We start from the raw sequence: 143,088 nt of genomic DNA, 5'->3' as shown, positions 1-143,088 counted from the left end.
TTTTTTTAAATCCTCACAATGGTTTCACTTCTAAAGCCAGTGTTTTGGGGGAGGGGGATTAGATGAGGCTCAGCACTTGAGCACTGCAGTCTGGAGATTTGCTACAATGGATCTAATGGAGCACTGTAGCTTTCTCCAAGCTAATTTATTTCCATTTTATTTTTATTTGCATGAAGCTGCAGCTGAGTTGGCTGGAGAATAGGTTTTTCCATCTCCAACTTTGGCCTCCCAGTGGAACCCCATGGATGTAAATACATACTTAGGACTGAATGAAGTCGGAGAGAGCTGAGCACATGCTTATATGCAGTTTTGAATAGGGACAGAAGTAAGCAGAGATTTAAGTGTTTTCCCGAATCGGGATCCTCTTGTCCTCTTTGTGTGCAGTTCCTCACCCTTTGCAGAGCCACAGCTGTGGGCACAGCTCGTGATGCCAGCCAGGAGCTCTCCAGCTCCAGCATCCCCATCAGTCTGGTCCCCCACTCATCAGGGGTTGGGGGAGTATTTTGAATATGCAGCTTTGCTTCTGTCCATGAAACATTTTTTTCATGCACTCTTCTTGTTAAGCTTTTTAAGATTTGCTAAACTGCTTGCTTTGTATTTAAAAAAGAGAAAAAAGGAAGAATCCTCTTTGAAACACATTTTATTTTGAATAGAATTGGTGAATTCCAGGGTCTAATCTTTTGGAGGCAGCATGACACAGAGTAGACAGTAGTGTATTTTCTGTGTTTCTTTATTTTACATACATCAAATAAACCCCACCCTGAACCTCTTTTCTACCAATATGATCTATTTATGTTAAAAAATGATGAAACCAGCAGACTTTTGGAAAGCTTCTTTACTCGAAGGCTTTCCATTTAAAGGACAATTGTTTGGATTGTAATAAAAAATAATCAAATTTCAATCCCCTATTCATAAACTTACAAGCCTCCTTGTGTTCAGAAGTCTGTGTGCTGACTTTCTGCTTGATAGAAAGCTAGAACTGTGCTTGCAAATTCTTGGTTTGTTTTTCTTCTCTTGCAAACCCACCCCTCCACCCCGGCCCGGCCCGGCCCCGGGTAACACTGCATAATAGGGGAAACTCCACAGAAAGAAAGGGGAAGAGACCTCCTACTGAGGGGTGCTACTTAAGATACAGATCATTGGCATTTACCAGCCATATAAGAAACAATATTTTCCCAAACCCTCTGAGTCCTGCTCCACAGTTTATACAGCATAAGGCTGCAAAAGCCAAAAGTTTGGTGCAGCACATCCAAACAGCCCTTTTTTTCCAAATGCATTTGACCTGTTTTAATAAACCTCTGGTTTCATCTTTAATCTGAGGTCAGGTGATGTGATCTGTACTTTAATGAAACTCTGCAGAGCTATTGTGAAACCTTGACTTAAGTTCTAGCATGATAGAAAAAGGCATCTCATTTGGCTAATATATTTAATACTTTTAACTATCTGCTTTATGGTGCATTCATCATGCTCCAGGTTGGTCATAATTATAAAGACCATACCTAAAGTTGAAACAAACTGTCTGCATTTTTTTTTCCTTTAAAAAAATAAATCATGATACAGCAAAGGATGAAACAGGTACTAATCAAATTTTAAGAACTTAGATATATATTTTGGTTTTTTTAAAATCAAAGATCAAGACTAATTGCTTTTTAAAATCGTGTTAATCACGAGTATGTTTTCTGAAATTAATTAGAATACAAACTGGAAGCATTATAAATGCTAAATAAGTCTTATGTGTATTTAGAGGATGCACTTCTTGATGTATTAATAAAAGCAGTCATTACTTTAATACTTTTAGTAGCAGAGCAGTTGTTAAGCTGTTGTGTTATTAGCTAGTTTCTTAAACATGTATGAGAAAAAAATTTCAATGTTTAGGAGGTAGTTTCCCCACAGAAAGAAAAGGGAATTACAGAATTCCCAAGATCAAAATAAAACTAATTCAAATAAGTTGCTTTATGGGAGTCCTGAGTCAAAGGAAACATCTGGTCCCGCACCTTCTTAGCAGGACATGTGGTACATACTGCAGAGATGTCATCCATGAGAGGCTGAGAGTATGGCTGGAAAAAGCAGAATTGGCTCTGCTACCTAAAAAGGGCATCTCATTTATACAGGAGTTACAAAAATGTGTATTGGTTTGAGAGGTTCTCACTTTTTTACCTTAAAACAGATGAGGTTGGGAGGGTTATTGAACAAGGCAAATCTGCTCCAGCTGCTTTCATTTTTCTCATATTGGAAAAATTTTAAAGCAGATGATACTGTTTTCAGCATAACGATCCAAAAAGCCTTTTATGTGCTTTGTCCAAGCATTATCTTTTCTTTTTGCAGCATGAATTTACGTCATTAAGGAAAGCACTATGAGTTTCCATTCCCAAGTCCTGTAGATAGTGCTTCCTATACTGCCAGTCACCAAATAAATCCTTGTGATCTTTAGGAGAAATACAGAAAACACGGTTAAAAAAATCCACTTCTTCCAAGAGCTTTTTTACACAGTGCTTTAGGAATTGCTGTGCCTGTATGGGGAGAGCACACAGGGTGGGTCGGTTTTTTGGGTTGTTGTTTTTTTTTTTTTTTTTACCCTTTACACAGGAGAATATTCAAAAGCACTTTTGTTGTTTTGTGAATAACCGTATTAAAAGGAGAGGAAGAGATGTTATCTGTCAGACCCTTTTAGTGTCATAGTACCTAACTTTGTATAGCCCATACAGAAGACTGCCAGGGATGCTTTTTTTGGGTTCTCTTGGAGTGCGGCTTTTCTTTTCAAGCCTCTGCGTAATGGACTCTTAATCCCCGGTATGCTTCCTGCCCTGGCAGAGATGTCTTTAGCCCAGCATTCATTTTGTTTACCCTTTTATTTAACTGCAAATTTCACAAGGCAAAAACCCAGAATCCACGAAAGACCTATGAGATATTTGTGAAATGGGCCATGACTGCTTATAATTTGTAGGAATAATTACAGCATGTAAGGAAGTCTGCATTTATTAGCAGCAGTGATGAAGCATGTTGTTAAGCACACAGTGTGTCACCAAAGCAGCAGGCTGCCAGAAGCCCAGAATGGCTTTCATTGTTAATTTGGAGCAGAAACACTGAAGCATATCCTGAGAAGGATGCTAATGAAGGGACTGCCAGTAGTAAAATCCTAGTGACCTTTGTGCTTTGTGCTAATTTCTATTCCCCCTCCCTTCCCCCTTCTCCTTTTCCCCCTAAGCTGCTATCTGGCCAGTTAGCCCATGAATTTTGAGGTACAGTAGGAGTGTTGTCCATGCTGGGGTGAGCTCCATGTGCCTCCCCCACTTCCACTCAAATCACAGCAGATTAAAGAGGCTTTTGTTGAAATATAACAGACAGACACGTAGAGGCAGGGTTCAAATTAACTGATTATAAATCACTAGTTAGTTTGAGAAGCCAAATCTAGAGCTGGCTAATGATTTGAAATTACTAGCCAATTGTTAAATTAATCTCCTGGTTTAAAGCAACTGGGAAATGTTTGACAGCTGCAAAGAAATAAATATTTAAGCATTTGCTGTAGGACCTGAACTCTGCAGGGCTTGTTCAGGCTGTGTGAGTCGAGGGGCAGAGGAGAGGTGGTAGAGCTGAGTCAGATACAAGAGCTGTGGTGTGGAAGGAAATGAGCCTGGATTTTAAGATGAACTCGTACTTACGGCTTCTGGCTCTTGGCTTGAGAGTTGAGCTTTAAGTTTTCAGCCACCTAGGGAAAAGGAATCAGGAGAAGATGGTTCCGTATTGTAATTTTTGTATTCTTACTCTGCTGTCTGCCTGACGTTGGAGTATTTCCAAATTCGTGGGTTAAGCAGTACAAGAAAAAAGTTTAAGGGCTTGTTTCAGAGTTGTCATTAGACCTGGGGTCTCTGCATTCAGGGCTGAGATCTGAAGCTGTTAGACAAGAGCTTTTCAGCCCTTTTTCAGATCAAGACCCACTGATTTACCCAGTGGGAGCAGTGGGCTTGGTGAATTTTTACAGGGCAGCGTTGCCTAATTCTTAGGGTACAAACATTGCCCATTTTCTCCAGGATAGTGAAGCGGAAGGAGGGAAAGTAAGGCACATCGCACAGCACCCACAAACGTGGTCATGCTGTTGTTCTAATGCACTGATATCTTTCCTTTGCAGGGACTGTGAAGGTGAAGAGTTCTAATATACAAGTAGGCGACCTCATCATTGTTGAAAAGGTTAGCCTTTATCTTTTCTGTGGAAAGTACCTTTTTTTTCCTTTTTTTTTTCTTTTTTCCTGCAAGACCATGGAAAATGAGATATTTTGAAGTTGTATATGTTTTACAGTAGTCTTAGAATGTCAAATGTTGAACACTAGTTACAATATTTAATTAAGTCTTAGGGTTCCCCTGCCCCTGCTGCATCAAAGTCGTACCACCATCTTGACAAATGAGAGCAAATCTACAGACAGGCACCTCCAACCTCTTTTTTTCCACTTATGCTATAAAAAGTTAAAAAACCTCCCTGCTCATATCTCTGAGTTCTGGACACAGGTTAAATACCTAACACTAATGCCACATGCAAATATTGGGTGTAAACAGCACACCTATTGTTAGACACACTGATCCATTTGTAGGCACTGGTATGTCCAGGTATATTTCCCCCTTTATACAAGTTTTTTTGTGGGGGGGTTTATCCACTGATTTTTATTTTTATTACATACTCTCTGTGCATGCAGCTAGGACCTCTCAAGCTATTAGTATGACAATATTCAGCACAACAAAGAGAAGAATGCTAGCTGTAGATTCCAGATACATGCTTTCTTCTAGTGTGGGACTTCTTGAAAGAAAACCAGCATTTGTTTAAAATGTCTTCATACTTGTAAAATTACTCACTAGCCCTTTTGTAAACCTAGCCATTGGTGAGTCTGGTCAGTGGGAGCTAGCACCAGTTATTATTCTGCACTTGGAATTCTTCAGGGAAGTGAGTTTAGGATTCAAAGCAAAGTGAGTACCAAGCTTCAGTCTGACAAAGAAATCCTCTTTCTCCTCCATATCCCTTTGCTTGTCACGGTGGGGCAGTGGAAGGCGGCTGCACGCGCGTGCAGGGCTGTATGCACAATAATGGCCTTTCTTCTCCTAACAGAACCAGCGGGTCCCTGCTGACATGATCTTCCTGAGGACATCGGAGAAGAATGGTAAACATCTGGAACCAATTGTCAAAATAGCCATTAGCCTTTCACTGGTTGTTTTAGAGAAAATTATCTTTTGCCAATGTGAAAGAAATAGATAATAATAAAATTTTAGAGGACTGAAATGCTTTTACGGAGTGTCGCTTCTCAGGACGTTCCACTCTTTTAGCTTGCTATTGTAGGTTGTTGAATCAAGGGTAAATTAATCTGGTTGCTTCACAGTTTGCATTTTAGATGTAAATTATTTTACTTGCTGTTCAAGTTTGTCTTAAGTGTGGCATAAGGAAATGTTTGATCAGAAGGATTAGAAAACATAAAGACTAATGAGAACATTCCACTTGTCTTAAAGATATAGTGCAGCATCTCAGGGTATTCTGGACTAGTGGAAGGAAATGAGTGTGTGATGCAAGAGTATCATTCTTGTGTTATTAACAGAAGTGACTCGAAATATGATAGCTTCCAAAGAACAAAGAGCATCCTAGATATGAAACCATTTCATGAGTTAATGAAAGGTACCTAAAAGAGATCTGGAAAGAGCACTGACTGATGTTGAAAATCCACAGGGTCTTGCTTCCTTCGCACTGACCAGCTGGATGGTGAAACAGACTGGAAATTGCGGCTGCCTGTTACCTGTACTCAGAGGCTGCCAACTGCTTCTGTAAGCTGCCCTTCCTACAAAAGACTGTACTTGGTAACCACATGTATCTGTTACACCTGAAAAATATTCAGGTGATCCAGTGAATGGGAGACTTTGAGAAACAAGTTAATGCAGCGTTGTTCTCTGCAGGGCTCAGTGCGTGCTACAGATTAGCTTTGGCAACAAAGGGTATCAGGGTAAACCTCCAGAGCTCCAGGCAAGATTTCAGCTAAGGTGAAGCTACATGTCTCTGTGCTGTATGGCTGTTGCACAAAGCTGTAGAGATAGGCACAGCTAGAGAATGACTTTGCAGCAACAGGAGGTGGCTGGTGATATGATGCTCCTATTTTCTTTTTTCATCTCCAGAGACCATTACAGGATAGGTCTTGTTGCAGGATAGGTACACTTGGTGGTGGTACTTCTCAAATATTCCCTTTCATTCCATGCACTGCAATATGTTCAGAAGCACAATTCCTGCATTTTCTTGAATTTTTTTCAGAGGCCATTAAGTTTTCATTGCTTGCCTTTGTGAAAGTAGGATTATCACCATACTCATGTTTTGTTTTAAAGAAAACAAGAAAAAAGGAGGGGGAATTGGAATATTCGCTTTATTGACGTTCTAACTGTAAAAAAGTCCAAGTTTATTTTATACTAAGGCTTTGAATCAAAGCAAGCCATTCCCTCCATAGAGAGATGTACACTTGTTGGGAGCCAGCAGTGAAAACACTGCAGAATTGTTGTATCTTCTTATCACCACAGAACTGTTCCTATTTACACTGGCATCTTCAACTAAATAGTGAGTGTTCCTTGGTTGCCTTGGAAGACTAGACCCAAGCCTTCTTTGCTACTAAGTAGTAAGTGTCTTGGGCTGTCTTGATTGTTCAGGCTGAAAGGTCTTTTATGGGGATTTGACATGTAAGTCAGTCCCAGGAGTGTCTCAGGTATCAGTTCAAGAAACACTCCTCAGTGAAGCTGTAACACCAGCTGTATTTTCTCTTAGACAGTTGGGCTCCAGTAAATAACATGATTTAGTAATTGTTTTAACTTGATAACTCCTTCTCAAAGTATTTTGGTAGAAACATTTGTACATTATTAAAATTTGCTTGTCTAATTGCCAAAACATGTCTGTTTTGTAGGACCTACTGCAAATCCGGTCCTATGTATATGCAGAAGAACCCAATATTGATATACATAACTTTGTGGGGACCTTCACAAGGGTGAGTATTGCTGACATAAGCTTGAAATGGACGTAAGAAACAAGCATTACAATGAGAGGGGTAAAATATTGTAACAGGTTGCCTAGGGATCACTGCAGGGGGGTTGGACAAGATAACTTTTGAGGGTCCTTTCCAACTCAATGCAATCTGTGAATCTGTGAAATATGTAGTGTTTGCCATGCAAACCTGCTGAATGCTACCAGTATCAGAGTTTTTCAGGGGAAAGAGTGAAGTCTGTCTGCTATTCCTTGTCTGTTTTGGTTTGGTGATTTTTGTGTTTTGGGGTTTTTTTGTTGTTGTTTGTTTCCTTCATAAAATCTGTTAAATGTGAAACAAAAATATAATTATTGAAGCTGTGACTTGGATGTTACAGGCTATGTGAGATTAAGGACCTTATTCTAAAGGTATTAGATCTGAATACTCAGATGGAGATTTGTAGTTATATATTCATGGTATCTGTTCAGAAGAACATCTGGACCACCATGGACTCTGTGGGATTAAAATCTTCCAGTTGTGAAAAGGCAGGGGATCTTCTCTAGTTCAGGCAATAGCAGTCTTAGTTCTGAATCCATTGGATTTGTCCTTCAGTTGCATGTAACACATGTGAACTCAATTCTATCTCCTCCCTGTTTCAGAGGGCAGTGTCTCAGCCACTGTGAAATATCACCATTAAAAAATAGGTGTTTTTAATGTGCTGGGAAGATGCATTGCCTGCTTTGGGCAAAAGGTTGGGTTGTTTTCCTCTCAGTGTGATTATGAAAAGTTTGAAAGGTTCATCTAATGCCTTTGGGGAGTTTTCAGAGGATAAATGGGTTTGTAACAAGTAGGAGACAGGTACTGCTTTTCAGCAGTTGTCTGCTGGTATTTTAGTTCAAAAAGGTAGGTTTTGCTCTCTTATCTTTGTGGCATGTTTTAACCTACTTAATAGTGCTGGCATGGCAGAGGTGTTTGAGTGGCTTAGGGAGGCAGTTCCTGTATAAAACCTGCACAGACATCAATTTTCTTCCTTATGAAAAGATACAGTTGTCTAGAAATAATCTTTAGGTGCCCGAGAGGAATCGTGCTTTCTTGTAATTGTCCTCTGGTGCATATGAGATGACTTCCCAGACATCACTGAGCAATCCAAACAGGTACTCAGTGAGCTCTTACAGTAGCTAATCTGTTACTAATCTGCATGGGCCAAGTGAAGGAACATTTTCCTGTAGTCTCTTGGGAGCTGCTGACAAACCTCTTCCTCAGGAGCCGTAAATGAGAGACTTCGGCAGGCAGAAGTGCCTTAATAGATTTTTTGGGTTTTTTTCCCCAACCCTTCTGCTCCACTGAAACAAAGTGCTCACGTTCTTAATCCAACCAGAGATTTACCTGGGTTTGTGAAAATCCTCCATCTTAGCCAGAAGCCCTCTACCAACACTCCCAGTGCCCCACAAGTTTGTTTGTTTTTACCCTGTTGTAGGAGGACAGTGACCCTCCAGTGAATGAAAGTTTAAGCATCGAAAACACCCTGTGGGCCAGCACAGTGATTGCATCAGGTAAGATGGAGGCATGTGCAAGTTTTTTTTTTTAAGGGAATATGTTAACAATTTTTAAAGGTCTTCTTGTAATGGAATAATAATCTCTGTCAGTTGGAGAAATTAGCAGTTGGAATGAAATTTCCCACTTGTCCTGACACCTCTGGGGAGCTGAGCTGACGTCTAATTGCCTCTTGGATATTTCTAGATGAGAAAGAATTGGAGTGGCCTTTGGGCACTTCTTTAGCATCTAGGACCAGAATAGCACTTAATTGCTCTCTGCATTGACATCCTAATCTGTAACAGAAATGGTGTCAAATGGATTCTGGTAACAGAAGCTAAGATGAAAGATTTCCAGGTAAGTGCTTCCATTGAGTTCATCTTACATACTTTCAAAAAGTCAAAAAGTAAATTCTTTGACAGATTTCAGTTTATATATACAATAAGCTGCCAAGGCCTGAGATTAATCAGTGCCCTCTTGTAAAGGCTTGTCACAGTAAAGGCCTTGTTACTCCCATCCAGCATGCTTGCAAGGTTTGCAGGGTGGTATCTGGGAAGAGGGAAGTTCTATTCTGGAATTAAAATTGTTGAGTGGAGAGGCTTAACAGTGCATTACCCAGGTGTACATGGAATAATAATGGGAAGGAACATGAACTTTGAAAGATTTTTTGTTTGTTTGTTTGTTTTTTCTGAAGCATTGAAAAGCTTTTGATTTGCTCTTTTAAAGCAAAAGCAGTGGATAAATTTTATTGCTTTATGTTTCTATCTAATCTTGCTCTGACTCTTCTTTGAAATGCATTACAGTGTTGTCACGGGGATAGTAAAAAAACTAGTTCAAATGCAATTTAATCAAATACATTATGTTTATAGACTAGTAACTGCCATGCAGTAGGTACCTTCCTCCTGCTTCAGAAGGTACAGCAGAAGGCTAGAAAGATGATTAGGGGACTAGAACATCTCACTTCCTCAGCCTTTCTTCATGTCTTGTGGTGTTTTAGCCTGGAGAAGACTGACAGTGAGTCTTACCAATGCTTTTATAAATACTTAAAGAGTGGGTCTCAGGAAGATGGAACCAGACTTTCTTCAGTGGTGCCCAGTGACAGGACAAGGGGCAGCAGGCACAAACTAGAACATGGGAAGTTTCACCTGAACATAAGGAAAACCTTCTTTACCTTGAGGGTAACAATAACAGAGCACTGGAACAGGCTGCCCAGAGAAGTGGCGGAGTCTGTATCTGGATGATTTCCAGAGGTCCCTTCTGCGATTCTGTAAAGAGTGCTGCTGCAGTCAGAGGGAATTACTGTCCTGCCCTCAGCGTGTTCACAGCCAGTGCCTGCTGAGGATAAAGGTTTTCCCTGCTGTACTCTCAGCTGTGTGTTGTATTCATGTGGTACAGACGTTTTCCCCAAAGGAGGGCACAACACACACTCTGCTCCACCTGGTCACTACTTCAGTTATGTTTAGAAGTCCTGGGTGTTCCTGGTATCTGTATCAAGGCATGCAACAATCTTCTGTCTGCCCAAATGAACTCACTGTTTGAATCCAATCCCCTTCTGAATAAGTTATTTGTAGATAATCATCTTTTTGAGTTCAGTTAGTAGGAATAACATTTGCAAATATTTTCACCATTTCAAACAGTTTATGCAATGAAGCCTGTTTTGAAGGGCCATAAAACAAGAAGAAACACTCTTTTTGTACATACCAGTGTGTCTTCAAGCTGTTTTCTAGCTCTGGCAGGTTTTCCCTCTCATTTTGACTGAGTTGATCAATATAATACCCTTTTTATTTCTCCTATGGCAGTAATAGATAGCATGTTGTAGGTTATTTCTGTTAGGAAAAAAAAGGGGATATTATTTTCCTTCCACTGTAAGTGAAAGCTGCCAGGTTATGGTGATGCCACCTCACTGGGGTAGCCTTTGCTCATAAGATGAAGCAGAGCTATGTGGCTTTCTCCATCTGCTGTAGTAGGAATGAGTCTGACTCTGACTGCTTGTGGTTCATTTGGAGTAGCTGTGCCATCTGCTGATCTGAATTGTGATGATCTTACACCACCTGCCATCTGGCTCCAGTGATTTGCTGTTAGTTTTTGTTGGTTGGGGTTTTCTTGGTGGTATTGTTAGGGTTTTCCCCCCCGCCCCGTTTTTTTGGTTGGTTGGTTGGTTTTTTGTTTGTTTTTTTTTTTTTAGAAATGTTTCCCAGCGTATTTTTAGAAACCACCTCTTTTGAATCAGGCTTATTTTAAAATAATTCACTTGCAGCTTGTTAAAACTTTGATTGTTAATGGGAGCAGGGGAATAGCAGAGTATAAAATGGCAATATGTTTGCGGCAGTGCTTTTTTTTTTTTTTTCCCAGTGTTGTTTTTCTCCATTTTTACAGACCTTTAACGTTTTCTAGTAAAAAATTAGACTTTGGCAATAGCAGCTTTTAAACCCTTGGCAGTAGGTAGCTTTTTTTTTTTTTTAATGGCTTTTTGTAATGTGTTTAGGAGAAACTTGTAGAAAACCAGTAATATATGGTGCTAAAAATTAGGGTTATGTTTCTGCAAGAAGGAAAGGGAGAACTTTGTTGCTCTCAGCTCTTTTAGCAACTGTGGGACATGACATTAAAATACACTGATCAGCTCCCAGCAGCTCCATCTGTTACAGTAAGGTAGGAGTTGGTATAATGTGCCTTTTAGTGGGCACAGCAATTAAATACTTTAAATTGTAGATTTTAAAGGTAATTCTGGCTTTGAAAGCCACTAGAGTTCATTGGTTTTACTCTCATTGTGACAACCTTCACCAATAAAAAACTGTAGCCCAGAGCACTGCTTTTGGCACACAATGAAAGACCACTATCTGCTGTGAGGCAAACTCACCCACACCTAATTGGGACTCAAGAGTGGTGGGAGGAAACCTAGGAAATCCTCCATCCTTTGCAACTTTTATTTGTAGTGAGGAGAGACAACTGATATTAAAAAGGGGGTCATGGAAAGTGAAGAGAACCAAGGAGTTGACTTCTCTTTCTATGGACTTTAGTTGATGCGGTCTGTGATGCTGCATCAAGTCACAAAATAACAGAATTACGGAGTGTTAGTGGTTCGAAGGGACCTCAAAAGGTCATCCAGTCCCCTGCCAGGGCAGGATCACCTAGGGCACGTCACACAGGAACAGATCCAGGCACGGTTTGAAAGTCTCCGAAGAAGGAGACTCCACAACCTCTCTGGGCAGCCTGTTTTAGTGCTCTGTCACCCTCATAGTGAAAATGTTTTTCCTTATGTTCATGTGGAATCTCCTCTGTTCCAGCTTGCACCCATTGCCCCTTGTCCTCTCGCTAGACATCATGGAGCAGAGCCTAGCTCTGTCCTTCTGTCACTCACCTTTCACATCTTTATAAACATGAATGAGGTCATCCCTTAGTCTCCTCTTTTCTCAGCTAGAGACCCAGCTCCCTCAGCTCTTCATTATAAGGAAGATGTTCCATTCCCTCTCCAAGCATATGGGTACTACACTTGTAAACTTACCAACATTTTGTAGGATATCTTCTGTTCAAAGTCTGTTTTCATAGGTTTTAAATTTCAGGTACTGACTGTTTTCGTTTCTGATTGCCCTTACTTTTGAAATTCACATGCTAAAAATCCTTCCCAAGTGCTAGTCCTTTGGATCCAACAAGTATTTTTATAGAGAAAACAAATGGAGGTTGTTTTTCTCCAGCTGACCCATTCTCTGTGTTATTTAGGTACTGTTGTGGGAGTTGTTCTTTACACTGGAAGGGAACTGCGCAGTGTGATGAATACTTCAAACCCAAGAAGTAAGGTATGGTGAGGAAGCAGCCTTATAAAAAGGCCTAGAAATTAATCATTTTTTTAAAAGAAAATCCTTCCAAATGCTTTACGTGCAGACCATAGGAACAGCTTCATAGGAATAATGATTCATATCATCCAGCCTACGATTTAAGGTAGTTACCCTAGCAGAACCTATTTCTCCTTACTTTTTGATTGTATTATACATGTGTCTTCTCACTTTTAAGACTGGTAAAACCACTGTTTTATATGGTTATAATGAGATAGTTCCAGTTAGAACAGGAAAGCTTGCTGTGCTGCATTCTTCTACTATAGCAAAGCTAAGACCAGCGACAGGAATGTTTATGTAGTCTGCAGTTTTTGGCAGCATGAGTCCTCTCGCACCTCTTAGGCATTACTTAGCTTCCAGATAATTAAAGTTTTATGTAATAAGCTGGCAACAGTATTGTTTATAAGTTTAAATATGTTTGTGGTGTTTTTAAGGAGGAGAAGTTGGCTAGTGGGGAATGGCTGTTTGGATGTGTCAGTTTGTGAATATTCACTTTGTGAATATTACATTGAGCTAACATCTCCATTTGTGTGCTTGAAATGTCTCTCCTTTCTTTAGATTGGTCTTTTTGATTTGGAAGTGAACTGTCTTACCAAGATCCTCTTTGGGGCTCTCGTGGTGGTCTCACTTGTCATGGTGGCCCTTCAGCACTTTGCTGGTCGCTGGTATCTTCAGATCATAAGATTCCTCCTTCTGTTCTCAAACATCATTCCTATTAGGTAAGGTGACTGCTAATTCCTCCCAGCAAAATACTGCTTGGTGTCCTCCTCCATGTTTCTAGTATGAACAAGCACCTAAACTCTTACCTGTTCCTCGTTTGACAGCTAAGCAAATACAGCGTATCAAAATCAAATTATTGTTTAGACAGAAGAATTGCTTTACTGTTTCTGATGAATTTATTCAACATATTCACCTATTCATAAACTCTAACTCAGGATGTGGATTAGTTAAGGCCCCTCTCTTAGTGTTTGGCCCTTGGTTACTTTGATAAGAGTGGAGGAAAAAGTGGAAAAGAAGGGTTATTTATACGGCATGTAAGACCCCATTATACAGCATATACAGGACCCAATTACCTTTTAGAGGGGACTGAAACTTTTAATACTTAACTATACTTTATTAGTAAGAAGATTGTTACTTTTGGTGCAGGTCTGGGGTTCATTTCAGTTCCATTTTTAGCCTGTTGCCCCCTATCAGTCCTGCTGTCCTTGCTTGTCTTTGTTCATCTTCCCCTCAACTTATATCTGTTCTTCCCAACATAATTTGATCATTTCTCTGTGAATTGCAGTGCAGCACTGTACAGTTCTCCCTACTTGCCACCTGACCACTAACTTTGAATATACTTATCCTGAATCACCCTCTGTGGCAGCTTAAATTTAGTTGCCAAAGATGTGTCCTTTTGTTGCACTCTGGCAGTTCACGATGGTTTGGGTTTTTTTCTTTTTTTCCAAAGTTTAACTGGTGATACAATATCTTTCTCTTTTTCCCCTTCCTCCCACATAGTTTACGTGTGAACCTGGACATGGGGAAAATTGTCTACAGCTGGGTGATCCGCAGAGATTCCAAAATCCCCGGGACTGTGGTTCGGTCCAGCACTATTCCTGAGCAGCTGGGGAGAATATCTTATGTGCTTACAGACAAAACAGGTATCTAGGTAGAAAAACTATAACTTTTTTTATAATATGTTGTTGCTTGGATTTTGTTACTCTCTGGCTGCCCAAAAATGTTTAATGTAAGATTTCTTTGGACTGGAAGAAATATGCATTTCCTGTCATTTGAACAATATGATTTAATCAGTTGTTGTTAAAAAAAAAAAATCTGCAGTGTTTTTGTTCTGAATGTACTATAAGTAAGATAGAACAGGAATGTTATGCTACTTCAAAGAGCACGTACAGTGTGTTTTTAAACCAAAAGCTGAGGGCAAAACCAAAATAAACCCCAACTTTTTATGGTTAGGTTTCAAAGCTAGATGAAGATGGCTTACACGTGTAGGGAGAAGTGTAGCATAGGTCTGTCTGCTGATGTCCTTACACTTTTCAGTGTAAGCTTGATTTCAGGAGACCTAAGCTGTAATGAACAGCTTGATCTGACATAAAATTCTGGTCCCATTGTCGTTGTTTCCAGTTTTGTTTAGTTTCAAAAGAAATGGAGTTATGCTTGCAGCTCTTGCTGGCATTGACTGAGGGATAAATCTCATTCTTATTTAGTTGCACAGTGATGTGCACCACTACTTTCCAGGAGAATCAGCCCTCAGATTTGCTTAATACTGTCTTTTTGCTGACCTCAGCCTGTGCAGTGACAGCTTTTGGCAGTTTCTCCTGAACTGGGGTGCAAGAAGGACAAAAACGTGCTGTGAGGAATAGATGTGTTGGTTCCCACTCCACTTCTGGTACTGCTTCTGTTACAGGAACTCTTACACAGAATGAGATGGTCTTCAAGCGACTTCACCTGGGAACAGTTGCCTATGGCCTGGACTCCATGGATGAAGTGCAGAGCCACATATTCAGTATATACACGCAGGTATAATTAAAAGGCATTACTTATCTTTTTGTTCATAAAACAGTTTTCTAGGTCACTGGGCTAATGGTGAATTACTACATCAGGGACCTGCTTATTTACTGATGCTTTTCAGAAAAATCTGAAGGTCTTTGGATGCTTAATACATAAATATTATCATGATTGCACTCATAGATTGTTTCATATCCCCCAGTCCTTAACTGCCAGAGCTCACAAACAGATCTGCAAATGTGGGTGGGTGGTGCCTGTATCTGGTTACTGAGAGTTGGCTGTAAAATAGCATACTTTTATTTAGATATTTAACACTTAGAGCAACCACAGCATTCGCTTTGTTGAAAAATTAGTATTGGGTAATGTTTAGTGGATTAAGTGGCTGTTTGAACTGTTGTGTACTAGGGCAATAATAAAGGAAGAGGAACCATCTGTATTAGATAAGCAGTAACAGAGAACTCTACCAGTATGACTGCTTTTAAGCCTGGTGGTTTAAAAGGAAAAATGGTAAAAGTGGGATTCTTTCACTAATGCACCAGTGTGATGTCTGCTTTGAGAGCTATCTACACCTAAAGGAGGCAGCAAAGTCAACATGTCAAGTATAGAACAGGAAAATCCTGTTCCGGGAAGTCTCTACTTTGCATTGCTCTTTCAATATCACAGGATGAGCCAGGATCCAAAAACTTAGATCTTAGGCTAACTAGACTTCTTAGACTTCTATTTGACTTTTTTTAAGATAACCAGGTAATGCCATGGGACTTGTCTGGGTGAGCAAATTGTGTTCCTTAGCATGTTACATGGGACAAGATGCTGATGAATTGAAACTTCATATAGATACATTCGCTTCATTTGTAAAACAAGGCATGAGGTTTTACTGAAAAATATTGCTGCCTTTAGGGGGGAAAAAATAATCAGCTATCAGTGGCTGATTGTTCCAGCTACCTCTCTGAATGGTACTTAAAAAATTGTAAGAATCACCACTAATTATGTGATCTCAGAAGCATTATTTTTCATTTTCTCTTAATGACCATTCCCTCAACTGCAGCTAGAAATAACCTTTTTTGTTACTTACCGACAATTAGATTCTTTTTATTTTGTAAAATGTGATTCCAGAGATGCAGTCTGCAAATGTTAGTGATGGGCTACTGCTCCCATGTCACATATCAAGCATTTTCATTTCTCAGTAGCTGTTGAATTGCTTCATTCCTACAGAATTAATTTTCAAAGCACTCCTGTTTTCCCTTGAGCATGCACACCCAATGCAGTGAACTGGGGTTTTTTACATCACATTGCTTTTGCTTTGCTCTAGAAATTTAAAACTGAAGTGCACTTTATATATCCCCCCACAAAGTGAAACACGAAGCCAGCGTTCTTGCCTGGAAAAAGGCACCATGTGCTGTCAATGGGATTTTTATTTTTGGCTTTTGTTCATGGCAGTAAAGATGCACAGCTTGACCTCAGTGATCTGTTTGGTGGCATAGCCCTTACCTTGGCAGGCTCTCAGGCTACACTGCATTTTTAACTAAACGTGATAGTTAAATACCTGGTACTTTGAGTAGTTATCTTTTTTACTGGCATGTGTCTCAAGTAACTTGCAACTCATCTGGCCATCTCTCTTTCCCTCCTTTGCTTTTGCAGCCTTCCTAGCATCTGGTTCTACTCTTGATGTTGAGACTCTTAAATGAGTGAACTGTACTTAAAAAAAAAAAAAAAAAAAAGAAACAAAAAAACCCCAAACCAAAACAAAAACCAAAGAAAACACACCTCACACACGCAACACAATTCCCCCACCCCCTTAAAACAACCACCAGATTTCAGATTTATTTGCCCTCATTTTGTACTCAGTCTCCAGAGAAAACTTGACTAGTGGTTAATTATTTGCCAAAGTATTCAATATCTGTCAAGAACATCTGGGTGACTGACAAGTCCAGTGTGTGGCTAGTTAAAACTCATTACAACAGAGCTGATGAGCAGCAATATTAAATTTTGCAGATCTTATGTTTCCTAATCATTAGTGTGGAAAATAGCACATGGGATTATGGTGGTAAAGGTTGTCTCATAAAATGTTTATAATTACCAAGTGAGATTCCTTATAATGAGAAGCATTTGCTGGCAGTGATTAATTTTGAACTGTAGTTCTTATTCTTTGCTTTTATTTTTACCATGTTGTGGCCTTTGACCTGGAAGTGAAACTTTTGTCCTCTTGACACTAAAGGTTAACAGAGCAGGAAACTAGATCACTGTGTGTCCCTTCTTCAACCACAATAATTTAGTAATTGTGCAATTATCTGAAGACGCCCATTCTGATACTAAAAATAGTATTAAAAATTAAATGAATGTAATTAAGATTTTCTAGGTCCATATGAGTCATCTGTTTTCTCTCTTCAGCAATTATATTCTTTTGCACATGAAACCAAACTGACTCTAAATTTTTGGACTCGATGGTGACTTCTATGAAGGAAAAAGTGGTTTCACTCAGTCCTCTGACTTTGGTCTTTCCCCAGTTGGTGTTTGGTGGATCTGCAACAAAGAGTCTTTCTCTCAGTGTACTGTTCCAAAAAGTTAGGTTAATCTTTTGGTGCATTGTAGTCCACCTGTAACAATGATCAAGACGTTGAATTACACTGGTGTATGTTCCCAGTGGTGGTCTGAGTTAAGGTGTATCTCATCCCGGGGGATGTAAGAGGCTGCACAGCTCACAGCTGCCACATACAGGGTCTTCACTGAAGTAAAAACTGAAGTTTGTTGTTTGTTTTTTTTTTTCCTGCAATAAGACTTTATTCTGCTGTCCTTTTTTCTAAGCAATCTCAGGACCCACCTGCTGTGAAGGGCCTTACTTTAGCCACCAAGGTGCGTAAAACCATGAGCAGCCGCGTCCACGAGGCGGTGAAGGCAATCGCGCTCTGCCACAATGTGACACCAGTGTATGAGTCCAACGGGGTGACAGACCAGGCTGAAGCTGAGAGACACTATGAGGACTCCTGCAGGGTGTACCAGGCCTCCAGTCCTGATGAGGTCAGTATCTGTTTCTGTGTTTAAAAAAAAAAAACAAAACAAAACAAAAAACCAACAAACCCAAAACAAACCCAAACAACCAAAAAACCCCACCACCACCAAAAAAACCCCAAACAAACCAACCAACAACAACAAACAAAAGGCAAACCCAAGAAAACCAAAAACACAACAAACCACCCAAAACCAAACAAAAACTCCCTTGCTTCTTGCTGCGAAAAATTGTTTGCTGAAAGTATTCCAGTCTAGTGAAGGGGATAATATTGTAATGCTTTTATTGCACCAATAACTCATGAATAGACCATAAGTGCCCTCTCAGCTGATACACTTCAGCCAGCTCTGCCTCCCTGCCTGAGGCTACAGAGCTCCATGGTGATGGACCACGCAGTAGTGACAGACATCTGCTCCATGTGGGTGAGACAGACCTGGAGCCCAAGTTAATTTTGCTAAGTGAGAGAAGTGCATGAGACTTTGTCTCTGAGCAGAGCTGTGCCCTGACAGTTCTCTGCTGGCACCCAGTCCAGCCAGGGCTACACAAGGTGATCCAGTAGAGGGAAACTTTACAGCTTTCCAGGGACTCACTGGAGACTTTTGCTGAACACTCCAGAGATCAGATTCAGTACAGGGCTTACGATTAAAGTGCTCTTTGCCCCACACTGCAAAATTTGGAAGATCTGTAATTAGAGTCTTGTTCCCTTCTGTTACGAAGACAGGAGGAATAAAATACGGTTCCATGTATTGGCTGTTCATCTTGGATACATCTTTAGTGCAACCAAGCTAAACCAATTTGTTTTATATTAATTTGTACAATTACACTTGTTCTGGGACATTGACAGACTGAAGTTTCTAAGTTCCCATAAGGATCCTACTGACAGTATGGAATCCTATCACCCATTCGCATCTGATAATAACTTTTTCAGATTTGACATCAGAAGAGAAGCTGGATTTCCTCATGGTTAGAGGTGAGAAATTGCTTGCATAGCAATAAAGGTATTCATTAAAAGCCCAGCTATGGGAGGATTTTGAGAGTGGTGCGTGTGTGACTGACACACTGACACACAGAGTCAGTTTCCTTATTTCTTGTATGTTCAAAATATTCCCTGTCATGTTTTTTTTGCCAAAGTAGGCAATTCATTAATTTCATATCCTCTATTCTTGTCTGTGCTTTACAAACGCTTCACGTTTGCCTCCACTGATGTACCTACAGTGACAACACTTATTCCTCCCTGGCTTTGGAGCTGGTGAGCAGTGTGCATATGTGTCCTCTCCTACCACATAATCTAGGTCAATGTTTTACTCATCTGCTTTTCTCCTCTAATGTGTTGCTCTCACCTGTAAAGACAGCTTACAGAAAGCAACTGCCTTTGGATTGGAATGAGTTCTGAACAATTTCCAGATGTTTTTCTTTTTCCTAAAGCATTTCTGGGCTATTTTTGCACAGATCCTCTGTTTATTTACATATTTTCTGTGGTGTATTGTGAAGGCACTGATTTTCCTTTTTCTCCCTATACTGTTTTGTCTTTGTAATATTTATGCAGCAATTTGTCTCAAATACCCAGGGGATTATTGTTTGTTTTACTATAGCATGATAACTAATCCTTCTAAGATTATTGTTTAAATTATTTTTTCCTTTCTTGTGGTGTCTCAAGTAGAGAATTACAGCAGGTTCAGAAATCAGGTATGCTTTGCTGCACTGAGGAAATCTTGTCTGTAGATCTTAGATGTACAAATATTGTTTAGACATGCTCTGTGCATGTCATACTAGATGGTACAAAATGCAGGATCAGCACAAATTGAGTCCTTGAGAAGGGAGAGATGCTGTTAAATAACATTCCCTGTAGGGGAATGGCTTTGGACTCCTGTTAAAGCCAGCCTTTGAAATCCTATATCAATAAAATATTGCCATGGCAGGGAAGGTCAGTTTATGAAATGAGTACAAAAACTTGTATTCTCTTTACTTTAACAGCAAGGGTAATTTCTACCAGTTGGCATAGGATTCATTTCCTGTAACAGAAAGCAGGATTTCCTAAATTTGTTTCCTGTGCACACTGCCATTTAGAAGTCTTGAAGTATCTTTATTCAGATATCAGTTACAGCCTTGGGGCTCTGCAAGCCAGTTGTCAGTTGTAGCCATACAGTAACTAACAGGGGAAATGAAATAGATATAATCTGATCAGAGATAAGAGTGCCTGGGATTCCTGGGCAAATAGTCTTTAACCCTGACAACCCTCTGCAGCTGCCAGGACATGAAAGGGTGGACGGATCAATTGGCTTCTGCCTCTTGTCTGTCTGCCTAGGCAACTCTAAATGGGACATTTGTAGAGCAACTCATGGCACAGAAGGATCAATTTGTCTCTTTAGAATGAAATTTATTAGTCGATACCCACTTCAGTGGTGGCTTGGATAATTCGATTGTTGGAAAGAGCAAAGTTTGGGGGGGATACTGCCCTGAGCTGCTGTAGCTGCTCTGCTTTGTAGTGCTCAGATCTGTAACTGACTTGGTCTGGATGAAGCCGCAAACTCCTGGAGTGTGGTCAGGGACTTTATTGATTTCCCCTCATCACTGAGTGTGGGCAGTCTTGAAGGTGTTGGAGGGATTTCAAGCTAGCTTTTAGATCTCCTCAGTTTAAGCTGTAAGCATATCTTTGTATATTGAATGTTTCTCATCTTTTCACTGTGACTGGGTGCACCTCTAGTTATCTGTTTGCACAGCACAGATTAAACCTCTCCTGCCTCACACTGAACTGAAAACATGCTCCCAGTCCTGGGGTGCCCAGACCCTGCCAGAAGAGCCACCAAGGCTTTCATTGCTATTAGTGCTGTCCACTAGTGCCACCGCACTTCCCAGAGGCCAGGGCCATTGTGTTGCTTGCTAAATGGGGATGGTCATTTCAGTGCTTTTAGTACATCAGATAGGAACCCTTCAAAATTATACAACTTTCCCCCCTCAGTAATCATTCATTCAGTACTAAGAGGCTGGGAAGTGGCATGTTCAAAGGGGTCAGCACCACTTCCCTCTGATGCTGAATGCGGTTCACCTGGAGAGCCATTAAGGGCTGACAGGACCCATGCCTTCTTGGAACAGCATGGCAGAAGGGAATTTCTTTCATTATTCTTCCCCTTGCATTGAGGTACCTTTCTCTGGTCTTTGGGCCATCCAGAATGACTGGTGTGGTGCAGTGCAATGCAGTTAGTTTGAAGCGTGTCATGTTCCTGACGCAGCACCTCTGACGTGATGCTCATCCATTTGTTCCTCTGCCCAAGGCTTTTCTTCTGGGAAGTTGAAATGCTTCCTGACATTGGATTTAAATGAGACGCTGACGGGGAAGGAGGGAGGAGGTGTCTGTGAAAGTAAGTAGTGAAGGAGACGCTTTAATGGGCTGAGCTGAGAGCAGAGATTTGTATCTTCAGACATTTGCAGCTTTCCAACATAGGCAAATCAACAGCCAGCGCTGTGCACACTGACCATCACTTAACATCACACTGTGAAAAAGTCTCAAGAATTATTTATTAACCAAAATATTAGAAACCCAAACTCTATCTCAGCTCTGGCAGACTGTTAAGAGGATTATCTAACCACACACTTTAATGCACCAAGGAAACTTTTGAAAAAGATAAGCTTGAAAGAGCCTCTGATCTGCTCTAATCTTTGTGACTATGCCTGCAAGAACTTGCTAATATCAAACCAAATATTGATACAATTGATATAAAGGTCTCTCAAGGTAAAGCCAACTCAACAATTTTTTTTTTTTTTTAACCTGGGACTTAAGACTACTTTATGAAAGGAAAAATTTATTTTAGGCTGTCTTTTAAGCCTAAATTGTGGATGAAAGGGAGCCAGGTTCACAAAAGATCTTCCAGTTATACCCAATTGTATCATCTAGTAAAATCTTGACTCAATATAAGTGTTTATAGATTTAATTTTTTTATCTGTATCTTGTGTATGTGATTTCCCAAAATATATTCTGTTTTTGCTGAAGGTATTTATGGTCACTTAAGGCAGTAAGGGCAAACCTGGAAGGCACAAGAAATAAATAACCTTCAAGTCAGCAGCAACCAATGTGCACAGCACTCTCATGCCTTTGAAAATGTCACTGTAAAATACTTCCAGTATTTCATGTCTGTTTGGAGAAAGTATCCCTTGATCCTTTCTGGAGGCCAGTGATATATGGGCTCATGTCAGCTGCTGCTCCCATCCATTACTGCCAAGACAGTTTCTAGAATTAAACTCCCATATCTCAGCAGGCTTATTCTTAGATGGATGTGTCAGCTGAGGTGGGATTTGTGGAGGGATCATCAGGGAAGCAAAATGAAGATTTTTGGTCTTCTGTCATGGCTCTGGTTGTGATCTAGAGAAAGCTTGTAAATAATTTAGTGTTGTAGGTCCTTAAATACTAGAAGCTGCAATCTAAATGATACCTGTGTGAGGTCAGTTAAATGAGTTCTGATGTGTACTTTGAGTTTGTTGGGCATTTTTGGTTTGTTTGTTTAATGTTTGGTGATAACAGGTTCTCTGGTAAGAGGTGTCTGTGAGCCAGCCTTCAGCTGTCTTGCTGATCAGTACAGAGGTTGAAAGTTGGTGATGAACTGTTAGTACAACACAGAGCTCCTTTTGTTTTCTTGTTTTTCAATATGAATTTTTAATGTGCTCTGCATCAATCAGTGTTCCTGGCTCTGATAGTGTAAATCCAGCCTGAACACATCGTTTTCAGTTCTTGTTTTTATAAACAGGAAGCTGGGGAATAGCACATTCAAAAAGTAAAGGGTTTTACCTGATGTGCCCAAGGAAGGTTTGGGCACTCCAGGCCTGGGCAGAGTGCACTTGTGCCTGCCTGCTGAAGAAGAGTGTGCCAGTGGAAGGCAGGGAGCCAGCCTCCTACTGCTGAGAGTCCAGGACAGCCTGGCAGCTGAAGCAGGCAGCAGCAGGTCTGTCCAAACCCTGTAAATACTGTTAGTGAGCTTCTGGCTTCAGGAAATGCCCCCTAGAAAGAACCATACAGGAGCACCTGTGTGTATGAACAGATCCGTTCTATAGCACCATTAACGACTAAACACTTCTTTGCAGCCCCCACCTGCTTCTCCTTCCTCTCTGCTGTGCCTCAGGGGAGATGTGGCGTGGGCTGGCTGCCCTCATCGTGGCCTTCTCCTCTCAGGTGGCCCTGGTGCAGTGGACCGAGAGCGTGGGCTTGACGCTGGTGGGCAGAGACCAGTCCTCCGTGCAGCTGAGGACACCGGGTGGCCACATCCTGAACTTCACCATCCTGCAGATCTTCCCCTTCACTTACGAGAGCAAGCGCATGGGGATCATCGTTCGGGTAAGCAGCTTCGGGTGAGCTCTTCTGTCTTGGGGAATCTCCTGCTAATGCATCATGAATCACAAAGAACACTTGCTCAGCTCTGCTGCCCTTCCCAGCTCAGTTCTGCAGTCTCTGTAAGCTCAGGCTATGTGCTGGTTCTGTTTTGAGCTAACAGCGTCTCACTGCCAGGTTGGTTTGCTGATACTTCCTTTTTCTTGGCCATATTTGGCTGGAAGTGCTCTGAAACATTGTTAGTTTATTGATGTTGGTTCCTTGCTCAAAATGATGGAGCCTAAGCCTTAGGCAGTCAGGATGGTGTGTCCTCTGCAGCTTTGGTTTCTTCCAGCTGTTCCTTCCCGTTCCTGTTTTCAATTCACCTGGTACTCTGGGCTGTGTTTCTGCCATACAGCTCCCTGCATAGGTTGTGCACACATCACTGAGGACAGTGTCAGATTGGGGATGAGTGTCCAGCCAGGCCATCAGCCGATGCTGCCACCAGCTGTGGAAGTAACTCCTCAATAATATACCAGGGTCTCCAGAGTGGTGCTGGGAAGGACAACTCAAGCATTTCTGTCTGTGAAACCAATAGTTCTGGGGAATCTGCAGAACAGTGGGAGAGGATTTTTGCTGTGAGTGTGCTGGGTGGAACAAGACATAGCAGTGACTGGTAAGACATTTGAGAGTTAAAATCTGAGTGCTTTGGATGTGTGTGTGGAAACAAAGCTCAGCAGCTTTGATAATCAGCAGAGATGCCATGTTATCTCTCAGGAAGTCTTGAAGCCAGCACTGCCAGCAAAAGAAACAGCCGAGTTACTTGTGGACTCAACTTTTGTGTCCCTTTCCCCAGTGACTGACAGTGAGGAGAAAGCGGAGCTTGGTAGGGCCAAGACTCCTCTCTCCAGGGCAGCAGACACCAGCAGTGTCCTGGAGAAGCCAAGCTGGTGTTGTGTTTTCATCTGACAAAGGTCCTGTCCTTCCTGTCAGGTCCATGTCATGATCATGCTGGCAGATTTGGAGGGGCTGTGTCATTGACTGAGGCTATGACTTGACTTAGCTCACAGGTGCTTTCTCTACCTTGGGGTCCGTCAGGAGCAGGAACCTGAGCAGATTCCCAGATCCAGCTTACACTGCATCTCCAAAGCAGTCTTGGTGGTATAACAGGGGCTGATGGAGACGGCAGCAAGTGGAGAGGAGGAAGGGGATCCTGGACTGATTGCAACAACAAATAACTTTAGGATATTGTTAGTGGTTTTGTGGAAGTGCTTCCCAGCTGTCTGCCAGGCTTTGAAAGTCTTCTCAGACCCCATGGAAATGCAGCACTACAGGAGACAGCACTTGTAGCTACCTGGAACTGTGGAGGTTGGGGTTTAGGTTGGTTGGTTGTTTTGTTGTTGATTTGTTTGGTGTTTTTTAAGCTTTTTGACAGAGCCCACAGCCATGCTGAGAACAGTGTCATGAGCAGGGTTTTAAAAATAGCTGAGTTAAGGTAAAAGGCTGCATTTGTACAAGTACCTTCAGCAGCAGCAGCAGGCATTGCATACACTAAGTACATGCCCAGATGAAATTGCACCCATGATGTTGTGGTTTTATCTAGGAATACAATATAAGATTGGACTCTTAGGGGAAAAAAAACCACACCAAAAAAAAAAAGTAAAAAAAGAAAAGTTAAAAGTGTGGTTGTTAAAAACAGTTGAGAGCAGTTGTTGCCATTAGTTTTCACGATAGTGCTAAAAAAAATCAATGTTAGTATGATAAACAAATCCAGCTATAGGAAGTTGCTTCCATTTGCCTGTGAAACAAGCAAAGTGAAGCAGTCTGAATATTTCATTTGGAGATAATTAAAACATCCTTGTTATTTTTTACTGAGACAGATAATTGGTACCAGGAATCTAAAATATGAATATTTTGTAATGTAATCCAGTGCAGGATATGATTTGTTTTGTCATTCCATGGGATCTGCAGCCTTGTAATTCAGGGTGGGGAGAACAGGGAAACTTGGTGGGGGTTTCTCTTATTTTTTACTTTTTCCTTCTTTTTCACCTTCTGTTTGTGGTAAAACTGGGTTGCTGCATGCTTATTTTGGGGTCTCTGGAAATAGGGTATAAAATTATCTTCAGCCTTACGTATTTTTAAGTTGCAACAGTAGGAGGAGCAGCCTTTGTTTTGAGTTAGAAGCAGTTGGGATCAGTATTGCACATGTGGGCATCATTGACAACAGATTAATTTGGTCTGCTTTAATGGCTCATGTTTGGTGACTTCACGAATCTGAACTTCTCTGGACCACTGGAAGAGCACAGCCCCTGTTAGAAACAGCACCTTGAAAGGATAATATAAAATGGAGCAATGAAATGGCTATATTGAACAACAAAAAAAATTCTGAAGGACTTCAGTATTCCTGTTAATGAGATTTGGTGATAAAGATGGATTTGTAGTATGTGCACATAATTTTTACAAACCCAAGAAGAAAAAGCTGTGTTTAATGCACATTGAAAATTGTCAAAGCTCATGCAAATGGCTGTACTTGTTATATCTTACCTGAGTATTTTGGACCTGGATCTCCTGTTGCTCAAGGAACTATTTTTAAGTTCTGGATCATATACCACAGTAAAGTGTAGGGGGAGACAAATTTGTATTTCAAGATGTCCTAGGCTTTAGGATATTAAAAACATTCCTGCGGGCAGAAATGTTAGTTGAATTAGGCTGATAGGCTGAGCTTGTACAAAGTCATCAGTGTCAATTCTGTGAATGTAGAGATCTGACCAAATGCCATTGAAGCACACAGTTGTGCAGTCCCACAAATGTCTCAGAGTGCATGGGATAGCTGCAACAAGTACAGTGCATGTTTGTGTAAATTCTTCAGAGTAGGTATATTTACAGTGAAAATTATGTGGAGACTTCAGGCAACCTTTTCAAAACCTAGAATAAAAGTATTACCAATAAAAGAGGGAGGACTAAATGACTTCCCTCCCCATCGCTTACTGTAAGCGCAGACTTTTGATGATGCTGTTTTATTAGGTATAAGAAGGGGGCGAAGCATTGAAGCCAGGGCATGCTTCATTAAATTGTGTTCATATGCTCAACAGAGAAGTGGATGCCCTGAAATGTTCTCCTCTAACTGGAAAAGAGTTCTCTTTTTTTTTTTTTTCCCCTCTCTCATTCCTTTTGAATTATCTATTATCTATATCATCCCATATCAAGGAAGAAGATTATTTCTGTTTTGGACTTCTGTATGTAGAATATTACTGCTGCCAAAATCAGCAAAACTCCCACTTGTGGTCAGTGGGAGCAACATCAGGACCAGATTCTGACTAAATGCTGTTAATAGAAGCATTGGCCCCCTCTCTATTGTGCTTGTTAATTCAGTGTCTTTATCTTGCAGCCACTGAGGTGCTGCTCAGCCACTGAAATCAGCTCCTTCTGTATCCTGTGCAGAAGTAGGGTTTGAGTAGCAGATGCTGGCTACCTGGATATTAATAGGCCATGTCCCTGTGTACTCCAAAATAATATCTTCAAGCAGGACTTTTGTTTAAAAAAAAAAAAAAAAGTTTATAAATAGGCAGTTGTCAAGTAAGATTTTATTTTATTTCACATATATGTATGCATGTGTGGGCACACCATTTGGGTTCAATCCACGACTTGGAAGGTGTTTACCTCTTCAGTATATCTTCTAAAACCGTGCTGCTTTAAAAAAAAAAAAAGGAGAAATAAAGAGTGGGAAGGTAGCCTGAAGTATTCAGAAGATAACAGATAACAGTTAGTATTTAGGGAGGGGTGGGAAGGAGAGAAACTGCAGAATGAAGCTGCACTCAGGATTACAGTGAGTAGAATTCAAATAGTAATATTTTCTGATCAACTGTACAGATGTTGCCTATTCTTATAAACTGTAATTTTTTCAGCTAGCAGGAGCCATGGTGATCATCTTGCTATGCATCCTGTACAATCTGGGTATTGAGTTTCAGTAAGTGATTCATGTGTCCAGCCCAGTAACGCTGTTACGGAGGTCCTTGGCAGAGGCACCCATCTCCCCTGGTGGTTCTGGCTCCTGTAAAAAGAGCTCCTTCAACACATAACTTTTAGTAAATAAAGTAGTAGTTAATATTGAAAACAAGTAGCAGATGTTGCCTCGTTTGGGATATTTTTTTGCAATATCTACTTGTTTACTGGTGACCAATTGTAATTTCTGTAGCTGATTATTTCAGTTCTAAGTCTTCTACCAAAGCAGCCAACTCTTCAGCATACTGTCTACTGTCTTGTCTTCTCCTTGAAAGAAGACCTGTTTGCTTGACCACAATATTTTCCATTCTTCTTTTTCTTTGCCTTTTTTCTTTTTTTTGTTTTCTTTTTTTCCCCTTACCCATGAGGAATGATCTTTGTTGTAAAGCAAAGATAGTGCTATTGTCATATCTGGAATTGAAAGAAGTCTTTGAACTGTGGCCAGAGTCTCAGAGCACGGTGGAAAAAGATGCCTCTCCAAAACAATGTAACTGGCAAATCTCTGTGTAGATTTATAGTGTGATCTTACCATAATATGAGAACGCACTAACCTCCTACTGAACTCGGTGAGAGGAAATGACTAATGCAAGGAGATAGCTGATACAGTATTTATATTGGACAAAAAGTCTAAACTATCTTAAGCCAGTTCTGTAGCACGGGAAGTGGAGTCTTTATTCAGTTTCCTACAGAGATGTTGTTAGACACTTTTAAATCAAATAATTTAATAGATAAACCTTTACCTTTTGGCTACTATCAAAAATGTTGTGTTTTATTTAAGCAGATTCTAGTTGTTTTGGTAGAGTGACAAGCTTTTTGCTTTGGGGATATGGGATGTATGGATATCAGTGTATGAAGGCTGGATATTTCAGGACATTGAAACCATTCTTAAGCTTCATTATGAGAATCTTCCTTGTGAATAACTCCAAAAGCTTAGCAAAAATGCTCAGTAAAGGAGATTTGTTATCCTTGGCTACTTCTTCATTTTTCTATCAAATTCTCTTACTTCTTTGCATTTTTAGTATCCACATAAAGTGCTGGGTATCCTTGGCTACTTCTTCATTTTTCTATCAAATTCTCTTACTTCTTTGCATTTTTAGTATCCACATAAAGTGCTGGGTTTGGTTTCTTTTTTTTTTTTCTTTTTACTGTGGATGTAAACTCTTTTGCCAGTGCCACCTGGTAGCAGGCTTTTATTTACCAATTCAAACTCCGTGTGAGAACCTTCACCACTAGTTCCTGCCATGACAAAATAGACTGACATATATTAAATAGTGTGAGAATGAAAAAGTGTCCACTGTATTTTTAATTTTTTTTTTCCTTAGGTTCTTTTCCCTCTTCATTCACAACTGTCTATTTCCAGACCTTCCTGGGCTTTTTGGGTTTGCGTGTTAAGTTTATTTTCTTCCTAACCCTGGTGGCTATCTTGGTTTACGGAGCAGTTTGTTCCTTACTCATTGTTTTGTCTCCTTTGAGGAAATTGCCAGGGTTTCCATTAGCTTGTGATACTAATAGCTGTGACCTCCTTTGGTATCTGCCTGGTTAGGAGGGATTTTTTAATTTGTGGTAATGTAAATATGCTTTGCTTGCAGCCTACAAATTACTTGGATCAGATAAGGCAAGCAGCAATCTAACCTTTCTGCAGCAAGTCTAATCTTTAATTATTCTTATGGCATATAATGTAACAGAGAGGCTAAAGTAGAGTGATTTTTACTCTCAAGATTTGTGCATCGGGTAAGCATTCGGGTAAGCACGAAATAAATTTTCAGGGTGAGGGCTAAAAGTTATTCCAAAGGCACATGCAGTCAGGATTGAGAGGTGTCTGTGTGCAACTCACATGCTGCTGATTTAAAAGCTGATCATCCTTTTCTAAAGCATTAACTCATGCTAGGAGTTACCAAATTGCAACTGAGTAAGCATCTCCTTTTGGCCCCAAGATGCTAAGCCAGATGAACCTTCAGCCTGACCTAGTACAGACATTTTTGTGACTGATGTGCAGAAAATTCATCACTTAACTTGCTGAGGCCACCCCAACTATGAAGATACTGGCTCAGCTTAGACTCTTCTGTTTCTTATCTGCAGGATGAATCAACAGGAGAGATCACTTTCTACATGAAGGGGGCTGATGTGGTGATGGCTGCGATTGTGCAGTACAATGACTGGCTGGAAGAGGAGGTATGGGGCCATCTCTCCTACATACAGAGGGTTCCTCATGCAAGTGCTTTTCTTCTTCTAGGGCAACACATGACAAATCTTGTCCATGTGTCACGGAGGACATAACTGCTAAAACATGAGAGCCAGAAGGTCACTGATCTTAGCGATTCACTGGATTAGTCTTCAGCCAAATATATATGCAGAAACAGGGAAGTCAGAGGAAGAATTCAACATACTTCCTGCACAATAAGTCCTCTGAATAAAATGGGTTTTGCTCAAAACTGATTGCCACACAAGATCACCAAATTTCTTCTGGGCTTGATCCCGTGTCTGGATTTATTTTAGACTGAAAGGTCTCATTTCAAAACTACATTTGGCATCTTTGTGCTAGGATGTGTTTGTCAAGTTAGTAGTAATGCTAACAGAGAGTTCATAGCAGTAGCTTCAGTTAACTGATTCTCCCCACCCCAAACCTCTGGTGTTCAAAGGAACAACAATACCTTGATCGTATTTTAAAGAGTTGATGGCCAAAGATGTGATGTATACAAATCAAAGGCTTGTGTCCTTTCAGAGGCAGACAAAATAAGATTAATGAGGTTGTTTTTGCCACACTGGTATAACAGAGAGGACATTTTTGGTTTTGATCACTGGGATAGATTACAAACCATTGCAGATCTTTTTTTTTTTTCTCTTTTTTCCCTCCTGGGTTTATCATGCACTTTATCAGATGTTAGAGAAATGGGACGGTTATTTTCTTAACCTGCTATCTTACCTTGCCATCTCTGAATGCTGTGCATAAATCATCTTACTTGAGATGCAGTTTATGGTTTACAATGTGATACTTCTTTCCAGTGTGGTAACATGGCTCGCGAAGGCCTGAGGGTTCTTGTTGTAGCCAAGAAGTCTCTGACAGAAGAGCAGTATCAAGACTTTGAAGTAAGTTCTTATTTGTTTATTTTTTTCTTTGTTTTTAAACAGTTGCTGACGTGGTTCTCACAGAACTCTCATGATAATGCTACCTCTCATCTCTGCTCTGTCTGCTAGAATTGTCATTCTTCAATGTCTTGCTGGTCTTTTAATCAGAGTTGCTTTTTAAGTGGTATGTCTGAAACTGGATCCCAGCCAGGACACTCCAAAACCAGTTCCTGAATCCTGCCTCACAATCTTTTGTGGTTTTAAATTCTGCAAATATTCATCATTTGTTAGATAAGTTGTGTTTGTGTGGGGAAGTGTGTTGGCCTTTAATTTTTATTGTGGCATTCCAACACCCAGAGAAACTACAAACAACCAGAATATAACCCAGCCAGGCTCCATGGAAACACAGGCTTCATGCCTGGGATTTGTTAGACAGGTCTCTACACACAGCACTCATTTGCTTACCCCAGGCAGGCAAACTGTGAAGGAGAACTCTTGAGTTAAATGCAGAGATGAGACAGTGGAAACACTTAGGATTCTCTGTTGCCATTGTTTGTAGATGTGTTAGTTGCGGAAACCTTGGCTTAGAGCTGCGGTGCGAGGGAGTCTCTGCAGGTGTCACTTCAGCAGCTGCTGTGCAGTTGTGTGCACAAGGACCTGCTGTGCACCATGCTGCCTGGTTGGACCAGGACAGGGACAAAACAGCAACAACTTCTGAGGTGTTTACCACCTTATTCTGTGTTTGCCTCTTGTTTGCCAGCTGTTACTGGGGGCATCCCTGAAAGGTAGTCAAGAGAAGGAGGTTAGCTGGATAACTGTTATGCTGGTCAGCCCTGCATGCCACGAAAACGTAGGCTGGCTGCCAGAGTGATTGTGGCTGTGTCTGCTCTGTCCCCAGGCACGCTATGTCCAGGCAAAGCTGAGTGTGCACGACCGCTCCCTCAAGGTAGCCACAGTCATCGAGAGCCTGGAGATGGAGATGGAGCTGCTGTGTCTCACTGGCGTGGAGGATCAGCTGCAGACAGACGTCAGACCCACTCTGGAGACACTGAGAAATGCTGGCATTAAGGTCTGCCTAAGCTCTTGTTACTCCTAGCAGGAACACTTAGACCCTCTGGACTATGTGATAATGTCCTACAGACAATAAATGAAGACAGTCTGGGGACCCGGTCAAGGGAAACGTTTCACCAGGTGCCCTTTGTGAGTTGCAACAGTGGGACTGGCTGGTGATTTTTAAACATCTCTTTGGGAACAGAACATCCTGGAAGTAGTAAATGTTAACACATGAAATCATGTCATCTTTTGGCCTTTTCTTCCCCTGATATGCTCTGGCTCCTTCTGGAGGGAAACCGAGTGCATAGGCAGGAGGGTAGCTACGGGAGGTTTCTGGGCAATTGTTTCTTTCAGATAGTTGCATGAAACAAGACTGGCTTGGATGTGTTAGGTCTCTGGTGAATTGAACTCCGGCGCTGGGGCTGAAGTTGTGCACATCCATGTATCCGTGTGGCCACTAGAGGGTGCCTGAGCCAAGAGAATCACGGACTGGACTTTCCCCCCCCCCCCCGCCCTCCCAGCTTTTTGGACTCTGACGTCTAAGACTCAGATACCTACAGCCTGAGCTGTGCTCAGCGGTGAGGGAACCACTGTAATGCCTGCTTAGTTTCCCTATCTGAAAACTTGTCAGTCAGGTCCTGGACTTGGAAGAGGAGGAAGAGAAAATATTAATATTCAGATTTGGGCAAGAAAAGTATGCAAAAGGTTCTGATTGCTGTTTCCCTGCTTTGAGTAGCCAAGTGAATAAAAATTCTTGCGCTGTGCTGTGAATCTAAAGCAGGGATATGTTTCTGGGATTTGGGTAGGAAGTAGAATTCAAGGCTTGGGACAAGCTTCCAAAAATGCTCTCTGCTTAGAGCCATCCCTGTTTGGAGCAGAGAAGTGAGGCCAGCAGAATCAGACAGAGCTTCTTAGCAGCATTGTGGCTTTCTCCCCATACAGCGTAGTCCTTGCCAGTTATTCCAGAGTGGTTAAATTTTTTCTCTTCACCTTGGCTGGAGTCAGTGTCAGGGTGTGGAGCATGTCCTTACACAGTGAGTGCAGCACTGCTGAGCACTCCCTGCAATGGTATGTTCCTTAGGGTGCTGCATGCGAGGCATAAATCAAGAGTGAATGCAGTCTTGTAATTCATTGCAGGGACCATCTTGTTAAGATCAAATCTCTTTCCAGTCTCAGATTATTAAACAAATAAGTGAGTCTTTGTGTGGTTTGGGGGTTTGGTTTAGGTTTTGGTTGGTTCCGGGGTGGGTTTTGAGTTTTTGGGGAGGGGTAGGTTGCTTGGTTTATTGTTGGGTTTTGGGGTTTTTGTTATTGTTGTTTAAGAATATTTAACTATACTATCTTGAAAGAATGAAAACACCAGTGGAAAAAAACCCCAACAAACTCCAATATATTTACAATATTGAGGGAATTCCGTGCCAGATTATAGCAGGGTATTGCTGCTGACATTGCTTTCTAACTCCCCCTCTCACCAGCACAAAATAAAAGGAGCAGTGTATTTTTTTTTTTTAATCTAAAAAAAAAAAATCTTAACCAAGTTAGTCTGTTCCAGACGCACACATCAGCAGTGAGCTAACCCCAGTTGCATCATCCACATTTCAGGCAGGGCCATGAGGGATCTTTCTGTGGCAGGGCCTGCTTATTTCAGTGTACAAAAAATAGCTGGGGTGGGACACATTAACACATGCATGTGCGTTCTTTAGCTTGCTTTTTGTAGGTTTAGCAGCAGAATCTTGAAATAATGCAGGTGGGGAAAAAATATTATACATAGTTTGTAACTTTTCAGCCTCTTTAAAAGCTTCGCTTTCTTTCATCTGTGAGAATTTTCCTGTACATTTTAAAACAGGGCTTTAAAAAAAAACTAATTTGTGTATATATATTCTAACAGTCCTTTTATATGCCTGAACTGGCAGGTGGTACTTCTGGATGTCATGCAGACATGGTTGTTAAGTTTTGTATTTAATACATTACATATTTGGATTTTAGGTGTGGATGCTGACAGGGGATAAGTTAGAGACAGCCACGTGTACAGCCAAGAATGCACATTTGGTGACACGGACACAGGACATCCACATATTCAGACTAGTGAGTGACACCCTCAATACCCCTCTCTCAAAACTTGCTTGGGACCCCAAATTCTGGGAAAGGAGAGCTGCTGAGATCACAACTGTTTCCCAGCAGCAGACCCAGAATATTTTTATTCTTTTGACCCAGCTTTCTCTCCCATGATTTTGTGTTTTTCTGTGTTCTCTACATAATAATTCAGTGTGTTGCCTGTCTGTATAACTTCTGCTCCCTCTGAGGCTCATTTGATTTTTTTTTTTTTTTTTTTTTCACCCCAAAGAAGCAAACCCTTCCTCAGTTGCTATCTTTCCCCCCAGGTGACTAACCGTGGAGAAGCTCATCTAGAGCTGAACGCCTTCCGCCGGAAGCACGACTGTGCTCTTGTTATTTCTGGCGACTCGCTGGAGGTAGGCTCCAAACGCCTTGGGCTGTTCAGGAACGCTGTGGCCAGATTTGGATTCTTGTAAAAGAAACTTTCATGGCACAAACATTGGTGACGCTTCTGATCTCTGTGAAATTAGGTGTGTCTCAAATACTATGAGTATGAGTTCATGGAGCTGGCTTGCCAGTGCCCTGCTGTCGTGTGCTGCAGATGCGCTCCGACCCAGAAGGCTCAGATCGTGCGATTGCTCCAGGAGAGGACTGGCAAACTTACCTGTGCAGTAGGTAAGGGACTAGTTAGTGACCATATAGGGTGGTGTCTTGACTGCTGGTTCTTTTAAGTGAACAGTCCCATGTCATCTCATAACAGCTGGAATACTGAGTTTATAGAACAGTGATTTTTCTGGGATGATAGAAAAGATGACATTTTGGATGTGGAAGCTATTTGGGGTGGTATCTTCATCAGGTGAGGTGCCCTTGTTAATCTGTGAACTTTATTTCAGCATTGTAGGTATAGCAGTATACCTACAAGTCAGATAAAGTGGTCAGTAACATGTGGGTCTACTAAAAACTGCTTTGCAGGGGGTTGGACTTGGTGATCTCTGGATCTCCTTTCCTACCCCTAGTATTCTGTGATTCTATGAAAAACAAAAGAAAACTTCTTAAGAAGTTAAATTGATGGTTTCTATTTAAAACCCTGCTTTTCTTGATAGTGTTAGATGTTTCCTCTAGCATTAGTCTGGTGTAGATGTCTTTTGTGGGTTTGTCTTGGTTGCTGAACTACCCATGTCATTTTATCTGTGCTCTGACCTGCAGGTGATGGAGGGAATGATGTTAGCATGATTCAGGAGGCTGACTGTGGTGTTGGGGTTGAAGGAAAGGTGAGATTACTTCATGTTTCATGAGACTTCCTATGGTAATTCAAAAGCGAGTTTGCAAGTAACTCTTAAATGAATCCTCAGAAGAAGGATTCTCTCAAGAAAGAGGGAAGCTTTTACAAGAATAATCATCAGACCAGTACCCTTGTCATGAAAAGGAATTTGGCTATGAAGGGACTATCGCATAGCAGAGTGCAGGTTCATTATTTGGTTCTGGACTGAGAATTTGGACCATCGTGGTTAGTTTGGGGGTTCTTAATCATGCGTAGGTGCTCCAAATGCTGGAGTTTAATTACTCTACAATATGTTCCTGCATATTCAATGAAATACTGTTTATGTTAGTTTAGAAAGCAAGCTCTGGGTTGGAACTCTGGTTCCTGCATATGGAGCTGCTTGGAGCATCAAGAGTGGATTTGGCGGCAGTGGGAAGGCTGCGATTGCAGTGAGCCAAAACATTAAAACTGAGTGAACTTTTGAGACTGAAAACTTGTGTTCAAAACTAACTTGATAGGAGTGTCACGTTAACATGTGTGTTGTGAATCATAATCTAGAGGATTGCTTAGTACTGGAGGCCAGGGTTCAAATGGGAATTCTCCTCGTGTTTGTGCTCTTTGCTTAAAAGCCACAGTGGAAGGCAGAAGTGCTGAGGCAATCCTTTCCCCCACCTAAGACATTGTAAATTTTCTTGGAAATTCTGTCAGTGATATCTCAATAATAATCATAGTAATAGGACATTTCTTTGTTTCCAATAGTGAGGTATCTCACTGTGCTTCTGCTTGCTGTTTACACAGGAAGGAAAACAGGCATCGCTTGCAGCCGATTTCTCTATCACTCAATTTAAGCACCTGGGTCGTTTGCTAATGGTGCATGGAAGGAACAGTTACAAAAGGTCTGCAGCCCTCAGTCAGTTCGTGATCCACCGGAGCCTGTGCATCAGTACAATGCAGGTAAAAGGATGGTCAAGAGGGGTTTATCCAGTGGAGAGGTGAAAAAGCCAAATCAAAAAGTAAAGGTTTTATGTTCCGTTAGATGTGGCTATTTCTTCTCCTGAAAATTTTCCTGAGCTGGAATCTGGGGGATGATACTTCGATGAAAACACATAAGGAAGTTCCTGCTACTGAGCAAATATCAGCAGTTTCTTCCAAAATGGACAAACAGTATTCTACCTTAGAAAATACTGCTGTTGTGCAGCATGTCATAGCTGTCATTTAGCAATGTTAGGAAATACTGGAAATCTGAAGCAGAGAAAATTGCTCAAGGCTTCAGCTGAATAAGTGCCCTAATTTTCTGATGAGTTTTAACTTTGGTCTTGCTATTTGAAGGCCTTACTTAATCAGCTGAAGAGGACCTGGCTCAGACCCTGGTGGGGTTATCAAAAGCTCAGTTTGGCATGCTGTGTTCACAGAGGTTGTGCTGTATTGACTCAGCAACTTGCTGCAGCAATGTTGAGGTGGTTTGTTCCTCTCCATTTCGAAGGGGACCTTAGAAACAGGTTTGGTATTCACAGAATTTACGTTGCTCACATGCAGAGCCTCAGTGTAACAAAAATGCAATTGCCACTTGGCAGGGAGAGTTGAAAGTGATTTTTAAAGAGTTCGGAAGCTTAATTTCCTTCTTAGCAGAGGTGATTTGAGTGAAATTTACAGTCAAGGACAGAGGTTGCTCTTTGGGAGCTGCATTTCTGCGCCATACATTCCCCAAAAAATACTAAGTATTTTTTGAATAAGATACTTCATGTTTTTCAGAAGGCTGAGTCTGCCCTCTTCAATTGGAGAGGTATATGTAGAGACAAAAGGTTCAAGCTCAGGGGCCAGTCTATCTTACTCTGCAGCTAAAAACAAGAACAGAAAGCAAACCTGTAACTTGGAACCAAAAAATCCCCACCCAAATTAATCTTGAACTCTTTGGAGTTTGCATTGATGAGTCTTAACTCTTTTTACATTGTGAGGGCATCATCCAGGCATAAATAAATATGCCCCTGTCCTTCACAACATCTGGATGGCTTTGATTAAACCAGTGGGCTCTGGAGGAAACCATTTATGTTCTTTTCTGTGGAACTGCATTACAAGAAATTTTCCAAGTCCAGCTCTCCGCTGTTTGCCATTAAATATAACTTTCATCCAAGGTTTGCATGGGAATAAAAAGGATTGATATTACATTCTTCTGTCTTCATTTCAGGAATTTGGTGAACCCACCACGAGTACATTCCAGTTTGAACAGAGTATATTTTTAAGGTGTTGCTTTTGCTGCAGTATCTTAATGCCTGAAATCTTATTTTTTCCCTTTTCTAGGCTGTTTTCTCATCAGTATTTTACTTTGCTTCAGTTCCTCTCTACCAAGGCTTCCTCATAATTGGGTAAGAGTTCATTTTTTCGTAATAGTGTATAAAGCACGTGCATAATGAATAGATTTAAGCTAATTAACACGCAAGGCATGGTCATCTCAACTCTGTGTGTTTCACAACACTGCTTCAGAAGATGGATGTGATCCTTGTCCCCTTTCTGCTCCTCTGCACTGAGCAAAGCCACTGAGGCAGTGTAGACACTTTTAGAAACCTTTCCAAAGGGCAGTTTGTCACTTTCAGAGCATGGGAAGCAAGCCATCCTTCAGGAACTGCTTCTGTGTCCCCATTAAAAAGCAGAGGGGCTGTTGTTATGCTCTGGTGCCTGTGCAGCAGTGAGAGCCACTGCCCAGTTTCTGACAAGGGAGGGAGGACAAGCCAAACCTCTTCCATAGGAGGAATCACAGAATCATAGGATGGTTTGGGTTGGAAGGGACCTTAAAGATTATCTAGTTCCAAACCCCAGCTGGAACTGGAACCCCCAGACAGTTCCTGTCTGAAACACTGGAATTACACCTGCAATCCTGTGACTTTATAGACTTTCTAATATACAATTAAAAAGGGAACAGCAAATTCATCTCTATTGCCTTCTGAAGCAAACAGGATCAAACCTGAACTGTAGAGCCAACTTTGGAGTGGAGACAGGTCTGTCCTTGTCTACATTAATAACCTTGTAACACCAGCTGCAATACTTGAACACCTCTTTATGAGTATTTCTAATCAAAAGGCATTCAGAAAGCAGGTTCTGCTGGGTTTTTTTACATGCAAAACTGTTATGTTCCATTTGTGTTCTATATGGGATGTCATGTGTACTTCAAGAATATTGCACTTCCCTTCCTGAAGACTAGTGTTCTCATCTACACCTTAGGTAATTTATTGGTCTTCTACCTTCTTCCAGGTACTCCACAATTTACACAATGTTTCCAGTGTTTTCTCTAGTCCTGGACAAGGATGTGAAATCTGAAGTTGCAATGTTATACCCAGAGCTCTACAAAGACCTTCTTAAGGTGTGGGAGACTCTTCTTTGTCTGTTTTTAAAGCAAGATCTTTGTCTTGATTTGAAACTCTAAATGCGTGAAGTCAAATATATTATCAGTAGATACAGAATTTTTATCAAGCAAAATTGTGGTAAAGGCAGGTTTGAAGTAACAGATATAAGCAGATTTCTTGGCAGTTTGGTTTTGAATGCTACATGAGATGCAATTTATTAAAAACGGCTGGGGAAAAAGAAGTTCCATTCTGTGGGTAATTCTAAGGATTTAATATTACTGATCTCTTCCAAAATAAAGGGGAGAGAGAAGTTGTTGGGGATTTGGCGCTACCCTGAAGCCAGGAAAAGGGGATGTGAAGGAGGAATATGCTCCTCTGATGGCAAGAGGAGGTTATCACAGAGTTTCTTGAATAGAAATTTGCGTTGAGGATGATCTAAAGGAACCTAAGGATTTGGTTGCTGTGCCATTTTTGTAGCTTTACCATGAAGGTCAGATCCTTGTCTTTATAAAAAAAACCTTTATTTGATACATACTGTAGAAACATGAAGATAAATCTTGTCTCTGCTTTTTCTGTTGTTTGGGGTTTGTTTGTTTTTTTTTTTTTTTTTTTTTTTTGGTTTTTTTTTTTGGTTTTTTTTTTTTTTTTTTTTCTTCCCTGGGTAATTTTTTGAATAACTGGGGTATGCAGACTGGGAACATCTTTCTTAATTGAAGGGAAGGGTGGACTGACTATTCAACAGATCCTTTCCCTCAAGGATTTCTGTTAAACAGATACTCTCAGAAGCAAAGCCTGTTTTTCCAGCAGCCTGAATAAGTCTCCATCTGGTTTCACTTGTATGTTGTCTCTTATGTCATAAACCACTAATTCTCTAACCATCCTTAGGCCTAAACATAGTGGGGGGGTTGTACTGGTATAGCTGTGTTGGCTGGAGATGCTTTTTTTTTTTTAAACCTATTTGCCTTCAATATGATGGTGATTTGTACATGTGTGTCTAGAAATATAATCTTAATATATTCACGTGTGTGTGTATACACACCTCTTATTTCACAGTTCAATGACTAAACTCAGGAGACATCTTCGTGCTGAATTAATTGTGTGCAATAAGAACAAGGCTATATGGTGCTGTGCAAGCAGGGAGCTTCCACAGTCTCAAGCTTCCTTCATAGATCATGAAAAATGAGAATAAAGAGACAGTGCCTCAGGGTTACTTGATTTGTTTTGTTTTCTTTCCCAATCACTCTCAGATTCTCTTTTATTAATTGATGGGTTGATCTGTAAGTGAATGTTCATGAAAGAATATCCCAGTGGAATTTTATCTTTTTATTTTCCTTTCCCCTCCTAGGGACGACCATTGTCATACAAAACGTTTTTAATATGGGTCTTAATAAGCATCTATCAAGGTAAGAAATCAACTTTTGCTTGTGCTTTTAGATGTTTGAATGAAGGAAGAATAGCTAAATTCTTGTATTGCAGGAAGTTAAGGATGGCATGAAGTGACTTTAGCAATGCATCCTTGGGAAAATAGAGAACTGTTTTTTTTTTTTCCACAGAAAATATTGGGAATGTTACCAGAGGAACAAATTATCTAGACTAAAATATTGGCAGCAAAAGGTCAAACCTGTCATGGGCAGCAATGTAGAATTTCAGAGCATCATGCCTCTTCCTATTGGTTCCATCCTTTGTAACTCTGTGCAAGTTCATTTGATGCTTTTAATTGCTCCATCTGTAGAGTAGAGCTAGCTTTCTTTTGATAAAGGTTCTCAGACCTATATACAGGTTGAGTCATGCAAAATACAGAATCTATAGCTTCATGTGTTTTATCTAAACCCTATTAGATGTGGCAATAATTCTGGTTATTTCATAGCCATCTGTAATGAAGGACTAGAGAAGGGCTCAGGTTCTTGATCATATCCCATACACTCTAATTAGGCTGCTAAAACAGTTAAGCCAGTGCCTTAATTGCAATGCATCTGTTTCCCAAGAGAGGATGTAATAATTGGGGTGTATGTCTAAGAAGGTCTTTTGTTTCATTTTGTCTTTTTTTTACCAAGTAACCTCAAACTCAAATACCTTCTGTAAATGTTAATCAAGGAATCATGGAAACTTGCAAATGACATAGAAGCTATAAAGCGAAAGTGGCAAAATGAGTCTGTGACAGAATTTGTTGTTTTCCAAAACCACTTTATCAACAAGAGACAGGATAAATGTGCCAAAAGAAGCAGATAATCCTTAATGATTTAACTGATGTTACCATCCTCATTAGGAAATCCATACAAGAATTTTAAAGCTCTGTTAGCGTTATCTTCTGAAATCTAACATGGTAAAACCTTGTGACAGAAATGATGGTCTGCTGCTGCTGTATAACTATGATGGCAAAGCCAAGGCATTTACAGAAAACTCACAAGTGGTGGAAAGCTAAAGCCAGAAAGTGATGCATTGAGGGAAAGATTTCTTGAGCTAAGACCCTTATCTGGTTACAGTATTTGGTTAAAGTGACTTCACTCCTTATGTGCTAAATAACTAGAAAACAGCAGGCCAAACAACGGGGCTAGTTGCTAGCAGAGATGAGCCTGATTGAAAACTTGAGCAGTCCTAAATTTTGGAAAGTTCACAGCTGGATTTGAACCTTGTGGCTCAAGCTCTAGTCACTTGCAGGTTTTCCCTTCTGAAGCTAGCCTAGTGTGATGGATGTTGGTGCAGATTAGTCATGCTGCTAACATGAGTTATTTGTGCAGGTGGCTGTGCAGGGTGTTGTGAGCATTCTCTGGCCAGCCCCAATAGCAGCATAAAACAATGCATCAGTAACAGAGCTTTCATGGGTACTCCTTTTAGAGGGAAAATGTAGAGTGGCCAAAATAATACAAAGAGAGGTTAACTTGTATCAACTTTTCAGCACCTTGCTTCCATCTGGGCACTGAGGCAATGCAGTAGGTTTTAGGAGTATTTGATATCTTCTAGCTTCTGAGTAGTAACCAACTGCTTTTCTGGGAGGATAGATTTTTGTGATGTTAGAAATCTCCAGCTGCCAAAACAGTGTGTGTTAATTTCCTATCTCCATGTGTCTGTGAACATGATAGACTGTTAGAAAAGCCTGGGCACCTCTGCTGTAACTTTTCCCTGTCTTCCCATCAGTTATGTTTCCTAAATAGTAACTGATTCATTGTCATTACATTCATCAGGTTCTGTGAAAAACAGTCTCAGCCTTTCCCAGTCCTAACAGTGGGTTTTAGATCTTAGACTGGTGTTTGAATAAAATACCCAAGTATTGCATTCCCTTGCAGGTAGTATCATCATGTATGGAGCTCTCCTCCTCTTTGAATCTGAATTTGTCCACATTGTTGCGATTTCCTTCACATCCTTGATTCTCACTGAGTTACTGATGGTGGCATTGACGATCCAGACGTGGCACTGGCTCATGATAGTGGCCGAGCTGCTCAGTCTCTCCTGCTACATAGCTTCTCTGGTCTTCTTACATGAGTTTATTGGTAAGGTTAAATACCTTTTCTCCAATTGGTTAGTTTATGACCTGAATAGCAACAGAACTCTAAAAAGCTGAATTGAGCTGAAGTGCTGTTGACCAAGCCAGCAGCAATTACAGTGATCAAATTAAGCTGCATTAGATTTGAAGGCACTTGAATAATATTTGTGGTTCTTTCCAATAACAAAATGGTAGAAGAGGTAAAGGTAGTGAGCAGACTGTGTGCTGCCCATTGAATCTCATCCATACTTTCAGAGCTCCCCATATCAGCCATGGTCTGTAACATGGTCTTTATGTCCATGTGGAAACTGAACTGGAGTCTACATATTTCAGCCTCTTTTTGGTTTGAAAGATTTCAACTTTTAACTGGATGAAGAAGTTGCCTCCTAAAACTTAGGTCATTTTATCTGCTTCATTGGAGTCCTCATCTTGTGGGTTTGATTTTGGTTTTTTTTCAGTTGTCTGAAAAAGAACTAATCCTTTTCACTGAATAAAGGAAAAAGGGTGAGGAATCCCAGATTTTTCCTCAGTAGCTGTCTAGTTGTAAATATCAGATCCATAGGGTTTGTTCAGGAACCACAAGGTGTCACTACTTCTTCCATAAAGCTCTTTGCTAACTCTGAAGACAAGGAGGATGGCTTTCCAATGGGCTACGTCTGTGTCTCTCACATATGGGCATATCAGCTCCATTTTGAACCATGCTGCAACTATTTTTGCAAAGATTCTGAGGTAGTGTATCTCAGTCAAGAGATGTGTTTGCTGGACTACCAGCAAAGTAGCAGGGGCAGTTCCCAGATTCAGAGGACATGGAGTCCATTTAAAGGATGCTTAGTACTGCCTTGTTTCTGATGGGATATGTATGGGCACTTTCCTCTGGGGTGTTGCATGCCTTACTGAGATGTGCTGTGCAGAAAGCTGCATCTTTTGTGGAAGGGCAGAAGAGTGAGGAAGCAAGTATTGTATGAGCTTTGAACCTGAATGTGGAGGTGGTGCAGCAGTTTAAGAAGCATTGGTAGATCGATTTGCTTTTCTGCACCTTTTCCTGGAAGGTAATTCCCATCCTCATTGAGTTTGTTCTCTTTCCTTTATAACAGATGTTTACTTCATTGCAACTTTGTCATTCTTGTGGAAAGTCACTGTCATCACCTTGGTGAGCTGCCTTCCCCTCTACGTCCTGAAGTACCTGAGACGAAGGTTTTCTCCCCCAAGCTACTCGAAGCTGACATCATAGGGCTGCTCTCCTTGCACACCAGAGACAAACATTGCACATGGCTGAGAGGCAGAATCATGTAGTTGTTACTATAATGAATCCGTCCAATATTTGCATAAGGATCATGTGGTAATCTCTGTTACATGCTGCTTTATTGAACAAGGCTTCACAACTGCCCTGAACGGAAACCTCACGATAAAAGGGAGGGTTTTGGTGGGTGGAGGCACTTGTTACTTCATCCAGTTCCTGTCACTTTTTATCCAACTTAACTGGGGTCAAATGCACATAACTGTGATGATGGTGGTTTCTCATGCATGGTTAAAGGTATCTGAAAGCTGCTAACTGACCTTGGAATTTACATGTGACAGATTTACTTTTTCAAGTTATCTGTGCTGTTCTTTGCATTGTTATGTTGGTTTATGTTATTTATCTTTTTGGTTCAAGTAATTACATTATTTTTACATCTTGGAAATCCCTTAATGTAGGTGATGCACTATACTGCTGACAGCTGATTCCTGATTTATAGCATGCTATTTCCATAATGGGGCTCCAGCTTGTCGGATCTACACACACTGGAGAATCTAAGTGTGTTTGAGATTTTCCTCCAGATGCAGTGTGCTCACCCTAGTGAATTTGGAGGTATCCAGTCGTTGATAAATAGAGAGAAATTACCCAAAATTAAGAGATTCAGTTTTGTTTAGCTTTTGTGCTTCCTGTTAAAAGGAACTGGCTTTACTCTGTATTTACTTGTATAGGAGAAAATTATTGAAAGTAAAGCAAATCCTCTTTGGAAAAGAAATTTGCGGTTGATCAGACTTGAAATGTTGACAACGTGAGAAGAGACTCGTACTGTTCTGTACACAATGTGGCAGACGTGTCTTGAGTCCTTGGAGACTGAAAGGAGAGGTCACAGAGCTGCTACTCCTCACAGCTACACAAAATCTGTTTCCTGTTAGGGTGAAACTGTGAGGATGAGCTGCAAATAAGCTGAGGCACTCCTAGGTGGGTGTTGTTCATGACACACTCCCTGCAGAGGGGCAGGTTTTGAGAATCTTGCACTTGGGTTTGCTCTAAAAACCAAACTTGAATCACAGGAGTGGGGTTCATACGAAGGCATCAGACTTGTGTGCAGAACCAAATGTATGCATTTATTTTTAATTTTCAAAAGCTAAATTCAATTAGTTGTTTTTTTTTTTTTTTTTCTAATAAGCATTGGCCCACATTATGATACTGTCAGGAGAGTAACATGTACTTAAGCTGCTCAGAAGGACAGAGAGTTACAGGAACCTTTTATGGTTTGGTCCCTGCATCAGACATGAATGAGCTTTTAGTGGCAGCCATCCTCATCTAATGACTGTTTAGTCTTTGCTAAATCAGTTGCTTGCTGTCTCATTCCCACATCATAAAAACCACAGTCAGAGCTGGCACTGCTTGGTGCTGTTATTGGTCAGCTGCTCAGAGGGACCAGGAGTGGCAGAGCCCAGACCTTGAGCTCCCTTCTGTCTCAAGGCAGGGTATCCACACTGATGTGAGGAGCAGAAGCTCCCTGGTTGTTTCTGTGCCATGCTGAACCACTTTAATGGACTGTCAGCTCCAGTTGCCATTGCTACAGGCATTCCACTGTCGCAAGCAGCACAGTGCTGCATTGAAAGATCTGGTGTGAAAATCAAGAGAAAATGGGAGTGCTGTTTTCAAAGAACTGGGAGTCTGTGTTGACACATAGTGGTACATCTTGAATTTTCAGATCTAGGGTAGCAATGGCTTGTGTGGTTGATGTGTGGTAATTGCTCTGGGGAATGTTTTGCACAATCTGACCTGCCTTCCTTCCTTGCTCTGAGTTCCTGAGAGTAAATATCAAAGAGGAGGGGAAGCAAGTTCCAGGAGATGCAGAGAAAAATTGATGTGCTTCATAATGTGTGTGGCTCAGAGTGAGAGGAAGATACAAGCCCCTGTGACCTTGTTGTTATTTCATGTGGGGGAAAACCCTCTTAATTTAGAAAATCATGTTTCAAAATCCTTCAGGAATAAGAACAGCAAACGCTCTTTAATCTAGCTCACTGCTTTTTCTCTTGTGCCAGTCTTCTGATCAGGCTCTTGTCTGAAGTCTTGATACATAGTAACCACCTTCAGAAACAACCAACTGGCTAAGCAAACCTAGTTCTTAGTGTTGAACTTTTCGTATAACTTCAAACATTTGCCTTTATCCTTTTATTTTTTTTTCCTGAAAGGAACAATAATGGACATTTCTACTTATTTGACATGCATTTTCCTGTTGGGAAAGGCCTTAGAAGTCCAGCCTTCTCAGTGATTTGTCATGCAGAAAAAAAAACAGTGTCTGAACTGCCTGTGCGTGGGGGAGTTGGGCTAACAGCTTTGTATGAATGATGCCTCTTTGCCAAAAAGATACTTAATGTTATCTTTATCGTGACTTGCTACAGTTCCTGGATAGTGTCTGCCATGCAGGTGTTCTGGAGTCCCCAGCTAGCATTTGGTTTAAGTAGATGTAACTAGAAGAATCAAGAATTTCTATGGGCCACTTCATGTGACTGAGAAGTCAGGTCCCTCCCGTCCGTTGGCAAACGCATCGCAGAACCTACCTTTGTAAAGCCCTGTCCCTATCTAGTGTGTATCAGTAGTTAAATGTCCTGCAAGAATAACGGTGCCATGCTACTGGATGTAAATATTTGAGACATATATAGGGTAGAATTCACTGTTTCCTCAAGTCAATACAGTTTACACTGAGTGGACCATATTTGCAAAATATTAGCTTACACCAAGAAAGGGAATGACTCGTGATTTGGGTTATATTTATTGAGTCATAACTTTATTAAAGAACCCATATTGAGTGGCATTGGTAGTAATCTATTAGCTGTGTTTTGGGGTGTGAATTATGTTCCTTTGCAGCTAGTGTTTTTGCACAAGGTTTGTAAATCCAGGAAGCAGTTTCTGTCTGGGTATACCCTGCGTTTTTTTAAAGCAATCAGAAAATGAAAACTGCCATCTAACCAACAGCAGGAAAGAGGAGTGATTGTTGTATTTTGCAAGTTTAGCACTTTACGTCTGCAATCTATTTCTCTTAAGTTATTTTTAAAATGGTTTTTAAAAGCAAAGTTTAATACCCATTCTCATACTTACTGTACATTTGAATAAAGGGAAATTTAATTTAATCCTTTTCCTGTAGTATGTTTATAGTTTGTGCTTATTGGGAGTGAAGCGTTCTTTTCTTGTATGTAGCATATTGCTTGTAGCCTTAGTGGTCTTCCTCTTCCTTTTTTTTTTTTTTTTTGTTGTTGTTGTTCTGGTTTATGTACTGTAGCAGTTCATCTAACTTGTGTGCTTTGGGACTGTGCTGCAAGCCATAGGGTAGCAGCGTACGTCCCACAGTGTGCTCCTGCTTCCCGTGGCTGCTTCAGGGAAGCCAACACTCTGTGCTGTGCTGCTGTGGTGGTTAGCTAACGTGGAAATTTTGTGACCTGCACTGTTCTCTTCCTGCGTCTCTGCAGTAATTCCAGGTGTGTCTTCTGCTTGGTCTTTTGTTTTCATTTTCTTTACCTCTGGCTTTATCATCTCCATAGAGGTTGTTCTGTTTATCCTTGCAAACATTTGCTTTGCTCGGCTCACAGCACAATTGAAATGCAACATTCTTTATTCAACAGCAGCAGCTTAAATCTGTGCAGGCCTGAGGAGTGATGAGTGACATCCTTGGTGTCCCCTTGGTGTTGACAGCTATGTGCTGAGAGCTACAACTGCACCTGGACCAAATAGAGCACCAAAGGTGTTTGCCTGTGGTCTGAGCTGTTACAGTTAAACACTGTGATGACCCCTCTTCATCCTCTGCAGCTGCTGAGGAAAGTTTTGCTGTAGTCAAGCTAAGTTTGTCAGGGAGCCCCAGAGTCAGATGTTTGAATCCCTAAAGCTCATCTTTTGGCTTTGTCTTTTGAAGGAAGCTGCTGCACTATATGATGCATCATAAATCCTTGATTTGCACAAGCAGTATTCTAAACCAGGTATGTGAACAACTACTGCATGCAGCTCACTGTTGCAAGATCTTTAAACACAACTGTTCAGATGAGGTTTGACTCATCTCCAGCCCAGTGCCCACTAAAATCTTCAGTGTGAGCTGGATGGACTCTTATTTTTATTTATTATTAGTTACTTCATAAATAATGAACTCTTTAATTTGCATGAAATCCTGGGTTCTACAGCTTTGCCAATATGGTCCATTACTACTGCCTACTACAACTTGTGTACTTCTATGCCTTTGAGAACATTTTTAATTGTTTAAATTGTTAAAAAAATGTTAATTTAATTTTTATTTGGGGGAAGTGGATTCTGGTGTCAAAGTGATATTTACTGTGATGCCGATGTTTTGTACTTGTCATCTAGTTTAAAAATGTGTAAATACTCTTGGTTCAAGAGAAATATGAATGCAAATTATTTATTGTTCTGTGAAGTTACATGTTGCAGATGTGTAAAACCTTAAAAGGGAATGTTGTAAAACAAGGTGGAAAAATAAATTTTATGCAACTTCTTTACTTCATCCACATACACCTTGTATGATGCACCTGAGTTAGTCCTGGCATGATCAGTCCAAGGTGTGTTTAGACAGAGTTGTAAGTTACACTGTGGCCCTGTAACTTGTCTGCATCTGAGAAATGGTCAGTGCTTTCTGCTGATCCATGGAGATCTGCTTCATTAATTTCTTTGTTATAAGCAGTTTCCTAACAGTTTTAACAGGAAGGGGTTTAAGGGTGGTGGGATTGTTAATATATTTTTTAAAATATTATTTTTAAGTATTGGTGGGAGCTTTTGCAGCCCTTCGCTTCATTACTGACTTCCTGCAAGATTGCCTTCTGCAGGTCATCATTGTAGCCTGGTGGTGTGGCTTCTGTCTTTGTGGAACACAGAGAGAAGCTTCTGCTGTCTATGGTCAGGCTGCTGGTTCCCACTGCTGTCCTGCCACCACATCAGTGAGAGGACCTGGCTGCTATGACTGACCACCAGGTGGAACTTCAGCCCCAGGCTTCCACTTGCCTGCTGCTGTCTTTACAACCAGGTAGTCCCAGAGTACCCAACTGTCCCGAGGATTTGAAACAAGCCCTGCAATTTGTAAATTCATTTTCAAGAGATTTGGCTCATTTGGGAAGATTCTGGCCAAACCATCATTGCAAATTGTAGTGCAACACCAGCTAAGGAGAAGATGGTTGTTCCTCCTGGTACTCACTGCTGTCAATTAGGAGAAAGCTTTTTGTTTAAAATATATGTATGCTGCTCCTGGAAGAGCAATGATGCAACAGCTTTAGGAATAGCTATTTTTGGAATGTGCTCATCACTTGCACATTAGATTAAGTAACTGGCTCTGCACATCAGCAGTCCCAGGGCTAGGGCTGGCTGCCTCACTTCTAGGTCAGAAATGGGAGAGGCAGGAGGTTAACGCTGAATGTTCTCCACAGGGGAAACTTCAATCAGGGTGATTAAGAACAGAGTATGACAGATTTCTACCAAAAAAGTGTAATAGAGCCATAAACACTGGGGGGGAAAAAACCAACCACACCACCCCCCAAAATAATATAATCGGATAAAGTAGATCCGTATCTTAGGAGACAAAATTTAACTACAGCAGTGATGAACTAGCCCTCAGATTATTACATATTTATTAAAGGCTTGCTTTTAGATTCAATAGGACCCATATGCCAGCATCTTAACTTTTTATACTACTCTTTTTTGTGTAAAATAGTGAATGCAAATATTAAATAAACAATTTTTGTGGTGTTTGCACACATCAAATGAATGCTGTAGACTCCAGAAATTACAGCACCAGATTTCACTCCCAAGTGTTACCAATTTCCCACTCCAAATGGGTTACATAAGCCTTAGTTAGTGGTTCTTTTAATTTATGGATGGTTTCTTTTTAATGGTGAAATGTGTAATTAAAAAAAGCTAGAAATAGTTTTTCTGAACTCACACTGAAAAGGGAAGGAGAATTTCTGTATTTTTTTTTTTCACCCAAACATTGCATAATAGTAGAAATGTCAAAGATTTCCATGGGGTTTAATTTCATTCTTCATGTGGCTGTGGTCACACAAGTTTGAACACTGCAGGGGTTGGCACATTTTTGGAAGATCGTGCATCCTGGGATAAGTTTTCAGCCTTAGCTTTACCAAAGAATGCCAGCAGCCTTATTTTTTCAAATTGTGGTTGTATTATATACTAGTGTCTCCTTTCTTCTGAAAAAAAAAGAATAAATAAATAAATAGATGCTGGTGATGGGGTATCTTAGTGTGGCCCTGAGCTTTAGGTGTTGTATGAAGATGTACAGAATCTTCTCTTTACCTTAAACCATTCGGAGAGGAGAAAGCCTTGCCAGCATCCCCTCTGTCTTTACCTTCTGATGGCTCAAGTCATGGCACCTGCTCAGCCTACTCTCCATGGCATTAAATATTGTCATGATAAATCCTCATTAGAGGAAGGTGACTGCTCCTGCCCCTGTTTCACAGCTAGGAGATGGAGGCAGAGAGAACTTGCGCTCTTGAGGCTGCAAGTCCGTGGCAGAACATGGAATGCAGAACAATGTTCTTGGTTTGACTTTTGAACTTTCTTGCACCATAATCCTATAGAAACTTATTCCACAGAGTATTCAGATTTATTATTGTTCTGATATCAGGAATGTGATTTCAGGCTTCATAGAAACTGTCCTTATTATATGGACTATTGGTTAAACCAAATCAAACCATTTTGCAAAGTTCTTCCATCTTAAACCTATAACTGCAGCTGCAAGTTACATCTGTGATAAACGTTTTGCAATTGCATATGAAAAAAGGTGAGTTTCAGAGAGTGTGAGTAGCGACTGGCTGCCGGAATAGCTTTGCTGCAACTGCAAAAAGGTAATGCAAGGAAGAACTGTTGAGTGTGATAGTAATTACCAGCAGCAATTAATCCTGCCCAGCACCCATCAGTATCTAAACTGATGCTCTGGTTTTCTTGGGCCACAAACTGGCATTTCCTGGCCCTAAAACTTTCTGGGTGGTGTGGGGCTCTCTAGATTACTTGGTGTTTGATCACTGAGTGGTGATGGTCAGTAACTTGCAGGATCTGGCCTTCAGAAGACTGCCCTTCCCTCTGCTGCTCTTCCTTCCTTTTGTGGCTTAAGACCTAGCTAGTATTGAGTGAGTAGGTTACAAAAAGGGCTTTAAAATCATTGCATTCCCACTTTAAAGCCTTCCTCTTTTGGCTTGCTGCAGTTGTGCACGTAAGGAGGAATATTGTGTGCTGTTCAGATTCTCTCACAGAAAGAAGCAGTAACAAGAACAATCTGTGCAAAAGAATTTAGCGTATTAAAGATGGGGGTAATAGTCTTTCTCATTTGTCCTTTTATGTGAAACAGATTTTATTCTAAATGTACACTCTGAGTAGCTTAACCATATCCAGAAACTTCTTTACCAGGGTTAAAGTAGAATTACCCACAATATAAATGAAGATCATGAGTAAAGGTGAATTGATTGTGCTTTAGGATTCTGCTTAGTCAGCTCAGGAGGACTCCTGGAGCACCTACCTTGGGGGGGACACTTGGGAAGTGAGTATCTCCTGTGCTTGAGATTTCATCAGGCAGTGGATTTACCCAGCTGTTGCACATCTGCTCTGAAAAAGCTGTCTCATAGCTCTGCTGTAGGCATATTTCTCTGCCATTAGACAAGGATCTGCCTTGTGCTGGCTCCTCTTTTTTAAGACATGTCACTTTGGGTTTGTTTCCTACAGTGGCAGATTTCAGCAACGTGTGGCTTGTCAGAAAGTGATGGGAATTGCTGTTGATCAGGATTCCTACTCAAAATGAGAATAAACCATTTCTCAGTGAAACCATTGTAAAAAATGCTGTGTAATGGTCCTGAGGGAGAGTGTTACCTGCTCCAGCAGCAATGGCGTAACTGCCATGGAAAGAAAAGCTGCTTGGTGCTGAGCCAAGAAAGAGAAGGGGATGCTGCCCACAGAGGCAGAATTCTGCAACGCCTCTGTACCCTGCGTCAGTCTCAGATTAAGGTTTTGAATAAAAGGTTTGAATAAAAGATTTGTAAGGATTGGTATTCCCTCTGTCAGACAACATCTCTGGTCTGACCCAGTGTTTCCAGTGAATTGCTGTTTCCTGCATCTGCTGTTGCTGTGATTGCTTCCTGGACCACCACAGGCACTGCCATTGCTGTCACTCTGGTCTGGAAGGTCCCATGTGTGAATTGTCTCTCCTGGGCCAGCCAAGGTGCTGATTTAGAACTGGGAGCTCGAATGACTCACACTTACCACGTTTTATTACTTTTGTCTTTGACCTTGTTCCAAGGATTAAAGAATAGGACCTCTGAGGAGAGCCCTCTGGACTGCAGCAGATGGTAGGCAGCTCATTATCTTGCTGCAAGGGCAGGGGTACTGCCAGCAGTCCTCTCAGCTCCTACGAGGTAGAATCTTACTTTGCCCTGGAGATGTTGCTGGAAATGTTTATTGCTCTCCAGCTGCAACTCTATTAGGCTCCATCTTGTTCTCCTTATGTTTGACAACCAGCACACCATGAGCTGTAAAATTTCAGAGCCCTGATGAACAGCAGCCAGCATTTTAACCACTCTGTTGCCAAGGCTTCCCTGGCATGAGCCTGCAATGCAAGCAAGGAGAACTCTTGCTGTTGGAGCTGTGCTGGTGATTAGCAAGCTCAGGGAAACCCAAGCACCACCCTGCCCAGCCAAAGCTCACCTCCAAATTCCCTCTGGGCTGCATCCTGGTGTCAGCCCTCACAGTGCTTGTGCCTGATTTCCATTTGCCTTTGCATGGAGGTTTAGTAACAAATCATTTGACTTGCACATAAGATCCTTTTCTTTGTTTAACTTTCAAACTTAACTGCAGCAGTTACATCTCAATGTTTGGTAATGTAGCTCAATTATTCAGTATGCCACCTTTGCTTCATTCTAGCCTGGAAAAATTATGTTAAGCCCAATGAAAATAGAAAAAAAAATTAACATTGAAAGACAAAACAAGAGCTAGGAGGGGTTTGTGCCTAAAGCATGGACTGGAAACTAACACTGATTGGTTCTCCTCCTTACCTCTATGTCCAAGGTAAGTAAAATACCTGGAGAAGGGGTCAACCAGTTTTAAACAGGATCTACACTATCATTGCCTGCTGTGAGCTGCTCCAAAGGAGCATTTATCAACTGTTACTTGCAGTGTGGCACAGGGACTTGGACCTTCTCCAGCTTGACAGCTGGGCTGTTATAAAAGACGTGGTTAGATGTTACCAACCCCTCATCTTTCTTGCTTTCTCCAGATATGCCACTTTCCAATCTTTGATATCCTTTTATTTATTTGTCAAGATGTATTTCTGCCTTTTAGCTGGATCCAGATACATGAGGCAAAATGACAGTTTACATTTCAGGCTGCAACTAGTGCCAGAATTTCTCAGGCAACTGTCTGTAGACTGAAGTTTGATTCAAAGCTGCCCAGTTTTTTTTTTCTAGAACGTCTCAAGCCTCCTGCTGGTCAGATTTTGACATCTGATCTTTCCTGTATACAATGAGAAATGACCCAGAAAACAAATGTTGTAAGCAAAATTTCTATTTGCAGCAGTAACCCATAAGCTGAAAACCTTTCCAAGATCAGTTGGAATGAAGGGCATTGTGTTGGTGTCTCGTTGGAAGACTCGTGGCTGGTGTGAACAAATAGGTCATGCTCATCCACACCCTCACACAGTCTTTGGGTTTTGCTCAAGTCCAAGTTGAATTATTGTGAGTCCTTATTACTGAAGTGTGGAGCTAATTTTTACAGGTGCAGTGTTCATTATAATAGCCTTCAACTGAAAGAAACATCTTGTATTTCACAAGTGAATAACAGCTATTTCCTCCAGGAGCCTGGTGTCTTTTGTGATATCTCACCAACAGGATACTGTGCAGGGCAGTGATTTATATGGGTTCCCACTCTTCTTTCTTTCAGCTCTTGCTGCCATTCCAGCTCCAAAGAATATAGTGCCACAAAGCCTTCAGTAAAACCAGAGCCTGGAGGAAATATCAGGTGTTAACATCCAATAAAAAGCTAACACGCTTGAATGAACTGGGATTGCAAGGTACCTCTTGCATGGCCCATGCAAGGACTGACCTAATGCAGTGGTTTTATGATGGTAGCAGGTAAGGACTAATTACAGATCCTGGACTCCATCATGAACTGACTTGTCAAGATAACTTACCGCCTGAAGTACCTACAACTACATTGCAGGGGCTTTCTACTTCTTTGTATAACTGAATGCAGTTGCTCCTGAAGAAACATGGTGAGTAAATCTGAGGTGCTGAAAGAAATACTGCACTAGAAAATATGCTGTGGGGAACATTTTATATGCTTTGGGGTAAATTAATGACTGGGTTTGGGGGTTAAGAGTGAAAAAAAAAAAACACAACAAACTGTGCACAAATACATACTTTAAAATACATTTTCTTTCAAACACCAGCTATTTTAACAACAGTGTAAATCAGATTTTACAAACCACATATTTCAAGTATGAAGTTCATTAAATGTGTGAAATTCTAGATTAGCTGCTGGGTGTGGCCAGGGCCCCAGTAATGAATCATAAATTGTGTTCAGGATGTAATATCAAATTCCTTTGCCCTGGTGATTAAAGGGGTAAAACCACGTTTTCAAAACAGTCATAACCTTTCTTTATTATCACTATTTAGTTTAGTCATCATATGGTGTAGTGAATGACTGCATCAGCATTTTCACACTGAATCTAATGTACAGGTGTCTAATTGGATTAGTTCATTGTTGTTACTAATAAACCAGCTTATGTCCTAATGTAACTGAAAATAATGCCAGCTGTTCATAGATGCATTTTGACAGAGGCCTGATAAAGGATGGTAGTCTGTCTTTAGATGTAAAAAATATCACTCTAAACTACCCTTCACTCTGACCCTACATTGAAGAATCACTTTATATTGTTAGAAAGCATTATGATTTCATTTGGTGTGTTTTGGAGCCACACACCAGCATGGCTGTATTCTCATTATCTTCAATTGATAGCGGTGGGTAGTGGAGTCCAGGTAGTCTGTGACTGTGGTGGGTTTCAGAGTCATCTTGGTCTAGGTTTTCTAATCCTTCCTGAACTAGCTTTCACCTATGAATGCTTTCCATTTCCAAAAGCTTGGCAAACACCCACCCATCCCTGCTAGAGAGGTACTTGCTGCTGTGTGGGACTTGGAGGAAGGTCCATGCTGAGAACTCTGAAGTCACTGGTGTGTGGACATGTGTACCTAGGAGATGTTGGACTCTCTTCCTTTATAGAAACAGCTGGAGGAAAAGGCTCATAATCACCCATGATCAGAAGGATGTCTTCAACTTCCTACCTTGGTTCTCCCCTTCCTTGAAAGGGGAAGATGAATTTAATAGGTGGGAATAATGATTAATGCATGTGACTTTCCCTTTCCACAAGCCCTTCTGTGAGCTGGGGGTGATTTGCAAGGGTGACCAGCTACTTCTTTGTACTGTTGTAGCAGCTATAATTTAGGGGGCAGACTTGGGCAGGACAAGCAGCATCTTGCTCTCCATTTTCCCCTGCACTATGCAAAGGGAAGGAGGGTCACAAACCAGTCCTAATCCTGGTATGACCAATAAAGGGAATTTCCCAGGTAGCAACTTTTGATGGGACTAAATATTCAGTTATGAAGTAGAATTGATGTTTGTTGTGCATGGCTGTTTGCTGGAAATCTCTTCCCAAAGTGTGGCCTGGTGACTGCAGTAAATGGTGACATGTTTCCTTGCCTTGCCCGCATAGAGAAGCACCTCTCCAACTCCCAGTGTGAATACTGTTCTTCCTCATTATTCCAGGGAGTAATTGCCCTCTTTGGCTGTCTCTTATTTTCTGAACCTTGGCTTAAAATCTCAGAAAACTAAACAAAAAGCCCACCTATGCTTTTACAATCTTAAAGATAAAGTGTCTTTGGAAGAAATAAACATCTTTACAGCCTCACCCAGAGTTCTTATTTGTTTAATTAGGCTTGCTAAAAAAAAAAAAAAAAAAAAAAAAAAAGAAAAAAAAAGAAAAGAGAGTTCCATTTTATCCTACATGCTCATTTGCACAATGCATTTACTCAGAGCTGCTAATTCAGTCATTGTAGTATTTTGTAAGGCAGTGCCAATGTCGAGAGTTTAAGTGTTCCCTGAAAACAATGTTTGATGTTTTTTGGGGTGTAAACATCCCTCTTTACATAGGTTTGTTAAATTGGTGTGCACGGAGTGAGTGTCAGGTCTGGGACAGATCTAGCACTACTTACAACCAAGTAAACCCTTTGATTTCGAGCTGCCGCGTCTCAATCCTGCTGGCCAAGGTCACCCTCCACCTGCACCTTCCCTGTCCCCTGCTGTTCCCCGCATCCCGCCGGGACCAGCCCCTCCCGCGGCCGCTCCCCCGGCGCTGAGCAGCCCTGCGCTCCTGCGGACTGCGGGCGGAACGCAGCCTCAGCCGTCCCGTTCCCCATGGGGATATGGGGGCGACCTGTGAACTCTCAGATTATCAACGGAATGATCGCGTTTGTCTTCTGCCCGGGCGCGACACAAGCCTCCCGGGAAGATTGATTCCCTCCAGTCGTGTCTAACGGGCCGTCCTGCCTCGTTTTCTCTCTCTCTTGCAGATGAATTTCGTGCCTCCAAAATGCCCTACCCGGGAATCAGTTCGAGCTCTTGGCAAACTTGTGGGACCACTGTGTAGTGATCTGAGTTCCAGAAACGAGGTGGGAGTTACGGTGGGACGTGGGCCCATTGAGGGAATGTCTTGGGATGTCGTCGGGGCTGGAGGATGCTGCGAGGACGGGCAGAACCCAAGCAGCCACCGCGGAGCCGTTTCCCTTTTCCCTGGGTAAAGAAAACGAAGTCGGGTTTTTCTAGAGGCTGGGGTTCTGAACGTTTTTGGTTTTGGTTTCGGTTTTCTTTTTTTCTACAGCTATAGATCTGGTAATTCTTTCAAATGCAACCTATCCTGAGGGTATGGAACATCTCCATATCAAGTGGCCATGATCTTGCATGACTGCTTTGCAATTGTGCCGCACTGTCTGCAATCCTACAGATTTCTAGAAGACAGATACGGGAACAGGCACCAAGACAACTGAATTAATTACATACTCCTGGTCCCATAAGAAGATACTAACCCAAGAGCTGCCTCACCAAAGACAGTGAGAGCAGGCCACTATTGTTCTACAGGTGAGTTGAAAGACGTTGTTCTAGTTTTTTTTTTTTCCTTTCACATGACATTTTCTAGGGGAGAGAAATACCCTTTCTTTTATCTGAGGTTTTGTTTTCTGAGATTTAGTGGGGGGTAGGGACGAGCGGGAGGGTGGAGGGGGTGGTGGTGATGTTTGTTTGGGTTTTGGTTTTGTGAGGAAAAAGTAAAATAAATTTTTTTAAAAATCACTCTTAAAAAAATGTAATGTTCACAAATAGAATCCCTTTACTAAAGGCTACTTCTTAGGAAAAAGCCCCAACAAACAGTGGAAAAAAAAAAAGAAAGCTGTAACTAGAAAACTAGAAAAAAATAGCCTTTCAGTTTATTGAGCGTTGTTGAAAAAACAGAAAATTTAAACCAATTTTCATTTTCGGCAAAAAGCTATTTCTCCTTTGGAAAAAAATGTTTTGATGGGAAAAATTCAAGCAGTCCTAGTTCCAGTTTTGGAGAGTTACATGTGGGTGGACTCCCTGAGCCACGTGGAGCTCATTACAAGACCGGACACTTTGTAACACCACAAATCGAGTGAAGATGTTAGTTAGGCAAAGTGCATTGTCAGAAGCAAGCCTGAGTTGGTACTGTGCAGTCATGGTGCTCTAGGACAAGCATCAAAATGGAGTGGGTTGCATCACTCGAGCAGGCCGAGCTGCAGATGAGGAATTGTCTGGTCTTTGTTGGTCTATGTTTGGGACTGCTGGTTAGGGGAAGTGAGGACACACTGGGGTGGGTAAATCCGGCTCTGCTTAGCGTCTTCGATGTCGAGGTTGCGCTGGGGAGTGCATTGTATGCCATGGCAGATTCAAGGAGAACAGTATTTACTTTGGAAGGGTGAGGAGCTTTTGTCAAAAATACTTATTGTTGCTGTGAGCCTGAAATACCGTTTGCAAGTGGAAAATAGAGATGTCTCCATGTAGTCTATGATGATAAAATCCCGGCAGCTGCCCCAACGGCCTGGGAGCACATCCTCAGGAAGCCTTGATGTCTTATCTGCTGGAGAGCATGAGAATTTTTTAAAAAAACAACAAAGTATTTTGGGTTAATTGCCAATGAATAGCGGGGAGCTGGCTGGGGAGCGTTCATTCTCTGGTGGGAGGGACAGAGGCCTTTGCCCGGTGGTGGGTCGGTGCTGCGGACGGCTCTCGGGGGAAGCGAGGGACCCTCCGGGGTTAGGCATGACTCGCCGGAGCCCCTCAGGCAGGCTGCCTGCTCTCTTTTGCCACCCGCAGCTCTCCTTTCCCGAGTAGGGAGCTCCTTGATCAGCCTCCTGGGCTGGGAGCCCAGCTCTGAGGCCGGGCTGGCCTGGGTTCGGCTGCTCACGGGGAGAACAGCGGCTGCCAAGCCTACCCCCTGAGCCAGGGAGCTGGCTGGGGCCAGGGCCAAACCCAGGAGATGCACCCATCTCTCTGCCCCCAAAAGCAGAGCATCCTCTTGGCAAATCCCGAAGGGTGCCATGAGCATGGAGGGGAGATGTGTCTGTTGTTGGGGGGCATAGGGATGCGGTCCAGAATGTGCCCCTGAAAGCAAGAGGAAGTGTTCTCCTAAAGAGGGAATAAATAACTAAAAATATTAGCTATTAATAGTGCCTTACCTCCAAAAATAAAATCCCTTAGTGATACCAAAATAAGAAAGCAAAGGAAAGTCGGAGGTATTTGGCCTTCCTTTGAAAAAGGAAGCTAAAAATAACGATATATATATAAAAATCTCTCGTTTCTAGGGAAAGTCTCTGCCCCCGCATCCAGCTTGCACCGTTATATAAGACTTGAACTACATCCCCCTTCTCCGCGGCTGCTCACAACGCGCTGGGAGCCGTAGCCAGATGGAGAAAGGTTCCGTCAGGAAAGTTTAACTCAGCGGGGAAGCTGCAGCCAGTGGAGGACACGATTTTCTCGCTGAACTCTCCAAAAGCCTTGGAAATCTTACAGTTGTGTCATATGCTGGTTTGGGGAATGCTAGCAGTCCGGAGGCAGCCGCCAGCCCTCTTTCACTTCTTGTGCACTGAGTTTAATTTGGGTAGCAGGATTCAGCATTTTTAAGTTGGAAAAAACTTGGTGGAAGAAGATATTTTAGGAAAACCCTGTCATGTGAACTAGCGGGAGCCGATCAAACCGAGCTATTAAAAGAAAGACATTGTATTTTTAAACGGCCCAGACTAGGGAAGCCAACCTGTGTGCCATAACCACCGAGCTGGAACTGCTCCCCCCATTATAGCTCAGCGTGGGAGGAGGCGAAGCTTTCCGTCGGGGTCGCCCATTCTCCGCTTGCTTTGGGATACCCTTTGGCAGGGACCGGTGCCCTCGGCCCCCCCAGGTTGTGTGTGACACACCCCCCCCCATCTCTGGACTGAGCTGTTCCCTCTGCTCGCCCTCAGCCCCTCGCGTCTCACCCTTTTCCAGCTCTGCTTTAGTGCGTGTCTCCCTGTCTAAAGCCCCTTCCCCAGCTCTCTCCTCTGCATTTCCCAGTGCAATTATAACAGGTCATGCTGGGGTGACCAGTTAGTGCCACACGGAGGAGTCTGGGTGGTGAAATTAACTGTTAATTAATTAATAAATTCCGTTTCCCTTTAATGTTTCTAAATAGAAATCTGGTGGTTCCGACTGTACTTCAGATGATGCTAATCAAGGGTGCAGTCCTCACCGGGCGGCGGTTGGTGCTGCAGGAAAGGGGATCGCTCGGTCCGGGGGCAGCATATCTCGCTCGTAAACCTCGTGGCTTCAAAGCGGCTGCGAGAGCTGTGAGAGGGCAAACCCAGGCCGAGCCCAGGTGCCAGCAGCAACTTTTTGGGCACTTCTCCGCCAGCCGCTGCCGTGAGTGTCCGGGACTCGGGCGGGACAGTCCCTGCGGAGAGCAGCCCGAGGGTGCTGCTAGCAACCGGCATCACTGGGAGCGCTGAAGGGGTCCCGGCAATCAGCCTCTGCAGGGCTGCGAAGAAAGGGGCTTCCCTGGCAGCCGGCAGGAGTGTGAAGGGGGTGCTGACTGCAGGAGCTCCGGGGCAGCCCAGGGCGGGGGTGCAGGGTTACCGGGACGGGGCTCCTCTGCACTTCGGGGGTCAGCGGAAGTCGGTTGCATAACGGGCCCGCGGAGCTGGGGAAGGTATTTCCGCCTCAGCATGTCCAAAAATGACAAAAGGCTAGGAAAGAGAGGTGCACTGAGTTTCCCTGGCCTGCCTGCAGTTGCTAGCCTGCAGGACAACAAACTCGAGAAGCAGAAAGTTTGATTGTGATACCTCCTTCGAGTCGATTTTGGGACTCGGGGAATGAAAAATGGAAATGTGGTGCGAGTGCCAGCCAGCCCTCCGTGCAGCTCCGGGCCAAGTCCCTCTGCGGTGACTCACTCCCCGCTGCTGCCCGGGGCTCCAGCTGACCCCGGCAGCCACCCCGGCCCAAAACGTGCACCGCGGCGACCGGTGGGTTAGGCACAGCCACCGAGGGACCACGGAGCTGTCACGGTCCCTGGGGAAACGCTTTATGTGTGCGAACCCTTCATCTCTTCTGAAAAAAAATCCATTCAAGTCCAGTTGGACTGAGGTACATAGCCCAGCAGGGTGTCAAGAGGCAAATGGTCGTTAACATACTAATGAAAACTATACCTTGTAAGACAGCATTGAGTTCATGACATCTTTGTCTTTATTTTCCTGTTTTCTTTTGCTTTATTTTCCTGTTTATATATAGTACATGTAAACACACAGGGGTTGTCTTGGTTTCAGAGGCTTCCCTGGCTATTTCATTCTTGCTAAGCTCCACGTGTATCAGTGGAAATCCGTGGGGTAGCTCCTCTCCTACATGGATCTAAAAATAGAGAGAGGTCTGTGGAATGCCACTAAACAAATTAATCCATTTCTTTTTCTTTTTGTCTTCTGTATGAAGAATCTACCCAGTGGTAATTAGAAACCTAAACTCATGCCAGTAACAAGATGGGTATTAATAGGGTGCTGGCGAATTTAAAAGACATAAATATAAACTGGGGACCTCAGTTTTCTGAATGATTTATTCAAAGGTAAAAGCAGCAACATTCCAAGCTTGTCTCTGCTGGGAAGAAGGAAAACTTCTGCACAGAAGCCCTGTTGCTTTGAAAGGCTTTGCAGTTCCTGTAAGTTTTGTTTAAAAAGCACACACTGGGATTTTAAACATCATCCATATTTCTTTCTTTCTCGCTCTCTAACTTTCTGCTCAACAATTAAGTGCTTGTGCTGCAGACTGAGAAAGCCGCAGAGCTGCCTTGGCCCGGAGCTGGGAGACGTCATGGATTCCTGAGTGTGAAGTTTGCAGGAAAGCCCTCGGTTTGGGAGATGGAGGCGATCCAGGGGTTTCCATGGCACTGGGATAAACAGGAGGAAACAGTGAGGGAATCCCGTTATTTTACAGCATTCAAAGACTATAAACACTCGGAGCAGGGAAGGAAGTGGCCTTTCCCTCTCTAGTAACCCTCATCTCAGAGCAGAGAACTGACTTCACTTCAGGAACAAGCTCAGCCCAGTTCGGATCCCTCTTTGCACCTCCAAACACTTACGGAGGAGAAGAGCAAAAGGGGTTCCCTCTGTGCGGGCGGCACTGGTTGAACATGGTTTAAAGAAGATTTTCTTTTCTTCTTTTTTTAAAACTATTTTTTTTGCTATTGATTTTTTTTTTCTCCTAAATTCCCGATGCAGAGAGAAACTGCCTGCAGGCTGGTACATTACCACCACATCATGAGGTCTATGGATCAAGGTAGGGTTCCACTCCTGCCCTGTGTGTGTGCTTTGTGTGTGCCCTCCTGTGCGCTTCCCTTACCCAGAGTCTCTGCAGGTCTCCCCCCGCGCGGGCCGGGCGATTGATCCTGTCGGCTTTAGCTGGCCGCAGGCAACTCGGCTGGGATGGCAGGAGAGTTTCACAGCGAGAATGTTTCTCGGGAGTGGGACGGGGCTGGCTTTGGTTTTGGTTTAAGCGCTTCGCGAAGCCGATACAAATCTGTCTGGAGAAACCTCCTTTAAACTTCAGCCAGAGGGACTCTTCTCTTCCAAGCCATCACCCCAGGAGTCTCGCTGACTAACCTCCCGGCCGATTAACTCTTCCGCCGCCTGCCCAGGTCGGGGGCTCGGGGCGTCGCAGCCGGCTTTCCCCGGCGGTGCTGGGCTGGGCTCGGCGACTCCGCGGCCGCACTGCCCTCGGAGATGCCCGCGGCTCCCGTCGGGGCCGGTACCCCATGGGGCGAGCAGTGCGGCAGGGCTGGGGCCTTCTCGGAGGGGGTGTGTTCAGCGTCCCTTCCCTCCTGCCGCCGTGTGCCGGTGCTGGTGGAGGCAAGAGTTAAGCGCAGCGAGAGGAGGAGTCTGCCCCGCTGTCAGCGCTTAATGCGCGGCCGCTCCGCGCCGGCCGGCCGGCAGCTCCGACCCGAACCATAATCCCCTCCTCAATCGAGAGCTTCCCGCTACCGCCCCGGCACTACCGAGCCGCGGGGGCGGCTGTCTAGGAGGGGCCGCGGTCATCCTCTGTCGTCCCCCGGCGCGGCGAGCGAGGCAGCCCCAGGGAAAGGCGCGGCGCCGGGAGCAGTCCCGCGTGGGGAAGCGGCAGGGACTGCAGGCACGGCAGGGGCTGTGAAGCGCCGGTACGGGGCCCGAGGAGGAACATCACTCTGAGTGATGTTAGCAGACAGAGAGGCCGTCTGCAGACACGGCCGTGCCTGGGGCTCTCGGGGCCGGCGTGGCCAGCAGCGGCGGGTCCAGGCGGAGGATTCTCCTCACAGGGAACCTCCCCGAGGTCCGCAACCCTCGGAACAGCGGGCCCGGCTGCTCCCCCCGCGCCCTGCAGCCCCTTGCCCGGGCGGCCTGCTTGTCCCCACGCGGGGTGCTCAGTGCGGGGAAGTGCAGGTGAGCCGCAGTTTTTACAGGGCAACGTGTAGAGGAGGCAGGCAGTGGAGAAGAGAAGCGCTTTTCCAGTGGCTCACTCCGTTTCAGATCCCCCCCGCCCTCCGGCTGGCCAGCGCCGAGCCCGCCCGCCGCGCTCCCTGCCACCGCCCGCGCTGGCACCGCCGCCCGGCCGCTGAGTCACGGCTGCCTCCGGCGCTCCCGGGGCCGGCGGAGGGGTTGTGCGGGCTGTGGCGTGGATGCAGAGGGTATCTTAGGGCTTCTTTTGCAGGGCCCTTAGTAGCGGCTGTTTGTTTTCTCCTGCCGTAGCAAGCTCCCCAGGCACCTGCCAAAACACACTAATCAAGGCGTACACCCAACGGCGATCATCCGAGAGCTTCAATTCACGGACAGGCCAATAGAAAGACTCTAGGTGGCTTTATACCGCCTTAGGATCAGGCCATTGCCTTGTCTTCGGTATCCTCGGCTTTCTCCAGACAAAACTCCCTCTCTCCTAAGTGCTTCAGCTGCTCTTAGTCACTCTCAGAACTCCTCGGAGAAATTATTTTGCTTCAGAGAAAACAGAAAGGGAAAGATAGAAGACTTCTTGCTCTTAGAGCTGGCAAGGTCCCATTCTCACTTGGACAGCAGGGGATCAAAGCACAAGGCAGCACTCCAATGGCAGCTAGCACAGCTCCTTCCATTGCTGTGCAACTCTGCTTTCCCCAGAGTAGCTATTCCCCAGAGCGTTGCTAAATGCTCTGGGGACTAAAATAAAAGGCACTGATTCCTTCTTTCCCAGATCAAATATTTGAGATGACAGCAGTCAGATGATCTGTGCAGTCAATAGCACAACAAAGCCTCAGATGCTTCAGAAACAATATGCTCCTGGGCATGTGTTTCTCCCTTATGTAAAACTCTTGCTCCTGCCAGTAGCATAGGGGCGATGGTTGCAGACCCTAGCACCGACTTGTCTTCTTGTCACAAGTTTGCTTCCAACCTTTTCACAAAGACCGAGCTGCATGAAACTGCTAGAGGATAATAGCACATGGGATCGGTGTCTGGTTTGGGGAGGATTTCTGCACCCACAACAAAGTACAAGCAACTCATTAATGCAGGGTGTGCAAATGATGATGTGTTAATATCTTTAGGCCCTAGCCGCCTTTTATGCTTAGAGCAGGGGTATATGAAGATTTTGCACAGCCTAACAACACCCTGACAGAAGAAAGATGCTTCAGTAGCTCTGCTCCCTGATTTGTGCTTCTGCAAGTGTCAGCAAGACACTAGCCATAGCAGAGCTTTTCATCAGGTGGCCATGAGTCCCTGTGTCATCTTGCTGTCCCACATCTGTTAGTGTTCTGTCACTCAAGATAGTACCTTTCTATCTATAAGCTTGCCCCATGGGACACAGTTGCACCAGCTAACAGCCAGCAAATTATTGCAGTTGTTCAGACAGGACAACAATCACATTCGTGGATGGGACACTGACATAATTGGAGCACTCTTTTATAACATTCCAACAGATATTCTAACTGAAATGTTTCATCATTCTTTCTTTTTCTTTTTCTTTTTTCTTTTTTTTTAATAGCCAAGGATAATAATATCCTAGAACTTCTTTTCCACTATCAACAGGCTATTTTTTAAACTAGGATATATGCATTCTTTTGGTTTGCACAACAGACTTCAGAACTTCATGGGAACATGGAGATATGACTGTTGTTCCTTCTTGCCAAACCACTTTAAGCCTGAAATTGGGGGATAATATCTCTGACTCAACTTGACCCCAAAATTGAATAGTAGCATCTGTACATGTGCCCCTCAGAGGAATTACCAGGATATTTCTCCCCTCTCTCCTCTGTCCTTTTTTTTCCCCTCTAATAGCACTCCCCACACTCCAGACCGAGCAACTAGTCACTCACAGTCTGAGCTCATTTTAAAGGGCTTGGATTAATTCCATGTGCAAGTTTTAGTTGACTGTTAAATTTCTAATGCCTGCCACATACACCACTAGAACACTTAGATTTTTAAGACAACATTGACTCATATTTTCTTTGGGTTTTAGATGCTAAATAGATGTTCAGCATTTAAAATCCACTTTTCTCAACCTCTTTTTCTTCTAAAAAAGATGAGGGTATTACAGGGTTACAGATCCAGTGTAAATTAAATGTCCTGTGGGTCACAATAATCAACACAGTCACCATATTTCTGAGATGATTGTTTAAAACTTTCTTCAGCTTCGAGCATCACCTGATCACTTGCATTAGTGAAGTTGTTGGTACAGGGAATACAACAGGATGGTGGAATTAGAAACTGAAAATTGTAAATTATATCTGCAGTAAATTTAAACACTGAGAAATAGGTTAAGCACTTTTTAAAATCACAGTTTGTATTATACTAGAAACAACTCTTTCTTCGATTTGTTTTTGGATTCCTCGTCCCCTAGTACCTCGGTAGTCCAGTATTCACATATTTTTAAAGTTTATTAAAGCAAAGCCCTGCCAAAGGCAAGCACTGATCCAACTATGTGGAAAAGGACTCCTTCCATTCTCCAGTTCCCTGAAATGGCAGCACAATGTATTTCCAGTTCTGCTCTGTGTAGAGCCTGCTGCAAGTATACGTGGCTGCAATTTTTGTTAATGCTGCCAAGGACAGACTTTGCCTAAATTCTTGAAACACCTTTATGGGTTATGGAAAAAAAAAAAAAAGAAGAAGAATTAAAAAAGAGTTAATGCTGACTCCCAGATTTCTACTGTGAGGGCTGTGAGCCCAAGTGGAGTTCTAACCAGTGTCTTAGGGTTGTGGTCATGTTGGCCTTTTGACAGCAGTAAGAAGGGAAATAATTGGAGGATCTTTGTAGAAAGGAAGTGTTACTGATATGAAAAAGACTGAGATTTAGAGAAACCAACCAGTATTTCCAGTCTTTGGACACTCTGTTCCACACCTTCACTCCAGCCCTAATGGAAAACAAGCATTGGGAGGTGTTTGTTGTGTTGTCTGGGTTTTTCCTTTGATTTGGAGTGGTTGGATGCTTTTTCTGAGCGTATGTATTGAGCTGAAGAGTCCATAGTCTAGTTAAGTCTTGTAGTTTCCTTGCTTTTTCTTCATCACTAATTATTAATGACAGACTGTGGGCAGTATTTGTCAGTTGTGCAGTCACAATAGCTAAAAATTAAACAATTTATAATGTTTTATTCTCATTGTTGGCTTGAAAGCATGCTTTGAGTCTGAACTAAACTACACTCAGCCGTTGGAGGGCTCTAAAAAACAGAGCTGTCACTTGAGCTGAATTCTGCAGCTGCTTGCACCTAGTGATGGTTTTGTGCATCTCTAATATTTAGGACAGACCTGCATTTTGTGGATTTGCACCAATTCTGCTCGAAATAACACACTAGTATCTTCGAACACAGCCCAGAATATAGCGTTATAACTCACACCTGTGTGCACTCAAAGCCTGTGGAAACTATTATTCCTATACATTATGCCAGGTCATATGGGACCAATGTCCTCAGGTGCCCTGTGAGCCACAGAAGGAAGGGGGAGGGAGTGGGGGGAGAAGAAATCCAGCTGATTGTGTGCCTAGTGGCTACTATTCCTTGACATCTGTCAAGTTGTCTACTGGGCAAAAGAGTTGAATCCTATAAGCTGAGCTAATTCCTACATTTCTCTAACACTTTTCTCATTGCTGTCTTGTCACCCTAATTCCTCTCCAGTGTCAGAATTTATGATTACATGTATTAGTGATGGAACTATTTTGGATGACATGGTCATCTTGGAAAGCAAAAGGTACATTTTCTATTTGTGGAGTCTTACTAATTCTAGAAGTAGCTGAGGATAAGTTGGAGACTTCACATGCTTAATGGGTTGCAGGCAAGCTAAGAAATAATGGATAAAGGGTCAGATAGAGATTTAGTAGAAATTGGGGTCATTTCCCCATGCTCTCCTGCCAATCACCTATATCTTACTTAAAAAGGCCAATGTTATTGTTCATGTCTTTTCTTTTTGTAGCTAATACAAATGATGCTATCCAATCATGCTCCATGTGTTGTGAGCTGCAAGGATGACAGCTCTGTTTAGTGCTAAGCCAAGATCAGCAAGTATATTTGGTTTTCCTAATGAATTTTAAATAGAAGGGCCAATGATAAAAGGCTAGTGCTCCAGCAAACAGTAAGCACCGTTTTAGAACAGATATATAAAGAGGCCAATTTAATGTGCGTTTTCCTCACGTTTAAACAATTTGGAATGAATCAAGCCCTCAGAGCAGCACATGTTCCCCAGGGAGCTGGCAGCCTCCCTTCACCACACACGTTCCTGAGGGTAAGAGCTCAACCCTATCTGCAGCTTTCTGGGGTGGCCTCATTTTGGAATGTCGGTAGCCAAGACCACTAATCACCAGCTGCACAGGCTTCCCTGTCTGTGCCCAACGGCAGCAGGGCCCTGTCTCTGGCCAAGCCAGACACTACGAAACTACAGCGAGCAAGAACCTCCGTGTAGTATCAGGAATTGCTGCAGCAGATGAGGTAGACTTGAACTGCGGTCTCCAGCTCAACCACAGAGTGAGCACTAAATCCTGTTCAAAATAGGCTCCAGCAGTGCCTTCACCAAGCAAGGAGCCACACTGGGTCAGGAAGCAGCAGCGTATTGCACAAGAGGAGACAGACACAGCCTATGACCTATTCATGCTGCTTGCACAAGTGTGTGCACATGCTCCCAGAGCTGTGTGCTGACCATGTGGAAACCCAGCAAAACACCATTCCTGGTTGTTCTGGCAGTATGTGCAAGCAAAAGTTCAAATGGTTTGGTCCAAAGAAGCTATTGTGTTACTGTGTATATTATGAATTAATGAGAGAAAATATTCCCCTTTTAGTCTCTGCTGAGTTAAACTATGGCATTGATTGCAGTGAAATCACTCACTAATCTAGTGGCTGTGAATATGCCACAATGGCTTTTCCTGCCCATTTAAATTGCATTTCAGGGGGAAATGCATAGAGTGAATGTACCAGTAGGGCTCCTAGTATTCCCAGCTCACCATCTCCTTCTGTAAACACCTCAGTACACCCTTGCACATCCTGCCTGTGGGATCATCTGCCCTTTCTGAAAGTCAGGTTTCCCTATCTATTGGCACGTCCCAGTAACAGATTAATGCCATAAAGGCCTAATTCCAGTCTGATTGCTCTCCACCTGCCTTCGTGCACCCATGATGTCAGTTTTTGTAGTTCCCCACTCCCCTTTCATGCCTGAAAGTGCTGTGCAACACTTCTGCTCACCAATAGGTGCCTCCAATACCTCCCAGTAGGTGCTGTGGGATGACTGGCCAGTACAAACTTTGCTGCGGGAGGTTCTTCAGAAGCTCGCTGTAGAAACTGAGTTCAAAGCATAGGAGGAGTCCAAGTTCTTGCACTCTGGACTGACAAAGGATGGAGCAAAATGGTGTGATGAGAATGTGATTTGTCCCTACCCTTCTGGCCACATTAATGATAAAGGTGATGGGGTGTAAGCCTGAATGTAGCGACTCTGCTCTATGTGTTCTATAAAACAGACTTTACGACCTTAGACAAATAACTCAGGGTCAGATTTGCAGTTAATGTTGCCGTGCTAACAGGGCTTAGCAAATAAAAACAAGATGAAGTAAACATCAAGGTACTTTTAAAGTTATCTTGGTCCCTCTGCCTTTGCCTCTCTTCTCTGTCTACAGACTAAGCATTTCTCAGGCTCACAGACATCCTTACACTAATGAAGGGGCCCATACAAACGAGGTAAGCAAGGGAACACAGTCTTCTGACCACAGTTGCTCTAAAAACACAAATTTGTGATCTCCAATTACCCACGAGTGAAGTCATTGCTGGTTGTAGCAGCCATCAGTGGTGGAAGGCTGTTGGTAGGAAGAGGCCAGCACCCTGTGAAGGGCGTGGTGAAGATGTTGATGAATAGAGCCAATGTGGTGAAGGTGGCTGAGGATACCTGGGGAAACTGGCAGCACTGGCAGTGTGGTCAGCAGGGAATTCTAGGAAAAACTGTGAGCAAGGCAGGGGGAGAACAGAGGCCTTGTGCATGATAGGCTTGAGGCTTCTAAAGGTGCTCCAGTTAAGAGAGGTCAGCCTGTGTTTGCAGAATGAGATGATGCTTGCTGGGAGGCAGGAGCACATGCAACAGGACCCGTGAATCCTGGTGAAGGCAAGGGCAGCACCTGGGCTGCTAGAAACTGAAAACCTCAACAGAAAAAGGCCTGGCTGCTGGGGAGGAAGAGGCTGCATGCAAGACAACAATTTATGCTCAGACTCTGGTAAGAGGGCAGAGACGTCTCTCTGACAGGGGACCGAATGGGGTTTCTGGAGGCTCCCATCTCTCTGCAAAACCATTCCTCCCCTCGTAGCCCTGCAGTTCTCATGCCCATTCCACTCCCTCTCCTCTGCTCTTCCTTCACGATCCCTGCAGGCACAAACCCCCCCTCCCCCAAACCGAGGCACCCCTCTTCCCCGGGGCTGCAGGTCCGGTGCTCCCCGGGCCGAGCTCCTCCTCCCCGGGGGCGGCCCCGGCGGCAGGTGGCAGCTCGGGAGCAGGAAGCTGCCACTGCTGGTCGTACCAGACGCCCTCGTGTGCCACCGCCGGGGCTCGCTGTCTGCACTGCCGCCGTCGGGGGTAGTCTCCTCAGCGACCCCCGAGGACAGCTTTTGGCTTATTTTCTCTCCTTTTCCCTAATTTTTTTCTCCCCTCGAACTCCTCTCCACTTGTATTTGGAAGGATACCGACGGGTTCTGCGGCGGCTCTCGCACTTGGGGCTCTGTTCGGCAGCCGGCCAGCCCCGGAATAACCTCCCCTCCCGTCCCGCCGCTTCCAGGCTGGCTCTGGCCGCGATGAGCGCCGCAGCCCAGGCTCCGGAGCCCGACCCGCAGGAGGCGGGAGGCGGGCATGGCCCCGGCCCAGCCCCGGAGGGCAGCCCGCAGGAGGAGTTGGACTTCTCCATCCTCTTCGACTACGACTACCTGAAGCCGATCGAAGGTTGGTGAGGAGCCGCCGCAGCAGGAGCCGGGGCCGCGCCCGACGGGACGGCGGGGCCACCGCTGCAGGACCGGGCGCTGCCAGCGCCCTCCGGCAGCCCCTCGGAGGGCGGAAGAGCCAGGGGATGCTGCCGGGCCTCTCGCTGGGTCTGCTGCCGGGCCTGTGCCCCGCTGTGCCTGCCCGCGCCCGTCCCGGCTGTGGATTCCTAGCCGTGCGTGCTGTTGACGGGCTGTGCTGAGGGCTGCGCTTCCCGGGTTTGCGCTGCTGAGGTGGCCAGCAGGGCTTGCGAACCGGCAGTGTCACTGGTGGCAACTGGTTTGGTCCCCCTCTGGTGATGAACCATCTGACCTTGCTGTTGTCTACACAGTTGTGCACAGGGCTATTAGAGTGCAGCTCTGAAAAGCGAGGCAGAAGGGCTCAAGTCGGTTGGTCTCCTTGTGGCCATCATCATGATGGTAGAAGGTGTTCTGGAAACTCAAAAAGGCAGCTTGAGCACTAGGTCTAGGAGTCCCAAGGAGTTAGTTATCTGAGAAGAGCCTGACCATCCTGCTTGGATGGCAAGGAGCTGGCAAAAGTCAGTTTCCAGTCTGGCTCCAAGCACCATAAGCTAAAGTTAACAGTGATAGTTCTGCTTTTCTGAGTTTATGCAAGTCTGTGATACGCAAAGCACTGTGGCAAGTGTTCCTTGACTTTCTCAATGGTAATTCAAGCAATTGGCTATATTAAACCCCAGTGCTTCCTATTCCATACAATATGGATTTGTATAAATCAGGCAAAGCCAAAAGAGGCAGGACCTAGAGGAAAGAATTGCTGGGATGTTGTTTCTAAGATACACGTGTTTTGGTTCTGCACAGCTGAGAGGTGGCATTTCTTTAGGGCATTTGAAGAATGAGATGATGTGTTCCTAGGGGACAGTGCAGAAGGGGACCCATTAGGCCTGAATCATGGTATAGCAAAGCAGAGAATTGTTACTGAGTTTTGTTCTTTGTTTACTTGTTTAAACATACAGATGTTTAAACCAGCAACAAAGATGAGCGAGGATGGTTCATGTCATCAACTGCACAAAGCTAAATTTTCATTCAAGGTTTGATGTAGTTAAAATAAAGCCATGATGGGGAGAGGTCAGCGATTTTAATGAAAATATATTAAATCTCAGTGAAAGCTTCAGATGTTGGGTGTTTTTCACATCTTTATAGTAGAGAGTACTGCTGTGAAGCCTCAAGTGGGAAGTTCCACTGAATATAGTAGTATGTAGGTGGGAGGCAGAAAGTTTAAATCTTCAGACCACATAAATGCAGAGCAGTGTATGCTTGTAGTAGAAGTAACTTCCTTCTTGAGCCTGCTTTCTCTGCATTTGAATGACTGGAAACCATAATTAGTAGTAATTTTTGTTTGTTCCAAAGATGGAAATAATTATCATTAAAAACCAAAACAAAACGGAAAAAAAACCCAAACCAAGAAAGATCACAACCATATATACTAGCATTGTAATCTGGAGAACATTCTCTTTTGCTTTGAAAAGGCACCAGCTAGAGTCTGTAAGCAATCCTGTATACATCCGTGACCTTTAATGTACAAAAGATTAAAGCATGTTTACAGGCAAACAGAAAATGTTCAAATTTTGAGAAAGGGCTTTAATCCACATGTCGTGGTAAAGGATGCTTGGTGTCATGTGCAGTTCTGGCCTCATCTGAACTGCAGTTGGGAAAACAAGTCCTTTTCAGTGGAGGTTTGAGAATGGAACCAAGACCATAGGAGTGCTTGTGAATCCCAGCACTTCAGTCTGGTTCCTGCATTCAAAGCTTGTTTGAAAGAGGCTCTGGTTTCCTCAGTGTCTGGCCTGCTCCACCCACTGTTCATGACAAGTCCTGTAATAACAAATCTCTGTAAACATGCTAAAAGTGACTTTTAATTTTTTTTTTTTTTTTAGGGGAAAAAATGTAAACTTGGGACTCTCAAATGGATCAGGATAAAAGTTTATTTCTGATGAACAGTTTGTTTGAAAGCTTGGGTTTTGACAACATCCATCTAAGCATGTGTTTTAAAAGTAGGATCTATATCACAACTTGTTGCCATGGAAATGCCAGAAATATCCTTTCTGAAAGCAGCTGGCATTCAGTAGTGCTTGTATGTGCCTGAGATAACAGTAATACGGATTGCTGTAAAAGTAACAGAGAAAATGAGGGTAAATAAAAATCTTGTGGTCAGCGTTAGATACGCCTTTCTAAGACAGCAATTTCTAAAAGCAGGGGTGCTGTACAAAGTGCTGTTTTCCATATGCCTTTTGCTTTACCCTTCCTTGCCAGGCTTTAACAAGCTACCCTCTTCTCCTCGTTTGCAAATCAGAAACATCTGCTGTCAGCAGGCTGAACTCAAAAGTGGGCACAGGTGAACAGGCCTTTGGAAGATTTGGGCAAAGGGCATATCCAATTGAAATTGTGATTTCACCTGGGCATTGAAGATGTTTTCTATCTCCTTTTAAATCCTTAGATGCACTTCTTTGAGAGGTACATGTGGAGGTATTGCCAGTGGCATCCCAAGTTTTAGGTTATTTCAAACTTGAAAGGTGTTGAATATCCTCCTTTCTCAGTGGAGAAGATTGACAGAAAGTCAGGGATCATTTAACTAATTCCTACAAATAGGACTCTCTGATGAGTAAGTTCTGATGACTGCTTAGTGTATTATTCCATAATACTTGCTTTTGGCCACTGTAAGAGAGAAAAATACCGAAAGGCCAGACAACAGTAGTGCACTTCTTGTACTTTTGTCCTTTGCTCACTGAGTGATGAGGTTAAGCTTTCTGAGAGCTGATCCTCTGAGGAGTGTTTTGAAACTTAAAATGTGAACAACCCCCATCTTTAAATATGACTCTGGTCAAAAATCCTGCCCTAAGACAAGAGGCAAGAATACAAATTTGAAAGAGCATTTTCTCCTAGGCTCAAGCCTTTTGTAGCTCAGTGGAGTTTGACGTTGCACCTGGTGACACCTGTCTGCAAGGTCTGTGTATGTATAATATAGAGAGGGGAAGCAGGGAGCATTATAAATCTTGATATTCCTTTAAATGCTTGCTTGTGTGTAGATGGGCTCCCAGGGACATTGCCACGTCTTGTAGGTGTCAAGCCCTGTATAATTTGCCTTGTTCCTTCTTTTTCTCCTCAACACAAAGCTATTAAAAGAAAATCTGCTAGCAGCTCAGCGCTAGCGGCTGGCCCAGTAACAGAGCCAGCAGTGTTGGGTGGCAGCCCTGCAGTGAGCAGACAAACATGCACATGTAACAGAGAAGACCAGATTTCACTCAGGAAGTCAACTTTCACTTTGAGCTTCCCAGCAGCTCGTGTAGATAACAGATGACTCGACTGTTCAAAAATGCAAAAACATTCTGGATTGGCCCTGTCAAATGACAAAAAGCAAATTTAATTAAAAAAAATTGCACTCTTTTACTTATGCAAATAAGGAACTGCATTGAAATCCCAGGAGCTGCACTGCAGCAAACGGATATGAGGTCAAATCTGACCTTCTCCCCCTGCCCTCCCCTTGGCTCCCTTGTCCCGCAGGCAGCTATCTTTAGCTTTTCCTAGATGATGATTTGTATAAGCAGTTGCTGGGTGATCTGTTATTCCCTAATTTCATGCTAATTGGCAAGGTCACATTTGGCTGACTGAATGGCTTTGAAGTTACTGCCTTGTTTGAAAACCAGCAGAGGGTGGGCCCTCGCAGAGCCATGTGTGCACACACTGGTGTGCATCCTGTCCAGCTTGGGAAATCCCTGGAGCCCAGCAGGACCGGGTGGGGGTTTTCTTTCCTGCCTTTCAGAGGTGTGTGAAAAGGTATTTGTTAAATCAAGGGTTAAGTCCTTTGAAACTTAAATCCCTTGATCTTTTTCACCTGTTTTTTAACTCCTCTAGCAAATGGGTTCTAATGGCAGTCTTAATGATCCTCAACTGGAGAGGCTGCCTGGCCACCAGATAGTCGGTTGAGCTGCCTGCCGGAGAGCCCTGCTTTTATTCCCTGTGGTGAGAAGAGATGATTCTGTGAAGTGGTAAGGGGGTAAAGGCTTTGGAAAAAGTGAGGAATAAGAGCTGTCGGTTTGAGGAGGCTCCCTAGGGGTTTGGTTGGGTTCCTAGGGTACTTGCAGCAGGACTTCACTATTCATGGGACTTGGGTGACACAGGGGAGTAGTCTCTTTGCTGACAGTAAAGCTGACTGAGGAGGTGCCAGTGTGGTCTGGGTGGGAAGCTTGCTTTCTTATAACCCCCTTTAAAACAAGGAGGATCTTTTGGTACTGAGTCAGAGGATGATTCAGCAGCGAAACCTGAGGCTAGAAAATGCCTGAATGGAGGTGGGGAAGCACTGTAGCTGTAGAGTCAGAAGGGTGTCAGAGGAGCTGTGCCGAAGCTGCTGTGCTGTTTGCTGAGATGTACATTAGAAAAGCAGTGGCCAGTCCTTTGCAGGAGTATTTCAGTCTGTATTCTGGGATGTAATATGCAGGGACAAATGAACCCTTGAAGGTGGCATAACAGCGAGTGCAAAGCTGAGCATCTGCACAGAGGTTTCAAAGCTGCTTCAATTATGGAAAAACACCTTTCTTAGGTTGCTCTGTCACATTATTATTCCTTTGTAAGGGGGTGCAATGGTCTCTCACCTGATTGGGGAGCCCAACTGGTGGGTGGGGAGGCTGCCCCTTGTAATGTCTAGTGTGGCAGTGGGCCAACAGTGTGAGATTCACTGTCCTCAGCTCCTGCCATCCTAACCAAGCTCAGCTTGGCAGCAGAAGTATGGTTATTGCTTGGGCTATCTGCCTGGAGCCATTCCTGTGCCTGGGCTGCTCCACATTCCTGCTGGTCTCTGCAAATGCAGGGGGAAAGCAGCCAAGCTGCTGGGCAGCAACCTCTCCTGGTCCCCTCTCAAAGGCAGGAGCTTGATGTTGTTTACAAAACCTAACTCTGTGGTGCTGGCCTGGGTAAGCTAGGATGTTGGCTCAGGTCTGCCCCTTCCTCAAGTGGATTCCAAACCCCAGCCAAGCTGGCTGGGAGCGGGGTAGGCAGTCTTCTCCTACTGAAGTAAAAAGCAGAATTTCTCCTGATCTTGATAGAAGAACCATTTCCCTCTGGAGAGCAGCACTTGCTGCTTCACCCAACCACCCCTTTTCCCTCCCCTGGTGAGGTCAGAGCCTAGCATTGTGGCATCACTGTCACTGCCATGGTGACAGACCATGACGTCACAGGCGTGGGCAGTAGCACCCGGGACAGTGATTTCATTGTACCTCTGAAGTTATGCAGGGCTGGGACTCGGTCAAGAGAGCTCCCCAAGCCCCAGGTCCTGACGAAGCTGTGCCGATGAGTCAGGGACAGCAGCCTCTTCCCTGCTCCAGACACAACCTCAGTCTCTGGGCATCTCTGCCCAGCATGGTCCCCTGGGAACTCTTCAAATGAGCCAAGGTTTTCTTGTCTGCAATCTTGCCCACATTCCAGTGCCTCTGCTTGCTTTATTGATCATTTGCCATGTGGGGGGAAACTAAATATTTTTGCTGCACAGAAGGCTGTGGGTGTTGTCTGCTTGGCAAAGAGCTCCTGCTTTGCTGGGTGAGCAATCCCAGTCTGCGTGGCCAGTAAAGCACTGGAGGAGTGCTCTGCCAGGGTGCTGCATGAAGGCAGGGGCATGCTACAGCTTGTTGTCATGCATAAACATTGTCATTAATATTTGGAACATGAATCCTCTTGAGAGTGAGTGCTGAGGATCAAAGTGCTCATATAAACACAGTATTTCAGGGAAAAGAAAGAAAAAGCAGGTTACCCAAAGCCTAGTTTTTAATGGGCAGAAAGTGTGGGTGGGGGGTGTATTATTCAGAAGACTTTAAAAGTTGCATGTGCATATACAAATATTTGTTTGCTTTTTCTCATACCCTTCCACATGAATCTACACACAGTAGCTTTGCTACTCAGCTTGTGTTGGGAGGAGTTGCAACTCCTTACCTGCTGTTGGTGTATCTGGCACAGATAAGGTGGTTTAACACATGTGGTGGGGGCAGCTTTCACTGGAGGTGTGTTGAGTGGGGAGCTGAAATGATTGCCTCTTCCTTGTTATGAAGCTCTTTGGCCTGGGGAGCTTTCTGCAGTTGCTGGTCACTGTGAGCCCTGGCTCAAGTCCTGGCATCAAGCCCCACTCTGTTTGGTGCTGACTTTGCTTCCTTGCATCAATTTAAATGGGAGTGATTCTTTCAAAAGTGGTGGGAGTGATGTTTTGTGTGCCTGTGGAGGGGTGTGTTGCTCTGTTGAGTCCAAAGGCATGATGAGTCTTATTCAAAGTGAAATGTAGCATCAATATTTAGGCTTGATGCGTCAGAGTTTGAGTGATGAATCTTGGAAATGCCAAAGCTCTGATATCAGAGATCAGTGGTGCTAAAAATATGTTCAGCTCAAAATTCAGTTGCTCATTGCTGTTTTTTGCTGTCCCCCAAACAGCTGTGTGCTGGGATTAAAAGCCAGAAGGAACCTTAAGAAGTTTGCAAGCTGTGCTCTCCCGGTGGTATCCCATCCTGTCACATAGACTTTCTGTGTGTTGGTTTGTTTGGTTGCCTGTCAGGGTTTCCCACTAAACACCAAGGCTCAGCAGTTCTTGTGGAGTATTCTTTTTGTGGAGTTGCCTCCAGGTTGTGCAAAGCATTGAGTACAAAAAGCATTAGTCAAAAACCAGTTGGGGATTTCGCTTTCATGCTTGGAAGCATTTAATACTGAAAATGAACAGAACTCCCCTGAAATTAAATCACAAACTCTCTGTGTGTAGGAGTTTCACTACAAACTTCTGTTACTTTTGCAGAAAGCAGAGTCAGCTCTTACCTGGCTTTATGTACAGGGTTATTTGCTCGTGGGAAATGCTGCCTCCTCTAGTGTAGGAGTTAAAGAAAATGCTGGAACAGTTATTTAAATATTTAAATGAAAACCTCTTTGCCTATGACATGTACTGATCTCTGCCCAGGAGTGAACAGATAGTGGGAAATAATCTCAAACTGTGGAGCTGGTTTGGGTATTTCCTGCTGGATGCATAAAAATCTTTAAAAATGTACAAATTCTGGTAGTATTTTGCACGCTTTTGTGTAATGATGGATATTATTGAAGTCCCAGGCTGCGGAAGCTACAGGAGCTGATATAACTCGAGGAGTCTGTGCTGGGGATACCTGGCATGACTCTGCTCTTGCACACTTTTGCCATTAAGCACCCAATGCAGGGCTGGGATGAGGTCAGAACTGGGCTCAGCGATTCTGATCGGAATTCTGTATTGCTTAGAAGCATCCTGATACTCTGCAACCCGAGGAGGGTTTGCAAACCTGAGAATCTCTGAAAATTGAGGATTTTTTGTACCAAGAGAGAAGGCTGCACTGAGCACTTAGCTTTTATTATGTATTTTAAAATACCTTTCTGGCCAAAATGGTCCTTGAGCTGAAACTGGAATAAGTGATTGCCTGTAGCCATGGGGCTGGATGCTTTCTAGCTGTCTCTTTTTTTTTTTTTTTTTTTGTTCTAGTGTATATTTGTGAATGTGTTTTCTGATCATCTGGTGCTTTCTAGTGTGAAATCTCTCACCATAACTTGTTGACATAATAGGGACCCAAACAAATCATCACACAGAACATTTTAATTTAAGAGTTTGGGCACAGCTTTGGTTTCATGAAGCCTTTTCTGCCTGGACTTTGCTATGTAAGGAAGATTTTTCTCCACCAAAAGCTGCTGCTCAACCATTTGTTTTCATGTTGACCTATTTGGAAGTGGTTTTGTGACATGATGGTCTGGTACCAACTTCTAAGTGACGGAAGATTGACCAAAGTTAGAAAACTCCAATAGGCACTAAGGGTTATATTTGGCAGAAGGAGTAGGAAGGCCAGCTTTGAAATGGGCAGAGAGGCTGATGTGGCACTGACCCTTCCCAGTGATCCAGCTCAGGGCTCAGGTAATGGGAGCCCAGCTGGGTGGTGTGGAGGTGTTTGCAGTGCTTCTGTCCATGCTGCTCTGCGCACTTGAGCTTCCCTGGCTGTTAATCCAGTACTTTTCACAAGCATTAACTGTAGTTAAAAAGAATTAAACAAATATTTACCTAATATCAGATCAGAACCAGTTTATAAATATGCATTTTAAAAAAAATCCGTGATTGCTCAGTTTCTGTACTAATATTTATAGTCCTAAAGAGACCCTTCTTTTTCCAGAAGAACCGACTCCACATAAAACCAACAGCCCAACCTCTGGAGTTACATACGCTCATGATGTCTTGGACTGTGGCCTCAAGCCATGCCCCCTGCCTTTTTCTAGCCTTTCTGCAGATCCCATGGGCAGATATGGACAGCCAGATAGCATAGGGACAGCACCTACATACCCTGCCAACGCTGCAGGGCCCTCTGCTCCAAGCCCTAGGATTGAAATTACTCCATATCATGAACTGATTCATTCAGGGGGTCCCTTCCGCAGCAGAGACACAGATGTTCTTTTGGTAGAACATCAGTCAAACTCAGCTACCACTAGCCCAAGGGTTACCCTGCCTGTCCCTGGCTTTGAGGGCTACAGAGAACCACTGTGTTTGAGCCCAGCTAGTAGCGGCTCCTCTGCAAGTTTCATTTCAGAGACAAATGTATCTCCTTGCACATCACCATGTGTTTCACCAAATAATGGTCCTAGTGATGACCTTTGTCCACAGTTTCAAAACATCCATACTCATTATTCTCCTAGAACCTCTCCAATAATGTCACCACGAACAAGCATCACGGAGGAAACCTGCTTGGGACGACATTCACCATCACCTTGTCCCAACTCAAGGTCTTCATCACCAGGTGCAAAACGAAGGTATTCTTGCACTGAGCTCTACAATACCCAGCTGCCTTCCACTTCTCCACGACAGTCAAGGACCCCCTCTCCACAATCCTCTCCTCGCATCCCCTTGAGAGAAGACAACTCTTCAGTTACATACACACAGTTGCCCAACGCTTCTCTTTCCATGGATGCTATGAGCAGCCTTTCTACAGATCCCTCCTGTGGTGTTCCCACAAAAATTTGGAAAACCAGCCCTGATCCTTCCTCAATGCCTTCCCACAAAAACAGCATTCCATGTCACGTCTTTCAGACTGTTGACTTCCATGGGTCTTGTGAGCAGGAGGACAGAAGAAACTCAGCCCCAGAATCAATTTTGCTGGTACCTCCGTCCTGGACAAAACAACTGGTGCCTGCCATACCTATCTGCAGGTATGTAACACTTCTTGTGGTTGTGTGTTTTCTCATGGTGTGATGTCCTCTGTTGTGCATAGTGATCCCAAGGGAGTATTTCCTTGGGCAGACCCTGCTGCAGACCAGAGCCAACTGCTCAGGGACAGCACTGGCTAGTGCGAGCCCAATCCATTATAATTCTGAGATGAAAAAATCGGGGCTTGAGAGAAACATCATCAAAGTTGTTCATTGGTAGCACAGCATGTGACAGATTGATTTCCAAATTATTTCCCTAAAAAGCAAATTGCAAACGGCCTTTGACTCAATGCTCCTTTCATCCTGCAGCTTGTAAAGAAAAGGATTTGATCACATTTCTAAATTCAGAGAATGTCTTGCTTACAAGTTTCCTTCAAGGATGGAAATACTTTTAATATTTCCTGATTCAAAATAGAGCATGCTGCTCCAAGTCAGGCTGAGCATTTGGTCAACCCCAAGTGATTTATTGCCAGTTGTTAATTTGTTAACTCTTATTTAACCCAAATCTCAGCCTTTGGCACTGCGCTCATCAATTCCCTCCATTGCCCAGCACTGGTGGCACACAGGTCTGGACCCTGAGTGGTGCACATCTGCCAGGATGGAGGTTGCCAAATGTGTGATTCCACTCACAAGTCACTGCTGGCACCCTGTCAGCCCTGCCATCCCACTTGGTGCAAGGCTGTCCCCATGCTGACGTTATCCTGTGTGGCTCCCAACCTGCTAAACACAAACCGGGAGTGAAAGGACACAGACTGCGGCTTTCCTTGGCTTGGTCCTGGCAGCAGTTTGTGCTAACAAAATCAGAGTTACTGGAAATCCAGTGCAAGCCCTGGTTGTACATTTCAGTGTAGTAATTTCATATTATAAACTCGTGTGTGTTTTGATAACAGGAAAGCTATAACGGGTAGGAAAACCTAGGATTTTATTTGTGTGTGTTTTAGTATCTATGGCAATGATAAATATGACTGATTCACACAACTGGTAAGTGGTAAATGGGGTTAATGTTTCACAATATATGTTCTGTGATCAAACTGGAGAAAAGAGGAGGATCTTTTTAACTGCTCTAGATATTTCTGTTTAAGACACAGAAATACTCTGTTCTCTCCTGCAAGGAGATGGGTGCACAGAAATGATTGTATTCACCATGGTGTAGGACCTGAAGACATTCAAGGTCAGGCTCGATAGGGTGCTGAGCAATGTGATCTAGTTGGGGATGGTCCTGCTTTCTGCAGGGGGGTTGGACTAGCTGACCTTTAAAGGTCCCTTCCAACACAGTGTGTTCTATGATTCTATGAACCTGAAGTCTGTCATCAGATGTCATCAGGACAGCATATTCTTACTGAAATTGATAGCAGGCTCCTAAATGTTTTGGCAAGAGCACCTTCTGTGTGGCATTTGGAGGAAGAAGGGATTGGGGCTTTGAGAAATGGAGTGCTGAAGTGTTGCAGCTGATGTGTGCCTCTCTCCAGTTTACCTGTCCAGTCCCTGCCGCCCCTGGAGTGGCCACTCTCCAGCCAGTCTGGCTCCTATGAGCTGCGCATTGAGGTGCAGCCGAAGCCCCACCACCGGGCACACTACGAGACAGAGGGAAGCCGAGGGGCTGTCAAGGCACCGACTGGAGGCCACCCTGTTGTACAGGTAAGTGTGAAAAGCATGTGGAGGGTTCACTTCTGAAAGTCTTGCTGGGGGGGACTGAGCCTGAAAGAGGAGGATTGTCTAAACCTGGGTGTGCTCATAGATGCTCATTAAGTGTCTGGAGTTGAACTGTGGTGAAGTCCTAGATGTTTGGAAAGTTTGTTTGGATTAGCTTTTGAAAGCTCAGAAACTTAGGCTAAGTATTTGTTACCTGTTCTGGGCTATATGTTAAATCTCGTGTGACCCAGCTCTGTCTTAAGATGTCCTGAATTTCAGCTGAGCCCTTTTTGTCTCAACAACAGTGTCTTCTGTGTAAACTAGGGGTTTTGTGAGGTTCAAAATACACACAGATCAAGCCTGGCTTTCAAACTCAGCGACCTACCAAACTCAGATTTGTAGTAAGTAGCAGATTGTGTTACGTCTGTGGTACCACGTTCTCCTGCCAGTGGTGAACGTGGATTTTGGAGCCATGCTCCTGGAGTTTCCATGTGGCAAGTCCATGTGGCAGAGTTGCTACCTGTGCTTCTGGTTGTACCTAATCTTGGTTCCTTTCTGGTCTGTGCAGCCAAGCTGTACAAAGCTCATATACATTCACCTGACGTTTAAAGAAAGGTGAAGCAACCTTCATTAACCTCAATGGGAGTTGGATGAGGAAGGTATGGATGCTAAAGTGAAGCTTCCCCAGAATTAGCAGCTGACTTGGGCTAGAAATGTCTTTCATGCATTTGCTTTTTTATTAGCAATTTCAAGTCTTTTGTTTGTTTGGGTTTTTTTTCTATCCTCTGGTTCTGTTGTAGAACTCCTAACTTTAAGGCTATTTAAATTTAGGTCAGAGAATTTCACCCCAGTGCACTGCAAATACTCCGGGCATCCATTTTAATCTAGTGCTGGTTTATATGTAACTCGTTGATGCTGTGTCCCACTTCGCATGCAGTTTTGCTCCTCATCTGTGGTAACATTGCCTTTGTTTTATCCTGGATGTTCACTGCCATGAGGAAAATTCTAGCTGTAACAGCCATGTCATGAGGAGACAGCAGGGCAAGATAATGACATAGCAGTGGGGATGATTTCAGGAAAATGTTTGCCCCCTATGTTTGTAACTCTAGAGAGGGCATGTTTATCAGCTTTGTAATGCTGTAGAGAAAGGCTGAATGAGATTAAGTGGGAAGTCCATTGTGATTTGGGCTGATGTCACTACAAGAACAAATTTTTATCTCTCTTTTGAGGTGTCATTTACATTGCCCTAAAGAGTCCTAGCTGTGTTTGTGAGAAGGGAAGTCACCCTGCTGAAAACAGTGAATGAAATCCAAGCTGACAGTGATGATGGTAACAGAATGTGTTCCTTCCTGACCTGAGGTGTGGATAAGTTGAGCCCTTATTCTGTTGTGGAGGGTGAAGGGTAATTTGAAATAATGGCTGAGTAGCTGCACTGTAGCCATTTGGGGCCACATCTGTCTTTTCACTCATTTGCTTCTCATTTCAGACAGTGCCATTCAGGTGCCAGGATTGTATTGCTGGTAATGCTGTGTGGCAGCTGTACAGATCAGCCACAGCTACAGCTTTCACTAAACCAAGTTGGGGTGCATCCTACAGATGTCCCCACTACAATCAGGACTTGTTAAGGCAAGCCTGAGACAGGAAAACATTGAATTTAGTGCTTAATTTTGAGCATGTGATCAATACAATTAATTTCACTCGGTTGGCTTGTGATTAACTTCAAACATATGTTAGATATTCCCCTGTAGGCTCACTGCCTTTAAAAATCAAGCCATAAATTATTAAATCAATTAATTTGCTTTCCTCAGTTGAGCTGGACTTGGACTACCAAGTATGGACTGGATGCTTGAGTAAAGGGTGCAGGATAATAACAAATAGCAATCACATTTGGCAAACCCTGGTATATGCAATCTTGTTAGTTTATGAATCTGACAAACTTGTAGCCCTGTGGCATGTTTGAAGCTGCATGAATGTATGAACTATGTGGGCAGACAGCACTTGCTCTTTTTCAGCTTGCTTACAAATAAAGTAAGGATGTTTATTGCACTGGAGGAGTTTCTGGTGACATGGGGAAATACAGGTGCTTCGTTTTCTTCCTGTAATCAGTATCAGTCAAAGAGGGATTTAGATTTTTTTTTTTTTTGGTGGAGACAGGAATGTCATGGTATTCCTAGTTTTATAATTTGCCATCTAGCTTAAGGATCTTAAACTATAAAGGCAAAGACTGATGTTAGTTTCCCAAGCAGATGTCTCTGCACAGCTGTGCCTGCATATGGGCAAAACATGGACAGTTTCTTTATGAAGGTTTATTATAAACCTGGAAATATTTGTGGGATTTGTCTTCACTTTACCATAACAAGGTTCATATGGCTGCTGAGCAGTGAGGTAGTTGCACCTGTATGGTTTATGACATGTGAAGCTTGGGAAGGCTAATAAAGTCCAAAGCTTTCATGTCATAGGTTATTTGGCTTCAAGGTTTTGTTTGGTGGTTTTTTTTTTTTTTGTTAGATGTCTCTCATTTTTTAGTTTTAATTTTTTGGTTTGTGTTTTTTTTTCTCCTTTCCCCTCAGTGAATTTTAGCCTTTGTGTTCTTGTCAGATGCAAAGGGTATATAGTGTAACAGGAGAGATTTTTGAAAGGTAGGTGCTGTGTTGAGGAGAGTTCACATGAATTAAAGGTGACTGATTGCAATGAAATTAAATTACATTGCTTTCAACAGGTTCCACCTGTGTTTGGCCCCAGAGCAAGAATGGCAGTGTTGACCCAGAGGTGTCAGGGCTGAGGTTCTCCTGCTAGCTGCACACCTGGTTCTGGGGACCCACAGCACTCTCAAATGAGAGATATGAACCCATCACCCTTGTAATTTTTGTGGAGCACTAGGACTTCTACAGAGCAACTTTAAATGAAGTCTGTCTCTTAGACAGCTGGGGTTAAATATTGAGAAGCCAAGCTTGTCCTGAGTGGGAGAAACCCACCGAAGTGGTAGGATTTATACTAAGACTGAATGTCCCATTCATGGCCCATACAATTTCCAGCCACTTTTGTTACACTGTTTTTCCACTACTTTGATGACCTTTTCTAAAATACAATCTCTTTCTAAAAATACTTGATTTAAAAAAAAATTAAAATCCCATTAAATTAACCCTCCAGGTGCCTCCTTATCCAGTTTAACCTTGTGGAGGAGATGTTGAGTATCTTTTGCAACATGGTGTTGGTCTGCAATATATCTGTTTTGAAAACTGTGCTTTGCATGCAGATTTGCATGCTCTGAAGCTGTAGACCAGCAGATCTCATACCCTCCAGGCTTTATCTTGTGGTTTATCTTTCTGATGCTGCTTCCTCTTCTTCACATGTCTAGCCCTGAGAGTTTGTGCATAAGGCTGTGCACTAGCTGTGCGCTCCAAGTATGGCAGGAGAAGAGTCTGGTTAATGAAAACCTCTGGTTAGATGGGCCAGATGGAAGAGGGCATTTACTTTGTTTGCCTTGGGGAGGGAGGGAAGCCATGCATGCTGTGTAGTGTTCACACCATCTAACTTCAGAGACCATCTCGAGTCGTGCAGAGAAGTGTAGGCTCCCAGTTAGGTGTTCTGAGTCCCTCTTGGGAGGAAATGACAGCTTTTTATTAAGCGTAGAGAAAACAGAGCTTCTGTTTTAGGGATGCAAGTTGAATGCCAGTGTATCTCCTAGATGTTAAGTTGCTAAGAATAGCAAGGAAATCCTGTGTAGCAATGATGAAGCTGAAGTTTGCTTACCCCTACCATCTTTGCAGTCTTCAGTCTCTTCTGTTCTTGGCGCAGGTGACACAGAAAGCTGTTGACAGTTCCTCTAGCAGAGGTTCAGGAGCAGTAACCTCCATGATGGTAGTAATGGGCAAGTTGGGCACAAGTTGACCTTCTGCTGGCAGCAGTGAACAAGTCCTCCCATGGTCTTGATGTCAGAAATAAAGTGGGGGGAGATAATTCTGCTCTCAGCTATCATCTTGCTGCCATAATTACATCTCCTTTACTGGTTTAATAGTAATGGTAAAAAAATAAATAAATTGCCCATGTGTTGAACTTGGTATAACATCCAAACATAGATCAGGGATACAAAATCCCAGTGCCCAGCGGAGGGCACAGGGTACCCCCAACCCATCATGTGCCTGTGTAGACTCCTCCTCACTTCTCTTTAAAGCAGAAAAGCTTTATAGAGAGAGGGGCTCTTGTTCAGCACAGGCAACTCAGATTTCCCCTGGACTTTAACTTTTAAAATTGTGGTGACTTTCACTGCCTTTTTTTTTTAATTAAAAAGAAGCTGGATTGGTAGACTTGTTAATGGAGCACACAGGAGCTGCTTTACAGTAACAAATGTATGTTCCACTTTTCTGTTTGAATTTTGCTGTATGTGTTCTCTTGTGGTTTCTAAGTCAGAGGAGAAAATTGTTTTCAAGCCTAGGCTTCCCATGGGGCCCTGACTTTTAACTGTATGTGGCTACCAACATTCAACTAATTCCTTTGCGTGTTAGTGAAACCAGAACCTTTGATGGAAGCTCAAAACCAAATCACAGCTTGATGCTGTGATTCACACTCTCACAAGTAATGCTGGGCTGGAGATGTGCTCCTGTTGAAACCCAAACCAGTCTGCCCAGGAAGAGTTACTGCTGAAGGCACATTGGAGGGACTGAATTTGTCCTTTTCTGCCCATCTTCCTATCTCCCCCTGTTCAGTGAAGGGGAAGTCTGAGGTCTAGGATGAAGCCCTGTGTGTTTGCACTTCTGTGGGCAAGCTGTGCTGGGCTCATGCTCTGCCAAATCTTTGTACCATTCTTGTGGCCTTTGCTTCCTGTTTCTAGTGAGTAGGAGCCTTACACAGGCTCATGGCAGCTTTTGGCTCTTGCAGGGATTTCTGCCCAAAGCTGAGAACAGCGTGTGTCAGACTGACTGCACGTTTCATGCCTGATTTACCTGCAGGACTACTGGGCTTGTTTGCACAACTGGGGTAATTGTAGGTGCCTCTTGAGCTTTGAGCTGTTGAGTCATGGGTATATTTAATGTTGTTACATGTGCTAGTGCAGGGATAAAAATGCAGAATTTTAGGTACATTCTGGGAAATATTCTTAAAAAACTAACGTCCCTTCAAATTAAGGGGAGGTCAGTGCCCCTCACACTGTAGTGCTTGCATGTTGATAGCATGGCTGTGCCTTGAGATCTGGCTATCTGAAAGCTCAGTGAAGCCACTGAGGAAATTAAATTGCTAGATAAATCAAAAGTAGTGTAGGAAAATGCAGATGAACCTGATATTTGCTTTTGTCTAGCTGCAGACTGGACTGAGAAACAGAATATCAAATATGATATCTAATAAGCTAAGGTTAGAGGGAGAGCTGAACTGTATGCTTCTCGAACTAAGGCACTAAGAAAACTGCGGGATAGCGGTGAGGATAATCAGCCACTGGGAGATTTTAACCAGAGATAAAATGCATCCTCTGTTGCTTAAAATCTTTAAACTGAGTCTGCATCCCCCTGTGTGAAAGGGATGCTGTCACCTAGGTGTTACGGCTGAGCAAGTGCAGCTCCCCCCTAAGAAGACAGGCAGAATTACTCTAGGGTACAGCTGAGGTGTAGAAGTACGGGACAGATGATCAATGAAACATGTGCTTAAGGGAGCTGGGGAATTTTCTCATGTGCCAGCCTGCTTTGAGTGAATGAAAAGCTCTCACTGAAACTTTTGAGCCCAATTCAGAATGCATTGCTTTTGATGGAAAGTAATTTTGGCAGAGGTGAGGGGAAGGAGAAGTATACTAACTGGTTTGAGTGTGATGCATGTGGGATGCAGACGTCTTGGGTTATTCCTTGGAATATACCTGGATTAGGCAGATGCAAGATTTAGGCTACTCTTTCATGTCTGTTCCCACTGCAGGACTGTACATGTGTACAAGTACACAGTAAACCAGAGTTCACATTTATGGCAGTTTGCCATGGATGTGGACACTTCCAGCGCAGCAGTAACGTTGACATGAGCACACCCCGAACAGGATGTGTTAAGTGTCCATGGGAGAAGTTCCTGTGGGGTGGGTAGTGTCCTGTAAATTCATATCTGAGCTCTCTGTTCATGGGCTTCACTGTCCAGCTAAGCCTCCAGTTCCTCCCTTCCTCTCTCAAGACCAATGTCTGTTGAACTGGAAGAGCCTCATGCCAAGGGAGTGCTCACACCTGGGCCTCCCATGTCTAAGGGGAGCATTATGCTTGCTGGGATAATGGCTGCTGGGGGGGAAGGGACTGGGCTCCTCCTGCCTGCTGCTGCTCAGTGAAAACTTCCTAGGTTTTCCATTTCATTCTAAAACAAGTGTTGAAACCCTGATGCTTCCAGCAGACCTGAGTTATTCTCTCTCTGAGAGCATGCCTCATGTTGTGGGTTTCAGCATGAGAAAGAAATTAGGGAGGAGAGAGGTTCCTGGGGCTCACATTTTTCTCCTCTTCTTCTTCTTTTTTTTTTTTTTTCTTTTCCTAAAAATGCTTTTGCCCTTTCCAAAATCTGGCTGACGTTCAGTCAAATAGGCAGTGTCTGAGCAAAGGCTGTGGTATGGTTCCCAGACCCCAAACCCACCTCACAGGAGGTCTGGCATTAAGCCCTGGCAGAGGGCTCAGCTCTGAGGATTTGGTTCAGTGCAGTAAAATCAATCATCTCAGGCTGAAATTAGTAACTCCAAGATGGTCTTGCTGCTACTGCTGTCCCATCTTGGACATGTCAGCATGGTTTCTCTTACGCTTCATGCCACATGTTGGTTGTGCAGAATGATGCTCCCAGGGCTGCACTGGAAGCTTTGTTGCCTTGCCTGTCTGCTGGGAGGGATGTGGCAGAGAAAGCTGCAGGGTTAGGTGATAAGAAAGCAGATAAGCTTGTCTCCATTCTGCTCCAACTGGGCTGAGGCTGGTTCCCACAGTGCCTCTGACAGCCAGCAAGGGAATTATTTTGCAAACTGGTGGCAGAGCTGTGCACTGAGGAACTCCCCCAGTGCCATCTCGTCAAAGTCAGGTTTGCACCCTCCGGTTTTCTTGTAGCAGAGAGAGCTTTGTTGTGCTGGGGGAAGTTTAAATCTGTTGTCATGGATGTGCATGGAAGCTGTTGAATTGCACAGCTGGTTTTCTTAGTAGGAAATATTTCATATTTTCACCTATCTATGAAAATCTGATCACCAAATCCCCATATCTGTACATGTGCAGTAGTCAGATGCATAGTGTCTCTTCTTTCAAACCTTTGGCTGAGAGAATGAAAGCATCTTGAACACAGGATCAGTTCTCATAGGGATAGGGAAACTGAGGCACAGAGAGGCGACAACTTGCTTATGTTGCAGTGTAAGGTCAGTGCCAAGATAGTCAGGAACAAAATCCTGCAGATGCTTTCTCCCAAGAGTTGACATCTTTGACCTGTATGACCTGTGTTTTAACATCAGGTGGAAGCAAAAATCCCAGTTAGACACTGGGAGTCTAGTTATCATTTACTGCAAGGATCAGCAGAGAAAAGGAGATTCAGTCCAGTTTGACAAAATTGTGACCAAAATAAGAAATACTTAAAATTAAGTATAATAAAAGCTGAATCAGGTGTTTTAAGTATTGTCTTTGGAGGCCTTTTTATACTTTTTATAAGGAGCAAAAAGAAGCAAGTCAGAGATTTCCTTCTGGTTTGCATTCTTCAGTTGTGTCTCTAGCACATAAAACTGAACAAAAACATGTGACAAGATTCAACTTTCTTGCTCAATGTCAGCTCTCAGTGAAGCAGACAGGCAAGCTACTATGTGATACAGTGTCTAGATGAGGTCTTTGTCTTAATTACTGACAGCTATTGATATGCCACTCTCTCCAAGACAATACAGTGAAATTTTCCATGTTGGTAGGGGTATTGTTCAGTAAAGACCCCTCCTCCCAAAAAATTCTTGAGGTTACTGCACTTAAATAGTGTTAATGATGAGACTTAATGATCAAATCCAAGACACAAAGTTGCTTCCACCAGGGTGGGAGCTGAATAGGTGTGACAGAAAGGCCGTGCCAAGCTGAGGCTGTTCTGACAAGCACATCCTCTTCTTGTCCACTGAAAACAGAAAACAGGTCCATGGGAATAGCTGTGGCGTCAAAAGCCTTAACACCTCACCTGGAGTACTGTGTCCAGCTCTGGGGCCCCCAACACAAGAGGGACATAGACCTGTGGGAGTGGTCAGAAGGCTGGAGGACCTCTTGTATGAAGACAGGTGAAAGAACTGGGGCTGTTCAGCCTGGAGAAGAGAAGGCTCTGGGGACACCTGAGAGCTACATTTCAATTTTTGAAGGGGACTTACAGGAAGGCTGGGGAGGGACTGTTTAGAAGGGCTTGTAGCAGTAAGATAAGGGGCAAACTGGAGAAGGGTAGATTCAGGCTGGACATCAGGAGGAAGTTCTTTACAATGAGAGTGGTAAAATACCTGGAACAGGCTGCCCAGGGATGTTGTTGAGGTGCTGTCCCTGAAGATATTCCAGATGAGACTCAGTGTTGCCCTGGGTAGCCTGATCTAGTTGGAGGTGTCACTGATGACTGCAGGGGGGTCAGACAAGATGACCTTTGAAGGTCCCTTCAACCCTATGCAACCTGTGAGACAGATTTAACTCTGCAGCCTCTTGCTGTTTCTAGAGGAAGGTGGGCACTGGGCAGGCTAGGGCTACTTCCTAGGGCAGCTGATGCCACAACCACGTGCTGCTCCTGGTGAGCCTGTTGGTGCTTTCTTATCTTCTTGTGTACAGCAGGAAAAGGGAAGCAGCAGGAGGAAGTGATTTCTCACACAGTTTTGTATTTACTTCTAATTAAATGTTGCTAGTCAAGCTCTGTTTTCCCACTTTTCACTACCAGCCAGGGATGGTTGATCTGAATCACCCCAGTGCTGCCCTCAAAGCTGACCACACATGTGCACACCCCACATGGAGATAGCAAGTAATATGCAGCAGTTAATGGCCTAAGCCTCATGTAACAGTGAGCTGAAGCAAACAAGAGAGGTGATTACTTTCAAGCAAATAAAATCACTGAGATTAGTGAATTCAGTCCCCAGTTTTATCTTTTCCTTCTGGCAGTAGCTTGTGTTGTCTAGACAGGAAGATGTGTGCAATCAGCTTTAAAGATGCAGTTTTATACTTCCCAGGAGAGAACAACCTAAATTCCTGACAAGTGAAGCTCTGTTGGGATGCATGGGAAATAAATTAGTCCCTTCTACTCTCTAAGGCAATTGGTGTCTTTATTGAATAGGTCTTTGCTGGAGCTTTTCAAAGATGCTCATAAGAATTGCAGATGCTCCTGCTTTGGCATGGCATCACTTTTTGCATGCAGACTTGCAGATGTGCAATACTCAAACTAGAAATCCCCAATAAATTTGGCTGTGATGCCTGTTAGAAAGGCAAAGGCAGAAGCTTGTAACACTAGTTGAAGCCAAGGTGCTGTGGCCGGTGAACAGGGTTACTGCAAGTTTGTGTCATTTGCAGAATGAAATTGGCAAGGAGGTCAGCAAGGCAGAGAGCAGGGGAATGGGGAGCTTGGGTTTCTCACTGTACTTGGGCTGCTCATCCCAGCAAATCTCTGCACCTTTCTGTCCTGCCTTCCTCATTTAGGAATGAAAACGTTATCTTACTTACTTCTTGTGAATCCTCTTTCCTCTTGCCGATAACATATTTCTACATAAAGTATAATAATATTTAAACTCTAATAAATGTGTCCAGGATTCAAAGATCTAAATTCTGAAGGTTTCACTAAATTCCCCCTGTATATACATGTCTTGTATGTGACCACCTACAGAGTCATTAAGCAATTTGCCTTTCTTTCTGACTCTGCTATCAATGTATCACTTGGTTACTAGACAGCTAAGGAGTGTTTCAGGCTTCACTTCAGCAAAGAGATTTGCTATCCATGCAGCACAGCAAAGGTGAACCTGTATTTTTAAATCCTTAGTTTGTAAGGAGACCTCAGTTTTTAAATAGTGCAGGGGAAAAAAACCCCAACGTTGATTCGTATGCATAATGTGTGGTCGTGATGGCTCTGGTTGCTGGTACCATCGCAGCAATTGTGTTCGGGTGGGTAACTCAGTACACAGCAGCTAAAGGTACATCTGCTCGGTTTTTGCATGTGGAATTACATCTGCTTTCCTGAAAATGGCACTGAAATACCCCCTTCTCCCAAAATTGACTGCTATTGAACCAAGGATGGAGTGCAGAATGAATGAATTTTATTTATGCAGAGGTGAGCCAAAGATTTTAATCACACCACACATTTCCATTTTGTTTAGAAACCCCATCATAGCAGCAAACCAAACAAGAAGTCTCCTTGTTTTCTGAGTGATGTTATTTGTTTATCTGCCAAAGTGCTTTGCATTTCCTCAGGTCACAGACCAGCCCATGTCTGGTTATGTTAATATTCTAAGAGTTATGCAAAAGCAAAGTTTAAGAAAAATCTTTCAGCTGAAAGAAATAGGATCTTAAAATCCCAAAATAGTGTATGGAAAGGTACACATCATGTCTGGCTTCTCTTTCCCCTTGTGGCAAATGTGACTCAAAGGAGTTGGTTTTTTTCCAGCTCGATCTGTATACGGTTTGGGGGAGTTTTATTGTGAATAGGTCACCTTATAATACACAAAAATATTTCCTTTCAGAGTTCTGTATTCATAAATCTTTCTCAGTTCTTACTCTCTTGAAACCGAAGTCCAGATGATTTAGTTTTCTTTGCAGAAAGAAAAGTGAGAGAGTAAAGGAGCACCTTGGCATGGGGCTGGTCCCTTCTCTCTGCTGACGCTTCTGTTGCAGGGCTTTGCACCCTCCCCTTGGGCAGCTGTGGGCTGAGCTGCTGTCTCCTGCCCTGTGAGAGGAGCAGAAGAGTAGGGCTGAAAAACAGATACTTTTGAGTGCCTTGATTTTTGCTGAGGAAAGAAAAAATTAATATTAAAGTTACTACTTAAAAAAATGTTTTAAGTCTTCTCTTTAGGGTTCTTTAAAGGTCACTTTTGCTCCTACTTCACTCCGCCAAAGAAAAGATCAGCATTATGGTTAAATACTAAACCAGCTGCCTAGCATAGTGGAGGTGAGTGTTTATTGAGAGTAACAGGCTCTTACAGTTTAGTTTTGAGGAAAGACATATATCTGAAACGTAGCTTTGTGTTCTTTCATTCTGGCTCACAATGAATTTTTCTGTATAAAAATGCGACACAAAATGTTAACTCATTTCTGTCCCTGCAAAGCACCTGAGGTAAGCAGAGAGGTTAGATGAGATGAGTGATACTACGGAGTAAATTGGTAGCAGAGATGGATATGAAACTCTGGTTTTAAAGTTCCTGGAACATTTTTGAGGGCTGTCCATTTTTTGTTCCTAAGTCATCCTGATGTGTTCTTAGCAAGTGAAAGGTAGATGGAAATGTTTATGGTAAATGATCACCTATATTGTCCTGTTAAACATAATCAATTAACTCAGGATAAGATCACATGCTTTTGAAAGGGGTTACTTGATTCTTTTATGTATTTTTTGCTCTTTGTATTTGCATTTTATAATGCTATTTTGATTCTACAGTGATGTCATCTGAAAATATTGCTGTTATGTCATAAATTACCAAATAATTATGTTACTTTCTTCCACTGATCAAACAATTGATTTAAAATCTGGTCCTGTGAAGGACAAGAGGCCTTTCATGATGTGTTTTATACCCCCTCATCTTGCAGATTATTACAAACATTGCCAAAGAAGCAGAAAATTAATTCCACTCTTCTTTAACTACCTATACATTTGTACAGACACACACCCACAGACATGCATATTATTAGAAGACCATGAATAGTTTTGCCTTGGGAGTTCGTTCTCTTTGTGAGCAACCACTTAAAATTACTTTTAAAGGTGGCCAGTATTAAAAACTCTATACAGAGCCAGTTCTGTTACAGCTGCTACTGACTGTGCTCACTGGGGGCAAATTCTCTTTTGTAATTTATTATCTGTTTCCCTCTGTTCCAGTCTCCCACCTATAACTCTGGAATTTTGTTCTGCCTGGCAGAGGGCAGAGCTGCTCTGCTGTCACTGCAATAACAGTTCCAGTCCAAAGGATCCTCTTGTCAGCTGGATCCACAAAGAATTATTCTGTCAGGCACGACAATAAACATGCTTAGTGCTTAAAAACTACTCTTCTCCCTCTCCCCATGTAAAGACAAGATGGCTTTTGGTCATACAATGGCTTTTCACTGAAGGCCAGAAAATTGTGGATTTTGAAAGTATCATGCTTGGGATGAGATTCTATATGGCTCCCAGAGGACCTGGGCTTAATGGGCCTCCATGGATAAGCAAGGACTGATTCCTACATGCATGCCTGCTCCTGGTAGATACATCATTTTGACCTCGTGTCACCTTTAATCTGCTATACACTCTATAAATTTCTAAATCTCCCCATGGCTGCCATCATATTTATCACATTCTTGGCAATGCTGCTTCTCCAATACCAACCCTTGTGCTCCAAGTCCAGCTCCACTCCTCCTCCACCTCGCTCCCAGCGCCAACTGGCATGATTGCACAAAGCCTTGTACCCTTTTTTCCATCCTCACAATCTCCCGAAGTGCTTGTGCGAGTGAGCTCTCATAGGTGTCTGAGCTGCATCTGGGCAGGATTCTGTAATTCTTTCACCTTAAGGCCTGTTGGTTTCAATGGACCTATTCATGCAAGTGGAGCCTGCAAATTCGTGTCCTTGGGTTGTAAGGTCTCTGGGGCACAGACCCTGTCTTTGTATGCCTTGCAAACATGTGCTAGATGAGTAATGATAGCTCAGAAGAGTGAGTGTCGCTTTACATTTGCCATGCTGAAGGAGGGTTGCCAGGATTGCATTGATGCTGCATGTGGTCCCCTTCCAGGGGGGAATTAATCCTTCTATGTAAAGATACCTCCTGCTGTCTGGTGAAAAGGAAAGAGGAAAAAGTCCAGCTTGGCCATGAATATCATTAGCTTAATCTTCCTTTTCTCTGATCTTCCAGTACTGTTTGCTTTGTACAGCTTCATCAAGGTTTTGTATGTGGACAGAATAATTGAAAACAAATTTAACATGGGTCAGACCATAAAGTTCCCTTTCAGCTAGATCACTGCCTATGCGGTAGATAAATGTCTGGTTTTCATTTTTGGTTATGTGAGAAATTTAGAATGGTTTGATTTGTAATTTTGAATGTTAATAAAGAAGGAGAAATTTCCTTGTCTCCTGGCCTTTGGAGGCATTCTGGCTTTCTGGCTTCCCTTTCAGCAAATACTGTTTATAAAATGTTATTTAGTACAGGACAGTCTGTTTACGTCCTTTAACCTTAGAGGCCCTAGGCTATAAGGTCCACTAAGACCTTGTGTGCTAGGTATTGTACAGTCAGAGACCAAAAATGCCACCTCTACCTGTACATAGAGCACGTTAATGCATTGCAGGAGGAGTGGCTGAAGGTGAACCAACAACTGGGAAAAAGGATGAGTTTCAAAGAGCAGTGAATCAAAACTTCTGAGTCTACGGAAGTGATTTCAGGAGAAAAAGAACACACTTCCTTTAAAGATTATGTAAGAATTCTGCATAAGGAGATTTACAGGGTGGAGATGTAGATATTAAAAAGGGACATCCTTCCTGGAGGAAAAGGAAATTTAATGCTGTCAGTGATTAAGAAGTGGATGCTGATATTTGGGGCTGGGTTTGGGAACAGGTGTTGTTAACTAGGCTAGAGAGTAGGTTAGACAGGCAGCTTAAATCTGATGTAAGGGATACAGGGGAAACTGGAGGGCTGCGAAGCTCAGGATGACTTGAGTAGCTCAAGTGAGGTGTTGCAAGAACAATCCTTCCAGGTGGTTCTGAAAGAGATGTGAGCTGGGCATGACTGCATGTGCCAAGATCAGAGAAAGGTGTATAGCAGGGATTGTTAATTTTGGAAATGTTTGTATGTAACATGTCAGTTCTCAAAATCACAGGCATGTTCTGTAGATACTTCCTGCTTAGGAGAAAAAAAATCCTTATCTTTTAACTGCAGTTGAAGTAGGACTTAGAATCTGAGCTGAGACAAAATTGTTTTGTTGAATGTTAGGCTGGACAGTGTTTGGAAGCTGGACATCACGTAGGGCCTGATTCAAAGCCCCTGTGTCAATTGGCATTTTTCATTAGCTTTGATAAGGTCTGGAGTAGGTGCGTAAGGGAGTATCCATGTATATCTGCAAAGCAAGTGGGAGACTTTTCTTCTGTCCTTGCTGTGCTTCCTGCTGATAGGAAGCAGGAATCACTGCCCAAAGCTGCAGGTGTGAGAAGCTTGATACACCCCACAGAGAAAAACCTTTTGAGCCTCCTTTAGGAGTCAGTCACTGCAAATTAAACCAGTGTACTGAAAGTGTATCTTTTGAGGGGATTTATCAATCTGTTTTGGAGACAGGCAACGTATTTCTGATAATGGAGAGCATGTCTGGAATTTTTTGGTTTTGATATTATTTTTTTTTCTTCTTGATATATTTAGTATTAGAGCCATTAATTACGTATTTTGCATTAGCTCCCTTCCCTATGTATCATGGACTCCAGCAAATACTCTTAAGAGGATGTCTGTCTCTGAGAGCAGGAAGGAGTCTGTGCTACAGGCATCTTTGTCTAGGTATCTCTCCATCTCTGGATATTTGTCTGTAGATCTATATGGTTTCCTGACATGAAGGCATTGCAAGCCCTGTGTGTGATAACAGATTTTTAATGTCTTTCTAGCTTCATGGTTACATGGAGAACAAACCCTTGGGTCTTCAGATCTTCATTGGGACAGCAGACGAGCGGATACTTAAACCTCACGCTTTCTATCAAGTCCATCGCATTACGGGAAAAACTGTCACCACCACCAGCTATGAAAAAATCATTGGCAACACCAAAGTTTTAGAGATCCCACTGGAACCAAAAAACAGCATGAAAGCAACGTAAGCATATTTCTTTTTATTAGCAAAGTCGAGAAGGTTTAAATTGGCATGTGAAGTTCTTTCTCCTGTGGAAAGGAGTCATGTAAAAGAGCGATGTCTGCTCTGGAGGCACTCCCCTTTCCAAAGTTCTGGGATGATATATGAGTGTAAGACCTTTTTTACAAACCACGTGCAGCAGTTACAAGCACCTGGGTTAAAGCTGCTCAATGAGTTACCATTCATCAGCTGACTGTGCAGGCATTTTTGCTCTTTACCCCAGTTGCAACAGTGACTATATTGTAATCATCTGTCACCTTCAAAGTCAGATGGTTTTGTAGAGCACTAAGGAAAACAAGACTTGAATCTCAGGTTCTTATGCTTCAGGGATGCAGTGAGAAGCAAAGAGCAGCAGACAGGGGAGAAAAGGTGTACGATTCATTTTACAACATTTACTGGAACAGAAAACATCTCTCCTGAGCTCAGCCAAGTGCTCTGGCCATGAAATCACACTTTCTTGTTGCAATAGGTTAACAGAAAAGCAAGTACAGGCACATCTTTTCTGGATTACTCCTTCCAGTTTTATGGAGGCAGAGGGATGAAGTGGGCACCAGTCTGTAACTTCAGGCTTGAATGTGTGCCAGGCAGCATGAGAGTGATTGCTCTGCAGAGGGAAGAGCTGTATCTCCATCCTTCAGAGGATACAAAATTGGCAGAGCAGCTCTGTTTTTAAGCCCCCCTACTTCATCACAAAATCCACATTCTTTCTTTATATATAGTTTTTTTCAGAAAATATACCTCATTCCTCCCTTTCCTTCAAGCCTCTCCTTCCCTCTGCACCCAAGGAAATAAATAAAAGTCCACATCTCAAACTTAGGCAGCCAAGTGCTGAATGGAACACCATTGTCTGTTCCTATCAAGTAACCCTGGAGTGACAAACTCCTGCACTCATGCAGTGACGAGGAACAGTGTGGGTGTAGGAAACAGCTTAGAGTTTGTCTCCCAAAATGTGATTTTTAATTCGTATCAAAAGAGGAAAACCATTGTGTCTTTAAAACAGATATCAAACAGGCACTGTCAACCCATTTTGATAACCAGTGCTCACTGCATCCTCTGAGGCCTGCTGCTGAGCCGAAGATCTTAGAAATGTTAATTGCCACATTCTCTTAATGTAGGCAGGCATCATTTGGTAGGTTACATTGGACTCATAAGAAGTTAACCTGCACTTAACCAATATTATGTTGTAATGCTGGTTTAAGCAAACCTAATCCTTTCATTGCTGCTCAGCCCCATCCTGCTCCCTGCATCCTCTCTCTGTGCAGGAACATGGTGAATAGGAGCAAAGAGCAATTTTCTGTTCTTCCTGGTTACTGCCTTGGCTGTGAACAACATCCCACAGCTTTGGAGGATGACAAGGTGAACTGGGTCAGGGCTGGTCAGTTCTACCAGTAGCACCTACTTTGTCCGAAAGGAGAGAGCAGTTTGGTTCCTGCTTTGGAGTTGAATTCCACACTTGCATTACATAATGTGGGGGAAACATGCCTGCATGGTGCATGCAATTAGCTGGTTCAACTGCTGTGATTCCCTGTGGAGCTGAACTAATTTGCCCACGTGCAGGCAATAGCTGCTGTGCAGTCACTGGGCACTGAGTGTTTGGAGAGCTGGCGGTGAAGGCTTTTATGCTCTCTAGCTCACTGAGGGCTGCAGCACAGGTTCAGCTTATTGTCTGCCCCAGTGTCCATTCTTTGTTCTGGTTTACCCTCCCTGCCCTGGTGTGCTGGGCTCTGCCATGTGCACTCTCATGCTTAGCACAGGAGGGAAATAAATCTCAGGGTTATAATGTTTGGAGAGTGGTTTCTACTGTTGCTAGAGTAAAGGCTGCCCCTTAGCCCTCAGAGGCTGGGACGTGCCTGGGATGTGCTGAGCTATTGGGCCCAATCTCTTTGGGAAGGGTTCCAGCAGCATCCCTCGCTTGCTATGTGTCTGGGATTTCTTCCCCTGTAACTGCTGAAATGGCAGTGTCTAGAGATGGAAGTAAACCATCTTAATCCTCCTGACTGCCAGCTATTTCCAAGCTGTTTGAGAGCAGAAATGCTAAGCTAAATGGCATGTGTTTGGCAGCATTGACTGTGCGGGGATTCTGAAGCTGAGGAACGCAGACATTGAGCTGCGCAAGGGCGAGACAGACATCGGCAGGAAGAACACCCGCGTCCGGCTCGTCTTCCGCGTGCACATCCCCGAGGCCAACGGCAGGATCGTTTCTCTGCAAGCAGCATCAAACCCCATCGAATGCTGTAAGCATCCTCTGAGATTTGCTCCTTCTCCTGCGACAGTTGTCTTGTCCCTCTGCTGCAGGCTAATGCAGAGGGGAAAAAGCCCAGTGTGTTCAGATAGACCAAGGTGAGGTGCTCTGCTCTTCCTGCACTGGCAGGGTCTGTGCCACCGTTTGAGTGACCTGCAGCTCATACCTATATGCATTCGCTTTCCTGAAACAAGCTTTGGTGGCAGGTGGCTCTTTGTGGTGCTTAGATCTTGTGAGAAAAGAGAGGGACTTCGGGGTTTCTGCAGTTTTATTAGTGTGTGGCTGCTGGATCCTTGTAGCTAGCAGGTCTTGCCTGGGAGCCGGGAGCCAGTGTGAGAGTGTATATAGGGCTGTATATATGTTCTCCTTGTTGTGTATGAGTGTGCAAGCTGCCTGTCTTCTTGGGAGTGGTTTTACTTTGAGTAGAGACACAGTCAAAACTTGTTATCCACAAACTGGCAGGAGGTGGGAGGTTTTGAGTTGAAACCTGGGCTGGATCTTACCACTGTGGCCAGTCTTGCCCTTCTGACCACAGAATCATGAAATCACAAAGGTTGGAAAAGACCCGTAAGATCATCAAGTTCTCTGATCTAAACACAACTGAAATGAAGAAACAGATTCAATTTTGACGCTCAGATACATCCTGGTTATTTTTTTTTCTCTAGATTTTGATGCTAAGGGGTATACAGCTCAGGGAGCTGCAGGTGAAGTAGGGAAAGCCCAGGTTCCTCTGGTATTCCCCTGAGGGACAGAAGAAAACTTGCAGGTTTGACTTCTGGAGGGAAAAATCCTGTAAACATGTAAGATGAGAAGCCTGCACCTCCCACTCATTTTAACGTACTGGATCCTGAGAAAGAGAGGCCTCTGATGAGGTGCCCCTGGTGTTGCAGTCATTTCTGGAAGGGCTTCACCCACTTTGCTCGTTCATGTGCATCCTGTGATGTTTTTTTGTTGGTAAACGGTGCCTTTTCAGTGGTTTGGGGATTTCACAAATACATACTGAACAGTTTTCCTCTCCCTTTGCTGAATGACTCACCCCTTTAGCAGAACCTGACTTGCCTTAAGTTGTGAAGAAAATCATTGAGGAGTTTCTCATGTGTGAGTTTTATTTATTGAGATCCAGGCTTTACTTAAATAACATCTGCTTAGAATATGAGGGGAGGCAGTTTTGGATGGGAAATCAAGCTAAATTGTGACTAGTGAATTGCTGATGGCAGCTTTTTAAAAACAGTACATATGAATAAACAAGGCAAAGCTAAGGGGAGAATGATGGGTATGTATGATCTCTTGGCAATGTTTGTGAGAAGATACCAACTACCAGAGCATTTTAGCAGCTGAGTGAAGTCTCTGGGCAAGGTGATGGGGAAAGGAGAATAGTAGGAGTAGCTACCACCTTTCTCCATAGGAAACAGATACAATCCTTTGTGGGACCAGATGGCTGAAACAATAGTGGCCTCCACCCCAAACTTGTCCCTGCTGAAACAAAGGCCCATTTGCTAAAGGAAACGTTCAGCAAACTGTAGCTTCTGTGGATGGGAAGGGAATTGTGGCAAAGGATCACCTGGCTTCTCCCTTGGCCTCCTTTCCAAATGGAAACAGCCCATTCCTGCCCGGAGTGGGGAGCTAATTGGGTGGGGAAACTCCAGGTGTAACTCCTACATTCACAGCACAGGAAAACAGCATGAGTCCAGAGCAGAGGGTGGTGTGGTGGATGGTCCCTAGGTCATGCAGGGAGCCCTGCAGACCAACCCCACTTACCCAAATGCTCAAAACCAGGGAAAACAAATATGAGTTAGCCAGGCATTTTTAACACTCTTCTACAACTGCATGTTGTATTTGTGCCCATCAGCAAAGAGCATCCAAACAGAAACGTGGTCACAGTTTACAAAATAAGGTCTCATTTTTCAGAGTTTTCTGTGCAGGCTTAGTTTGCCTGTGAGTTCTATTTGTAAAGACTGGCTTAAGATGTCCAGGGATTTATACTGAGATATGTTTGCTTTGGTGAGTCTCACAGGCATAACAAAAGCAGAACGGGGATACCAGGGGCTTATTTTTATTGTTTTACTTTAATAAATAATATATGAAAACGTCGACTGCATAGCAGACAGCAAAGGTCCTACAAGAAAAAAAAAAGTATTTGTTCCCCGAGAGGGGGGGGAAATGTTTTACTTTTGGAATGCTGGATCTGCTGGCAGATTGGAGAGATATGTTAAGGACTGAGCTTTTTCTGCACTCCTGGAAGTAGAGTATAAAGTGATCTTGAATAATAAACCTCTTCCATTTAGAAGGACTGTTGCATGTTTAGCAAAGTTTTTGCATTTCAGTAGCACTTCCTGATCTCAGCCCAGTTCTGGGAAGATGGTTAAAAACATTACTTGGTTGAGCCAGCATTAGTAATTCAGACTAAATCAAACTAGAGATGATAATCTCAGTTTCTCCCAGTCAATCTGCTGGTGTTGCAGAGCTCACAGCCTTAGGTAAGATCAGGTGCCCTGCTGAGAAGGGGCACACTGGGGCTCTGAGAAGGTAGCTTGTGTCCCACCTTCCCTGTTGTGTGCTGCTGGTGTTCACTTTTTTTTTTTCTTTTCCATTTTCTTTCTTTGTTTGCTTTTCATTTGTTTTCTGATATGGCCACCTGGGAACCCTTCTTCTCAGGGTCTCTCCTGTAAGATCTCTCCTGTCTGGTAGCTGTTTAATAATATCCCTCTGGGAAAGCCTTTGTAAGTAGCAGCTTTAAGATAACTGGCTGTTTCCCTACCAGCGGGGTTCCCCAGAGAGCACTGTTGCTACCAACAGAATATCTGAGTGCTCTCCTCAGCAGAAGCCGATCCGGCTAAAAACTCCCACTGGTGTCAGCAGATCATTAGCTGCAATGAAGCAAGAACTGTGAAGTATCTGCTTTTCACAGCACGATTTGGTTCCACCTCATCTGTGTCACATTCAGGCTTGACAGGTTTTAGGAGGGGATTTCACAGGTTCAAAGCATCATCCGGAGCAAGTTCCTCCCCAGGCAGCTGTGTGGGAGGACCGGGGAGGTGATATGTTGTTAAATGATCAGTTATGCCTCAAAATAGACCTCACATCCAAACAAGCCTGCAGATTCAGCAGCTAGCAGCTTTTTTTTCTCCTGTGGCCTGTTGATTGGTTCTGAAGCCACTGAGGAGACAAAGGCATTTGAAAGCCCTCTGATAGTTGTAGCAACAGGCCATCACTTAGGGATAAAATGCCACTGTCTTGTAGGTGTGGTGCTGGATAGATGAGAAAAATGCCTCTCCTGGGTGTTACTCTACAGTGACACCCTGAAATGGCAGAAAGCCTGAGATGTTCCTGGGATCCACATCTGCCAGGTCCATGCAGCAGCTCTCTCTCTGCCTGCACACCTCTGTGTTGTTAGTCATACATCTGCACTTGTATGTGCCCAAATGTCCATCCCTGCTTGTGCAGGTCTGTGCTTTAGGCATAATCCAGCTCATGTAGGTGAGCTCTTGCTGGGCCTGGCAGCATTATCACAGAGCTGCTGTCACAGAAGGTGGTGAAGTCAGGGATATGAAGGGTTAGTGAGTTACTGTGTCTCTTCAAATTACAGCCCCAGTAACAACAAGCTATTGGGTGAATTGTCTACAAAGAGATTTGGTATTTGCAGACCTGATCGTTATTTTCAACTGTTAAGACAGTTTCTGTAACATAAATTGTGTTGATTCACCTTTCACTGTGAACTGAAACTGACTTCTTGATAAGTGATTGATTTCTGAAGTTGTTCCCACTCCTCAGCTGAAGCACCCATGGAGCAGAGAAAGGAGCAATATTGAAAGGATCTCAGAGCAGCCACATAAACACCTGTAGGCCAGCTTGGTTTACCCTTGTTCTCAGCAACCAAAAACTATCCTATGCAAGGATCTGCCAGATGTGTGTCAGGCCTAGGAGTGTCATCCACCCTCTGTCACTGTTTTTGTTTTAAAGGATCCTAGTTAAACCTTCCCAAAGTGTCTCAGTTCTTCTTTAGTATAGTCCATGTTTGCTGATACTAAGCTGTGCTCATGAATCCCTTGAAATGCAAACGATTGCTCTTGGTGCAAGGGAAGGAGTCTAAAACCCTGTTCTAATAATAGATATTCCAAGGTGATAAAACAAACAAAACAAACAAAACTTATTGCTAAAGAGCTGTGTATCCATCTGAGGAATTTAAATAGTTTCTATTACTGACCGTATTTTGTTCCACTAAATTGGGTCAAATATCTTATTTCCCTTTAATCAATTTCCCTGGAAGTTTCCTTTATTTTTCTCTCCTTCTAGTAGATTTTCCCATAATATTAGACAATCTGAGCCCATGATATGTGACACATTAATAACTACAGAGGAAAGAGCTAGTCATGTAAAAGAATGTTGTCTTGGCAAAGTAGGGAGTGCTTTTCCTCAGCTGGGAGTTGTGCCGGCTGGAATACAATGGCAGGCAAGAAGGAGCCCTAGTTTATTGAGATAAACCAGCAAGAACAAATGGTTTCTTTGTACTTGGGAGATACTTATTTGTGAGTTTAACCACAACCATGATTATTATAAGAGCAGCATGATTTTCAGCTGAATTAAAGGTTTTGGTTTTTTTTTTTTTTGCCCCTTTTATTTCAACTTCAAGACAGTCATGCAGTTTGTCATAAATGCAGCTGACACAAAACCTGGTGCTTTTTATAAAGTTTTTTTTTTTTTTCCTGCCTCTTATAGCACAGCATTTAAAAGCTAATTCTGACGTTTGCCAATTTTAACATGCAACCGAAATATTTCAGTCTGGAAAGTCTGAGTCAGACAGAAGGAAAATGCCTGCCCTTTTGCAGGCTGCAGGCCTTGCTAGGAGGATCAACTCCTGTTCCCTGTTTGCCTTTGCAACACTGCTGTTGGTGAAAGCAAGCGCCCCAGCGCATTCCACAGAACACAATTTCTGAGTATAATTTAAACGCAGCAGATCTCCACAAGGGATTAATGGGAAATGCTGCACATACCCACAGAGATGAGTGACAGAGAAGTGAACCGAGGCCATGGTTTTCCTGTCATTAATCACACACTGCTTTGGTGAGCTGGCTGCAGTTCATAGAAAGTATCATACTTATCTGACATGCTGCCATCAGTGCTTGTCACTCCTCCTTTACGAGGACATCATCAGATAAATTACATGCAGAGAAGGAGGTGGAGTAAAGCCCTCTATTTTGGGTGCTTTTCTCATGGATGGCTCTATATAAATTGCTGATTAAGTCTTGCTGGCACCAAATTGGAAACTGTTGTCATTCCTACTAGGTGGTTCTTTTCACAGTGTTTACATCCCATTTTCAAGGTTTCCCACCTAAGCATGAGGGTTGAAAGTTTGCTTTATTTACATGATTCTCATTTAAGGCTTCCATGGTCCCATATGCCTACCAAGAAGTAATTCATCCCATCCCTCTGGTGAGAAGATTGCTGCTCTCTAGTGTGGCTTACTGATGTCTGCCTGCCTGCTAGAGATGTCTCTTGCCATTGATCCTCCCCTGGCTCCCATATTGTGGCTCCCCATCCCTTTGCCTCTCCTCCCACTAGAGAGCTCAGGGTGCTTCATTGTGTGATGGATGGGATCAAAGTCTCTCGGGGTGTTAATGAATTGGATAAGCATTGGGCACAGGAGCTTTGCTCCTATCAATCCTACCTCAGGCAGGTAGGTTGTGGTACATAAACTCAGTGTGACAGGAGGAATGAGATATTTACTTTGGCTTACAAGGTTTGCACTGAGGTGGAAGAATTAATCCCTCCACAAATTACACCTCTGCTATTGCTTCTAGGCTTTGGGAGTTTTTTTTTAGCGCCAGATACCCATCTCTATCTGCTATTCCAACAGAAATCAGTGGCTGGAGCCAAGAGCCTTTGGGGGTTTGGAAAGACATGTCAGGAGTGGCGAGTCATGGCTTGAAGGCTTCCAGCCAGCTGGGGTGAGCTGAGGCTGCCCTGGTCAGGGTAAGAACAAAGGGGATCCAAACCTGGACATTTGGCCTGACGAGACTGCTGCACTGGGGGTGCAAGCTGTGACCCTGCTTCTTTTAAGTAGCCACAACTTTTGATTTGTGATGGCAGTCGAAGGTAATTAGAGGTTACACTGATTTCATTCTCACTGAGCTGCTGGTGGGCCTCAGTCCTGCTCTTTGTGATTGCCCAGGGTAAGATTTCTCCTGAACTCTGGTCAACTATGGGGACAACAGGTAAACCTAAGCTCTGGACCCAGTGTTGCAGGTGTTCAGAAGATGACATGGAGGAGATTTCACTCTAGCGGCTGTTCTCTGGCCTCTATTTACACAGAGGTTTGCATGAAGGCCTCCAGTCACAGAGCAGAAGGTGGCAGTGAGGTAATGTTCTGATACAACAGAGGCTGTAAATCATCTCTGCTCTGGAAGTGTCAGTCAGACCCATACTGTTCTGCACAGAGCTCACGAGCCTTGTCCTCCTGACAGGCAGATCATGCTAGTGTCTTTACTTTGCCTACATTACCCCATCCAGCCCTTGTTCTTACTGCACATGAAGGGAAAGAGATCGTCAAGACAGTTCCCTTCCAGAGGCTGTTAAGAGACGTTTAGCTTCAGTTAAGATTCCTCATAAAACAAGTCAGCTTTTGGGTAAGACAAGGCAGCACTTGGAAGCCCTCCAAGTCAGTGGAAGGAAACACGATGCTAGGCAGGGCTGGAACTGCTCATCCCAGGAGATATATGCAGGAGGAGCACTGATGGGGAGAGCTGGGCAACATGGAGGGGAAGAGGCACTCAGATGGAGCTGGGATTACGTAATGAGCACATTAGGGAATATGACTGAGGTTGTCACTTGGAAACTGCTAAGTACCAACGGGCAACACTCTCCAAGGGGAGATCTGCAACAGACTTACCCAGGAAATTAGTTGTCTCAAGGTATCCCTTTCCTAGAAACGAAATAGCCTCCCTGCTGAAAAATAGGAGCAGTTACAGATGCTGTGTGCAGGTGGGGAAGCAAGAAACACCCTGACTCTGCATCGATGCACTTTCTGACAATCAGCCCCCAGGCTTGTGCATCCCCTGTGAAGTGTTCAGTGTGCTGACCAAGAGGTTTAGGCTGTCTGAACCTTTCCTTCACCTGCTGGCATAGGGAAAGGCTCAATCCCCAACAAGCCTGGGTGGGCTGTGGGCAGCAGCAGGCTTGCCAGGTGGTGTGGGCAGGGGCCACAGCAGGGGAGAGCTGCTTCCCTCCCAGGCTGAGGCTCACTGGAGGTGGTGCAGCACTTCAAGACAGCAGCTCCCTGTCTCTCCTGTGTCACCGCATACATTGTATTTCTTGGCACCATATATCCATGACATCTTGATTTGCAGACAGTCAAATAAAATAGAAAAATAATGTCCCCTGTTAATAGGTTGACACAGTGCTTCAGGGTAAGTGTGAGTATTTCTATAGCATTTGCTTTGCTGCCTTATGTCAGTAACTGTTGCTATTGAAAGTAAACACCCCAACTGGTTAAATCAACAGCGGTTTGTTTATTCAGAGCTCATAAACTCCAGTAGCTGTAGGTCACTTTATGAAGTGCCAACTCCTGGGGGAAGAAAAGGAATAGTGTGAAATTATTGCATGCAGTCCACCCATCATGAGCCTTAGAGGAAGGGGATTTATTGGCAATTAATATTTCTTGCAGAGGTAAAAAAAAAAAATGTAATCCTATTGAGGCAGCTCCATACTGAACCTTGAGCCTCCTTACTGGTAGAAATGGGGAATGGGGTGAAAGCTTCTTGCAGGCCTGGGTTTAAAAAAAAAAAGATCTTGGAAAATGAATAGTGCTTTTTCTTAGAAAAAAGTTGGTAAACCACCTGGTGGGGTGAGAAGAGTACAGGCAAAACAGACCAGAAGAAACCTGGTCCTCAGTAGGTACCTGTATTTCTCCACCTTTCCCTTAGCACTGTATCTGCTTTGAGAAACTCAACTGAAAACACTTCCAGATGGTGATATTCTGCAGCACATATAAACCAAATGTTTGTACATCTACAAGTGTGGCCAAATTTGGGTCAGGGAAAAAGCAGTTTTGGAGATGCCTGTAGTCAGCTTGTGCTTGTAGCCATGCCAGAACTTGGCTCTGCCTCAGCCTGGCTGCTATTGGCTGTGGGGCTGTGGCAGCACAGAGCTGCATTAAGGGTACCCACAGAACACCCCTGCTCATTGCAGCCTTCCAGGCAGCACTGCTGAGGCTGTCCCAGCTCAGCTGAGAATGGCAGAAGGGGTTTTGGCATTTCTTAGCAGCTGGGATGCACATTCCCAGTGAACCAGCTGTCTTCCCCAGCTCCCTGGTAGGTCACGGCGTACACAAACACTGTGCTCTATGGAAGTTGGACAGAGGCTTGGTCTTCAGCAGTGATTTCCAACTTGCTGAGATCCAAATATAATTAAGATGAGTCAGACGGTTATTTCCAGGCTAAAATTTGTCCTTCCTCGTCCTGAAAAAGCTTTGAGAACCACTGATCTGTGGGACGTTGGGTACAAAGCTCTCTGCTAACACACTGAAATCTGAAGATTTAGATTAACTTGTAATTGTTATGATTTGGGATGCTTTGGAAGTGAAATTTGTGGATTGACTAGGAATAAACAGTGTCCAGGGCAAATCTTAAATATGTCTTCTCTTGACTATTGTAGATGTGCTTTTGTTGAGCTTTTGCTGATTGCTTTTTAACTCCTAGGCCATTGAAGTTGCAAATTTGTGTTATGACCAATGATAAATTCATAGATAAATTTGAGTATTTAAAGAAAGGAATTAATCATATGGCCATGTGAAAGAAATTAGTATCTTCTGTGAAAGTAGTCTGGATATATATTCTTGATTGGCAGTATCTTAGCCCGGCTGTTGTTATGTATTTGAAGGGAACAATGAGTCATAAGGTTGGGTTTAAGTAGCTTTTAAAAAATGCCTCTCAAACCACACAAAATATCGAATTGTCTGTATTTTTAACAAGAATAACAACTCTGTGTTGTGACTAGCAGAAAGGGTTCAGCTGAGCTTGTCCTTGCTAGAAAAGTTTCTCCCTGCTTCTACAGACACCTGTCTGAAAGGTTTAATGCTTGCACTTTCCCACCAAATATTGCAGCATTTTCTTCATGCAGTGAGGAAATCTGTACAACTCTCACTGCAGCCAAGAGCTGTTGGCTTTTCAGCTTCCTGAAAGTTGCACAGCAGTAAGAGTGCTAGGACCAGGTCACAGAAAGCACAGCCTTGCTTGAGTGCGAGTGAAGGGCCAGCACTGAACATATAGGATAACATTTCCTTATTTTTGGCTCAGCAGCCAGCGGTGTTCAGTGAAGGGAAGACACAAGTGCTCAGGTTCTCTTGGGAGCAGGCTCTTTGTCAGAGAAAGTTAAAATCCAGCCAAGGCAGCTGTTAAAGAGATGAGCGGTATCCTCTAGAGGCCTTTCCAGTTGGGGTGGATGAATCTGGAGGAGTTTGAGTGCAGGTCATGAACTCAATAGTTCAGACCCAAACTGCTGCCCACCTGGTCTGGTCACAGGGAAGCTCATGATATTTTCCAGCTGTCTGTGCTGTAAGGAACAGTTCTTGCACCTTCACTTTCTTTGTCTCCAGCCGCTTGTTAGCAAGCAGTTGGGATGGGCTTGCAGGGATGGTAACCAGAATCACAGAATTGTCAGGGTTGGAAGGGACCCTAAGGATCATCTAGTTCCAACTCCCCTGCCATAGGCAGGGACACCCTTCACTAGACCAGGTTGCCCAGAGCCACATCCAGCTTGGCCTTAAAAACATCCAGGATTCTCTGAAGCTTTTCTTACTGTGCAAATGGCTGATTTAATGGGACGAGAGGAAAGCAGGTGGAAAGAGAGAATAATTTGCCAAAGTCACTCTCCAAGTTTGTGGCCAAGAACAGTAAAGACCATAGAAATCTTTGATCACATACATGTCCATCTGGATTCCACCCTACCTTTTCTTTCCTTGCCTTGTACAATCAAACTCAGTCTGCAGCACAGAGCTCTGCTTCTCTGATGTTTAGATCTCTACAAAACATGCTTGCAAAAAGCCCAGGGTGCAGCAGTCCCGGCATGATCCCTCCTGCTTGCACATATGGCTATTTGTGATTGTCTCTCTTGTTGTGTCCACAAAGCTGGGTGTCTGCACATGGAGATGGTGCTCTTTTTGGCAAACCTACTGTTTCAGGCTCAACATAGTCCCTGCTCTGTAGGAAGCAGTGGGCTTTTGCAGAAGAGGTTTATTTTTATTTTTTTTCTGAAGGAATTCAGTGTTATTCAGTGGAATCCTCTCTGCAGGTGGAATTTTTGGGCTCCAGGGCTGTAGTGTGCCTGCACTTGAAAATTTGGCTATTTATTTGGAAACAGACATGGGCAAGTTCCAGCTCATTCATCCAAGCTGTCCTTTCTCAAGGACAAGGAGTAAGGCCAGCACAGCTGAAATGCTGCAGCCAGCTCCTGACTGTTTCCAAATAAAATGCCTTGAGTAAGTTTATTTTTCCCTCTCAAACCTAATTTTAGCACCCTGGAAGAGCTGCTTTGGCAGTCAACAGATGGTAACGATGACAAGATCAATCTGTGGATAGTTCTGGGAAGATCTGGAAAGTCCTGGTAAAAGAGAGTTGGTTTCATTCATGTCTGCAATTTGTCCACAGCCCAAAGGTCTGCTCATGAACTTCCGATGGTTGAAAGACAAGACATTGATAGCTGCCTTGTTTATGGAGGACAACAGATGATCTTGACTGGACAAAATTTCACAGCAGAGTCCAAGGTGGTGTTCACAGAAAAAACATCAGGTAAGGTAGTTTTTTTTTCTAACTTTCCCTAACGGCATAAGGCAAATCTGTAGTGCTGTTGTGTCTCATGGTCTCATCCTAAGATTTCGTGCTCATGAGTAGCTCTAGTCAAGTGAGTAATCCCATTCAAGATCGTGTAAATAAAACCAAATCACTTAATCTTGTGACTGAAATTAGACATGGGAGCAAGTATTTGTGTAACAGGTTCACAAGAATGCAGACAAAGGGAATCATCATGAACAGGGCATGTTAACAAAGAAATGGGATGACCGTTATATGTTCCTCTATGCTAGTTTAATGTTTAGTGAATGGTGCTGTAGAAATGATTGAAATTAACGTTTTTTAATTGATGTGAGCTGCAGGCAAAGACTGCATTTTCTTCCCTTTAGAAGTCTATGGGAGAAAAAAAAAATCTACATCATACATATTTTTATATCAAACTAAAATTATTTTTACATGCATACTGAGATACAGGAATACATCACTTCATCTTCTATGTTTTTTCAGATAGTTTTATATAAGCTCAGTGTAGCAAAACAAATCAAATTCAATTTAAGGGGAAAAACTCCTGTACAGCCCAATACTACCTATCTTCCCCCCCCCATCCCCAGTAAAGCACCTTCTTTTAAAACATTGTTTGCCAAAGTTTTCAGGTAATCTTCCTAGCTCTTGAGCCTCCATGAAAGGGAATAAGTGGCAGACTGTAAATTCGCTCTCTTCTCTTTTCATCTTGTCTGCTTATTTGCTCAACTTGTGCAGAGCCAGTGTGCTGGTGCCAAGCCCTGACTGGTGTTGGATGAACATAAATAAATAATAGGAATAAAGAATGGTTACTGGGAATTATTTAGTTGCCTAGCATCGCCTTTACTGCCTTTCCTGAGCTCTCTGTATTGTGTTTTCATAATGACATGCTATAATGAACACTACTCGATTTCTAGCTCAAAGAATACCTGACCCAAGAACATATGCTTAGTATGATCTAATGGTTAAGGTGGGCAGCAGAAATCCAGATTTTCTTGTTTATGGGTGGAAACACAAAAAAATGCTTTCTGCAGTAGGTAGTTACCTGGTTTTTTTCAGAGCTGAACTTCTTTTCTAGTATTGCATGCAGGCATTTCACCTCAGCTCACTAAGCAGTGTGTGCAGTTTGTTGGATTTTCTGAGGCTTTGGCAAAGGGACATTTGTTTCTTTTCAAATGATCTGGACTTCTTTAACTTGCCCTTCATGAAGCTTGATTTTTGTGTTCTAAATACTGTACTATGCAAGCACAACAGTGACCAGAGATCAAAAAAGCACTTGCAAATATGAAGGACCAGACTCTGTCATCCTTTACTCCTCTTGATTTCAGTGAGATAGAGGACTCTGCAGTATGAAAAAGGATCAGCTTGTTTTATGTAAACTTGGGGGTCCTGCTGTACTATTAACAAAACAAGTTGCTTCTAAGTTTTGTGTTGGTAAACGAAGGTAGAAGCAGCTTAAGCAGTGTGTTCAGTGACTGGCAAAGGACTTCAGAAATGGCATTGCCCAAGTAAACAGCATATAGATGATTTATGGGCTAATGCCTTTGGCAAAAATTAAGAATTGAACCAAATATGAATGTATGTGGGCATCAGCTGGTGACATGGGAGGAAAAAAGCATGCTGTGGGTCTTGGTTTCTTCACACACCATCAGCATGCCATGCTGTTTTACAGCAGGAACGGAAGTCCCTGGGCCTCTGAACTGTGAAGGTTCATCTGAGCCTGTGCAGTCACAGCAATTTTCTTGGCACCCTGTATTTCCTTTTGAGCCCATGCATTAATTCCTTCCCACCGTGCTGCCACTGTTCCGTCGATGTCAGCGAATCGTGAAGGTGCATGGGAACATGCCTGGCAGCCTGTGACAGTACCTGTCCCAAAAGTGTTTTGCAGTAACTAAAGAAGATGATACACTGAAAAAGGTATCTCTTAATACTATTTCGAGGAAACGTCTGAAATGCCCAGCCCCTCTTTCCAAATAAGAGCAGAGGAGACTCTGGCTTGGATAGATGTTACAAAGTAACAAGAACAACATCACTTTCCAGCTACATCTAAAGCTTTTTTTCACTGCTAGGGAAACTTCATTTTGTTTTTCTTCCTTTTTTTACCTTCTAGTAGTGGAGAGGTGTGACTTATCCCAGCGGCAGTGCCCAGTCTGGAGCAGGGATTTGCATGCTGGTGTTCCATATCCTGCCTCCTTCACTGCTCCTTGGCATCTGCAGGCAGTCTCAGTCTGCTGGATTTGGAATAAATGATTGGCAGAGGGGGAATTCAGAAGATGGGAAGCTCAGAGTCAAATCTTTGGTCTGAATCAGGTCTGTGTAGTTTGCAGTGGGTTGTCCTGATCTAGGTGAACCTGCTTGAGCAGGGAAGTTGGACTAGATCTGTGGAGGTCCTTTCCAACCCACCCCTTCCATTCCATGATTCTGTGATTTGGGGAAGTCTGTTCCTTGCTGAAGGCGAGCTTGTTCTCTGTCCATCCATGGACTGTTCTATAGTGACAGTGATACCTCTTACAGATATGCCCTGAATGCTTTTAAGTGAAGATTCTTTCTTTAATGGGTATATCTTAAGGTGAGGAAGGTTAAGGAGCTGAACTGGATAAGAACATCATGCAGAGGCTGATCTGACTCTGCAGCAGACTGAGAATTAAGTTTCTGTGTTTCAGTTGTTGGAAGTTAATGAGTGTCCCAGCTTGCTTGAAAATTAGGATCTTAAGCACCTGTGACTTTCAGCTTCCATCTTTATAAACCCTAAGCAGTTTAAATTATCACAACCATGTCTATGCTTAATTGTTGCTGCATTAGGCTGCATAAATACAGAACAAAAAGCAGCCTGGTTTATCAATTAGAAATATCACTGGGTGGAAGGAGGAGGTGGGTCCTGTACTTGCCTCGGGGAGCTCACTCTCTGCAGATCTGATCTGCACAGCACTTTGCAAACAGCACTGACAAGCTGCTCAGAAGCAAAGTTACCCACAATAAGCATGCCAGTGGGTGGATAGTGCATTGCTGGCATTACCCTGTCATTGTTGTGCCCTCTTCCAGCATGCAATGCTGCCCTGGAGAGCCTGTGAAATCACACCTTTCTGAAGGTAGGAAGATGCACCAAGCTCACAGGGGAAACATGATTTTCTTTGAGTCTCATTTTAACAGTTCACAAGCCTTGCCTGTACTAGCAAGTGGTATTTCAGTTCCCACTTTTGCCATCAATTTTAGCTCTACTGGTAATGACAAGGGTGAGAGAGAAGCATGGATAACAGTCCAATAGCTTTTGGCATGCTGTACTCTTTTGGCATGCTCTTTGACTTATCTCATTTGTCCAGCATTTAAGATGAGTAGCAAGACTTTTTTTTCCCCAAAAAACCCTGCCATCTTTGTGCAGTGAGATATTCCTCTGTTAATTGATTCATAGATGCCAAAGTCTGCATGCACCTTGAATCTGTATCTGCATCTGCAATGAAGCAGGTGCTACTAAGGTGGCGATTGGCATGGTGTACAAAACTGAGGGAACCCTCATTTGGGTTTACAATTGTAAATCAGTTTTATCCCTTAAGAGGACACTCAAAACCTGGTTCAATTTCCAGTGGGTCCTGTAGGCAGTTCTTCACCTACTACTTGCAACATGGAGAAATGTAGAACTGTTAACATATGTGCCTGAAATACAACATGGTTCTGAGAAGAAAAATGAACAGATTTTACTTCTCTGTTACACAGCACCACAGATATGTATTTCTTCCCCTACCTGGAAAATAAAAAGTATTCCCCAAATTATTCTGGAATGTCATTATGAAAATAACTGCCTTGTATCCCACAAGCTACAAAGGATTACAGTGAGCTCACCAGTGAGAGGTCTGTAAAAGTCTCTCATTTTAGGCTTGAGACAGGAAATGGCAGCAGGAAGCAAACTGAAGGGGCTGGAGCTCGGTGCTGCGTGCAAGCGAGGGGATAAAGTACTTGTGTTTGAAGTGCTCCTGCATATACAGCATTCATTTTCTTATTGAGAAGGTTTACCAACATGCAAACATTATACTTTTTGAGTTCTTCATGAGGTTGTCAATTGCTGATGAAAGCTGCTCCGAGCCAGACGAACTTAGGAATTTGGTGGAGTCAGTTCAGCGCACAAAAGTGCAATTTGGCTGAAGGAGTTTTAGCATTGAACTCAGAGACACATAACTGAGCCCAGATAAACAGAAACAGGTCAGGGGAAGCACCTAGATCGAATTGTACAGATAAGAATTTTTGAAGTGCACGTATTCTTTTAATTCTGATCTGGAAAAGAGCTTGAAAAGCAGTCTCACAGCTCTCAAGAGTTTGTAATATGCTAAAGGTCAGGGGTGTTAGCGTTTGGTTGGGACCCAGGTCTTACGATGCAGTTAAAAAAAGGTTTGTTTGTTTTAATTATCGTCTAATAATTTGCAAGTCAGATGTTGTTGGTTGCATTATGTTTACTCCCATTTGTGTACTGGTTACTGCTCTGAGTGATAAAGCAGTTCCATGTTTCTCTGGGAGAAAAGTGCAAATGGGCTGTGCTTTCCCTTGCCAGACTCTTATGGTGGCCACATGGACATCATGAATCATCACTAGTACAATGTGGGTGGTGGAGGAACAACCCAAACAGAAAGCGTACATCTTTGGAGTATATCCACCATAAATCTTTCAATTCAGCCATGCATTGTAAAGAGAGGAGGTGCTGCTCTCTGTGCCTTTTGAACTGATACAGATGTGAAGGCCACTGAAGCGTGGATGCTGAAGTCTATTTGATGAAAATAAATCTTTCCAGCTCTAGATTCAAGAACTTGAGTTCTAGTTTCTTTTAGTTCCAGTTTTTTTTTTTTTCCCTTGAGTATCTGTCACCTCAGTGATATTTCCATGACTGATTTCTTAGGATGCTAATAGCTAGAACAGGTGATCTGGAACATACTTGAATGTCTGCTTGTTTCTGGAGAGCTCTCCACGAGGCAGTGTCAGTGTGTCAGTGGCAAGCTGAGGCTTTCATCTGCATGGTGACTGAAGTACTGCATCTGAATGGAGGTGCTTGCCTCCATGCCCTAGAAACAAACCACAGAGCCTGTGCTAGTGCCCAGGATGCCAAGATCTGTAGAACATTATTCTTCCCTTTCTATCATTCTCTTCTGTACCCGCTTTGACATACATGGCAGCTCTACTAAAACATCTGAAGTATGATTCACAGAGATTGTTGCTTCAGATGTGATGCTAACACATATGCTAACCTTCATGCACAGCAGGAACAATATCATGCTGCTTGAGGTGTCCATCAGGTGTCCAATTTGTGCCCATCCTCTTTGAGGCTGGAAGCTCTTTGCTTCTCAGGTATATATTTATGTGTTGCTCTGTGTTGGGGATTGCTGTAGGAGGGGGGCTCTCACTGCATATCCAGCTGTGCTCAGGAACACCCATGGCCACATGCACCTGTTTTATCCCAATATATTATCATCCCTTGCAATGGCCTGCCTATCACTGGCATAACAGTAGTGGTAATGATTCTGATGACAGGTGTACTACCTCACAATGTCTCTCTGATTTCCAGCACTTTGTACACCTCTCTTTGCAGTCATGCTTTATTTTAACTGTGGGCAAATAATTTCTTTGAAACATGTTACTTTCTTGTTTAGAAGCAAACAAGCAGACTCTAGAGTGATTTTGTTCTCAAACTTGCACTTGTCAGTATGCCTGCTGCATCATAAGCCAGTGAATAAGCACAGCAGCACTTTCTGGTTTGGGAATTTTGACTTTCAAGAGAAAGTCTTGTTTATAAAGCACAGTAAGTTGGGCCCAAGGATGCTTTCAATCTGCCTGTACCTCTCACTGCAAAAGTGAAAAGGAAACTGCAGCCCCCTTGAAATGTTTTATATTCACAATTTACAGCTGGTGATAGTGATGGTTTCTTAAATACATACTTAGATATACATCTTAAATACAAACTTAGATATAATTAAAATGCACAATAGATTAAAAAAAATATAGAAAATTAAGAATTTGCAGTTTCTTACATCACTCCCTTCTGGCCTGCAGCTGTAGCAAGAACTCAGTACTTCTGGGTATTTGGCCATGGGACTTGCTTCTGAAAAGCAGCCAAAGAGTTCACTGAAATGAGGTAAATCCTTTGTTAATGGAGTGTGGGAGTCCTCAGCAATCAGTTCTGGAGCAATAATCAGCTGTGCACTGCCTGATGACAATGGGAAGAGTGAGGCAGCCTTGACAAGGAAGGAGTTAAAGAGTGGTACCTTACTTTGAGCCAAAGGTCCTGAGTCCACAGTGGTGTTGCCCCAGACTGACAAATCCCAAGGCCCATATTGGCTGACTTGGTATCATAAGTAAAGCCACTATTGCAAGTGCTCTTCTATGCAGTAAATATTTTTTACAGCCCATATATTGTAAAAATTCATAGATACCTGTTCAAAATCAGACAAGTTACTTGAAACATGAAACAGTCTCCTGGCCAGGACAATTCACTATAGAAAACTATGATGGGATGGCATTATGGGATGCATAATGTGAATAGAAGATGGCTTGTGTATTGGTTTTGATGATAGCATGGAACCAGGGCTGAAGATCCTGGCTGTTTGTAGAAGATGTGAAAGGAAATTATAAGGCTGTCAACAGCAATGTTCTCCTTTTCTGTTATGTCACGTCTGAAATTGTCTCACTGTGATCCAAAAAGGAAACTAAATGCCTGTTAATAGTCCAACAGTTTAATGAATGATCAAAAACTCCTGGGGAATGCAAAAAATAGCAAACTGTTTTCAACAATTATCTCTTTGAACTTAATGATGCAAAATTAACGATGCAATTTTCTCAGTCAAATTAAAGATAAAAAAGACACCCCATTTATTTTTTTCTTTCCACAACTTCCATTTTTTTTCCATCCAAAAGAGACGTTTGCTATTTGAACCCAGTAAGCGTTGGTAAATAGTTAATGCAAGCTTCAAGTTCCAGTTCTCTCCCTAAATTTCTAAATTAATGAACTGAAATCAAGGGTTTAAGTTATGGAGAATGGAGAGGAAGAGGACATATCTTAAAACAGACATATCATAACTCACTTACAGATGCAATCCACTGCTGAACATGCATTGTAATGTAGGTTTTTAAGGCATCTTAACCTGAGTCAAAAGCCCAGCAGGTGGGAAAAAGAACTAAAATTATTGTGGGTTTTTTGTGTGTGTTTTTGTTTTTAGTGGATAAGGCTAAGAAGAAAAGCGCACAAATATCTGGGAATAGTTATAGAGTTAGCAAAGCTGGGAGTAGTACTGTAATCTGAAATGATTTGATTTGTTTGCAACATATGAGGTTCTACAGAGAGTATATGAACTAAATTTGCTATCTTGCTCTTTTCTTGATAGTTTAGAAAGGGTACTTTCTCTGCTCCATGCAGTGTGTGGCTGAGGTCCAGCATTTAAATCTGGATGCGTATCTCCTCCACGCTGAACCTGTAGAGTGATGCGATGAACCAGGGGAATAAGTTACAGATGTCTCTGACAGCAGGCTGACCTGATTTTTGCATTAGGTAAAAGTGATCACCTCCCAGATTAAACTCCTCTCCTCATGCCTTGCAGTAAGCAGCAAACGGGAGCACAGGGGTTGCTTGGTAGTTCTCTCTGCAAAAACGATGTCAGAATTGGAAAGGATCAGGGAGGTTTTGTTTTTCTTTGAGTTTTCTGGTTTGTTCATTCTAAGTAAAAGAGGAAGGTGTTTCAGCAAATCCCACCATTTGTGAGCACTGAGGAATAACAAGTATTAATCAGGAAGAGAAGAGCTTGCCCTTTTTTGTGGTGCAAATTAGAAAGTTTTGGGATAAATGGGACACTTTCTGCTTTTCCTTGCTGTTACAGCTGCTGGAAACCCAGCAAACCTTTCAGCCCCGTGGCTGAAATGTGCTGTCAACCCCAGGTGTTCTTGTAATCCCATGGGGCAATTATCATTAAACTGGGGATCCCAGAAAAACACTGCAAAACAGGAAAAAATCTAAGGATATCACATACAAAAATGCAAAAAGAGTGTGGCTGCAGAAATGGAGTTGCCATAGCTGTTAGAGACTCAGTGAGACAGGGTGGAATCCAGTGTTTTGGAAGGTTTCCCTGTATGACACAAGATTTTGGAATTTTACAGCTGGTAAATCCTTATTAACACAGGCAGCCACTACTGGCCTGGATTCCCTGGCTCACTGTGTACTATGGGGGCGCCTGGTGGAAGTGTGCCTGGTCCTGATTATTCAGATTTGAATCTTAATTGTTTAAAGAGAATATTAAAAAAAAAAATAATTCTTGGCATAAACAAAACACAGAGAGGCAAGCTCCCATCACCTGTTGACAGAAAACTGATCATGTAGAAAGCTGGCATGGGGAGTGGAATTCCCTATTCTCCCACTTAGTCATCGCATCCTGGTGTGACTCATTTTATTACATGGAGGTTCCCAGTGGTTTTATTTTGAGAGGAGCTTTTGTTTAATTATTTATACACACACACACACGTATCATCTTAAAAAACCAACAGAACTATTCTGATGAATTGGCATAAGGAACCATTTGGAAGAGCTCTGGAATGACAGACTTGCCCCTGCTGCTTCACCACTTAACTACTGTATTTATGTTTTATTTTATTGTGAGTTGAATTCCTCAACAATAGTTGGGGAGGAATCTCTTCTAGACTTTCTCACTGTGAAAAATGTCAAAGTTGGGGCTGGGCTGGATGGCTGATGACTAATCCATTGGCCTTTTACCTCCCAGGCCTTGACTTGAATCTTTGGCCTTGGTGACTTACAATTAGGTCCTCATTGAAATGAAGGCACTGGCCTCAGCTCATCATAAACAGAGCTTCATTAACTGCAGTGGGCAGTCTTGCTTCAGAAAGAAAAAGAAATCCATAGAAATCGAACTCAGTAAGGAATTCAGTAGCTTTGCTTCTGTGAGTTGTGAATTTGTTCATGCTGTGCTTGCTCTAAAATGTTTAAATTATTCTGAAGTAAAAGCTTAGAAGAAGACAACTGCTTAGGAGTAGATCCTCAGCAACTTTGCACTGACATGAAGCATAATAACTTCCCAGCTCTAATCAGAATTTGTGCCAGAAAAAGACTTTGTGTGAGTGTTCCCCTGCCCATAGGGTTTCCATATCACAGAAGTGGTGTCCATTCTGCTGGAAAGCATTGATTGTTGTTTACTTTGTTCTTGTGGTGGTTCTATAAAAACCTTGACTGTTTCCCAGAGATGTCCCATCATCTGCTGATGAAAGCTGACAGAGATGATCATTGCACCTTTTTTTTTATTATTATTGTTTTTGGAAGTTTATTGCAAGTCCAAATGGAATTCTGCAGAAATGTATAGTCAGGGCAGCTGTCGTACCAACTACCAGGCTCAGTTTCTTTGGGAAACTGGCATGGTTTGCTGCTGGGGAAAAAAGGTAACAGGTTGATCATTAAGTAATTTGTGTAATGTTTGACTGAAAAGCAGTGTACATTTTCAAGCATAAAATCACATGCAAGCACAGAATTACACATGAAGTTGGCACAATAGCATACTTAGTCTTCAACTGGAGAAAACTGCAAAGAAAATTTCCTGAACCTCTCAGTCCATCAGTCATGCTTACTCAAATAAAGCAGCAAGTTTGTTTCTCTGCTTGTTACTGACCCCAAAGTCATGAGTAAGGGATTGTGAATAATGTGTAAAGGCTGTAACTGGTTCAGAAAACCTTTAATTGGCTAATTATAAAAAGCCCTATAAGGGGCTGCAGAGAATCACCCAAAATGTTCTTAATGCAGACTGACATTTTGATTTTCCCCAAAGTTTGAACCAAGACTCTTGGTATGATCACAGTTTGAGTTAGAAAGGGTAGAATTACTTTCTTCCAACAACTCTTTCATTCCTCCAAAGAGTGCTGACACAATCAGATCTCTCATCAGGGTTTAAGGCTAAGTCTCATAGCCCTGAAGCAGCACAAAAATCTCTATTTCCTGACCGTTTCACTGACCTGTGGTGTTAAAGACTTGCCAACTAAGACAAACCATTAAATGAACAGAGAACCACAAGAGTAAAAATACTGCTTGAGGCAGCTATGGCTGGTAAGACCTCAGGGTCTAAATCCAAAAAATATTTTATCATCTTTAGTGGAACTACTGCTCTTTTCAGGGGCATGAATTTAATTCCCCATAGTGGAAGCAGAATTTGAGACACACCACACACATGGACCTGGCATTAAGTTCCTATGTGATCTACACATGCATCAGGACATCCCTGCAGTGCTCTGGCTTGGCATGTATCACTGTCAGGAGAGCCCAGTGCTAAACACAACTTGTAGAGCACATGTTCTCTGCTCACACTCCTGGAGTGCTTCAGCAGAAAGAATGCTGTTACTCCTTTGCATTTTTCTTATTTCTGTGCAATAAACAGCAATCTGTACTTGCAGACATTATTAGTCAAGCTGGAGCTTAATCTTCTTGGTCTGTGAGCAGAGAAGGGACCAGTCATTTGTGTCATTTATGGTATGACATAATTGTGGGGTAGTTAAGACAGAAGGGACGTCAGAAGCTCGTTAATATAACCTCCTGCTCAAAGCAAAATGCATCTGTAGTGTTGAGGCATCACCTGGGTTGCAACACTGGCACTGGAGAGAAAGACCTGCTTGGGCATACTCCAGTCGTGGCTCATGTTCAGAGTTGGGAGCTGTGCTTTACCATCATATCAGCGTTATGATTTTTAGTCCATACTTGTGTGAAAAATCCCATTTTTGCCAAATACTTTCTTCAAGCATCCACTTCAATTTTCTCCTGAAAAGTTTCTCAGTTGTGCACATTCTACGATGATAAATGTGTTGACAGTTTAGTGCAAGTTTTCTCTGGTCAACATTTCCATACATTGTCCTACAGATGGACCGTAGAATTCTCAGTTTATTCCTTTTGCTCTCTGTTAACTCACTGAGTGTACATAATCAAAAGATTTATTTTCATTACCATAAAAAAAAAGATAGGTTAAAGTAGAGAGAGATTTCTGAAAGCAGTTGTAGGTTAAAGTAGAGAGAGATTTCTGAATGCAGTTGTATTTTTCATTTATTCACAGCCTGCCTCATCCTTCTGCCAAAAGCTCACCATAATGTGTGTATCCAGAGAGGTTAAAGGAAAAGCAAATATTGTCTCGAGCTAAAGTTTGTACATTCACAACTATAGAAGTGAAACAGTGAGACAGATGGAGCCACATCGTAATGCTTAAGCATAAAGGTCAGGGAGTGAGCTGCAGAGTGGTTATATTCAACAGGGCTTCAGGGCTTAAAGAACAGGGATTGCTGCTGCTGACAGATTTGTTAGACCTGTTTAGCTGCCATGACTGTGAATATAGCCAAACAGAAGCATCTATCGTCATTAGAATGATAACTCCAAATACATTTATTTCTTCTTTGGTTGATCTTATTCTGATTCTTGTTCTTAATCTCCACAGGCTCTGGACCGGCCTAAACGTCATTTGATTTTTATGGTTCGCTTCATTAGCTTTGAGTGCAATTTCAGTGGCTTAGTTACTAAATCAAACCCACTCTGCTTGTGGTTGCATATGCTTCACAGGCCTCTTGAATACAGCAGATGACTTGGAGGCCTGTTTCTCCTTTATTTTATGTGTTTTGGACCAACAAATCCTTTTGATTTCTACCTTCTTTGTGAAGTTAGTGATGTTGTATCTGCACAGACTGTTTGAATTTGGCAGTACAGAAACAAAGATGAAAACATTGTGCCTGGAGGAAAACTGATGTCAAATATTCCTGCTTGGTTGTCCTTGTTGTCAGGACATCTTCATATTGCTTTGCTTAGACAGTTCTCAAAGCGTGTCTCTATCAGAGCTCTTATGACAGTATATCAGAGGTTGGAAGGGACCTCAAGAGCTCATCAGGTCCAACCCCAAATTATTTTATGACATATTTTGTTGTTTCCTTTTCTCTCCTCTTTCCCTCATAGAACTATAAAAATTTAACTTTTGGGTATTTTTGGGGGTGTGTGTGTGTGGATTACTTAACACATACTATGACGGTTTCTTTTCAAAAAGATCACTTAGAAGAAGAATCCTCCCATTAAGTATTTACTGCCTTGTCATCAGACGATGCAATTACCCTTTGCAGGATTAAACACCAAATATTTGCTGACTTCCCTATTTCCTCAGTTGTTTACCATTTCAACAGAGGTGCAGGTTTAGTTGTGTTAATAAGGGTGTAAATTTAACCTGCAACAGTCCAGAGCATAGGTGACAGTGGTCCGTTTGGATGGGAGGGCTAAGCAGCAACTCTGGCGAGAGCCATGCTGGCTCTGATTACACAGCTTGCTTAGGCCATCTCTGCTTTGCCAGTCTGTCACTAATCCATGTGTTAGCATAGAAGAGAGACAACTGAATCACTGAGGGGGAACTTGAAATACTTAAGAGAAAAAAGTCAGAATTAGTGCTTTCTCCTTGCACTAAAATGCTGTGACAGTAGCAGCATGAGGTGCTGGAGTATCAGGCTCTCTTCCTTCTCTCCACCTGTGAAGCTCTTCCTCATGGGTAAAGGATGGATAGAGACAAACTTCCAGCTCTTCACCTGTTGCCTCTACATCCCCAGTGGGAAAGATCAGGGGTGAGGATTTCAGCCAGCACCATGTACCCACTCCTGCTCCACCACAAGGCAGGCACTCTGCCTGAAGGACCTGGGAAGCTGGCTCACCATGAAGGAGGAAGGGGCATGCTGTTGGTGACAGCTTCAGGGAAATCCCTCTTCTCCCTTCCATGTGGTGAGAGCACAAAACACAGCAGAGGTGTTCTTGATCAAGTGTAGGCTGCTGGGTGAGGCAAGGTCCTGCCTGGTGCGGTTGGCATGGTGGAAAGGAGATGATGCAGAGCTGGAGCAGGCAGGGCCCAGGCCAGCCATGGTGGCTGAGTTCCTCTCAGGGAGAGGCTGCTCAGAGAGAGGAGCACATCTGTCAGCTCATTGTCTGTGTGGATTGGAGAACAAAGAGGAAAACAACAGAAAAAATGCAAAATGCATTTAAAAATACTCTTTCATTTCCCTTTTTGCCAGAAGCAGAAGTACTTAAATAACAGAGGACAAAAGCAGCTCTTGCAGAATTTCCAAGAATTGGGAAAAATAAAAGGTCCTGTGAGAAGGACTGTTTTTAGGAGACTTCCACCCTCGTCCTGCCAGGCCTGGGTGTGCAGTCTGGGGAACTCCACAGCAATGTGCCTGGGAGCTGCCTTCCCAGTCTCTAAATCAAACATCAGCCCTGTGCTGCACTATTTGAAGTCATGTCAGTTCATCTGGATACGTGTCCGCTATTCATTTTAAAGTCAAGCTTTCAGAAAGGTATGAGGCAATTTTTATTTTTTTTTCCCCATCAGTATTTTCCTTCTGCAAATTGCTTGGCTAAAAGATTCAGCAGAATAAAAAAATCAAAGGGCTAGAGATTAAAATCTAAAACAACAACAAAAAAACGCAGTAAGGAAGACATTGCTAAAAGATGTTTCTGGGAAGTGTGGGTGACAGTAGATTTAAGAAGTATTTGTAGCCAGATGAAGGATCCCATCTGTGTACAAATGTCCTGTCACTACTGATGTACTCTTATAGCACAGGGGTTACTTTGATGGTATTCCATACAAGGGGATCAAATTTTATTTTCCTCTATAAATACAATTTTGTGTAACTCAGAATGGAAGCAAGATGCATGGATGTAATTAGGAGCAGAAAGACTTCCAGTGGTTCAGAGGTGAAGGCTGTCACACATGCAATGAGGTGATTTTACACTGACTGCAGTGAAGAGATGCTTTATAGTGACTTCAGGACTGCTGGAGGCACTCAGGCACTGCCTGCAGTGGTGGCAGTGCTGAGTTGTGGATCCATTGTTCAAGCTGTTGAGCATGTTCCTCCTTCAGAGATGTGTTGCTAGATATCATGTGTTGAGTTTTCTTATGGCACGTATAAGAAATGTGTATGAATAGTAAGAGGACATACATAACAGAAATCTAGCTGGTTTCTTAATTAGGGTAAGAATCTGTCCTCGCTGAACTACTAGAAAAGCCTGTGCTCCTGTAAGAATTCAGAGTATCTGCCAGTTTCCCTGTGCTGTAGCTCTAAAAATCAGCCCCAAAGTGGTTCAGTTGGTTTACTTCCACCTCCATGCACCCTATATGAGATCTGTTTTTTTATCTATTCCTTCCTCCTTGCCCATTCTGTCACACACTGGGGGAGAGCCATGTGGTCTTAGCATAAAACAGAGTGTTTGCTGAATTGCTAATCAAATGTGATCATTAACAAGTTATCTGACCTTCTGATGTTCTCTATCAGTCAAGCTTGCTGAAATCGAGTCTGGTAAAAAGCAGATGTTGCATCTGTGTTAAATATTTCATTCCTCAGTTTGGCTGATTTCTGCATAAACATTTAATTTTAACATGTACATAAGCCTTTTTCTGGTGACAGAAGTGTTCAATGATATGTTTAAATTAAATGCTATTGCTTTTGGTTAGGTGCTTGAAATCAAGTGCATTTTGAGAGCTTTGTGAACTTGATGCCCTGAAGTTGGCTCCTTTTTTTTAAAGTTAGACTTTATGATTTTTGATAATATTAACTTCATTGTGTATTTTTGTTCTTCTAGATGGGCAGCAGATCTGGGAAATGGAAGCAACAGTGGACAAAGATAAGAGCCAGCCTGTAAGTATGCGAAACATTGGATGCCCTCTTTTTGGGCTTCTCAGACAGCAAGTTGTATTCAAGGGGTAGTTTTCAAAGAGTGTCTCAAAAGCAGGAAGAGCAGCTATCTTACTGCTATGATGAACAAATGTCAAATGCTTCAGCAGTAAATGTATTGCAAAAAGAAACTATTCATTTAGCAGTAACTGCTGGATTTTGTGTTCTTGCAGAAGACCCTATTGTCAGCCTAGTCCTCTGCAGGATGCTGGCTGTCCCAACTTCCTTTTGCTTGTATGGAAGTCTTGGGTGCTCTGTACTTTGCAGGATTTGTACTATAGTATTTAAAATGAGCGTTGATCTTTAGAGGGAAGGAGCCTCTTTGTTCACTTTGCTTAATGGGACCTTACTGTAGCCATTCAGTACATTTAGGAGCGAGCTCTTCCATTGCCATGGGCCATGGCTGCCCTTGTGGAAGAGAATGGGAGACTCACTGTTAATTTCCATGGAAGTGGGATTTAACTGTGTATAAGTAAAAAGCCTATAGAATAGTCCAGTATACTCTAACAAAAAGAGGGCATTCTTTTATACATTCTTCTTTATGAAGCACATTATGATTGACAGTGCTTCCACATTTACCACCATTCTGTGTGTTTTATTTGTAACTGAGACTTCTCAGGTCAGGACAGCGTCAAGTACAAGAAAATCTACAGAACATAGAAACCAGCTTCCTCGTACCAAAAATCTTCTAGTCTTTCACCACCTGCCCATTTTTTACTTTATTCTTCTATTATGCCTGGATGTGTAACAGGGGAGAGACATTCAAAAATCTCCCATCAGCCTTGGTTACTCATTCTTTGTTGTCACCTTTTGTTGTTTCAGAGCATGCTTTTTGTAGAAATACCAGAGTACCGTAACAAGCACATTCGCACAGCTGTGAAGGTGAACTTCTACGTCATCAATGGGAAAAGAAAAAGAAGCCAACCCCAGCATTTTACCTATCACCCAGGTAATTCTCAAGTACAGAAAAAATTGCTGCCTAGTATTCATGAGCAAGATTTTATTTTCTTCTTTGTTGTTTTCTTGCCATTAGTTGAGGGTCTGTATTTTACTAATTTAATTCATCTGGGCGCAGCTAAGCACTCAGCAACTGTTTGGTTTAAAGGATGAATGTGATTTATGATCAGGAATTTCCTATAAATATAAGGGGATGATTATCTTGGCAATAGGCTGAGGCTGCCCCATTCACTTGATGGAAATTTGCCAACAGCCTCAGCAGGAGCAGACTCAGTCTGTGACATGATGTGACCCTGTGAAAACCATGAGCATTGCCTTCCCCAGCGGACATGTGCAACTGTAAGATAACATCAGATCTGGGAAAGTAACAAGGCCTTAGTATGGAGGAAGACAAGCAATATATATTCTTCAAAGTGAGGCTAGTTGTGAAAAATATGAATGTTTTTCTGATGTTCCTCCTCTTGGGAGTTGGTGAGCCATGTCACAATAAATGCAATAGGATTACTAATGAGATTCTCAGAATTTCTCTGCTTTGGTCAGGAGAAAAATATTGTGAGAAAATCAGAGTATTGTGTTTGTGGAAACCAGAACACATAAAATAACAGTACCAGTTTTCATGCAGATGTCAAAATTATGTCTTAATTTGACTTGTTTCTGAGGACAAGCAAATATTCATCCTGACTCCTCCAGCTTGAAAATCTCTGTTCCTCTCCCTGAATTTATGAATTGTATCGGGTATCACCACTGTGAAGATTTTGTATACTTGCTAAATTGTTCTGCTGTAGAATAGTATTAAGAAATATAACACTATCTCAATAGGATCCCTAAATAGACCACTTCAGAGAAGGAATCCTTTTACTTCCGAAAAGTAACCCCGTTGCTTGACCACTTCAGAGAAGGAATCCTTTTACTTCCGAAAAGTAACCCCGTTGCTTGACCGTGTAGAGGCCTCCATTGTATGGCATTTCTGCTCTGAGTATTGGTGAAGATTTGACCAAAAAATCATTAGAAATAGGAAAATTTCTCTGTTGAGGGCCATCATTTATTCACATCAAGATTCACACAAACCTTACTAAATTGAGGTCTTTTAAATGTTGGTGCCAGAAAGGTCTTCACTTCTGAGTACTAAGAAAGTTACAAGCAGCAAAGGAACTACAAATAAAGCTCTAAAATAGTTTGACTCTGCTTTTAGTTGCTAGTTAAATGTTTGGCAGAAAACCGAGGAGTTGTACATGTCATAGCATTTCTATTTATTCAGTCTTCCTTTCAGATGGAAGTACTGCATGAAACACCTCTATGGCTTCTTATTTTGCTTATGCTCCAGAATGGCCCTTAAATTAATTAAAATCTGAGCTAAAGTATAGTATTTTTCAGTGTTTAGGAATTTGTTTTTAAATAGTTTATTAAAGGTTTTCAAGACCCTCTTGGTGGAGAGTGCTTTCAAGAGAGACTCTGTCATGATTGCCTGTACATGATTTCTTGAGCTCAGAGCCTGTGGGGTATGAGTTGCAAATCTTGTAGATGGCCTAAATCTCGTATTACTTCCAGGAATACCTCTCTCTCTCATCAGCTTGTTACGAATAATCTCCTTTGCATCCTTTATTCTAGTACCATCAATCAAAACAGAACCCATTGATGACTATGATCCAGCCTTAATCTGCAATACAGTACACAGTGGTCTGGGAACAGTAACACAGCCTTACTATTCACAGCATACAATGGTCACCGAATCCCCTTCCTGTCTTGTGGCCACTATGGCTCCTTGCCAGCAGTTGCGCTCAGGCCTTTCTTCTCCTGATTCTCGATACCATCAGCAGAATCCAGCCGCTGTAATATACCAAAGAAGCAAGAGTCTTAGCCCGAGCCAACTGGGCTACCAGCAGTCCAATTTGATGGCTACACCAGTTCCTATTTCAGATGCCCATAGGTCAGTATTGGTGCATGCTGGTTCTCCAGGTCAAACTTCAGCAGCACTCCACCATTCTCCAGGCAACCAGCAGTCTTCTCCAGTGATTCATTACTCTCCAACCAACCAGCAGTTGAGGTGTGGAAGTCACCAAGAATTTCAGCACATCATGTGCTGTGAAAATTTTACATCCAATGTTGCAAGATCCAGCCAACCCCAGGTCAGTCAAGCACAAAGGTTAAGTCCAAGTTCATATCCTACTGTGATTCAGCAGCAGACCTCAGGCCAGCGAACAGCAAAAAATGGACCACCGGTTAGCGACCAGAAAGAAGTGTTACCAGCTGGAGTCACTATTAAACAGGAACAGAATCTGGACCAAGCATATCTGGATGACGGTAAGCACCGCTTTTCTCTTGTATGGGTTGTTTTGTTGGAGGGAGGAACTTTAGGACTTCTGTATTCCATGTGTTCCTCAGCTCAAAAACTGATGTGGCCTCCTTTTGATGGGTTTTGGGTATTTGCTGTTTGCTCTTGCTACATTTTGGTTTTTCATCAACCGCATTTTTGGTAGTTGACAATGCACTTTGGCAAAAAAGTTTCTTGCAGAAATCCTCAGGCTTGCTCCATGCCATGGAGTAAGCTGTCAGGTTTCAAGCTTGTTGCCATTTTGTTTCACTTGCCAAAGGGATAGTTTGGAAAATGGTGAACTGAAACAAAATGCACTTTTAAATTATTTTTTTATTATTCATATCAGGGCAACGTCCAGTTTGTAAAATGCTTTTGTACATTTTGTACCAAAAAAAAAAAGCCTATTGAACAGTCTATCAAGGCCTGTAATGAATAGGGCAGTGCTGCAGGCAAAACTATTGCAGATGTTCTAGATGAACAGTAGGACATTGATAAGTAAAACAATGATGTTTCTTTGTTGTGAGCCAGCAGATTTAGCCTTTAGAAATTAATATAAGTTAGAGTAAAGCTGTCTTTGAGCATACCCTTCTTATTCTTAGGTAGGCAGCTATTTGGAATCTGGTTGGTTGGTTCTTTTATTAAAGTATGTTCCTTGCAAGAGGAAATCAATGCAAAGTTAATAGTGCAGCTGGACACTGCAATCATAGAGTCCAGTAGAAAACCCAACACTGACTTTAGTGAAAGGTTGCTGGTGATATTGCTGCAAACATAAAATGTTCTTATGCATTAAGTACAGAACTGATTTTCACTCCTGCTGTCCTCTCAGTCTAGGCAATTTCATGTATGGTGTGATCTTGTGAATGTGCACCATTTTGTGGTTTGTGAGCACCCAGCAGTTTGCAATTTTTACTACGGTTACTCACCTACAGTTGTGAAATTGTGTCCTTGAAAGTTTTGGTTTCTTCAGCTTAGGTATTGAGTGCTCTGTGTCTGTAACATGTACAGTCTTCCTTGCTGGTTTTGTGGACAGAGTAGAGTTTGGGTGGTTTGCTGTTAGGCTGTGTTTGAAATGTGGTTGATACAGCTTTGGTGCCGTCATGTAAAATCTAGAGACTTTTTTATTTGTCCAAGTGTCTGAAGAGGATTTTCAAATTAGGTTTTAACAGTGGATTTGTGGATTTAGGAGATTTGCTGGATCTGCAAGAAAATAGCTAAATAAAATGCTCTTCCCATTCAGGAAACGCAGCATGATAACAAAGCAAGATGGCCTTTCTAATAGTAAAATTTGAAGCTGCATTTTAAGGTACTTTTGATATGAGAAGCTGAGAGATTCTTCCATGTTTCTGAAAATACTTGCTACAGACCTTCTAAGAAAAATGAGAGTCTTAAAGTAGAAACTAGCAAGCTTCAGAGTTGAGTTGAAGTCCACTTAAGTGACCTCACAAAATGGAATGCAAAATTAATTTCATTGGGTTTTGAATCAGGCAGGTAGCATCTAACACAAAGCTCACAAGGGATGCACTCAACCTCTGTGCAAGAGCCATTGGGAAGAATAGTGGTAAGTCAATAATGAAATTCCAGGCTGCTGCTTGGTTGACTGGATCTTCTTGAATTGATTTCAACTAGAGATTAATTTATCAATTAGTGGCACCCCAGTCAGACCTGGCAAGATTGATCACAAAGTCTCTTTACTGACCTCAGTATGTTTATGTTAGCTAGAAGGGGAATTGTGATTTACTTTAGGATTTTGCAAAGCATTTCCTTCTGAAATGCTCAGGACTTGAACTGAAAAGCCACTTTGTTTGCTGTTGGGGAAAAGTGACTCAGAACATAACAAAAGCCATATTTTTCCTCACTAGAAAGTTTATTTTTGTGCTTTATAGTATTAAAAGAAAGCAAACCCAAAGGATTATGGAGGCTTTATCCTCAAATCCCTTTTATCCAGAAAGCTCTTCTGAGATAAAGTGAGCTGTTAGGTCTTGCTGTGATTTTTTACGGATAGATACTGAGATGATGGCTCCCCAGCCAGGCTTGGCATGAGTGTGCTACACTGCTGTACAGACTGTGAGGCAGCCACTGTTACAATGCCTCCTGCTTCCCTTCCCTCTTCTTCCCTTTCCCCATCTTCCTCCTCCCTCTTCATTGTTATTCTTTCTCTGTATTCCTGCTGATAGTCCAGCTTTTGTCCCTTTCTATGGTTGTGACCTCCTCTCGTCAACTCTTGTCCTCTGTCTTCATGGTTAACACACACCCTTGGCATACTGGACTTTGGTTCTATTCTGAGCTTTGCCACGAACTTTTTGAGTGACCTGTGACAAGCCTTGCACTGTCAGTTCCTCATTCCTGAAGCTGTTGCCTCCCAGAGTGGGTATGATGTCCCAGTCTTTGATCTCTCCTGGAAATGACAAGAGGAAAATTGTTAGTGAAGCTTTTCTTACACACCTCTGCTTCAGAGATTCATTACTGTTGAAAATACTTTGGGAGCGAAGACCAGCCATGGTCAGGAAATCATTTAGGATGCATCAGGTGTCCAGGCTAGTGCTGGCAACCAGTGATTGTCTTCAAAGGCAAGTGAAAGCCGTGGGATGAGAGAGTGTTCAGCTCATTTCAGCTGAGGCCTCTTCTTAATATTATTCATAACCAAAACCACCCACGGTGGTAAAAGTTGAACAACCAACCACAGAAATACATTAATACATAGAACTTACTTCTTCCTGGACCTTCAGAGCAATCAGGTTAGCTATTCAAAGCACAAACACAGTTAAAAAATAAGTCATTTGCAGCACCATCCAAAATCACGTGGTGGGGCAGGATGGGGGGAGGGTTACTGAGGGCTTGAGCATTGATTGTACCCTGGACTGCTCATGCTGCAGAGCCAGAGATTTCCTGTGCTAGCCCTGGGGAAGCTTCTCAGCTCGTGTGCCACAGCTCCCCATCTGCAACACAGAGATATGAAGATTGTGTGACAAGAGCAATAGGAGGATAAATGCATCACAGACACTGAAGCACTCAGATGTGGTGTGATCTAGAACTGCCTTGTAGGGGCTGAGTGTCAAGTATAATGCTAGGCACTTTCCATATACAAATTTTGGACATGTAGCCATTTGTCTTGAATGTTATCAAGTTGCCTGCCTTAGATTTATCTTTTCAGTTCAGCTGTCACGTTGTATGCTTTTTACTTTACAAAGTAAAGCAATTGTCATCATTCAAATAGTAACTATCTAACCACATCTGACACTCAGAACTGTCTGCTTGATACAGCAGCTCTAAATTATTTTTTGGTGCGCTGATAGGGAGGAGAACAGCAAGGCAGATGCTTCTGTAGCGGTTTATCAGACTGCCAATCAGCAGAGATGTTTTAAGGTGAACTCATGTATTTCACAGAAAATTTCAGACCCAGAAGATGTTTCTTTAGGAGATGGATCTGCAGGGCATGCAGTGTGGTGCTTGTTTTGCTCCGCAGCACAGTAACCATTGCTCTAACCGTGGGTCTCATCCAAGACCATTTTGAGTGTGTTAGCTCCCTGTATCTTCTTGTTGTGCTCTTTCACTCAACAAGAAGAAAGTCTGCAATCTGTCCCCACAGGAGCATGAAAATAAATTCAAATTTCTTCTTTTCTCTGTGTTCAGGAGGAATCTTTCTCTTCTGACCAGCTTTTTTCTCCTTGGACTGGTAGCTGTTAGGCACAAGACTGAGCAGGGTGTACCTCCAGGAAACCCTGGGTCTCCTGGGGACCCGAGAAGCAAAGCTACTGTGTCAGCCTGAGTAAGCAGCAGCCAGAGGCTGGGCTCTTTCCTGCTGGCTTTGGTCTCTGGCCGCCTTCTTTGCAGCAGGCAGCAGCCTGCTCTACATCCACTCTGGCCCTGTGTGCTTTTTGAGGAGAATGTCGTGTGTAGGGGGGGTGAAAGGAGGGGGTCAGTACAGCCAGGAAGGAAGGCAGGACACAGGACCCCTTCCTCACAGCCAGTGTGGTCCTTAGGGCTTTAGCTCAGATGCTAGCATATTGTGAGTATTCTGCTTGCCTTCCCCAGCCCCTGCATGGTGGATGAAGGATGGGGTGGCATGGAGCCAGCTCTGTCAGCTTGCTGCCAGCTGGGGATTTCCCTGTGCCGGGGGAACCTCAGCTGCATGGTGAAAGCAGGTTTAAGCCCTCTCTGCATTAGAGCAGTGGAGCTGTGCTAGCAGAGGTCAGGAGGTCTGGCTGCCTGCCTGGCTATAGAGAAGCCACTTTTCTCTCCTAATGCTGTATAGATTTCATCCCCAGAAAGCACAGAAAATGGTGGCTTAAGGAGCATGTTTTCATTTGGTTTGTATTTGTTCTCTCCGTGTCCATATACAGAGTAAAACCTCAACACAAGGCAGAGGGGGAAATGTTCCTGTCACCTGGCATTTTAGATGGGAGTGAATTTGAATATTGCAAATAGGCTGTGGTTCAGTTAGAGTAACTATCTGCATCAAGAAAAGCCATGCTCTGCTTTTAATTACAACTACTTTTCATAGAAGGTGTGGTCATTTCTGCTCAGGCAGATTTTGATTAAGAGTGAGGCATGTACATCCTCCAAAACATTTTGCTCAAACTCTCTAGCAAATCTATGTATTCGTTAGACTCATTCTTGAAGCTCTGACTCACATTATTCCAGATTTTCTGTTCTCTACTGGGACCTTACAGCACCCTGTGTGGGTATACTACATGCTTTATTTTTGGATCACTGCTATTGTGGGTTTGTGTTATGTTAGGATCGAAGTGCCCCAGTCATATTCCAGTCTTACTTTTCTAGAGACAGTATGAAAAAAGTAGGCTTTGTTCCCAAAAACCTGTGGTGTGTTGACAGGGAGTAGAAAGACCACTATATCAGGAGGAAGGTCTCCTGGGTTGTGTCTGAGTTTGGCCTTTCAGCAAAATATTTAACTTCCCTGTATTTCAGTTTACCATTATTTAGAAGTACCTTGTTATCCTTCCCTCTAGTAGCATTTAATTCATTCATGTTACTAAAACTCACATGGATTGTCAGGAAAAAAGCTGCATACCTGGGTGTGAGCTGAGTATGTGCATTATTATATCATAGCTGGCCTCTGATGTTCTTCTTCACCTCTAGAAACAATGCTGTATTTGAAAATTCAGGCAAATCCATCCCTGCTTCAAGACTGCTCTTTGCCCAGCAGCCTTTCTGAGCTGCTGTCTTGCTGTCTAAAACACACAAAACAAAACAAAGTGAGAAAAAGAAAAACCCTTACATCCAAAATCAGCAGTGGAGGAAGGAAGAAAATGAATCAAGTGATTAAAACCATAGTTCCACTGGCACCTCTTTGTTCTCCAGCTCAGGAATCTTTAATTGGTGCAGTAAGTGCCCACAGGCAAGTTGTGTTACAAAGCATTTCCTGTTCAAAGGAACATGCAGACTCCATTAGGAGACCACGGGCACCGCCGCCAAGAACTGACACTGCAGGATGGGTACGTGAACACTCTCTGTGCCTTGATAGACAGGATCCCACCACAAACTGGTGCACCAAGACAATGAAGTCCCATTCTAGCAATTTGCTGGAGGAAGGCATGCCACCTTTTGAAGGCTAAGCCAGCAGACTGTTATCAGTAGAAAGCGCTCAGTTTTCAGAAGGCGTCAAGTAATTTTCAATGATAGTTTTGAAATACTGGCAAAGAGTTACTTGAAAAAAAGAACTTGTTCATGCAGTTGGGATTTGAAAGCTTCTAAACCACAATAAAGTCCTTTCCCAGACTTGCTGTCCATTTAGTCCATGCTCATGGCATTCCTTAGACGGTCTGAATCACAGACAGCAGACAGCACTTATAAAGAAGACCATAGACACCCATCTGTTGGAAGACATCTGCCAAAATAGACCATACATTTACTTTTATTCCTTCAATCCACTTTCAGTTTAAAGGAATAACAACAATAACATTTTTCAGTCCAGTGACACTATTCATCCAATATGGAGACATGGTAATGAACTCAGTTCTGTGGCAGAAAGAAGCAGACAGACTTTTCCTCTGCTCTTAAAGATGGGTGAAGTGGGGCACAGAGCTTTTAGGTGACTTGCCCCAGCTGATGCAAAAAGTCACTGCTAAAACCATAATTTGCCTAGGAGCTCACAGGCACCTAGATTCCCCCAGCTGCATCCTTTGCACAGATATGAGGATACCAAAGGCACATGTCCAGGTGTGCAGGCCTGGGGCAGTGTTAGGCATGCCATAGGTTGTTAAAACACATGATGCACTAAAGGGAGGGATTGTTAAAGTTGCTCTTTCCCTTTTCTTGCCTTTCCACCAGCTTCGCTCCTTTCATACTGTATATATCAAAGAATGCTGGCTGCCTTCTAGAAGAGTACGATTGATGACTGGGAAGTAATATGCTACCTGTCACTGAGAACATGTGTGTCTGCTAGAAATACCCTCATTTCCTAGGGGAAAGTCTAGACACAGCAAAGCTGTCGTGTGAGCAAGTACAGGATGTAAGGAAAATGAATCAGTGGTCTTCCTGCCAGCTAGGGGTAACACCAAGTGTTTTATGCAGAAGTTCTCTCAGTTCAGTCAAAACAGTAATTGTGTAGACAACAGTTTTAGATATGAGGGCTTTGGAGATGAGAAGCAACAAATGTGTGGATAGGAAATGGCTTACAATAAAACTGTGCAGAGTGGGAAGGGGGTTATCTCCTTCACCATTTTGCACTGAAACAGAGCAGCTCTCTCTGGAAACCTTTAACAAGGCTTGTTTTACACTTAGGCAGCTTACCACACAAGCATGCTGGTTAAGGTGGTTCTTTTATTTTTTTGCTAGCACAGCTATTATGGTAAAAGCCCTTGTATAGACACAGCTCTGTTGGTGTAAAAACACTGGAATCAGCACAGCTTATGCCAAGTCAGGGAACCACCACCAGCTGTTTCACTGAAAGGCTTTTGTAACTGGGATGACTATGTCTGCCTTGGAAGAAGGGTTTCCACCAGCAATGCCAGTGCTGCTAAGCTGGCTAAACTTGCAGAGTAGCTACAGCCTGTATAATACAAGGGATTTTCACATGGGCATGAGCTGAGCCTGCTCACTTTGATGGTGACCACCTCAAAATGAGTCCTAGTGTTAGTAACTTCTGGTAAAGATGATGCAATGGGCTGGATTCGTTTATTAGAGAGGAGCTAAGGAACCTGCAGCTAGGTATGTATTGGTCCTCAGAGTTTATCCCAGTATCTCCCCTTTAAAATTAGCATGATGTAATTGAATTAAGTATAACTATTGAGCTGGCTTGCATTCACATGGCAGCTCAAAGCCCTTGCTAATTACTTGTAATTTTACTGTGAGTCTTGGAATATTGGTAGCAATTTAAAAGTCCCTGTGCAGGTGACTGGAGCAAAATATGAGAGTTATTTTTTTTTCTTATTTTCAAGTCTGAACCAAGGGAAAAAAATATTAAAAATATGAACCTTGGTTTTTTGGTCTTTCAAAATCCAAGCAGAAAAAAATGATGCAACTTTGGAGGGTGAGGGGTTGATTGCAGGATTTTGAAACAAATCTCGTGATTATTAGAGGCCTGACCATGAACCCTGAATGCCTGAGTTTGGCATGTTAATGTTAAGAATATGCAAAGGTGGGTAAAGGGTAGAGGCCCTTTCTCCTCTTGAAATGCAATATGGGAGGATTCAGCTCCTCCTGTGATGGCTAGAGAAAAGGCAGCTTGAGCCATTTTTGAACTGCACTTCTGAAATCTTGCAAGCAGCTGCAGAGACCCCTGCTGCTTTGAAAAATTTGGACAACATCTGCTCATTTCTTTAACTATTGTGAAATCAAATGCCTGGCAAGAATAAGCATCTTAAAGATATGCAATCCGTTTATGGTGCAAACTGAAAGCCAGTTATAAAGTCTTCTGCTACAGAAAAATGGCTGGATTCTCAGCTTTATTCACACAAGCAGAACTTTGCCAGTTAAGGCCACATCCTGCCAGGCAGCATGGATAGTTGATGGGGGTCATTTTGTCTGTATAGATCGTTTCTCTCACAAGAATCAAGATCTACAAGTGATTAATTTAAAACCCATTTTTCTTCCACCAATTTTTCTTTTTAAATTTTTTTTTTTAAATGAAAATTAAATGAAAATTTAAATGAAAATGTAAAAGTACTGTTTATAAATCCATGGCCATTTTAAAATAAAAAATTGAGGAGGAATCACCTGAATTTCCCATCAAAGTCAGTTTTCTAATAAGAACTCTAAATAGTGAGGACTACTTTTCTGCCCAGCAGAAGCTGATGTGACTTTATCCTCCATGGTCATTTTATAGTGCAGCTGACCAGTTTCAGGAAACTTCTGTGCTCTAATTTGGATGCAGTATTTTTTAAGAGGAATTTTAGAATTAGACTGGACAAATGTGAAAGAAGACAGTCCTGTGCTGGCTACAAGAAGTACTAGATGACCTAATAGGTCATTCCTGCTTCCCTGATTCGAAAAACAAGCAGCACATTTGTAGCTATGCCAGAAGGAGAGTCAGAGATAGGGAAGAGGAGCAGATACTGGAAGACCATAAAACTCCTTTCCCAGAATATTAGCTCCTAATTTGAACTTTCAGCCAGTTGCTGGCTTTCACACTCTTTCTCATTTTTGTGTTTACCAAGAAGAAACCAGAAAAGGGTAGAAGGCAACCTAAAATGAATAAACAATGTAGTTGTGTCTGAATCATCACTCCAAGTCCCCATGCTTCAGTTTTTGCAAGCACAGAAATCTGGACATATATCCAGCTGTGAATTTCACAGATAAATCCTCTCTCTGAAGAAGTCTGCACAAAAAGCCAAAATCCAAGTACTCCAAACTCAGCAAACATTCATGTTCTCCAGTTTAGGTGTGTGTCTTCTAGAAATACTACAGTCTGGCAATTAAAACTCTGATCTCTCTGCATTTACATGACTAATGATGTGACAACAGTGACTGTGAAAACTTGGGTTTGAGTTGGATTTAACTAGTGTTAGATCTAAAAGAGTTAAATCTTTAGCTGCTGTCAACTAGAGTGAAACCACTGAGGATCAAAGGGTTTCTACAGTGATAGCCATGTGACTCAGCACAGTAACTAATTCACTGAGAAACTGGTCTAATACTCTATCTTCCTGCAGGTTATCCTAATCCACACAGTTCCTACTTTAATCAAGACATGTCCTTTGGTAGGTTTTTAATTAGGAGACTTTGCACTGTAAAACAGAGCCTAAACTCTGCCCTCAGTGGAACAAATATAATTTATTTAGAGTGAAATGGTAATTGAACTAGATTTAGTGAGAAAAGCATTACTGACTTTTGCCTGTGGATGTTGAAGTGAGTGATAGGTTTGCATCTGAGGGAGAATTTTTCCACGTGGATAATTGTCAGGTGTGGAAGTCACAGTCAAAGTGAACTGTACCTTGCTTCAAGCCGGCTGTGTGCATTTGGGGCACCTTGGTAGGTGGTGGGAGGGTGCTGGCAGTGTGGTGGTCATGTGCCAGACCTGGTGTTGCAGCAAAGCAGTGGGCACTCTTGACAGAAAACCTTGAGGTCCTGCAGAACTAGTCAGATGACATCACAGCCAAGTGACAACATAGTTTAGTCCTTTTTTGGTGCTTATGTATTGACTTGCTCTGCCTTTGTTCAAGGACTCTGAACCTTTGCTTTTAACATGCAAAGAATAATTTGGGCCACAGCAAAAGCAGCAGTAAATTAGAGGAGTGTGAGTTTGCGACCATTCCCTGTGATCATCTCTGCCAGAGAGTCTAGTCAAAGATTCCCAAATTGTGGTGTGGTTTAGTTTGGTTTCTTAATGATGAATGACTTCATCATCCATGAATGAATCAAGTCAAATGTAGGACAAATAGCGAGACACATGAATGACTCTTATGACATTTGCAGTGTCTCAATGGGTGCTAGTTTATTTAGGTGGTTTCTAAGTTTCTTTGGAAAGAGTGAGAATGACTAAATGAAGGGGGAGCCACTTCAGAAGTATGGGAGTCAATGGTGAAAGTATTGTGACAGTTAAACCTCACTGGGTTAAATATCTGTCATTGTGAGCAATGCAGTGTTGGTTATTTTGCAAGAGCTCAGTTCCAGGAGACTCAGTAGCCACAAGGCCAGAGGAGGCTGGATGATGTACCAGACGTTGCGTTCCCTTTATCGTCAAATCCCTCCTGCTGCTCATGCTGGGATTTCATCAGCTCGTGCTGGGACTTTTGGGTTTCCAATTCTTACCAAGAAGCAGCAGGGCTGTTCTCCAAAAGTGTCTGTGCAAGTCCTGACTTTGAAAGCCATCTGTCCTTAGATGGTTATGGTGCCTCCAGCTTGCCCACAGGCAGTGCTTTCCAGGGGAAGGGCATTGCCATGGGCACACAGGGCACTGCTGTACCTGTGCTTTAATCATGTTTCATGGTTGGGCCAAAACCACTTGAAAATAAGGCCCAGCATTTCTATGGGTAAACAGTCACCAACCTTGAAACCTGTTCTTGGGACTTGGGGAAGCCCCCAATTCAAGTTACTGGATGTGAAGTAATTATAATTTTGTAAAATTGATATTTGCAAAAGCTGAAAGTATTCTGCAGACACTGTCCAATCAAAGCATTGGGCAGACCCAGTGGTGAGACTGACTTGGTTTAAGTCAGAACTGAGGAAAATTGGAGGACTTTTAGCAGCTGTGTAGTTTTAATTACACTGTGTATTGTGGGTCTTTTTTCCTTAAAATTACAGGGGTTTTTTCTTGTCCAGTTTCTTCTCCACTCATGCTCATTTGCTTTGAGTGGGGTTCTGTCTTTGGAAAGCATCCCAAAATACTGAGTTCCATGAAGCAAACCCTAGGGTGAAATTGTGAACTAGGTAGGCTGGATTATATGAGAGCTCTTCTGAGGTCATCCTGCAGCTATATGTCTTTAAATTATATTTTCAGATATGCTTCCTCTTAAAAAATCTTCAGTATCAATTTTATAGGCTATTATTAAAATTTAAAGCACACAAAACTATTATGTCTGTTTTAGAAATTAGTATCTGTGGACCTTTGTTTTATACTTGGTTGCATTTCATAGGTCTTGTGATCTTCAAAACTGGTGCAAGTTTGGGATCAAGGTTAAGACTTTCCAAAAACTTGAGCTTTTCTGATAATGATCTTGGTTTGGATGTAGCATTAAATGCTCCTTCATGTTTTTCTATCATGCCAAAAAAGCATTGCTGCTTTTCAAAAAGCACTGCCGAGCTTGAGTGTCTCTGCAGAAAGGAATGAAAAAGCCTCTCCTGCATGTGGCACTCCAGTGCAGGTCTTGGGGAGCATATTCCAGCCATGCAAATAATCTAGTCCTTAATCACAGTTAGACTGTAATATTTACTAGCATTTCAACAGATTGTGGTCAGTACAGCAAGACATTCATTTCCTCCCCTGTATGCAATGAGAGGTGCACATGGTTGATGGCTGGTTTGTTACAGGAAGCTCATGTTGCTGCACGCAGGCACACTGTGCTGAGGCCAGCTCTGCTTGGGGGGGATCAGAGGCTGAGCAACCAGAGTGATTAGCCATGGGCAGCCTCTCCCCCAGCCTCTGCAGCAAACGAAACTCACACAGAGCCACATGGACCAAAATCTCTCGAGGATTTTTCTTTTCAAGCCGTACTCTGCATTCAGCTGACAGATGCACTGGTTATCTGGGGAGTCCCTGCCTGTGGCACCTAGACAAAAATGCTTTGGCAGACAAATAAGTGAGGAAATTAATTTTCTTGTCATTAGAAAACAGTGTGAGCCATCACGCCTGCACAGATCGAATTTGTTATGATAGCAAAACAAGTTCTATGGAAACCATTGTGAACCCTGGAGTGAGGCTGCCCAGGAGAGTTGGGGAAAGCCGCTTTTGTTTGTTGTGCTTGGCATCGTTTTGCTCTGGATGAAGATGCTTTAATTTTGTGGGGAGACCCAAGAGAGCATTCCTCTTTTTCCATACCAGAAAGCCATCCAAGCTGGCATAAATGTCCCCTCTTTCCAGCTGCTCCTTTCCAAACACACTGTGCCTCCTAAAGATAGTCTTTACAGTGGCTGGGGCTGGTGGAAAACATGAAGCCTGCATGGATTAGCACAGGAATTCATTTGGGCTGACGAATTGGGTTTCCCTCTATAAACAGCACTAGTGTTTTCATCTTCTGGACAGCACAGCAAACTTCATGTCCTCTTGCTCCTCGCCCTGTCTCTCCCACGTTGTGAAATGCCTGCATCTAGGCCAGCCATGGTGAAAGATACACTGAGGCCTGCTTATAGTAGATGGAAACCAGCATGCCTTCAACGAGCTGTTTTTAACTATCTCCCTTCTCAGACAGGATTTTTCCAGCCCTCAAAGTGGTGGGGTTATTTTGTTTTGTTTTGGTTTGGTTTTTTTGAGTTTATTTTTCTTTCCAGGTAAAAGGGAAATGAAAGTAATCCCTTGGTTTAGTGACCTTACAGGCAGCCCATACTGCGTATTTTATTTTCTTCCTTGTTTAACTGCAGCAACAAAGTGCTTAGCTTTTGCAGGAGTCAGGAATTCTCTAACCCTTTCCCCCAGGCCTTTGGGCATGCAGAAGCTGGGTCACAGGAGCACAGCCCAGCACTGCATCACTTCTGGGGACCTTCTTACCCCAGCCAGGAAAGCACCTCCCAGCACATCCCTGAATACTGCTGCTGCAAGTGAATACACATTGGTATCACTTATACCTTTTCTTATAGCTTACTTGGTAAATATCATCATCAGGGGTTATTAATCACCCAACGTTGCTGTCATCATAGCTCAGGAGAGGGAAGACATGGAAAGGCCAATTACGTGATCAGGCTGCATTTAGTGGTGGTTGTTTTTTACCTGACTTCTCAGGATGAGTTTGTTCATGTCACTGAGTAACTGAGCAGGGAATCAGACCTCTCTGGATAAAAATGGGGGACTTGGGATTCAGCTGTCAAATGGAAGAATTATTTAAGTAATAAAGCCCTGTCCCTTAACTTCTTTAATTTCCATGTTTTCACATGTATAACCCACACCCCATTAGAAGTTTGTTCCTTAAAAATAAGTCTTGGCAACCCTCCAGCTCCTCACAACACGCTGCAGGTCTCTTCTGCCCTTCCAAAGCACTTCCAGTCCATTTGTTCTCCATTGGTAGTAGGGCTGTCTGCTCTGGGATAGGATGAAAGAAGAGGGAATTATTGTGGCCTTGAGAGAACAGGCAGCTGAAATAGGCATGGGAGAAGCATTCTGGAAGGAAAAGGTGTAGGGCTAAGTACGTTACCCTCATTTGTGTATAACCTGATATGTGGCTGAACAAGTCACAGATGTGGCTATAAAAGTGAGAAGTCCTTTTATAGATAACATAGATTGTACTTGTGTCAGTATGGGATTTAAAAAAAAAACAGATTCTACAAAAAAAAAAATAAGCAGAAAACTTGACAGTGGATAGCAGTGCTATAGTATTTAGAAGTTTTTTGAGTTACAGTGTATTTATTCTGCTGCATTTCACAGTAGAAGCAGTGTCATGCCTTCAAGTCAGGGTCAGGATGATGTTGACTGCAGCTAAAATATTTCCTTTGCCACATCAGTTGATGCAGATACTTATTTGTGCGTTTCCTGATTAACAGACTTGAGTTAAACACCATTGCCACAGAGTGATGAAAGAAGCTGCCCAAGGGGGAGCCCCAGGGTGCTCTTAGGAGAGGAGGTGCTGGCCAGGACGTGAGCTTTCATGTATAGTTACTTTAAGCAGGCTCACTGGCTGCCAAGGGTTTTGCAGCTGGAGCATCAGTCACACTGAACCACAGGAGGAAAACAAAGCCCAGTACATTTCCAAAATACTAACAGCTGGATGCAGATGACATTTCTGAATCAAGAAAAAAAAAAAAAAAAAAGCCAAACCAGCCTTCCTTGTCTCCTTCTGATGCTGCCCCCATGCAGTGGCAGGGCACAAACAGTTGAAGCAGAAATGCAACTGGGGGATGTTTCTGGGGCACCTAACATGGTAATGAGAAGCGGGATAGTGCCCACTGAACGTGGTCACCCTCCTGAACCACAAAAATTGCCTGTGTGGCTGAAAGGCTGCAGCCTTCTCTATCCTGATCATCCTTTAGATCTCAGCCAAAGTCAGCAGTGACCAGACCTTCTCTGGAGACTCTGCTGGCTGTTGCTATTAGCAGTGGTGATTCCCAGCCCAAATACAAACTGTGCTGTTATTTTTAGTGTTGACTGCAGTCATGTTGAGGGGACCCCCTGAGAGGGAAGCCCTGTTGTGTGAGACAGCCAGGGCAGAACTTGCTCCCACCCTATCCACAATGCTGACAGGCCCCATAGGGATTTTGGCTGGCCATGAGATGTAACCAACTTCTGCTTGATGGGGCTGTCCCAGCGTCACTGGTCGCTGTCAGCACAAAATGGGGGAGTTTCCAGTTCTGTGAAGCTCCTTCCACCCTCTCCCAACACCCACCATAGTACAAGCCTGCTCTGAAGTCACCATGACTTGAGCACAATTTTACTTGGTTGAAAAGGGGGAAAACCCAACCTCTAGAATAGTTTACCTTCTCCCTCCAGTAAATCACTTTCATTTTATGTCTCTCAATGTTACATTTTGGTAGTACCTAGAATATTCCCTCCTCTTTACCAGGCACCAGCCTGTTTTGTTGCTGATGGCCTCAGTGATGCTGTGGCCAGCAGGTAATTCCAATGTGAAGTGTTACACCTGTGCTCACTGCCAGGCAGTCCTGCAGTGCCAAGGAACACCATGGGAGCTGGGGCTGGCTGAGACAGGCTCTGCAGCCTGTGCTACAGCCCACATCCAAGTCTCCGAGCCTTACAGGTTACAGGGGAGCACAGATTAGGATGGACAGTCATCTTCGTTGCTTCAGCTGGGTTTCTCTCCACTATGGCTGCTCTGCTGTCCTTCCACTACACATTGAACTTGTGGCAAAGCATAGCAGCTGGTAGTAGTCACCCATGAGAGCTGTTCCCATGTCCTAGAGAAGAGATTATGGCAGTGCTGTGCAGTGTTGCTCCATGACGGTGAAGTCACATCATGGTGTGCACAGACATGCTGTGAGCCTTCTTCATGCTGCTGCTGCTGCAAAGAGTGTGCAAGCACACCCGCAAGTCATCCCTTAATAGTACAGAAACCTTCCCACCTTTATGTGGCATCCCAAAGGACAGACCCCAGTTACTATTGTAGGACATACTCTGTGGATGTCCCCAGCACTTGTTCCATTGTCTGTTGGAGAAACATTGGGTACAATCTAGTCCAGATTCTGAGAGGTGATGCATGCTTGTCTCTTTGTGATTTTTTTATAAAAGTGGATAGTTGTGATTTGGCTGAGATTTAGCTACCAAACTACCTTTAAAAATCTGGCCTTGCAGAATGTATCTGGTGGCTTCATGTGGTTTCATTGTGCTCTGTGTGTTAGCTGGGGCATTTCATTTGTGTTGGCAGTCACTCTCCACTCAGAAAGAGTTATGGTGATCTTGGCCTTCAGCGTTGCTACTACTGTGTCTTCCATCTGTCTGTGCTAGTTCCCCAACTGCAGGACAAAACAGTTTTCCCATTCAATCCATGTTCCTAGCCGAGGGGCCGGCCTGCCAATTGCTTCTGAATGTGTTCTGTAGTCAGATGAGATCATACCAAACGTAAGCAAGTTTTATCTTTATTTTAGGCAAGAGAGTGTTTTATCATGATGTGGTTCCAAAGCCTTCGTTGTTTGGTTGGAATTCACCCAGGAAGTGTAGCAGTGGATGGTTAAATGCAAAGTAATAGGTTCAATATGAGCTACAAATGCAGAGCTCATGAGCTGGCTGTGTAAGCTCATGTATAAAGGAGAACATTGTCATAGATCTGAGGGGAAGTGGGGAGTGATCAGGACGGTCTTGCTAGGTACTTGCAGCATGCCCCTGAGACACTGTGATGCACATAGTCTTTTGCCTCCTGCCTGGGTTGCATGGGGATGCACACAGCTCCCAGACCTCACAGTTGGAAAATTTGGGATGGCTCATCAATAAATCTTGGGAAGGATTCCCTGGGGCAGGCTCTTTGGGTGGTTGTTTCTACATCTTGATCTGGGATTGGGATGGGAAGTCTGCAAATAATTGAAGGCTAATTTCTGAACAAATGTAGGTTATTGCTATTGTGGTGAGATTGGGAATTGCCCAACCTCAATAGAGCTGGCTGCACTTCAACTAAAGATAGTCACCTCAACAGCTATTGGACATCGAGGAGCTCAGTTCTATTTCTGGTAATTTATATCCCCCCTTTTAGTTTCTTACTGAGAACAAAAGTTTTATTGTTTGTGCCACGGACTCAGATTGAAAGTTTGAAGTCTTTGGATGATGCATGTACCTTTTTCTTATTCTCTCAAGCTATTTACTGTCAGATGTGCCTGGTCTTCTTGAGGTGAGATGCAAAGTCAGCCACATCATCTGCCCCCACCCAGTCTTTTGCATTTTTTTTCTAGTTCTAGGTGTTACAGTTAGCTCTCTCCTTGATTCATAATGGTCTCTGATTTATACATATATTTCATAGTATTCTAAGGATTTTTATTATTACATTATTTTATGTTAGAAACACTACACAGATGAGAACTCCACTGTGGCAGATGCTGATTTGACTCCAAATGAAAGCAAGCAGTTCCTGCCTCAAAGGACTTCCAGTCAAAGTGCAGGATAAAAGCAAACAGATGGATGTGGGCAGACACAGGGTATCTTGTATGTGGCACCTCTTTGACATTGTTATATGTGAACTGTAGCACTCTGTCAATAACCACTGAAAGGTGTAATGGTCTGGATTCTTTCCAGCTAACCTGGGACTTGTAAGTGTAGCCCTCAATTTAGGCACTCAGCTGTGCCAGACCCCTGTTGCTGAGACCTGCAGCCCTCTCTAGCAGTGCCTGTTGCTTTCCATTGCTTGCAGAAGGAGGCCCTGATAGCAGGGCTCCTCAAACAGCATTTGCCATTCACTGCCTAATGCAAGGGGGCAAACAATGTGCCCCCAAGCATTCATTTGGCGAAGGATGTGGAGTTATGATAGAAAAATAATCTGCACACAAAGTGATTTCATGTGTTCCCCTGCTCAGTGTTTTTCACTAGGAACAGTGTGCCTACTGCCCATAGCCCTCTGTAAAGCACATAAGAAACATATGCCTTCTTCGTGCTCACTGTTCCAAAGTTGTTTGTGAAAGCAGAGTAATTGCAAGCAGAATGTTATTTGCATGTCTCTCCAGAAGAGAGCTTGGTTTGCCTGGCAAAATTGTGTGTAGGCTAGTTGCACATCTTCTCTGTTACTTTGGGACACAGTGGGTTTCTGCTGGTTGTTTTCTCTTGAGAACTGGGCTCAACATGCAGTTCAGACATGTTTGGAGGGAAACCCAGTTTGCTGGAGAGGCCCAGGTTCTGCAAGAATCCACAAGCCCTTCAGTTAACAGAGCAGAAGAGAAGATGCCAGAGAATTAGAGCCAGTAAATAGTTTTGTGGATTAATAAGACATAAGCGCCAGTGCTCAAGGGAGGAAAATAGATTACATTATTGACTGTTCATCCCCTGCAAAACTGCCTAAAGGGAAGGGTAATGTAGTTTGTTTCCCCTTAATTAAATATTTGTTAAATGGTTTGTTTCCCCTCAATTAAATATTTGTTCTGGTAGTTCTTTTGTGACAGAG

At 43.0% G+C, this 143,088-nt stretch overlaps 2 protein-coding genes across 2 annotated transcripts in view; both read left to right on the top strand.

The window, feature by feature from the left end:
* Positions 1 to 42,623, top strand: part of ATP9A (ATPase phospholipid transporting 9A (putative)) — a 57,871-nt gene extending 15,248 nt beyond the window's left edge. Inside the window, exons 5-28 of the mRNA XM_054391778.1 lie at positions 4,127 to 4,185; positions 5,093 to 5,144; positions 5,702 to 5,796; positions 6,912 to 6,992; positions 8,446 to 8,521; positions 12,219 to 12,295; positions 12,890 to 13,050; positions 13,832 to 13,974; positions 14,736 to 14,848; positions 17,639 to 17,851; positions 23,002 to 23,163; positions 29,218 to 29,310; positions 30,142 to 30,225; positions 31,103 to 31,273; positions 33,244 to 33,342; positions 33,639 to 33,728; positions 33,843 to 33,987; positions 34,519 to 34,583; positions 35,372 to 35,527; positions 36,872 to 36,936; positions 37,820 to 37,928; positions 39,257 to 39,314; positions 41,196 to 41,399; positions 42,487 to 42,623. Coding sequence (XP_054247753.1) covers positions 4,127 to 4,185; positions 5,093 to 5,144; positions 5,702 to 5,796; positions 6,912 to 6,992; positions 8,446 to 8,521; positions 12,219 to 12,295; positions 12,890 to 13,050; positions 13,832 to 13,974; positions 14,736 to 14,848; positions 17,639 to 17,851; positions 23,002 to 23,163; positions 29,218 to 29,310; positions 30,142 to 30,225; positions 31,103 to 31,273; positions 33,244 to 33,342; positions 33,639 to 33,728; positions 33,843 to 33,987; positions 34,519 to 34,583; positions 35,372 to 35,527; positions 36,872 to 36,936; positions 37,820 to 37,928; positions 39,257 to 39,314; positions 41,196 to 41,399; positions 42,487 to 42,623 — 2,708 coding nt within the window. The remainder of the gene's footprint in view (positions 1 to 4,126; positions 4,186 to 5,092; positions 5,145 to 5,701; positions 5,797 to 6,911; positions 6,993 to 8,445; positions 8,522 to 12,218; positions 12,296 to 12,889; positions 13,051 to 13,831; positions 13,975 to 14,735; positions 14,849 to 17,638; positions 17,852 to 23,001; positions 23,164 to 29,217; positions 29,311 to 30,141; positions 30,226 to 31,102; positions 31,274 to 33,243; positions 33,343 to 33,638; positions 33,729 to 33,842; positions 33,988 to 34,518; positions 34,584 to 35,371; positions 35,528 to 36,871; positions 36,937 to 37,819; positions 37,929 to 39,256; positions 39,315 to 41,195; positions 41,400 to 42,486) is intronic.
* Positions 42,624 to 68,499: 25,876 nt separating this feature from the next.
* On the top strand, positions 68,500 to 125,689 carry NFATC2 (nuclear factor of activated T cells 2). Its single transcript, XM_054391724.1, has 10 exons — positions 68,500 to 68,644; positions 76,842 to 77,868; positions 79,335 to 79,503; positions 94,208 to 94,410; positions 96,508 to 96,680; positions 107,329 to 107,469; positions 122,096 to 122,151; positions 123,010 to 123,136; positions 124,753 to 125,445; positions 125,622 to 125,689. The coding sequence occupies exons 1-10, from the start codon at positions 68,500 to 68,502 to the stop codon at positions 125,687 to 125,689; spliced, it is 2,802 nt and encodes a 933-aa protein (XP_054247699.1).
* Positions 125,690 to 143,088: the final 17,399 nt, after the last annotated feature.

Source organism: Indicator indicator, chromosome 24 (assembly GCF_027791375.1).
Source record: "Indicator indicator isolate 239-I01 chromosome 24, UM_Iind_1.1, whole genome shotgun sequence".
Lineage (NCBI taxonomy): Eukaryota > Metazoa > Chordata > Aves > Piciformes > Indicatoridae > Indicator > Indicator indicator.
The sequence above is the reverse complement of the archived record's forward strand: the minus strand, read 5'-3'. Positions and strand labels throughout refer to the sequence as shown.

Coding starts and splice junctions, on each gene's coding strand:
- NFATC2 (XM_054391724.1), top strand. CDS start 68,500: ATGAGCGCCGCAGCCCAGGCTCCGGAGCCCGACCCGCAGGAGGCGGGA. Junction 68,645..76,841: donor CTACCTGAAGCCGATCGAAG/GTTGGTGAGGAG, acceptor TTCTTTTTCCAG/AAGAACCGACTCCACATAAA. Junction 122,152..123,009: donor ACAAAGATAAGAGCCAGCCT/GTAAGTATGCGA, acceptor TTGTTGTTTCAG/AGCATGCTTTTTGTAGAAAT.